The sequence below is a fragment of the Macrotis lagotis genome, chromosome X (assembly GCF_037893015.1).
Source record: "Macrotis lagotis isolate mMagLag1 chromosome X, bilby.v1.9.chrom.fasta, whole genome shotgun sequence".
NCBI lineage: Eukaryota > Metazoa > Chordata > Mammalia > Peramelemorphia > Peramelidae > Macrotis > Macrotis lagotis.
Genome location: NC_133666.1, coordinates 66,230,016 through 66,374,194, shown reverse-complemented (window position 1 = coordinate 66,374,194; position 144,179 = coordinate 66,230,016). Strand labels below are relative to the sequence as shown.

General features: G+C 38.0%; 1 protein-coding gene and 1 long non-coding RNA gene across 2 annotated transcripts; both read left to right on the top strand.

The window, feature by feature from the left end:
- The first annotated feature begins 52,828 nt into the window (after nucleotides 1-52,828).
- LOC141500093 (uncharacterized) lies at nucleotides 52,829-104,251 on the top strand. Its single transcript, XR_012471835.1, has 3 exons — nucleotides 52,829-52,906; nucleotides 57,920-57,981; nucleotides 104,057-104,251. It is a non-coding gene; the product is annotated as an uncharacterized LOC141500093 (long non-coding RNA).
- Nucleotides 104,252-104,489: 238 nt separating this feature from the next.
- On the top strand, nucleotides 104,490-106,412 carry LOC141497645 (casein kinase I-like). The gene has a single exon (XM_074200400.1). The coding sequence runs from the start codon at nucleotides 104,585-104,587 to the stop codon at nucleotides 105,497-105,499; it is 915 nt and encodes a 304-aa protein (XP_074056501.1). The 5' UTR covers nucleotides 104,490-104,584; the 3' UTR covers nucleotides 105,500-106,412.
- Nucleotides 106,413-144,179: the final 37,767 nt, after the last annotated feature.

Here is a 144,179-nt window from a genome sequence, read left to right as displayed (position 1 = left end):
TTTATCACAACAGTATCGAAATTCATTTGAAAATAATACATATGTGTAAGATTTTTTTTTGTTCAGTCTATGGAAGATAGGCATATAGATTCTTGAATGCTTTTCAATAACCCCACGATCCCCCAGGGTATCTCAGCTTAGTCCTGGTATAGTTATTCTTTTTTTAAATATTGTAGACTTGTAATACAGTTACCAAAATCAAATCAAAATGTCGAAAATCCCCCCTGAAAAACTATAACAATGACAGGACCAATCAATAAGAGCATCCTGAGCTTCTGAGATCCCAAACTAGTTAGACTGATGGTTAGCCCTTGTCATAGGATTTTACAGTTCCTCAAGGTGGGCTGAGGACACCTGAGCATGAGACTACAAACGATGGGAAGTGCACCTGATTACCTGAGCAGTGATCATCCACTCCCTTCAGTTCTTCCACTCCCTTCAGTTCTGCAAATAAAGAGAGAGGTTCCTTCTTCTGGGAACAAGATCTCTGTGGGAAGGTTCACAGGGAGAATGATCTTCAGCACAAAAAGAGAAATTCAGTCTGCTGGGGTCCATTCCAGAGAGGGCAAAGAGGGGATTGTGGCCTGCCTCCTTGGCTATTTGCTAAGATTAAGACAAGTTAAAATCTAGAGCATAGCATGCAGTACTCTTCCCCTCTGTGTGTAAACATGCTTAGACTCCTCAGTCCCCCCCCAAACAAAACAAAACACCCAATCCAAAACAGACAAAAAATCCTTCTTTCAACTCTATAAACCTATGAATCTACTACTGTCTTTTCACCTCTTTTATTTCAATCTAGAAAGAGGGATATGTGTGTGTGTGTGTGTGTGTGTGTATCTATATCTGTATCTAGATAGATGTAGATGTAGATAGAGATATGTATTTATATAAATAGATCTATATCTATATATCTATATCATCTATGTCTATCTCTATCTCTCTGTGTATCTGTATCTATATAATCTATATCTATATCTGTATCTATATCTATATCTATATTTACATCTATATCTACATCTATTCAGTGCTTCCATTTCTTCCATTCAAACATGCATTTTAGATTCTACTATCACACATCTCCTGTGCAAAGTCATGGAGCAAGGACTTTGAATGTATAGTTTGGGGAATTGTAAGTAGGCTGGTTTGACTGCAGTCTCAAGTGTATAGGAACGCATAGGAAAGAACACAGGTAGGTTGGAGTCATGGTTTTTGTTTTAAATTTTTTTTTTATTTATTTAAGGCAACGGGATTTGAGTGACTTGCTCAAGGCCATACAGCTAGGCAATTATTAAGTGTCTGAGGCTGGATTTGAACTCCGGTCCTCCTGACTCCAGGCCCAGTGCTGTACCCACTGCGCCACCTAGCTGCCCCTGGAGTCATGTTTTGAAGGGTTTTAAACGCCAATCTTAGGATTTTTATATTTTAGTCCAGAAGCAAAAACCATGAAACTTCTTGAGGGAAGTCATGGGTTCTTTTTTTTTTTTTCGTTTGTTTTTGCAAGGCAATGGGGTTAAGTGACTTGCCCAAGGTAACACAGCTAGGTAATTATTAAAAGTATCTGAGGTCAGATTGGAACTCAGGTCCTCCTGACTCAAGGGCTGGTGCTCTATACACCGTGCCACCTAGCTGCCCCAAAGTCATGGGTTCTTGAGTAGCAGTCATATGATTAGATTTGTGCTTTAAGTGTATTATTTTGGCAAAAATGCAGAATGAAACTTTTCAATAATTTGGGGGAGAAGCAGTAAGGAGAATTTAATTAGGGTGGTGTCTTTTTGAGTAGAGAAAAAGGGACAAATGGAAGCTCTGTCTTAGAAGATTTGACAAAATTGGGAAATTGATTACCTATTGGGAGAGAGGGATTCAGGGAAAGAAAAAATCAGGATGAGATTCTGATGCTGCACCTCTTATTAGAAGGGTATTAGTGTCCTCCAACAAAATTCAAAGAAGGAATAGATTTGAGCAGCAATGGGGGATTCAGGGTCAAGGGATAGATATTGGGTTCTGTTTTAGATAGATTGAGTTGGAGGTGCCTATGGGACATACAGTTCTAAATATTCATTGGGCAGGGTTGATGCTGCATTGGAGTTCTGAAAAGAATAATTCTGGATATCTCCATTTGGGGATCATAGATTTTGAGATGGTAATAAGATCTAATAATCATCCTAAAAGAGATGATATATACATATACATACACACACATGTATATATATATGTATATGGAGAGAGAGAGACAGAGAGAGAAGAGTACCCAGGAAAGAGACTTGGGACAACCAGAGTGTGGGTGAAAGATAGACCCCATGACTGACAAAAGAACAGAGGCTCACTTCTTAACCCTGTCATAAAGCTTCTTTCTACCTTTACCACATCACCAGAACACTTTCCTCCAAGGTCATCAGTGGTCTCATTTTCCAATCCTATGCCCTTTTCTCATTCGTGGCTTATATATTTTTAAAGATTTTTTTTTTTTACTTCTCTTTGGCCTTTGTTAGCATTGAGTATCCCCTTGTCTGATTGGAAATTCTCTCTTCTTTTAGTATCCATGCCACTCTGCTCTCCTGGGCCTACACAGTAGGCAATCAGAAATGAACTGATGGTTGAATAAAAGTCATACTAAATTAATTGTATGAAGAGACTGGTGAATTTGCTCTCCTGCTTTAATCAATGTTTCTGGAGAGACTGAATTGTCCATGTAGCTCCATCTAGCAAAAGAGGAAAGAAGGCTGTTGACTCCATTCCTTCATGTTGAACTCGAGGTGACAACAGCATATTTCAGAGATTCAGGTGGCCAGTCACGCCTGAGTGGGGTGAAGAAGTGGATCTGGGAGTGGTGGCATCTGGACATAGGAGGACATGGCAGCCTGTATCTTGAATTGTGGACTCCTCCAGATGAGGTAAAAGGAGGAACAGGCCTTCCAGTTCAATACCCAGAGGAGGCAGTACTGCAGCTGTTAGCCAAAGTGAATGGCTAGGCTACTGACGAATTTGTTAATTTATTTAAGCATGTTCATCATTTAGAATGATAATGAAGGTCATCTGTCACCTGCATAGAGAAATATGTGTATTTGGGTGTATACACATTTCATCTAAATAGCTGTGGATGTGTTTAGCCTGATAAGTTTAGTTACAAGGGTCCTACAAAGCTTATCTTTGGTTCAAATCACCATTTGGCTAATATTTAAAATGCAATTAAAAATACATAAAATGCAGTCCTTGGGAAAAGGTCTTTTCCTTGAAATGTTGACTTTTTTCATGTGTTAGATCACCTCACAAATGCAAATGTTCCTTATGTTGAATGCAGTGGATGATTTTTCCCTTGAAATCACAGCTTCTTTAGCAAATTACCATGATGTTTATAAAGGGCCCTTCTTTCTTTTCAGTTCTCCTTGTGGATCTTTTGGGGGACAATAACACTAATAACTCATATGGCTGTGCCATCTTAAGTATGCCAAGGACTTTCCTTGGTAGTTTATTTTCTCCTTTTTTATAGAGGAGGAAACTGCAGTTCAGAGAAGTTAAGCAACTTACCCAGAGAGGCACAGTCAGATGTCCTTACTAACTCTGGTGCTTTCCCCATTGCACCAGACTGCTACAGGTAGACCTGTGTTAGCTATTGAAGAGGAAATGCAGGAATTTCTATGGAATAAACACCTTGATTTTCACTCTCATTGCCCCCTTCCAAACAGGACAAGATTCTCCACTCACTCATGCAACTCATTTCTCCACTTCAGCACAATGGCAATTTTGAGGAACCCATCAGCAAGCATTTATTAAATACTTACTGTCTGCCAGGTACTATGCTGAGCATTGAGGATCCCAAGAAGGCCCCAGACAACCCTTGACCTCAGGGAGCTCCTGTTCTTTAATGGGGGCAACAGCATCCAAAGGACTCTCTCCACACACACACAGGCTACATTAGAGGTAATCTCAGGAGGAAAGGCCTTGCTATTAAGGGGAACTGGGAAGGAAGTTTGGGGGACCATGGGAATCTTAGCTGAGACCTATAGGAAGCCAGAGAATCCAGGAAACAGAGGGAGAAGGGAGAGCCACTGAGAATCCATGTGAGTCAGGACTGAAAGGATAAAAGGCAGAGGATTTTGTGTTGGATCCTGGACATCATAGGGAATCTTTGGAGTTTCCTGGGGAGGAGGGTGCAGAATGTGTCCCATGGGCAGTTTAGGGAGGTTATTTTGGAAGCTCATTGGAAGATGAACTGGATTAGGGAAAGACAAGAGGCAGAAGATGATGAGATGGTGGGAAGCCTCAGAAGAGAGAAGGGCTTTTTTTGTAGGAGAAGGAAAAATCAAGCAAACTTGGCCAGAAGTTGAATATGGGGGATGGAAGAGAGAGATGCAATTTAAGCTTGAGTCATTTACTTGGCAGTGACTTGGAAGATGAGGGGAGAGTTTGGGCAAAAGCTAATGTATTCCAATTTGGGAGGGGGAGAACTAATGTATTTCAGTTTGGGAGTTTTTTGGGAGGAAGCTAATGTGTTGCTGTTTTGAACATGTTGAATTTGATGATTACAGGACATCCAGTTCTAGTTGTCCAATAAGCAGTTAGAGACGCAAGGCTGGAGGTCAGTGGAAAGGTTAGGGCCAAATAAATAGATTTGAGAATTATCTGCTTAGAGATGTCCTTTTAATTCTTGGGAACTGAGGACTTCATTTAAAGAAATAGTGTAGGGGCGGCTAGGTGGCGCAATGGATAAAGCACCGGCCTTGGAGTCAGGAGTACCTGGGTTCAAATCCAGTCTCAGACACTTAATAATTACCTAGCTGTGTGGCCTTGGGCAAGCCACTTAACCCCATTGCCTTGAAAAATCAAAAAAAAAAAAAGAAATAGTGTAGTGGAAGACTGGGAGAGGGCCCAAGACCCAGCCTTGGGGTATGCTCACAATTAGCGAGTGAAAACTGGATGAAGATCCTTCCAAAGAGCCTGAAAAAGGAGCAGTCAGCCAGTGTAGGAAAGAAACCAGGAGAGCAGTGTCAGGAAAATCTGGAGAAGAGAGAATTTCCAGGAGAAGAACCTGATCAACATTGTGAAAAGTAAAAAGGTAAGGACTGACAAATGGCCATTAAATTTGGGCATCTGATCTCTTGATCATCAGCCACTTTGGGGAGACCAGTATCTGTTCAGTGGTGAGATCAGAGATGAGATTGCAGACTGTTAAGAGAGAGGAAGCCATGGAAGAGACAGCTTTCTCAGAGTTTTGCCATGAAAGAGAGAAGAAATAAAGGGCTTTAGTTAGTAGAGATGGACAAAACAAGGGAGGTTGTTTTTCTTATTTTGAGTATGGGGGAAACATGGGCATATTTGTGGAGAGCATGGAAGCAGCCAGTAGACAGGATGAGATTGAGGGTGAGTGAAAGGTGTTTGGAACTGGATCACTTGTGCTTGTAAAGAGGTTTATTTTGGAAAGGAGAATAGCCACCTCTTTATGTGAGCCGGGGATAGCAGAGGAGATAGTATAGTGGGGGAACACTTGAGCAATGTGAAATGGAGAGGAGAGAGAAAAGGGAGTTCTTGCTGAATGGCTTATTTTTTTAAAGTGAAAGTTGAGGCAAGGTTCTCAACTGGAAGGAGGAGCCAAGAGAAGTTTGAGGAGAGTTGGAAAGGTTTGGAATAACTACTGTGGAGAGTGAGGAGAGTGAATCACCCAGGTATCTGTAGAAAGATTTACAACTGAGATTGTTACATAAATTTGTAATGGACCCAGGCAGCATAGACTCATGATGTCCTGTAGTTTTTATCAGCAGCAAAGTCAGTAGATGATTGGAGTGATTCTGACCTAGGGATTTGCAGGACAAGATTAACCAATAGGTTAAGGGAGCAAAGGACCAAGAAGAAGATAAGGTAGAATTGTTTCCCAAAGAGTCAGAATGGGAAAGGGAGAATACAGCAATTTCTGGGGGGTGGGGGGATGGGAGATGGTCTGAGAAAGTACTAAGAGAGGAACAGGTAAGGCTAAAGACAAGGTGGAATGACAAAAGATTATGATCAAATGAAAGAATTTTTGAGCTAATGACTATGGAAACAGAACATTTCTAGGTGCCGGTAAGCTCCAGGGTCTGGCTTCCTATGGAACTGAGGTGGGATGGAGGAGGGAGGTCAGGAAAACGAGTAAATTGAGGAACTAGGAAGTGAAGGTGATTGAGAGACGATCCATATGTCTGCTGAAATCCCATAAAATGAGACTGGAATTGGAGAGGAGAGATATATTGTAACCCAGGCACTGAATTCATTGAAGAAGGAAAGTGAGTCCTGAAAATGGGTAGAAAGCAGGCACCAGAATCTTGATTGGGGAAGAAGCTTATGTGGATTGAGTGAAGCTCAAAGACTGAGCAGTTACAGAATGCTGGAGGGAGAGTGAGAGCCTGGCAGTGACAATGGGGAAGCCAATGCCACCAGGATCAGTTTTGGGGGTAGGGAGAGCAGGGATGCCATGCCATCAGTAGGGACTAGGTCTCAGTGAGTGTAAATGGATGGAAAGAGTGAAGATGGAAAAAGAAGTTAAGTGTGTGTTACCTGCAGAGTTGAAATTCCTTGAGTGTTGAGTGAAGGATGGGTGAAGTTCTGGAAGGGGATATTGAAAGGAAGGCTTGAGTTAAGGGGGATGAGTTAAGTTTGTCCAATGAGAGCTGGGGGGTTAGGAACTCCCGGTTGGAGAGGGTATGGCAGGTCCTCATTTTCCTCAGGGACTCCAGCTGCAGGTTGGAGGTGGGACAGTCTGAAGCTGGAGTAGGTAATTGATAGGAAGCAGTGAGATTTTTGCCTTCTCCACACCTGGAGGTTCCAGGCAGGGTCCCACCAGTTACTGAATGGGCCTGAGTCTGAAGTGGAAATTTCAAGGTTCAAGTAGCAGTGTGTAGGTAGAACACTGACAGATCATGGTGAGTGGCATGGCAAGGCAACTGCTGTGGAGTCTTGGCAATGTGTTGAGAGCACCAACAGAATCAATAGCTAATCCATTAAGTGGTTAAGTGATTTGTTTTTCTTTCAAGGTCACACAAGTAGTAGCAACTAACAGTGTCAGAAGTTTTGAACACTTCAAATTCATTACTCTTTCTACTACCAGTCTTGTTCCTCTTCCACTATCCTCGTTCCTTTGGTTTCATTTGTTTGTTTTGCATCTTAACCTGGAAAATCTTTAATCTATTTAATAACTTCAATGTTTTTGGTTTTGTTTTTTAGTTCAGACCTGTGATTTCATAGGTACGGGTAACTCAGTCTCTGAAGATTCCCTCTATCAATGCAGATGTCTGGCTCATCTTTAACCCCTAAGCGCACCAAAAGGCTAAATCACTTCCCACGGACACAGAGCTAGTGTATAGCAAGGCAGGGCTCGACCCTTGGCCTCCTGAATCCAAGGCACTTTATTCGCTCTCTCATATTTCCTCTAACCTCAGCAATGTCTGAATAAAATGGAAACAAAGAATTAATGAATGTCCAAAGTTAGATTATCCAGGTCAGGTGGAATGAAGTGAAGAGAATGCCAGAGAGATTCCAGCCTCCTCTGATGATGTCTAACCAGCCCTTAATTACCTGCCTCAGCCCCAAGGACATCCATGGAGCCAGAAACTACTCATTTTAGGTATTCTTTGACTTTTCCCCAGTTCAAGACTATTCTTCCCTTTTTAATCACCTTCCTTAACTTCAGAATGTCAATTTTGAGAGGATCTAGCAAGGTCATCCGCCTTGCAATATGTAAGCTTAATTTCGATACAGTAAAAATATTGTTATTTCTAACTGTTGTTTTGGTGTAATTTATTCATCAGAGCTGTGGAAGAAAGTCAAAATAATTTGAGGACTTGTAAAGCAAAACCATTTTGATTCCAATTTGTCCTGCATTTCTCATCCATCCATTTTCTTTCTAAAATAATGTACCAAGCTTCTAATACTCAGTTTACGTCATTGGTAGTGGTGATGTATTTCCATGTTCTTTATATTCTAAGTTAAGATCACTCAAAGTCTATTTTTTGCCTAATAACATTTCTGCCCCTGCCCTTTTCTTTGTTCTGGTGCTTCATCCAAGCTTTTATTTCCTGTTCCTCTCACCACATGGTAGATGGGTAATGGTAGTAGCAGGTTATCCATGGTGGGCATGGAATTGGTGGGTCTGGAGTGCAGAGGGAGGTAGAGATCTCGTTATGTCTTACTTCTCTGTAATCAGAGTCCCACTTTGCACTACTTGCATTCTTCCTCATGTTAGAGTGAGCAGATAGAAGTCTTCTTTTAGACTAGTGGGTAAAGCACTCACTTCATAGAATACCTTTTTGTTGTCATTTTCTAGTTTACATATCGACCAAAAAACACTTCAGGGAATTCTAGTATTTCTTTCTCCAAACTTCTAAACAGGTGGTGTTTCCGATATGTGCTTGAGGTCTATAATACACCCTTAAACCTTTTTATCATAAAAATGGAACCATTTTGCTTTTCCTTCCCTCTTTTTCAGTGCCTCAGCACTATTTACTAACCCCAAGAGGAACATAGAACTATAAACTACCTTCTGTTGGGGCATTTTGTGACTAGGAGCGATACTAATTGCCACTAGGTTTTGTAGTGGAGTTCACCTATATTTACTAGGAGCCAAAAAGGGAATAGATAAAAGCAGTGGTTTATCTCACATAAACCTTTAATAAACAGAAGATGAGGCATTTTCCCACACTGTGTGTTCTGATCACCCTTGGAGTGTTTCTGGCACACTTACTCTGTGAACATCCTACGACTTCTCAGACTTGTTGAGGAGAAAGTGTTATGTGCAAAGGTCAGCTGTCACCATTGCTTTTCTTCTTGTCCTCTCCTGAGGTCATCTTTGAGTGCCTCACAGAGGTGTCCTGAGTTCTCAGAAAAGCTCTGGCAGGTCATTCCAAGCTGAAAAGGTTTTGAGTAAAGGCAGGGACTGGCACGCTTACCAAATATGTAGATGATACAAAGCTAGGAGGGATAGACTGCAGATAGATTGTGGAGTCAAGGTTCAAAAAGATCTTGAAGAGTCAGAGCTCTGGGCCAAAACTAGTAAAATTAAAAAAAAATAAACCTCAAAAGTATAAGATATGGGAGGCATAGCTAAGATAGCATTTGTCTGCAAAAAAAGATTTGGGGGGTCTACAAGCTCAGTATAAGTTTAAAAAGTTATTTTGATCCTAGATTCTATTAAAAGAGTTATAACTTCCAGAAACAAAAATAGTCATAGTTCTGCTTTCTTCCCTGCCCTGGTTAGACCACATATGGAGTCGAGTGTTTTATTCTGGGTGCTGCATTTTAGGAAGGACATTGATAAACTGGAGATTATCCAGAGGAGGGTGGTGAAGTAGCTCCAGTTCATATCACATAAGTCCAAATTTAAACAGCAATGACATAACAATAATAAACTGCTAACAGGACCCAGGGGGCTGGGACAACATGCTCTCTCTCCCTTTCCGTTATTTTATTTTTATTTTTGTTTTTTTGCAAGGTGGTGGGGATAAGTGACTTGCCCAAGGTCACACAGCTAGGCAATTATGAAGTGTCTGAGGCTGGATTTGGATTTGGGATCTCTTGACTCCAGGGCCAGTGCTTTATCCACAACGCCACCTAGCTGCTCCTCTCCCTTTCCATTAATAAAGGCTCCTCTCCTCGGGATCCAATACATAATTTAGCTTAAGTTCAGTCCTTTGGGGGAGTTTGAGCTCCAGTGAGCATGTTTAGACTCCATTTCTCACATTCTCTACCATAGCAGCTTAGGAATGATATACTTAAAAGTTAGGCTTTGGTTCATGTCTAGGGTCTCCCCAAAGGAAGAAGTAGAAAGGATAGTAAATGCATATCAGGTAGAGAACACATATAGAGTTCTTATACCTAACAATGCTAATACATAAAACATGAACATGTAATAACAGAAATATTTAAAACAGAATTATGTAATTCATATAACTCTTCTTATACTTTCCTGTGAAGTTGGATCTTAAACCACATCAGATTTTACCTCAGCTCTATACTGTACCCTCAAAATTCATGACTCCTGGCCAGCTAGGCCAGGCCAGGGCTGGTGCTTTTTTGTCAGAGGTTTCTTCCCAGGATACAGCAACTTTCCTTGCTAAAAGTCAGTTCTATCAAGGGCTTCCAGATATTTTTTAATTCATAATGGTACTTCCCAGCTTGAGTTTATACATCCCAAGGTCATTTTTTTGGTCAGCTATTCTTAAAGCAACACAAAATGGAATAGGGAGCCAGAGTCCCAGCCTTGTTTGCCAAAACTGAGTCAGTCCTGCTCTAGTGTCTATGTGAGAGTTATTGTCATATAGCTTCTAGGCTCTGCAACTCAGAAAAGAAAGAGACAGCCAAGTCTGGGTTACTCCCTTTAGTGTTCCCCAAGTCCCTGGGTCTTCCTTTCTAGTGACCCATAGTGTGTTAGTTATGTCATCCCCTAAGCACCCAAGTCCTGGGCCTGCAGATATGGCTGACTGAAAGTAGGCAAAGAAGCTCTTAACATATTCTGTGAAACCACGTTTACAGATCAGAAGATCAGTCCATGTTGCTGAGGATCTGGGGTCTGGAAAAAAGGAGAATGGATGGGGAGGAAGATGATAGTTATTTTCTTTTTTTGTCAAATAAATCCATTTATTAGGTAAAAAAACAAGCAGAATTTGGAAAAATTCTCCAGATTGGAATCTACCAGAAAAATAGAAGAGTTGGAGGAGTTTGTTTTTTAATGCTATTCTTTTTTTAAATTTAATTTAATTTTTTCTTTAAAGATTTTATTTATTTTGAGTTTTACAATTTTTCCCCTAATCTTACTTCCCTCCCCCACCCCACCCCACAGAAGGCAATTTGCCAGTCTTTACATTGTTTCCGTGTTGTACATTGATCCAAATTGAATGTGATGAGAGAGAAATCATATCCTTAAGGAAGAAACATAAAGTATAAGAGATAGCAAGATCAGACAATAAGATTTTTTTTCTAAATTTAAGGTAATAGTCCTTGGTCTTTGTTCAAACTCCACAGTTCTTTCTCTGGATGCAGATGGTATTCTCCATCACAGACAGCCCCAAATTGTCCCTGACTCCATCAAGGTTGATCATCGCCCCCATGTTGCTGTTAGGGTGTACAGTGTTTTTCTGGTTCTGCTCATCTCACTCAGCATCAGTTCATGCAAAGATGATAACTATTTTCAATTTATCTGACTGGCATCATGAAATTGGAGTTATTCTTCTAGCCCCCCCCCCCCAGACAAACTTAGCAGCTGGGTGGAATTGGCACAGAAACAAATGGAGGCTTTTCATAAAGGAAGATTCCTTCAAAATTAGGGATCTCAAAGTGGAAGGGTCTCCCTTGGAGGGCACTGCATTCTCTCTCATGAGATCTCTAAGCAGAGGCTACATGACTGACTACTTGTCAACTATTTTGTAGAAGGGATTGTGGAGTATACCCACAGGTATCTCTGAGGTCTTGTCCTCCTCTAAAAATACCCAGGATCATATACTATGAAGTATCTGAGCCTTGATGCACAGTGGGGTCTTCCACTGTGTTTAGCATATTTTTCACTGTGCCACTGTCTGTACAAAGGCATGGAGGTAGGATATGATGCTTAGCTTATGGAGTATTATGTGGGTGCATTTGACTGGAATGAAGAATGTGAGAGGAATCAATATGAAATACAGCTAGAAAGGTAGGCTGGAACAGAGAAGGGTGCCCATCGACAAAGAGAGCAATTGGCTTATTGACTTACTGGCAGGAGAGAACAATTGAAGATTCTTGAGGAGAAGAGCAGTCTGTTGAGAACAGTTGAGATAGGCAGCCAATAAGGGCAGGACAGAAAAAACCCTCAAGCAGCAGCAAGGATCGAACAAAAGTTATGGACCCCAGGATCTAATAGAAAGGGAAATCATTTAGACTTTTTCCAAATCACATATTTGTCCCTGGAATGAGAGCAGAAAAAAATTGGAGAGGAGAGAGATTAGCCAGGCATGGGGGTACTCAGATCACTGCTCCAGGAGATAGGGAGAGCACAAGATTCTGGGGTAGTAACTAGTCAGATAATAAAGAGGCAACTGTGGGATTCAAAGTTGGTATGTAGGAAAATGAAGCAAGGACCACCTAATGCAGAGAGAGGTTAGGAATGTATCAAGGTGCGAAAAGTCTTGTTAAAGACAAAGGTTAAGGGTAGTGGAAGTGGGAAAAACTAGAACAGTAAGAAACTTGTTTAGGATCATGACATCTAAGCTCTAGAGATATTCTGTCAGAGACAGGAGTTCCTATCCTGGGATCCAGAAACTTTTTTAAACAATGTTTTCTTAACTATATCTCAGTATAATTGGTTTTCTTTGCGATTACCCACTGCATTAAAAATATTACGTTGAGAAAGGATCTGTGGTCTTCATCAAGCTGCCATAGGGTTTTTGAGAGCAAAAAAGGTGAAGAAGATCCTCTGGTTTAAGGTTACCTAGAATCTCTTCCCCGGTGGACCCATGACTTTGCATCCCTGGGCAGTGTTCAGCTACAGATTTTTTTCTGTTTTTTTCTATTGCTGAGTCTCCCTTAAAAAAAAGATGAAATCTAGCTGATTCACATAGTCCCTGTGAATTTATTTGGAGGGACTGACCCTTTGGAGAAGTAGATGGAGAAATTTCATAATCAAATTGGTAAAAGAATAATCCAAGTAAACATTGAAGAATGGCTAATCATAATATATATTTGAGGGAGACAGATCTTGGATTTCACCAGTATCAGGAACTTCTGGTGAGGAATTTTCTCTGCTGATGTCAACCTGTATTCCCTCTGAGTTTAGACTTTAGGAGAGTTTGGGGACTGATTTGTTCAAGGGCTTAGTATGTGGAAGAAACAACTTGAACCTTGGGCTCCCAGACTCTGAGTCCATCTTTCTTTCCACTTTATCATACTGACTATATATCAGTAATAAAGAGTTCTAAGCAAGCTCTCCCAAAGCACAGCATGTGCTTTCTTACGTTTCTTGGTAAGAATAGGGAATGGTAAGTAATGGGTCACGTGGGCCTCTGTCCTCTGGCCACTATGGTGCTTGTGAAGGTCTTGGAGCATCCCTGAAATTGACCAACTGGCTTTGCAGTCACTGATTCTAGTTTTTATGCTCTCACTCTGTTTTTTAGCCCTTTGCAGTTTGACTTCTGACCTCATCATTCAACTGAAATTGTCTTCTCCAAAGTTAATAATGATCTCGGTGTTGCCAGATCTGATTGCCTTCCCCCTCAGCTGTGTTTGGTTCATGGCTCATTCTTCCTCCTAGAACTCTTGTCTACCTTTTCTTCATATTATTCTCTCCTGCTCCTCCTACTTTTCCTCCTTTTTTTCAGTCTTCTTTCTTGTGGCATCAGCTCTATCCCCTACCCTACCCCAGAACCCCAGGGCTCTTTTCTATACAACCAGCTCTTTTGTCTTCTGATGTTCAGTCCTGATTCATCTTCCCTCTGTTGGGCATTTCTAATTGAAGGTCTTACAGATAGCTGTCTCACACTTAACATGATCAATGTGGAGCTCGTTTTCTGTCCTCCCAGACCTACTTCTCTTTCTATCTTCCCTCTTTCTGTTTCAAGCACTGCCATCCCCAAAGTCATAGATGTCATAGAAAAAGTCCAAAGGTGATACCCTCAGTTCTTCACTCTGTCTCACCGTGCCTACAGAAATTAGTTGACAACTCTTATTTTTTTCATGCTTTCTTTATTTTACCTAAGGTCAGCATCTTTTCCCTTAAGCTTTTAAAAATTTATTTTCTTTTTCTTTTTTATTGTTTTTTGAATTGTACAAGTTTGCCCCCAATCTCGCTTCCCTCCACCCACCCCCACAGAAGGCAGTCTGATAGCCTTTACATTATTTCCATGCTAGACATTGATCAAAATTTCATGTGTTGAGAGAAAAATCAGATCCTTCAGAAAAATATGAGATAGAAAAATTACATAATAAGATACCTTTTTAATTTTTTTTCATTTTTAGGTTTTTTGCAAGTGGCTTGCCCAAGGCCACACACCTAGGTAATTATGAAGTGTCTGAGGTTGAATTTGAACTCAGGTACTCCTGACTCCAAGGCCAGTGCTCTATCCACTGCGCCACCTAGCTGCCCCAAGATACCTTTTTTTTAAAAACAAAAACTAGATTAAAGGTAATGTGGTCTTTTTTTTTATTAATTTTTTTTTTTTTGCAAGGCAATGGGGTTAAGTGGCCACACAGCTTGGTGATTATTAAGTGTCTGAGATATGATTTGAAATCAGGTCCTCCTGACTCCAGGGCTGGTGCTCTATCCACTGCACCACCTAGCTGCCCCTGCACCACCTAGCTGCCCCTGCGCCACCTAGCCACCCCTGGTTTTTCTTTAAACTCCCCAATGCCGAGTCTTAATAATGTGAACTCCACACCTCCTGTATCCTTTCTAGTTGTTCACACAACCACAACTCAGTTCAGGCCTTCCTCACCTCTCACCTGATTCATTAGAGTATACCACCTAATCAAACTCACCTCCTAGAGCCTCTCTTCTCTCCTCTGTCTTTTCTGGAGCTGCCAAAATGACATTCCTGAAGTTCAAGCCTGAAGACCATGTCACTCCCTTACTCAATGAACTGCAGTGGCTCTCTCTCTCTTTCCCATAGGAGCAAATGCAAAGATCTGTTTGGTGTTGAAAGTTGCTCACAATCTCATTCTAACTTGCCTTTTTGGATGTGTGGGTATGTGCGTAAACATAGACATATATTTTATATATCATTATATTTAACATTATATTTCATATCAAAAACATCTATGCATATATTCAATTATTATAGTAAACTAGCATAATTTTATTTTATTTTTAATGTACATAAATTTTATATGATAAAACTATATATATAGTCTTAAAAAGTCAAATAACTATATATATGTATATATAGGGACACAATAAACATGTGTATGCTTTATGTTACTTCCCTTCTTATTTTATCTGGACAAGCTAAACTATGTTTTTACTGTTTCTCATGGGAAACTTTTCATTTCTTGTGAGAAGAGAAAAGAGAAGAGGGAGGACAAATCCTGTCCAGGTCATCATCCTCTCAACTCCTTCTCTCTGAACATGCAAGAGGGAGGTGAACCAGGTCAAAAGATCCTGGTCTTCTGGTCTCCAAATTCACCCCCTTCCCTTAGCTCCTTACTTATTTTGCCTTTTTTCTTTCTTTCCTTTTTTAAACAGGATGTTCTATCATTAGGCAATGACCCACGGGAGGGAGGGAAAGGAAAAGAAGGAAGGGGGAGGCATTTTGTCCAGATGCTTCTGGCCCCATCCTCCCTCACTTTGTCCTTAGAACAGGGAGAGGCAGGAGAGCCTGGAGAGGAGGAAATTCATATCCCTGCAGTAATGAAGTAAGAGATGTAAATTTATTATTATTCATTTTAGTACTCAAAATCTTCAGAATCCAAGAAAACACTGTATATAGTTTCTGACCCCAAAGAGGGAGACATGGCATATGTGTAAGAAAATCTAACTCACAGTCCAAGTGGAGGATAAGGTACAGGTTTGCTCTTTCACCAGTATAAGTCTAGAACTCGGGGTTGTCCACCAAATCCCGCTCCTCTCTAGGAGCTGAGTTGACTCAGTTCTCTAGCTGCTGCTGACTGCTGCCCCTTCTGGGATCCAGCTGTCATCTCTTCTCTGTAGAACCAAGTTAAAGTTCTGATCTCTCTCAATGCTCTGTACTCTAGCTCCCTGAGTTCTGCCCCTTTTTCAGTCCCAAATGCAAAGGAACCCCAAATCTATAACTGTTCAGTTGTTTTTCAGTTGTGACTCTCCGTGACCCTGTTTGGAGTTTTCTTGGCAAAGATTCTGGAGTGGTTTGCCATTTTCTTCTCCTACTCCTGTTATACATGAGGAAACTGAGGGCTTGCCCAGGGATATACAGCTAGGAAGTATCTGAGGCCTAATTTGAAGTCTGGATAATGAATCTCCTGACTCCAGGCCTGCTACCCACTGTGTCACGTAGCATCTCCTCAGATATGCAGTATCTGTATCTTAAATCATTTATTCTTAACCGAGATATCAATGAATTGGTCATTCGATACCCTTACCTCTTTAAAGAGATGTGTCATCAATCAGCCCAGTGTTCATATAAATTTCTTCAAAGACAGAGCGAAGAGCTCATCCTTGGATTTTGTTAGCTTGACCAGGAAGAAATAGAGATTTAGGAATCATATATGTAGAGGTGAATGTCGAAGATAAGAGAAGACAGAGCTAGGAGAGAGAGAAGCCCCTGGAATAAGCACCTAACCTTGAAGGACACTCTTAGATTTAGAAACTGGAGTCCGAGGGGCCAGGAAAGGAACTAAGAGGAGGAGTCAAAAAAGCAGGAGAACAACCAGTAGAGGAGAGAGAGAGATAAACAGTGTTATGTAGCAGCTCTGCCACATAAGGAAGAAAGTCTGCAAGGAAGCCTAGGAGTTTGGGGATTAGGAAGTTGTTCTCTTTCTTTGGAATGATTTCAGTGAAATTCTGAGGAAGGAGGCCAGATCACCAAAGACTTACGTGTTAATGAGAGCTGAGGAAATGGAGGCTGTCTGTGGAGAGAACTCAAATCTGTTGGTACTTTGCCTTGGACCTCATCAGTGACAGTACCCAGCTACCTTGGTAGCACTTGGCCAACTCAGGTACCACCTCCTCCATGATGCCTTTCTTGATCTCTACTTTATCTCTACTTTATCTCTACTTGATCGCTACTTTATTTCTCCTCCAATGATGATCTTTTCTCTCAATATATTGTATCCTACCCCTACTTCCCTCCTCCCCCATTATAAACTCCTGTGAGCAAAGTGTTTTTTTTTTTATTTTTTTTGTTTTTACCATTGTATTCTTTGGCACAGGCTTAATGAATGCTGGCATCCGTTGAATAAAGTGAGGACAAAGAAAGTATGATAGACCCAGAGAACAGGACAGATATGGGGGAGGCTGTAAAGAATAGGGTTAGCAGGAGTGAAGCAGAAGGATAGATAGAAAGATGGGAGCTTACAAGCAGAGAAAGGGGGTTCAGAATTCTGGATCATGGGTGACCCACAGTTAAAGGACTTCTCTGGGAGGCTAAGGTGGAATGTAATGGAAACTGATGAGATCAGTGAACTTGGGGACAACACAATGAGTCCTAAGCAGCGAGTTGGAGGCTAGAGGCAGAAGCATTGAGAAACACCATTCCATTTGTTATAGCAAATAAATATGTATGACTTTAAAGAACCATTTTACAATTGCTATTTTTTTCCTTCTCTGTTCTTGAATATCATGATGCTGTTAGGCATTTCACATAAACAGGACCACCTATAGTTGGTGGTACCTCCCTTTAATAACCTGTAAATACAAGTTTCACTGAAGTTGCTTAGAAGCCTCAGTAAGTGAAAAAAGGTGCATGGTATTATCCTGTTTTACATGGTGGCTCTTATCTTGTGAATAATGACTCATCATTGTTTTCTGTACCAGCCAATAGATCCATTTTCCTGGTCCTTCAGGAGCTGCTAGATGAGATTGCAGATGTGTTTTTTGGAAGGTGGGTGTGATAGAAACCACCCCTTGCTCTATGGGCTTTTTGTGGCTCTTAGTGATCAGTGTACTCTACTTGATGCCATCTTGCCTCACCATTCTTAAGGTAGCTTCAGGGACATGGCAGAGGACACTTCAGAGTAGTTTGTATTTCATTCCTTTCTCTGGACTTTCTCAGAGTGTGATCTTGGCTGATGCAAAGGGGCTAGAATGTAGGAATCAAGAAGAAATATATGAGGCAACCACTAGTGCAGAGATCAGTTCTCTAGGTCTATCCTCATGGGAAGTCTAATGAGCAATAATTCCCACCTGTGCCTATCCCATCTCCTTAAAAGATGTGAAAGTCATGTTTCTATGAGAAAAGAACCTATTTAGCATTTTCCTTTTGTTATAAACAAAGTAGAGCCTGAAGTTTTCTCCATTTTAAAGGTTATTAAAAGAATAAGATTTAAAATGTGCAAATGGAAATGTTTGGGTGGGTGGCCAGGATTCTCTGAGTTTTGAGGCTACTGATGGTTGCATGGTAACAGCTAGAAAGAACAAGTATCCAGGTTAAGCCTCTGGACAGCTGGTAAGATTAGGATCCAAAGGAAGAGAAGTATCTGCATTGGGAGGAGCGAAATCTCAATTGAATAGAGATTGGGGGGATGGGGAGGAGATACATGTTGATGTCATGAAATTGGATAATACAAATTCGCTTTTCCTGTGGGGAGTGACACCTATGAACTCATTATGTGACACATTTAACACCAAACTGATAGCCCAATATAGGAAGGACAGAAGAGGCCCAGGGTAATTTCAGTAAAATGGAAATCTGGTCCCCAGTCCTTGAGTTCCTTTTTAATACTTGTAGCCTGTGCTCTGAGTCTATAAGTACTTGGGGACTAGTTGTGGATCTGGCTCCTTGTCTTTATGGTAATGAAAAAGGAAGCATCAGAAGAAATTTTTAAAAAGCCCTGAAGCAAGTGAAAAATCTGTTATTGATGAAATGTATGCCAGACCCTGATAAAGCAGTACTTCCCTTTGAACTCTTCTTGAGAAGGTAATCCATGATATTCTATGTTATTCATATGTTCCCATGGGTAATCAAAATCACCAAGTTTCTTTCAGATAATGGAATGATCAAGTTTGGTGAAAAATCACCTCCATGTCCTCCTTGATCACTTCAAAATGATTCTTGATTGTTCTTACATTGAATATGTATTCTTCAGTGGGTGTTTGCTAGTTGTTATTTATTCATAATATTTGCCTTTTGTATAAAGGTTCTAAATTTTCATATTCACACTGGTAGGCTTCTTCACCAGGGTTGTGTACTGGGGCATCGATCTGTTTATATTTATTCATTAGTGTGTTGCTAATTAAAAATGTGTTTCATTAAACTTGTTAAAAAAAATTTAAGAGGAGAATGAACATGCTGAAGTTAAGGACCCCCAGGCTATGAAATAACTTCAACAGTTGAGTTGTTAAAGCTAATGTGGGCAGCAAGAGTGTCAAAAGCATCTATCGCTTACTACAATGTATGAAATTCAAAATAAAGTGTACATGAGGATGGCAGCTGAAATTAAATGGGATCCACCTAACTGGGTGTGCATCTTGCTCTATTAGATTTGATCACTGAGAGCTTTCTGAACTTTTTCTTTGCTTTTTTTAGTTTTTTGCAAGGCAGTGGAGTTAAGTGGTTTGCCCAAGGCCACACAGCTAGGTAATTATTGTGTCTGAAGCTGGATTTGAACTCAGGGACTCCTGACTCCAGGGCCAGTGCTCTATCCACTGTGGCAATTAGTTGCCCTGCTTTTTCTTTTCAAAAAAAAAACACCTCAAATCTTAGAATTAGTTAGTGCGATAGCTTATTTGTATGGCTTGAGATATTCACATATATGTATAGAAATTTAGCATTAACTAATAATACAATTTTAATAGGAAATTTTAAATAGAAAAATAGAAAAATAGAAAAAAATTTTTTCCTTTTGTGGTCAATGACCAGCTGTTACTGTTTAGGTTACTTTGGGTGCATTTGCTAACTCCATGGGATGAAGGGTCACCAGTCTTAACATAGAATGTAAAAAGTGGAAGGAACCTTATTGGTCAGGTAGCCCATGAAATTATATAGCCAAACTTGTTTTTCAATATTATACCTTAAAAAAATCTGTCAACAGACTGTATTGTAGAAATAGTCATGGTCTTGGAATTGGGAGCCTGATGTCATACCATGGGTTATAGACTCTGGCTATTTGGGTGACAAGGCAAATTCACTTAACCTTTTTGGGCCTCAGTTTTCCTCAGTTGATAAATAGGGCTAATTATCCTTGTGTTGCTAACCTCATTGAGTTCTTCCAAAGAGCATAGATTCTGAGCTTGAAGGGACTTTATAGCTCATTTGATATAATTCCTCCTTTCTGCAGATTCCTAAAACAAAATTCTAGAGGATTGTGAGAGTAAATAGTGGCATATATCTTGGCTCTATAAGCATTTGAATTTCAGTAAAGATTCATCTCCTGGTTGGTGTGAAGTTGCAATAGTCTTTCTAAGAATGAAAATCAACAAAGCGATACCTTGGGAGCTCTATTTAAGGAGGTGAATCCATAAAAGATATGTTAGGCCACATTGCTCCTCTAAGATTTTTTTTTTGTCAACATAGTTCTTATGTAGGCTGAACTGATAATTCTGAGAATTGAGATCCTTAGTTTGCATCCTCTACAGTAAGAAGTTGACTTTTATTCGTTTCCTTCAGATTATCATTGGCCATATTCCTAAGACTGGCTGCCAGGCTTCCTATCAAGACTAATTTATATTGGTGCTTTAGAATATATTTTATGCAGTTCACTAAAAGTGTAAGACAGACTTATTTTCCCATGTCTCCTAGGTAGTTGAGATTTGAGTCAGGGGCTTTGATAAAGCAAATATCTGCATTTTAGTTTATTAATTTCCTTACATCTGTCTCTACAGTTTGTTCAATTTTTTTTTTTACAAGGCATTAGGGTTAAGTGACTTGCCCAAGGTCACAAAGCTAGGCAATTATGAAGTGTCTGAAGCCAGATATGAACTCAGGTACTCCTGACTCCAGGGCCGGTGCTCTATCTGTTACACCACCTAGCTGCCCCTCACTGAGCCACCTAGCCACACTGTCTCTATAGTTTGTGCCATCCCCAAGCCAAGAAGTCCGGGACTGTTCCGGGACTAGCTTAGAAGGGATGTGACAGTGGGTTATGGAAGATCCCCACTCACCCTGCATGTTGATATTATTAGAACAGACTTCTCAACACAACTGATTTCTTCAGATATATGGCAACATTTTGTTGGGTTTTATTTGGGTCTATGGTAATACCATGCCAGTCAAAGACAGTGCTGCCAGTTTCAGGTGATCTTTTAGTTACACACCAGAGTATTTCTCTTTAAGCATGCCATACATATTTAGGAGAAAAATTTTGTATGTATCTGTGTGTGTGTGTGTGTGTGTGTGTGAGAGAGAGAGAGAGAGAGAGAGAGAGAGAGTAGGAGGATCAGGCAAACAAGCATTATTTGTAATTTGGTCCTTGGGAATTCTTGTTACTTAATTTTTTCTTCAAAAATTAAGTGAAATGTTTTCTACTTTCCAATCTGAGTCACTGGGGGCAGCTAGATAACACAGTGGGTAGAGCACTGGCCCTGGAGTCAGGAGGACCTGAGTTCAAATTTGACCTCAAACACTTAATGATTACCTTAGCTGTGTGACCTTGGGCAAGTCTCTTAACCCCATTGCCTTGCACAAATTAAAAAAAAAAACCAAATTGAGTCACCTGACACTTGCTGTTACTTCAAGGAATACTATCTTTAACATGGACCTCTACATGCTGAGGAACTCTTGTCTGAGGTGTTGGTCAATGCAATAACCTCTGAAAAAGGGATTATTTTTTTGATCCCTAACTCAGAACAACTGACATTTACACAACACAAAATAGTAGAGCAACTTTAACATGCATTCAGCAATTTATCAAAGCACTTTCTCCTGAACAGAGTCCAACCAGTCTCTCCACTCCATTAAATTACAGTGTTTCCGCCATTTTCATCAGTGTTTACAACTTCTGGTTGATGTGCACTCCTAATACTCATCCCCCAGCTGCTGCTGCAGATTAGAAAGTTGTTCTTGCCTTCCCCATCCCTCCCCCCCCCCAGTCATTTCTACATTTTCCTCCCTGGACTCTCCAATCTTTGGTTTCTGAACAAAGAGAATGCTGCTTTTAAGTAGTTGGCAACTTTTATACTAGCTGGGTTTTGTTTTGTTTTGTTTTGTTTTGTTTTTAAAGCCCACTCACACAAAAGGTATTATGTATGAGCCTTAGCCTTGAGCCTGGTTGTAGAAAGCACAGGGTGGTTGATTGAAAATGGATGCTGCCCAGAACTACAATCGAGAGCCTGTGTGTTGTCTCAGATGAACAACGCTGCATTCTCTTGGCAGTGGGAGGCGGTGGGGAATCTTAGGTTGGGGGCGTCCTTGACTGTATATAGAATTGGCAGGCAAGGAGAACAGCGTAACCACTCCAGTGGCAGCCAGTTAAAGGACTCTACTTACCTGGCATTACCAGTCTTCCACAGCTCGCATCTTTTCTTTATTCTTTACAGGTTGTTTTGTTTTGGTTTTTGGTTTTTGTTGTTGCTTTTTGTTCAATATTGGCAGAAGCCTTCAGGTGAAAAACTGTAACACTGGGTGGAAAGGGACAGCAATAGAAGAGCCATATTTGGTTCTTTGCTTACAGTTTTTTGCAATGCTTTGCCCCATTTTAACATATTGGGGTTATATTTACATTTGTCTTCCTGTTAGAGCCTTGGACTGCATAGTGGTTGCAGAAAAGAATAGTTGCTATATCTCTGCAGAGAAGACATTTATTTTATCATCAGTTTTCTGCAACTGATACTGATTAGTGCCTTTAATCTGTATTCAACTGCATTTTAATATGTTTTTCATTACACTATGGTAGTTATTGTTTCTATTATTCACCTGGTTCTGCTTCCTTTGATCTACATCAGGTTGTGAGTCTTTCCCATGTGTTTTTTTTAATTTCTGGCAGTCATAATAGCTTATGGTACAATAGTATTCTGTTACACCCCTTTCCCAGACCAATGTCACCTGCTTGGTCTTCAGTCAGTGCTGTCCTTTCATAGATGATGAAATTGAAGGCTAAAGAGGCTACATATCTTCCCCACAGCCACACAGTTATTTATTTGTTTGTTTATTTCTATTTATTTCTATTATTTCTATTTAATATTTCTATTTTGTTTTCTTAGTTATATTTCTATTTTATTTCTATTATTTATTTATTTACTTTTTTATTTGTTTTGGTTTTTAGTTTTTGCAAGGCAATGGGGGTTAAGTGACTTGCCCACGATCATACAGCAAAGTAATTATTAAATGTCTGCAGTCAGATTTGAACTCAGGTCCGCCTGACTCCAGGGCCGGTGCTCTATCCACTGCACCAACCTAGCCGCCCCCACCCAGTTATTTAGAAGCTGGTCTAGGGCTTAAGCCTAGTTCTGGTGACTCCAAATTCAGTGCTATTTCCACTGTTCTGTTGTCTCAATCTTTTGGGAAGGAGGGAAGGAAGGCAACAAGTGTTTATTAAGTAAGTAGCCACTATCATTTATTTAGTGCTTTAAGATTTACAAAGGGGGTGGCTAGGTGGTGCAGTGGATGGAGCACCGGCCCTGGAGTCAGGCGGACCTGAGTTCAAATCCGGCCTCAGACAATAAATGACCTACCTGTGTGGCCTTGGGCAAGTCACTTAACCCCAATGCCTTGCAAAAAAAACCCCTAAAATAAAGATTTACAAAGCATTTTATAGACACTTTGTCATAGATCCTTTCAACATCGCTGGAAGGTGGATCCTATTATTATGCCTGCTTTCCAGTTGAGGAAACTGTGTTTGAATGACTTATCCAGGATAGCTAGTAAGTATCTGAGGTCAAATATGAATTCAAATCTTCATGAATACAGGCCCATTCATTGCTCTGTCCAGTAAAGTGTTACTTGGCTACCCCTACCTGTGTTAGGATGCCCTTTAGGGTACTAATAGCTAGGAAAATCAGGATAGATCTCATGTCTTTTTTTTTTAATCCAGGCTTCTTTCTTTTCCCTGAAGAGATCACCATGAAGGTATTTATCTCCATCTTCTTCCTGATGGAGGATACCATGTTAGATGAATGGTAGGCATTTCACTGCCTGGAATCACATAGGCATTAAAGGCCATATCCTCACCAGCCTTGGTGTTTTGGCTTCAGGCAGGCAGACTGGGCATGGTTACATGATTGTGAAAAAATCAAAACTGAACTATACATTTGGATTGGCATAAATCAATAGAAACAGACTGTAATAGGAATTTGAATCTTTGTATTATATATGTATCTCAGTAAAGTCCTGAATTTCATCTCTAAGATGGGAGAAGAAAGGAGAGATGAAGGCATGTCCTTTACTTTTCTATCCCTTGGTGTTCTTTTTAATTTTTTTTAAGGCAATGGGGTTAAGTGACTTGCCCAAGGTCACACAGCTAGGCAATTATTAAGTGTCTGAGGCCACATTTGAACTCAGGTCCTCCTGACTCCAGGGCTCATGCTCTATCCACTGCGCCACCTAGCTGCCTGCCTTAGTGTTCTTTTTAATCAAAAACTGACTGGAATGGAAATAGGGAGAAGGAAAAGAATAGAATCTAGTCTAAATAGAGAATAATTAGGGAGAATTTTGGTGGTTACTGCAGGCCTATTGTTCATAGATATAGCTCTGAGTCTGTCTGCGGACCAGGAAAGAACTGGAGACTGTGGTGAGTGTTGCTAATGAGATGAATCATAGTGTATATTAGTGACTTGGGATGATGGAGTTCTTGGTATCAGCCTTTTCTTTCTGCCTTTGGCCTCATCTTCACATCACTTATAGAGTTAGTCGACAGGAGTGAGACATGGTTGGCTGCTTATGGCAGATTCTGAGCTGCCTATTTGAGATCCTTCCTGCTCTTCTCCAATTCTAGGGATTGCAGGAGTGATATGTCAAGGAGGCAGCCCTGATGTAAGGGACAGCAGCTGTTCCTGTCTGTCTGACTCTGTTTCTCTTTCTCTCTCTCTCTCTCTCTCCCCCCTTTCCCCCTTCTCTCTTCAGATGGCTATGGGCACCTAGGATGACTTTCTCTTGCAAATTCTTTTTTGTCAATTTTTGCTTTGGCAAGTCTGTTATGGGCAAAACATTCCTCTAGCTCCATGTTCCCAGCATTGTGGATGTCCCCAACCCCTGGGACCTATTTTCCTGGGAGCCAGACCATTAGCTGGACGCACTTAGGGTGCTCTGCATAGATTATTGGCTGACATCTCTTTACCTTCCCTATATGTGCTGTCTCTACCACCTTAGAATATAAATTTCTTGAAGACAGTTGTATTGCTTGTCTGGATTGGTAGCCCTAAGGGCCTGGCCCATTGGAAGCACTTTAGTCCATTTTAGTTCATTCATTGATTCAAAGAGGATAGATCTAATAGAGCTGTGGTCATGCACATTGTCTTATATGATGTATGGTAGCAAAATCCCCTGTGAGAGGGGGGAGTAAGCATGTAGAAATGAATATGTTTTGCCACCAAAGTTGTGCTGTCATTTCTACCTAATCTGCCTCCCCTGGCAGGCTTCCGACTAGGATAAGATAGAGAGAAGTAGATGCTTTTTTGCGCATATATAGGATGGCCATCTTAAACCTTTATGTAAGGCTTCCCTCTTCATTATCTTAGCTTGTATGAAATCTTCAAATATTATTAGCAGTCATAAAATCACCCAGCCCTACTAGGGACTGGCTACAGGATTAGCCTTGGTGACCTTCAGCTGCACAGAATTCCCACAGATAGGCCCTACCGAGGACAAAAAAAAAGTTCTCTCCTTTTTATTGTGGCTCCATTTGCCTGCCGTTAATTTCACATGACATTTTGGTTCTCGTGTTACGGCCCAGAGCCAAAAGGAGGGCCTGCTGAGTTTTTAGCCTCCCCTTTGTAAATTGGAATATATCAATCAAGACCATCTTAACTTTTCTCCTTTCCTATCAAGTATCCATGCTCTTTCTATCATGGTATATTTTCTTTTTTTTTTTTTTAAGTTTTTTTCCAAGCCACACAGCTAGGTAATTATTAAGTGTCTGAGACTGGATTTGTACTCAGGTCCTCCTGACTCCAGGACCGGTGCTCTATCTACTGTGCCACGTAGCCACCCCCATCGTGGTATATTTTTGAGCCAACCATTTATTTATTTACTTACTACAACATAGTTATTTCACATTTTTTAAAAAAATTAATGCCACTTGTCTTTATATCACAATCATTCCCACCCTGAGACAGGATCTTCCTTTCTGTAAAAAGCAATTAAAAGTGAAACAAAAATACCTAATACAAAGCTTATATTCATCTCCCTAACCTACTCCCCCTTGGAGCATGATAGAGAGGCATTTTTCATAATTGCTTTTCTGGAAACTTCATGGGTATTCCTTTGTTTTTAGGATACATTTTGATTCCTATCTTCTGTTTCTGTATCACCTTCATTTTCGAGTGTGTACCCTTTTCCCTTCTTTATAACAAAAGAGCAACATGGACAAAAAACATTGAAAAATATACCACTGCATATAATAAAAGTATATAGTCATAGTTGTAGTCCTAGTCTCTGCTAAGAAACTAAAGAGGTTCCTTTTCATTTGAATTCTTTGGGATCAAACTTAGTTATTATATATAACTTTCCAAAACTTTTTTGATTGTGAACATTAGAAAACATTAATAAACATGAATTACAGAAAGGTGGAATTTGAGAGTGGAAAGAGACCTTTGTTCTTCATATGGTACAATGCAGCATCCCCAGCAAGAAGTCCTATTTCCTTTGCTTAGAGATGTCCAAGGAGAGAGAACTTTTTAACGTCTTCAGGCAGCCCTTCCTCCCTGGTAGGCCATCCAGCCCCATCGGTCTCTTTGCAACTGCCACTCATTGATCCTTGTTCTGCCTTTAGGGGCCAAGGAGAACAAGTCTACCTCTTTTCCACATGACAGTCCTTCATACGTAGTTAGTGCTGCTCTCATCTTTGTTGTAAAAATAAATTTGTTCCATCATGATTGATAATTTACAGAACAGTTTGAGCATAATGCAAATTTTGCTCACCAGTTTATGACCATGGTAGTAGAATAATGCCTGGGTGTGGCAAGAATCAAAGGATGGGCGGGGGAAAGGGTACCCCTAGCATATTGTGGAGTTGAGAACAGGGAATTTCTGGTTCCAACTGGGGGAAAGCTGTATGGGTTATCAATCTTTTTTTTTTTTTAAGTTTTTTTTTTTGCAAGGCAAACGGGGTTAAGTGGCTTGCCCAAGGGCACACAGCTAGGTAATTATTAAGTGTCTGAGACCGGATTTGAACCCTGGTACTCCTGACTCCAGGGCCAGTGCTTTATCCACTACACCACCTAGCCGCCCCTGTGGGTTATCAATCTTGACCCAGGATTCAAAACAACTATTGAGATGAGGAACATGGTAACATTGTAATACTCCAGGAAGGGAGAAGTAGGGTCTGGAAGGGAGAAGATAGGAAGAACCTAATGTACTCCTCCACCCTAAAACCAAAATGATAATGTTCTACACTCTTTGACCCTCGCCTCTTCCAGTCATCTGCCCAGGGAAAAGCTAGAGATGATCACTGGCAAACTGCCTTGGTGGAAATGGGCCTAGAGCTGTCTTAGAGTATTCCCACCTTTGCCTCTCACGGCACAGGATAACTCAGATCCCACCGTGGAAGGTTTGTCTTGTCATGCCTTCAGTGGCTTCACCTGACATCCCAATTTCAGCTTCAGTTCTTTTTCAGGGTAAAGTGATATATTTGTGTTTCTTCTGGTGGAGTAGAAGCTGTGTTTCAAAGAGGACTGAGCCATACCCACACACTACACTCCCCCCCATTCTCCCCTTAAACTTTTCACCTTCCCTGGCTTCAGGAATCAGGAAGAAGGCTGAGTAGCAGCCTGAGACCAGGGATGTCACCACTATTTATTACAATATTTGTGGATTTCTTAACCACTTAACATGTATAAAATCCTGCTACCATTTTTCTTAGGTTCCGATCTTTTTTTTGTCACTGATAAAATTTTTGAATGTTTTGCCCCTACTCCATTTTCCCCTTAAGCCCTGTAGTTTTTATTTCATGATTTTTCATAGCAGTGATTTTTTAGAAATGTACACATTGAATTGTATAGGAACTGTCTGTACTTGAAGACCTTTTCATGTTCCCCCCTCGGTCTTTTCTAGGCTAAATATTCCAGTTTATTCACCCAATTATGTCATGGGTTCAAGGCCTTTCATCAGCCTGGTTGCTTTCCTCTGGACACTCTCCATCTAAGAAGTGTTCCTAAATTGTGGTTCTGTGGGTGTGGAGAGGTGGGCCAAGATGATAGAGCAACTAGAATTACAACTCTACCCTATTTCCTCTGCAAAGGTCTAAAAAACAAATCAGGGGGCAGCTAGGTGGCCTAGTGGATAAAGCACCGGCCTTGGAGTCAGGAGTACCTGGGTTCAAATCCTGTCTCAGACACTTAATAATTACCTAGCTGTGTGCCCTTGTGCAAGCCACTTAACCCCATTGCCTTGCAAAAAAAAACCCTAAAAACAAATCAGACCAAATTCTAAAAGAAAATCAAAGAAAAGAAATCACATATCCTCATTTTCCTTGCTCAGATATGCATAGGAAGACAGAAAAGTCTGCAGGTATAGGGGATAGGGGCTGACCAGGAGTGGGCCTTGTATGGAGCATTTGAGCATCTAGGGACTTAAAAGAGAATTGAAACTGCATGGGTGAAGGAAGTGCAAAGGAAGTGCAAAGGAAAGATATTCTAGGGGGTTCCTGAACTAGTTCAGGGGACATCTGGCAACTCAGCTAGTTCCTACACCCTTCTAGGTTACAGAATCAATATGGGTTGAGGAGGGGACCTGTGGACAGAGGTGGCGGAGAGGAGTAGTTGTGATTGTAAGTTATATGTACAGAGGAACAAGTTCAGAAGCATAAAATAGCAATTTGGAGCAAAGCAGAAGCTCAGGTCTAGCCTCTAGCTCAGGCTGAAGCCTGCCATGGCAAAATGAGAGCAATAATCATAGATAAAAGAGAGACTGCAGCTAAGTCACTTTGAAAGCGTCAAACTTCCCAGCAAGCCGCTAATGACTGAGTCAGCTGGAGCATCCAATCAGGGACAAGTTTGTAGATCCATACCTGGGTTAGGAACTTCCAGAGCATAGACCAGGAGGGCAGTGAACAGACTTAATTTCAAATCACAAGGGAGACTCTGAGCGTACTGAAAGTTTGTAAGGACCCCTGAACTGTCCCTCAGTACCGGCAACATAGAATAGAAGATCCACGAGGAATATCAGTGCAGACATTTCCCATCACCCCTAGAAGTACCCTAAAGCTCAGTCCTAACATAAAGCCAGAAGTCAAGAAATAGAACCAGAAGAATACACAAAGAAAAATAGAATATCTGAAGAGCTAATGTGGTGACAGGAGGTCCAGGAACAATCTCAGAAAGACTAAAAACAAAAAGAGGAGAGTAGAAGGAAGCTATAGAAAAAAGAAGCTTTGGAACAAGAGGTACAAAATCTTATGCAAGGAAAAAATCTCTAAAAATTGGAATTGACAAGCTCTCGAAGCTCACAATTCCATGAAACATCAAGAAATATCAAAATTGTAAAAAAAAGATGATGATGATGATATAAGATATAAGATATCTGACCTGGAAAATTACATTGAAGAGAGATAATTTCAGAATCATTAGATTACCTGTAAGCCATGGTCAGAAAAGTTTTTAAATATCTAGAAATCATGAAAGACAACTGGTCCAAATCTTTTAAAACCAGACAGCAGAGTAGAAAGGGAAAGAATTTGCAAGTCATTTCTTGACAGAAACCCCAAAATGAAAGCTCTCAGAAATATTGTAGCTCAAATCCAGAGCACTTAGGTCAAAGAAAAAATGCTGCAAATATCCAGAAAGACAGAATTTAAATACTGAGAAGCTACAGTTAGGATCACTCAAAATGTTTAGAATGTGAGATTCCAGAAGGCTTAGACTTATAGCCAAGAATAACTTACCTAGCATAACCAAGCATAATTCTACAGGAGAAAAAATGGATCTTTAATAAAGTAGTGGATTTCCATCCAATCCTGATGAAAATACCCTAGCTGAATGGAAAATTTGGCATAGAAATGTGTCAAGAAAAGCATAAGATAATCATGAATGAGAAGTCATTAGGGACCAAACAAGAATAAACTGTTTACATTCTTATATGTATTTTATATATATATATATATATATATATATATATATATATATATATATATATCACATATATATATATATTACATTCTTACATTCATTTATATTTTCAAACCTCATCATTGTTAGGGATCAGAGAGAATATCAAATTATTAAATAGAAGATCTGGGAGTGGTTCAGTGATTTTTTAAAAAAAATTCATTTAAGGCAATGAGGTTAAGTGACTTGCCCAAGGTCACACAGCTAGGTAGTTATTAAGTGTCTGAGGCCGGATTTGAACTGCTGACTCCAGGGCTAGTGCTCTATCTACTATGCCACCTAACTTTTAGCCCCAGGTTCAGTGATGTTTTTATTTTTTAAAGAATGGAAATGGAGAAGAAGAATACATGGGATGGGTGGAGAGAGAGGAAGAATGGGGGGAAATGATCTCACCTAATTGACTTGACAAGTAGAAGACTTCTTCCACTAGGAAGAAGGGTTCAAATAGGGGAGTAGGCAGTACTTGAACCTCACTTTCATCTGAATTTATCAGAAGAAAGAATTTTCTCCTCTCTCTCTGTCTCTCTCTGTCTCTCTCTGTCTCTCTGTCTCTCTCTGTCTCTCTCTCACACACACACACACACACACACACACACACACACACTCACTCAGTCACATACTCACACAGACATACACCACACACACACACACACACACACACACACACTCACTCAGTCACATACTCACACAGACATACACCACACACACACACACACACACACACACACACACACACACTACACACACATAAGATTGAACCATGACCCATAGGAGGAAAGGATAAATTAGAATTATTCAGAAACAATAACAGAAAAAACGGATGGGAGTGGAACAGGAAACAGAGAAGGCAACGTATAAGAGACTGTGTTAGGGGGAAATAGATTTTAACAATTGTAACTGTGGATGAGATAACGATAGCAGGATTGTATCAAAAACCAGAATTCAACAATAAATTGTATGCAAGATACAACACCTGAAATAGGGTGGTGTTCAAAGTTAAAATAAAGGATTGGAGCAGAATCTATTCTGCCTCATCTGAAATTAAAAAGAGCAGGGGTAAGAATCTGATCTCAGCATAATAGGAAAAACATAGCTAATTGAAAGAGGTAAACATGGCCACTACATTTTGCTGAAAGATATTATAAACCACAAATTATTGTCAAAACTAACTATATATTCAGCATATGATGCAACATTTAATTTCTTGAAGGAAAAGTTTAAGTTACAGGAAGAACTAAAATAGGAAACTCCCTGCTAAATTTAACAGAAATAAATGACAAGCCTGAAAGAATTTTAGGAAAGTGAGATAATATGGACCTCCAGAGAAAATGTATGAAAATAGAAGGAGTATACCTAATCTTAGTTGTACTTGGTACCTTCATTCAAATTAACTATGTATTTGGCATATAAGCCTCAAAAATAAATACAAGAAAACCAGAAATATTAAATGAATATTTTAGACCATAGTTCAATAAAATTGCATTCAGTAAAGAACCTTTGAAGCAAAGATTAAAAAATAATTAGGAATTAACTTAATCCTAAAGAATGAGGTCAAAGATCAAGCTATATAGACAACAAATGATTTAGAGATAACGTGCTAACATTTTTGAGATCTAGCCAAAGCAGCACTTAGGTAAAAAACTTATTTCTTGGAACATTTTATGTCATCATTAAAAGAGAGAAAGAATGTATCAGTGAATTGGATGTTCAATTAAAACCCAACAAGTTAACCCTTATCCCAATTAAACATAAAAAATGGATATTCTAAAATCAAAGAAGAAATAAAAACTTTAAATTAAAAACTCCTTTAAATTATAAATAAAACTATCAGTTGTTTTTAAACCAATAAAATTTATTTGCCATTAACTTGATTAAAAAAGAAAATCTAATTATTAGTATTAAAAATGAAAAACTGAATTCAAAACCAATTAAGTAGAAATAAAAGAAATTATTAGGGACTATTTCATCCAATTATATACTAATAAAACTGACAATCTAAATGAAAATGATGAATATTTATGAACATATAAATTAATAGAATAGGAAATAAAGGACTTAAATAAACCATATGATAGAAAAAAGAAATTGAAAAAGCCACAAATGAATGCTCAAATGAAAAGTCACAGAATCTGTTTGGAAAAAATAGAAAATAAGGCATCTCACTAAATTCCTTCTATCACACAAATAAGTTCTTAAAATATAAACCAGGAAGAATCAGAACAGAGAGAAAACTATAAACCAATTTCCTTAATGAGGATTAAAACATTTTAAATAAAATATTAGTAAAAAGATTAAAGTTATATATCAACAAACATTTCACATCTTGACTAGGTTGGAGTCATATCAGGAATGTGGGGCTGGTTCAACATTAGAAAAACTAATAATTTTCCGAAAAACAGAAACAAATCATATGATTACATCAGTAAATATATAAAAAGATTTTAACAAGATACAACATCCATTCCTGTTTTTAAAAAAAACCCAAAACAAGAAAAGAAAAACACCAGAGAGTATAGAAATAAACAAAACTTTCCTTAATGTGAATAATAGCATCTATACTTAATAGCATCTATCTAAAACCAAAAGTCAGCATTATTGTCTTTGATGGAGGTAAACTGGACACCTTTCCAATAGGATGAAGCAAGAATGTAGGATGCTCCTTATCCCCCCTTACAATTAAGTATAACATTAGAAGTGCTAGTTCTTTCAAAAAGAAAGGAAAAAAGAAATTGAGGGAATAAACATTGACAAAGAGGTTAAAACTATCACTTTTTGCAGATGATATGCTTTACTTAGAGAAGCTAGAAAATAATCTAGAAACTAAAACAATGAAGAGCTTCAGCAAAATTGCAGGTAATACAATCTTCACAAAGCAATAGTTTTGGGGGGATAAATTGCCAACAAAATCCCTAAGGAAGAGATAGGAAGAGAAATAACCCAGCTAGGTGGCACAGTGGATGAGCACTGGCTCTGGAATCACACTAATAATTACCTAGTTGTGTGACCTTGGATAGGACACTTAACCCAATTGCCTTATAAACACCCCCCCCAATGAAATAAGATAAAATAAAATAACTACAGACAGTATAAAATACTTGAGAGTCTCCCTACCATGATACATACAGGAAATATTTTAACACAGTTACAGAATATTTCACACAAATAGAAATATTAATTGCCCATGAGTAAGTTAAATCAACATAATAAAAACTGACAGTGCTACCTAAATCAATATACTTATTCAGTGCCACGACAAACTAATAAATGATTATTTTATATACTAAAAATAAGAGCAGAAATTATTCATCCAGAGGAGGTCAAGAATATCAAGAGATTTAATGAAAAAAGTGGAAAGAAGTATCAGATCTCAAACATTACCAGAAAGCTGTAATCATTAGAAGTGAAATGTCAGCTAAGATCTGTGAAATAGATTTGTACATGCTGTTCAGGAACAAATGAGCAAAGTAGCCTACTTGTTATAAATTCAGAGATCCCAGTGATTGGACAAGAACTGACTATTTGACATAATCTGTTCAGAAAACTAGAAAGAAAACTGTCAGAAGAGAACATGTTGGTCAGATTCTCACACCATATACTAAGACAAGCTCTACATGATATAGCCACAAAAGATGACATCATAAGATATAGCATGGGGGAAAAATACATAGCTGAGATGTGCAAACTGGAAGACTATATGACCACACAAGAGACAGAGCAGCTTATGGAAGGTAAAATGAGCAATTCTGATTAAACAGAATTAAAAAGCATACATGTAAAATCAACTCAACTAAAATTAGAAGTTGGAAATGGGGGGGGGTCTTTGGTTTGTGTTTCTTTGAGAAAAGTCTTATTTCTAAGATTTATAGGGAACTGATACATATTTGTAAGATAAATCATCCATACACATGAGTAGGCAGTTTTTAGGGAAAGAAATGCAAATTAAAATTCAAATACCACCTCATACCCATCAAACTGGCAAAGTTGATCCTACAAAAAAAGTGAAATGAAAAATTCCTGAGAGACTGTGGAAAAACAGGTCTATTAATACAGCTTTAAAGTGGTCTAGCCATTCTGGAAAGCAATTTGGAATTGTGCTTCCAAAACTGTTTGGCTCAGTGATACCACTACTAGGCCTGTACCTGAAAGAAATCAGTGAAAGACATAAAGGACTCACATGTACAAAATTATTTATAGGCATTCCTTTACATGGTGGCAATGAATTGAAAAGTGAAGGGATGTCCATCAATTGGGAATTGACTGAAAAAGCTATGGCATATGATTATGCTGTTTTTTTTTTTAAGGCAATGGGATAAAGTAATTTGCCCAAGGTCACACAGCTAGGCAATTATTAAGTGTCTGAGGCTGGATTTGAACTCAGGTATTCCTGACTCCAGGGCCAGTGCTTTATCTGCTGCACCACCTACATGCCATATATGGTTATGTTGTAAAAGTGACAAAATGGATTGTTTGCAGAGAAACTTGGGAAGAAGTGAGTAGAACCAGGAGAGCAATTTAAACAATAACAACATTGTAAAGACACATAATTTTGAAAATCTTAGGAATTCTGATCAATACAATGACCTGTCACAATTCTAGAGAAATACTGGTGAATTATATTATTTACTTCCAGATAGATGATGGACTTAGTCTAGATTAATCTAGGCACACATATCTGTGGAAAATGTGCGAATTTGTTTTGCATGACTTTACAGGTTTGTAATGGTTTTTGTTTTTCTTATTTTCTCCATGGAAGGATAGGAAGGTGGGAGAAAATATTGATCTGAAAATTTAGAGAAAATTAAACTAAAAAAAACCCCTTTTCCACAGGGGATCTATCCAACATTCTAGACACTTTACTATAGATTTTGTAATATTACTTGGACAACTTTGCAAATATTCAGATTGTCCATCTGTATCTTTATATCTAGGTAAACAGTCTGCTTCCTTATCTGAAAAAAATGTCATAGATATATATGTTTGACATTTTTTTCAGATAAGGAAGGGTATATACATATATATATATATATAAAATATATATATATGTATATATATATGCCCACTTAAAATTAAACCATAGTTCTTTACTAACCACAATATTAGAGAAGGTCTATAGGCAGTAGCCTCCTTTTTCCTAGAAGCTTCACCCCACTTAGTGCATCCCAAAGAACATTTAAGTATAGATAGAAGAGAAAATGTATGGCAAATAAGATGACTTTTGTCTTAAAGTATCTCTTAAACTTAACATGATAGAAACAAAACTAACCTGCTTCTCTATGTCCCCTTCTTAACTTCCTTTTGAGGTCTTCCGTGATTTAAATGTTTTATTAGCCATCTTCCACTTTTCTTTGCATATTTATTACTACCCACCAACTTCCTGCCAATCCCTCTTCCAAAAGATAAGTATAGTAATGCAAAAAATTTATATGCTGGCTATTTGAAAAAGTATGTTTCATGCTCTACTTCTGTAGTCTATCACTTCTATTCAAGTGATCTGAAAGTATCTTTCATCTTCAAACCTTTGAAGTCATGTTTTATCATTTTGTTGATCAGAAGTCTTATGTCTTTCTAAGTTATTTTCCTTTACATTATTGTAGTCTTTAGTCTGTATCAATTGACATTAGCTTTGTAAAGTTTCTCTGAATCCATTCCACTTTTCTCATCTTATAAAAACAATTCTAGTCCATTGCACTTCTGTACTAATGATTTGTTTGGTTCTTGGCCACCTATAGCACTTTTTGCTGTTGTAATTTTTTTAACAGAAGAATTCTTTCCTTCTCTTTTTGACTTTTTTGGGGATATATGTGTAGCAGAAGTATTATGGGGTAAAAGGGTGTGTGTACTTTAGTGATTTAGGGATTTATTTTCAAGGAGTTTTATGGAATGACTGGATCAATTCAAAGCTCTATCAACCATGCATTCATATGCCCTTTTGAATAATTGCCATTTTCCTTTTTTTGTCATCTTTGACAGTCTGATATTTTGAGTTGGACTACAGAATAAATTTTTATTTCTTTTTATATTAGTAATTTGAAATATTTATCATATGGTTCCTGGGAGCATGCATTTCTTTATCTGAAAACTATGTATTCATATTGTTTGCCTACTTACCTATTACAAAATGACTCTTATCCGTTTTTTTTTGTTTTAATCAGTTCTCTGTCTCTTTGATATCAGATAATTATCAGTAAAATTGGCTGCAAATATTATTCCAAGTAAATGTTTTCTTTCTAATTCCCATTGCAGTGACTTTGTCTCTGCAAAACTGTTTCATTTTTGCTTATCAAAATTGTTCATTTTATTTTTTTGACTAAGAGCCTTCCTTCCCTTTTGCCCATTCATTTTTTTCTCTTCTCTGATTTATTATATGATAGGATGAGATGATGGAGACCCAAAAGATACCAGAGGAAAGAGAGGAGGGAATAGTACAAGAGATAATGTAGAGGTTGAATCAATAAGGATTTCAAACTTGATTATATGGCATGAAGGAGAAAAATTAGAGAGAGGAAAGAACCAAGAATTATTATGAGGTTTCAAAGGAGAATGGTGGTACCATCAACAGAAATTGAGAAGTTAAACAGAGGGGAAGGAACGTGGGAGGAATATATGTGTTTAGTTAGCAATTAAAAATACAGGGCTGAATCCCTGGGAAGAAAAAAGGAGTACAGATTAAAATTTGTAAGTAATTTGTTTAGAGGTGGTGATTGAAGCCATGAGAGTGGGTGTGATTTCAGTGAAATGAAAATAGAGAAGAAAAGAAGATCAAGGACAGAGCTTTAGGTGAACAATCTACATTTCAAGGTGACAGTAGGATGAAGTGTTAGTGAAGGAGACTTGGTAGGAGGCAAGATGATACTGAGGTCAGTTTAATAATATGAAAGTTGTGGGTGGAATAAATATGATGAAGGTGGTGGTCACTTTGGTTCATCAAGTTAAACAGTTTAAAGTCCCTACTGTGTGTAGTGCTCGGTAGGAGGCACAGGAAGAGACATTTATATAAGGCTCCATTCATACCCTAATGGAACTTAGTGAGTAGTACAGGGATAAAACACACACAGAGATAACTATAATGCAAAATAATATGTAATAAATTCATTAGAGAGGTCGAAAATATAGTCTTAGGGAAGTATTCAGGGGAAACAGTTGTTACTGACAGAACTTATAAGGGATGGCTTCATATAGGGAGTGGCATTTGATCTGAGCTTTAAAGGACAGTGAAGTAAGGATACAAATTCAATAGCCAAAGAAGATTTCTTAGAAAGGCTTAAGTAAAGGAGATGAGAGCATACAGGGAAGGGCTGTATTTGAGAAACACAGAGTAGTTAATTTTGACTGAAGCATTATGTGGAGTGAAGTAATGAGGTAAGGCTCCAAATAGAGGGAGGTGAAATGATTTTTGAGCATCTTCAATTCCAGACAATTGCATATTTACTTGATGTAGGAGGCATCAGGGAGCAGTACAGGTTTTTGAGCTGAGGAGAGACGTGCTTAGATCCACCCAAAAGGAATATGGTTCTGGCAGTGATGAAGAGTACATGATAATCAGAGGGTCACATAGACTTTGTTAAGTGACTTATCAGAGGCCATGGCAGGAGTCTAGACAGGTGAAAATTTTGCACTGGAAATAAGACTGGAATGGATGTGAGCAATATTACTGCTGTAAAATTGACAGGACTTTCATATCTGTGAAGAGACATGAAAGCTGAAGAAGAAGGAAGAGTAAAAAGCTTCATGGTGTAGTGAAAAAGAACATTGAATCTAGAATCAGAAGACCTTGGTTCTCTTATTACCTTGTAGCACTGGGTAAGTCATTTAGCCCTTTTGGGCCTCAGTTTCCTCATCTGCAAAATAAGGAGGTTGGACAAGGTGACTTCTAAAGTCCCTTGTAGGGGCAGCTAGGTGGTGTAGTGGATAGAGCACCAGCACTGGAGTCAGGAGGACCTGAGTTCAAATGTGACCTCAGACACTTCATAATTGCTTAGCTGTGTGACATAGGGCAAGTCACCTAACTCCATTGCTTCAAATAAATAATTTTTTTTTAAAAAGATAAAAGAAAGAAAAATGAGTTGTGAGAGCAAGGAGTAAAAACAAAAAAAGTCCTTTGTAGTTATTAATCCTGTAACACTAAGGCCTTGAACTTGAGGTGTTAGAAGATACATATATGAGAGAGGATGGAGGAGTCAGAAGGATATTGTTGGACAATTAAGGATAGAAAAGAAGACCGATAACAAGCACAGTGGGAAGTGGTAGGAAGTCAGGAGGGAATGAATGACATGATTGCCATGTAGTACTGAGGGTCCATATGGGAGTGGGTGGGGAATGCCTTTCTTTAATGAAGAGTATAAACCTTGTCCTGAAGTTATAGAAATCACTATGTACATTCCTTTTTTAGATTGTTTTGGTAATGCCTTCTTTTTTATTGTGATTGCTCTAAGTTTGGGATTTGGCTGAGGTATTAATCCTCTTTAGCACCACAATTCCTTGTGCCAAAAAAATAAAAAAAGGGAAAAATCCTACCACCAGACATGAAATTACCTCATCATTCTAACAAATAGATTTTTCTCCAGGTCATGCCCAGATGTTAGAGTATCTTTCGATTTATTTTTCAGTAACTGTTTCTTGGCACATCTCTCTGTAAAGTCAGCCCACACCAGATGGGATCACAGTCACCAGATGCAGGTCCTAGTGAAGTTTTCTAGGACTTGTTCACCTCTTTTTGATTTTGGATTGAAGTCTTGGTGTGTGAATTTGGGTGTCTTGCTTTCCCTTTCCCTTTTCCTTCTTTTGACTGGTCAGTCTATCATGTTGTCAAAATAGCTCTATATTAGATACCTTATATGACCTCTTCTGGACCTACTTTGGGATCCCTTGGAAGCATCCCTGGTTTTAAGACACTGACTTAAATTACTCGATTTGACTTCTGCATTTTGTTGAAGGCCAGATCCCCTCATCCTTAAAGGGAAAATTAGAGCTGGGCCAGAAAACTGTTGCTGACCAGGTTCTAGATTCAAAGACACTGCTAATCCCACTGGTAACTACACTGATCTCAATTTGGTCATCTACCTATAAAGACAAAATGTTTGAGATTACCTTGTCTTCTCCATGAACCAAAACATATTGCAAACTTTCGGTTCAGAAGACCTTTCCAATACTGAGATGGATCTGGGATCTCATTAACATGAGCCTTCTCCTTCATTATTTGCAGCAGAACCCATGTTTGTCTATCCTCCACATTACTGGCCTATAGAACCTTATACCCTATAAATCAATTGTAATTCCAGTCATATGCTGAGGGTCCCCTTCACTTTGTGCTGATATTATAAGCCTGACTTTGGAACACCCAGACTGTGGAGTTCTGGGTCTGGATTCAGGGAGACCAAACTGAAATGCAGCTTCAGACACTGATTAACTATATGACCCCAGGCAAGTAAATTAACCTCTGTCTACCTCCTTAACTATAAAATGGGGATAATCAAAACACTAACCTTTCAGGGCATTGTGAGGATGAAATTATGTAATGTTTCTAAAGTGCCTTGAATAGTGCTTGGAAATTAGTAGGCACTTAACAAATGATTATTTCCTTCCTTCAATAATTATCCCTTGTTCTCAACACCTGTTTTTATCTCTCATAAATTTGTTTGATGATGCCTTGTCCACCAGCCCTCCCCATTATAATTTTGTAATGTGTTACAATCTCTTAGAGGTTCAACATCTCTTTGAACTCCCTGCCTCCACTTTTCCCTTCCTTACACATGGTTTAGGCTAGATTTTCCCTAGTTGTGCCTCCTTTGACATGGCTTTCTGGTGACCTCTGACCATATTCATGTAGGGGAGGGACAGAGTTCTTATGAGATGCATTTCCATTCATACACGAGGAGGGCCCAGCTAAGTGCTAGTGTATACCCTTGCTAGGTTAGGATTAAGTAAACCTTCTGTGAACTCTTCACTGAACTATGAGGACTTCATTTGAACCTAACATCGAGCCTTAAATAACAGGGTTCTGATGTCAGGCCTGCCCCTGCCATTTGGCCTAATGGAATTGGGCCAAAATCATTTCAGTTGTCATATCATGGTTGAATTGGGGGAAGAGTGCTGCATATATGGAGAATGGAGTAGTTGCATGGACAGATCCAGCAACTTGGCACCCTACGGTCATGACCTGTTTCATGGGATATGGTGTCGTTGCGCACTCATCTAGAATGATTGGTGCAGTGGGTGCTGGATGAAGCTACTGGAAGGATAAAGAAAGCATTCCCTGCCAGCCAGCATAATAAGACCAACAGAAGCTGGCCCAATGTATTCAACAGCTAAAGGCAGAGCCTTGTGGTAAAGATGAGGGGCAGCTGCTGGAGCTGATGGGTGCTCAATGAAGAGATCCCTTTTGATCAAGATGAGGACCAACAGGCACAGCTAGAACTCCATGATTATGAAAATAAAAATAGCATCTCTGACCTCAAGGTTTAGCTTCATCTTGCCAAGATCAGAGCCATGAGCCAGAGGAAGGGGAGAAGAAATGGGGAAGAGATTGGGAGCTGACCCCAGTCAGTTAAAAAAAAGAATCCCCATCATTATCTTTGCTCCTTAGAGAGGGGAAATGTCCTTTAATGGGTGGGGCATTATGTGGACAGGTTTTTACCACCAAGGAAGTAGGGACTTTACAAGAGAAGCTCACACAGAAACATGATAAATCACTGGAGCAATGGTTTCTGAGGGGTGTGGTCTGTAATTCATTCAATATTGAGACTCAAGCCAAGATAAATAGGCTTAGGGAACTCTCTGAGGATTTACTATTAGAGAGTTGTTTAAATCAATTAGAGACTCCAGGTGGGGATCATTCTTTCTCTCTTTTTAGGTATCTGAAGGAGGAAATTATTTGCACCTGGTCCCAAAAAGATGAATTTCTGTTTTAGCTAGCTCTATGTTAGGCATTTGCAAGGGAAGAAAATGAGTTTGATAGTTTGGACCTCTGGGTACACCCTACACTTCCCTGTGACCATTTGTCTGGAACTAGGAGGGAATTAGATCTCAACTTTTGGGTGGAGCCCTACCAGAATGACTGGCTTTAGACTTTACTTATGGGTTTCTGTTGCTATATAGATGTGGGTTGATCAATTGGTGATATCTGAGATGGAGCTTGGGACAGTGACAATGAACAAATACTGTACCCAGGATATATAGGCACTTAGGAGATGGGGCCTGATGCCCTACTAGGTGGCAGGGGGCAATGATGATGATGGTTTGTCCTTCATTCTCATAGAATACCATGACATCAGGGTGTGATACCATGACAAGCATGTGAATTAAATTTGAATAAGAGTGGGCTGTGCTAAGTCACCAACCTCACTTTCTCCTCTAGTCATTTAGATCCAGTAGCCAGATATGAATCAGGACATCTGGAGATGGGCCTGGATGCAAGGCACTCAGGGTGAAGTGACTTGCCCAAGGTCACACAGCAAGTGTCTGAGGCTGGATTCAAACTCCTGTCCTTCTGACTTTAAGACCAGTGCTCTATCCACTGTACCAACTAGCTGCCCAAGGCCAGTGATACCTTGTCCAGGGCAGAACTTTGGGTGTGGCACCTGAAATGTAAAGTTTATGGGGGCAGCTAGGTGCTGTGGATACAGCACCAGCCTGGAGTCAGGAGTACCTGAGTTCCAGTCCAGTCTCAGACACTTAATAATTACCTAGCTGTGTGGTCTTGGGCAAGCCACTTAACCCCATTGCCTTGCAAAAAAAAACCCTAAAAAAAAGAAAAAAATGAATGTGGAGTTTATCATAAAGTAATTGATGAGTAGCCAAATAGGGAGTGTTATTAAAACTATATTATTATATCACATGTAATCAAACGTATTATTAAAACTATAAGAGAAATTTGGTCCCAGAGAGTAGAGGCCTTTCAGCCCCACTCAAGCCTAAATTAGCTGCTAAAATATTGGTGTCAGAATGATTCCTGTGGAAAATGATTTTTTTTTAATTTTTTGTTAAATATTTCCCAATTATATTTTAATCTGGTTGACATCTCTGTCCTAAAACACATATTCCATTTTGGATCATTCAGGGAAAGTTACAGAGAACCAGACCATGAAGAGAAGAAGTATCATGGACTGTTGGGAGTTAGCATTTGTTTTGACCTTTTTAAAATCTCTATATGGGTTTCTGTGAGTAAGGCCAAAAGGGGAACCCTTGTTGCCTGAATCATCCCATATAGTTCACATTAAGCATTTTCAGGTCCCGAAGGGAGTGAAAGATATTTCTTCTATAGTGATGGTAAAAGAAAGAAATTGAAATGCTTTGTGTCCCATTTCCCCTTATAACAATTCTATATTGCCTGTAAGGAAGACAGCTAGCTGGCATTATATGGAGCTGAACCAAGTCATTGTGTTCACCACTCCATTTGTTTCTGATCTCTTCAGTGTTGGAGATCAGAGTGTTCAGGCCAGAAGCAGGAACATGATGTTATTGTCCTCACCAATGCCTTTAGCTCTATTTCTATTGCTGAGGTTACTCCCCAGAAGTTGGTTTTCACTGTCCTTCCCCAGAATGATCTGACCCATCTCTTGTCCTTTTCCATTATGGTGGGAAAGTCCTGAAAGAATTCTCTCTTCCTGGGCATAAGTGTACATCATCTGACTCAGATACAGTCATGGTAACAGATAGTGGCTCTTATGAAGGCCTTTTACATACTGTGCAGCCAAAAAGGATTTTTTTAATGACTACAAAACTTCCTTGAAGGAACTTGCTGTACTTTCTTTCCCTCTGGGGTGCTCAGCACCTTGGCTCTAGGAGACCTCCCACTAGGACTCAATCTTGCTTCTCATGGGTACATGGTGGACTTGCTCCTTCATTAGTCTACGGGGTTTTCTTTGTTGTTTCAAGTGGTGTTCACCACCTGGTTTTTGGGGGGCCAGTGTAGTAGATAGTTAAGAGGCCTAGCTGGGACTTCAGAAAGATTTTCATTCCATCTCTCTCCCCGATGCTTCCCATGAGTGTATGGTTTGACCACGAGTGTGATAAGTAAGTGTTCTAAGGCTATAGTCTCCTTTTCTGATAAAGGAGATTAGTGTCTTATTGGGTGGTTGTGATGTTCCAGTGAAGTAACATGTAATGTGTTTGCAAACCTTAAATGGCTATACAAATGTTTGTTATTCTAAATGTGGTACAGTTGATTTGGGGGTCACAGAACTTAGCTACAAATCTTTCTCTTACTACTACCTCTGAGACCTTGGGCAAGTTTGCAGCTCCCTGGGCCTCACTTTCCTCATCTGTAAAATAAAGGAGATGGTTTGAATAGGTTTCCTCTTCCAGACCCTACTTTAGCTGGCTTCTTTAGGATCTTGTTAGCTGTTGTGTTCCAAATATTTAGTCCAGTAGGATTGGTCCTGCTGAAGGGTCTGATAACATTCTTAAATGAGGGTTATTCCCTCCCTTATCCCTCCCCCCCTTAAGCCAATGTCAAATAGTCTTGCATGCTGGCTTTAACTGAAAATTGTATGTTGATCTAGCATGTATCCTGCTTAATCCCTTTGACCTGATGTCACCTAATTATTGCTTTTATATCCCATTTATTATTCATTATTGCTATTAATTATTTCTGTTATGCCCTACTCAGTAAACATGCAGTGTTCCCACCACTTGCCTACACACTTTGAGTTCTGGATATTGGCTTAGGTTTTTTTTTTCAGGTGCCCCTAAGACTTGCTTTCTCAGGGAGGGAGGAAAAAGGGAAGTCTTTTGTCTCCATTCCTTTTGTCATTTTTGTGCCAAATACCACAGCCAACAGTTGGCACCAAACTTTTTGCCTGCTTGGAGTGTGGCTTTTGGAAAAGCTTGGGTTGGAATCCTAGCTCTGCCTCTGGCTTCTGGGTAACAGGTGTTGTGGGAAGGGCTGTGACCCATGCAGCCTTTGCAGATGTAGACAAAGAAACACATGTATAACTACTTCTATTATAAGCATCATCTGTGACTGGAACCCTAATCACACCCTGGATGCTGGTATGTCATGATCCATGGTGACTATGAGATAAATAATCCTCATGTCAGGAATTCCTGGGGATCTGCACCTGTTGGGGTCTGGTCCCTGCAACTCCTGATGGAGCCTAGACTGTTTGGAACTAAAATGATGATCTACCATTGACCAAAAGGTTGAATGAAGGTTTTCTGATGCTGTCTTCAGTGGGGCAGTTGGGTATAGCATCAACCCTGAGGTTGGGGGGACCTGAGTTCAAATGTGACCTCAGACACTTACTAGCATTGAGACCTTGACCAAGTCACTTCACCCTGATTGCCTCACATCCAGGGACATCTCCAGTTGTCCTGATTCCTATCTAGCCACTGGACCTGGATGTCTCTGGAGGAGAAAGTAGGGCTGTGGACTTAGCACCCCCCCACTCAAATCCAATTGATGTGCTTGTCATGGTGTCACCTCCCTGATGTCATTGTCTCCTTTGAGAACAAAGGACAAACATCACCTCTCCTGAACCAGAGAAGCTGTAGGATGAATTCCCTGCCCCCATGATGACAGCTTATGTAGCATTGAAATAGAATTTTGAAGTGAGTGGACATGTGTGTGCACTCCAGTTAGCCAATTCCAATCCAGATACCCTTGTAGATTGACTTAGCAAGCTGTGTGGATAGAGTTGATCCCTGGAATGAATGACTTTTTATCAGATCCTTCAGATCTTGGCAGTAGCTAGCTCAGCAAAGTACGGTACTGTCTCTCTAGCTTCTAAAGTACATATTTGGCTTTCTTGGTTTACTGTTTCTTACAAAGTGTTTAATGAATTATTTTACAATTTGAATGTTGTAAATGAATCCTATCATCTCATAGCTGGAAGGGGCTTCATAACTCTCAAGTATAACCTATCCCTGCACGAGAGGCCCCTCTACAACTCTCCCCCCAAGTGGTCACAGCCTTTGTTTGGAGAAGTTCACCATTTCCTGAAGCAGTCCATTCCATTGGCAGATGTGAACACAGTTATGCAGTGTTTTTATAGAAAACCAGGCTAAAACTACCACTTTCCAGGCTCTACCAGTTACTCCTAGTTTGGCATCTAATAAATTTGTCCCTAAATTTTCCTTTCTTGGAGCTGAATATAACCTCAGCCATCTTCAGCCCTTTCAATCCATCAGCCATGACGATAAAGGAAGTGGGGAGGGACTAAGATCACATATTATATCATGGGTCAGAGCAAAGAAAATAGGAGGATTATTTGGGTTCCGGCAAGGGAGGGATATATGCTATCATAGGATGACATGTACCTTTTAAATTTTATGCCGCAGAGTTCCTATATCTAAATAGCCTTCTTTTTCTTTCTTAGATAGGAATTAGATATAGTTGTTAAAGTGCTGAGGCCATTGAGTTTGAAAAACAGAGACCAAAAAAGCATTCTTTGCTCTCATATAAATTAGTAATGACCAATGGAAAAGTTCGTTTCTTGATTCTTGCTTTCTCCCCCCTCCCCCGCCACCCCAGTCTGAATACATCTTCATGCAATATGGAAATTCAGTAACAATTTGCAGAGGTCTCCTGGGAGGGATTGGTATAGCTTATTTCTGAAAGAGTTGTATTTTGTTGTAAATGTTGCTTCTTTATACACAGCCCACCATATGCTGCCAAAATGTGTTAGCTCCCAAGATACTTGCATGGACCTCTAGGGTAGGAGCTGCCGTATTTTTAAGGTAGTTTTGCCTATTTTTAGTGTTTGCTTCTTTTTCGATTCTGGTTTTTGAGGATTTTATATGCACATGTGTGATCCCAGACAATATTTAGGTAGCACCTGTATATTTTAGATGAATATTCACAAGGCTGAAATCTAAGCTCAGTCTTTGTTTTGTGTTCCCAGTACAGTCTATACAAAGTATAATTGCAAACTTTGATAATGTGAATATCCTCTGCAGCTTTGTTGGACTCCACACCATGTTCTCATGCACACCCTCCTTTTTTTCTGGCAAGCTGCCAGCTATATTTTTAGGCCAGTAGACCCTGAATAATATTAACTCCAATACTAATGAACTTCACTAATTTGAAGTTTCTTAACTTCCTACATAGTCCTCTTGCCATGGAATTAGGCTCAAGTCCCAAAATCTCAACCAGTAAGTCCTGCCCCTCAAACTCTTTGAGAGGTTCAGTTGGAGGGGAAAGCAGCACTGGCCTTGGAATCTGAGGATGTAACTGGGACCCCTGGTGCTTCATCTTATTGCCTCTGCCACCTGAAGTTGCTAACTTCACCTGTCTGATCCTCAGTTTCTTTATTTATTGTGTGAGAATGTTGGATTAGATGAGCTCTCAGGTCCTAGCCAACTCAAAATCTGCAACATTAAAATAATTTTCTTTAGCAAACTGTGGAGGGTTAGAACCTGGTCCACTAGTTGATAGTTTCTGTTCCTCATCTCTCACCATAATTCTTCAGTTCAGCAAACTATTTATTCATTCCACTTAGTACTGAGAATCCTCTTCCTTCTTGACCTCTTGGTTGTCTTTGGCACTGCCAATTGCCCTCATTTCATTGATGCTGTTTATCTCTAAGTTTTTATGAAACTACTTTCTTCTTTTAAATTTTTTTTTTAATTTAGGGCAATGGGGCTAAGTGACTTGCCCAAGGTCACACAGCTAGGTAATTATTAAGTGTCTGGGGCTGGATTTGAACTCAGGTCCTCCTGACTCCAGGGCTGGTGCTCTATCCACTGCACCACCTAACTGCCCCACTGCTTTATTCTAGTGCTAGCCCTACCTGTTAGACATCTCCTTTTCACTTTCCTTTACTGACTCTTTATCCAGCTCATGTATGCCAATTTTGGTGACCCTCAAAGCTCTGTCTTAGCCTTCTTCTTTTATTCCACCATACTATTTCACTTGATTATACCATGCATTCCTATGAATTCAATTAGCATCTCCATATAGATGATTCACAGATGTTTTTATCCAACTCTGACCTCCTTTCTTACCTCCAGTCTCACATCTCTAATGGCCCATTAGAAATCTTGAGTTGGATAGCCCAGAGAAACCATACATTGAGTATGGTCAAAACTGAATTCATTATCTTTCCCTCCAAATCTTCTCTTTTCCCTAGTTTCCTTGTTACTGTCACGAACACTGCCATCCTCCAGTCACCCATATTCATCACCTAGTTGACCTCAACTTCTCACTCTTTCTCCTTCTCTCCTCCCCATTTACAATCTGTTGTCAAGTCTTGTCTTTTTTTCTTTCACAATATCTCCCATACATACCCTATTTTCTGATACTGTCACTATTCTCATTGACTTTCCTGTCTGAAGTCTTTCCCCAGTCCAGTCCATCACTAACTCAGCTAGCAAATTGCTCGGGTGTGGTTATGCCAATCCAACTTGTTATCTCAATGATTAAAGGTAAAAGTTTCTAGCTTTCAAGGCCTTTCATAATCTGGCCCCTTTCTACTTTTCAATTCTTCTAATACCTTATTCTCCTCCATGTGCTTTGATTCAGTAACCCTGGATTCCTTGCTTTTTCCTTGTACCAGACATCCTCATTCTCTCTGTTTGGGTCTCTTGATGTCTCTGTTTGTCTTTGTCTCTTTCTCTGGTTCTCTCTCTGTATATCACTTTCTCTCTTCTCTCTGCCTCCTAGCTTCCCTGGTTTCCTTCCAGTCTCAGTTCCGGTCCTAGCTCATTCAGACTGTCTTTGCTCATCCTCTTTAATCTCACTGCCTTCCCTCTGTGCTTATTCCCAGGTTATGTTATGTGTAGTTTATGGGAACATTATCTGTTTGCATTTTGTTCTCTCCCATTTCCCTATGAGTTCCTGGAGGACCCAGGCTTGTTTTGTTTGACCTTTCTGTCCTCAATGTTTAAACAGTGCCTAAAAATGGTGGGGCTTTAATAAATACTTGTTTATTGCCTAAGGATTCAAAGGCAACAAAAGCCTCTGCTCTCAAGAAGAGAAATGAGATCCTTAGATTAGTAAACTCTATAAAGGTTATCTAGTCCAACCTCTTCAATTTTTTAAACAAAGAAATGGGGCCCAGGATTGTTAAGGGACTTAATGAAGATCACACCACCACTGAGTTACAGAGGCAGGAGTCGAACTCAGATCTTTGGATTTCAAAATCAGTGTTTTACCCATTTTGAGTGATGGTGTCAGGGACGAGGAGGGGATTACAGTTTTAAGATGTTGTTAGTGAAGACTTTAGGACCTTCTCCTAATTTCATGGCCTTGGGACTATGATGTTAATAAACATAGAAATTGTTCTGATGTCCTAAAAGCTTATCTCCGGAACCTTTTAAGGAGAGGAGAATGTGAAAGAGAGAATGAGAGTGAGTCCCAGTAGCAGCAGCAGGCAGCAGAATGATTGGCAGAAGGGCACATCAACAACTGGAGGAATCAGAAAAGGGAAAAATGTGGATGAAATGACAGGTGAACTGAGCCTTGACTGGAGTTAGTGATTCCCACAGACTTGAGGAAGGGGACTGTTCCAGGCCTGGAGGGCAGAGATAAGATGGCGGTGTGGGGTGGATGTGGAACAGCAATAAGTCTGATTTGACTGGAATTGAGTACCTAAAGTGATAGACCCAGGGCCTTGATCTGAAATTCCCTTTTTTAGAAAGGGCTCCTGGTTGAGGAAAGTATCATTACAGGTCTGTGCTTTCTCGGTCCTGAAGCCCTGAGAGAGGAAGTGACATGTCCAGGATCACTCAGTCAGAATGAATCAGGGCAGCTCTCCATCTGCTGCTGCATGGTGCCCATGTGTTCTTACTTCTGCTATTGATGTTGTTATTGTTCTCATCTATCTTTCCTGAACGGTGACTCCCTTCCCTCCTCCTTAGGGCAGGCTCCATATCTTCTGGGCTCCTTATCTCACTCTCCCTGAAAAACCAAGATATGCTGTCACACTTTGTTTCACTCTTTAAAAATGGCAATCATTTGCCAGAAACCATTTTGAGTTCCGAGGTAAGCAGAAAAAACAATTATAAAGAATGAACTTCCTCATCAGGGTCAAGTAACTTAGGAAAATTGAATCCAATGGCCAATTGGTAAAACTTCTTTTTAAAGGACCATATGTTAAAGAACAACTTTAGGAAAAAAGCCAACTGTTTATAAAAGGTAAGGACACTGATTTTTATTCCATCTGCACCATAAATACTGTTTCTTTAGGACTCAACTCTACACAGCATCAGTGCTACTTGTGCATAGGGGTATAGGGACCTGCATTTTGGTCTTGCATACATAGGGCTCCCTAGGAAAGGGGCACTGTGGGAAGTATCTCCCATCTCTCTCTCTCAACATCCCTTCACTGCTCCTCACCCCATGGATACAGTGCAAAATCCATAATAACAGAGCTCTGCACTAAGTGGCCATGTAGGCTTGTGTTGACCAGTTGGCAGATAGAACCCTAGGATCAGAGGTTGAAGGGACCTTAGGGATCATTTAGTTCAACTCTTTCATTTTTCAGATAAGGAAATCAAAGTCAGGAGAGGTGAAGTGATCATATGAGTAGGAAGTGGCAGAGCTGAGACCTGATCCCAGTCCCAATGACTCCAAACAGAGAAAGTATTCTTTTGCCATACCTCTGAGGTATTGTCTCGTGTCCTTGCCATTTTCCTCTCTACTGTTTCTCACTTTTGAGATACTTGCATCATAGGGCAAATTCATAAACCTCAAAGGTCATCTAGCCTACCTTCTCCTACAGTATGAATCTTCTCTATATCAACTCCTCCCTACCAGACTCTTCTTGAAAAATCTCCATTTATGGGAATATCATGACTTCTTCCTGAGGCAGCCCTTTCCACTTGGGGACAACTCTAATCATTAAGAAGGTTTTCCTTTATATCCATCTGAAATTTTATTTTCACCAACTTCCACCTATTGATCTTAATTCTGGGACCAGCCAAGACAAATCATTCTTCCACATGTCAGCTTTTAAGAGGTCTCTTGACAATCTCCTTCCTCTCTGACTCTTCTCTTCTTTACACTAAGTCTCTCCAGGTCTTTCATCCAGTTCTCAAAGAACATGGTTTCTTTAAGCCCATGACTCCTAAACCTTCAACAGCCCCAACCACTCTCCTAAGCTCCGGTTCCAATTGTCCACTGAACTCTTTTGTCTGGATGTGCCACAGGCCCCTCCAACTCATCATTTCTAGACCCAGACTCATCCATTTTTATGTTAATCCAGCTCTGAAGAATTGAACCCTTTTTCATTTTCCCATTCATCCAAGTGTGAAAGCTTAGTTTTCCTTGAGACCTTTCCCTCCCTTAGCTGTCACATTCATGTAGCCACAAAACCCTTTTCTGTTCTTCATATTTAATACCTCTCACATCCTTAGCCCTACATTTTCCATATACTGGCAGCCAGTAGTCCTTGGAAATGTCACTTAACCTTACAGTATTCGAAGCAATTCTTTACAGCCTTAAGTTTCCGAGAATCTGTTGGGACGAGGAGGTTCCTGACTTAGAAGAGGAAGTTGCTTGTGACAAGAAAATCACATGTCCAAATCCTATTTTTCTTTCTTCTCTAGAAATCCTCTTTTCTATCCAAATGAGAACATTCGTCATTCCTGGATACTGTGCTTTCCCTCCTCTGTATTTTTATTCATGCTCTTCCTTCTACCTAGAATTGCTAGCATTTGTTTCCACAATTGCCAAGTGCTTCACAAATATTATTTTATTTGAGCTTTCTAGTAACCCTGTGAGGCAATTAGTCTTATTATCCCCATTTTACAAGTGAGGAAACTGAGTCTGAGGGATTTTAAGTGCCTTTCCCAGAGTTATATTTCTGGTATTTATTTAAAGCAAACTTTGAATTTAGGTCTTCTTCACTCTAAGTCTTGTGGATAGATTACATCATACTATCTAGCTGCCCACAAAGTCCTCATTAACCTACTGATTTGAAAATATGAAAGCAAGCTCACAAACTTGGTAAATCATACATAGCTAGCAGCAGTATCTAATCTGATAGATGAAAATATTCAAAATTGCCCTCTACAGCTTGGAACCAATGGGGTGGAATAAGCATGAAATAATAGAAAGGACACTGGATTTTGAGTCATTCAGATCCCAGCTTTTTACTTATTAACTTGCATAACCTCGGGCAAATAATTTTTTTTACTGGACCTCATCTTCATTTTGGAAAATATTTTTTGTATTTTATTTCTTTCCTATTACATATGAAACTGTTTTAAATATTTTTGTTTGTTTTTTGCAAGGCATTGGGGTTAAATGACTTTCCCAAATTCACACAGCCAGATAATTATTGAGTGACTGAGATCAAATTTAAACTTATGACCTCCTGACTTTGGGGCTGATACTCTATCCTCTGTGTGACCTAGTTGCCCATTAGTTTTTTGGGTTTTTTTTTTTTTAGTTTTTGCAAGGCAGTGGGGTTAAGTGACTTGCCCAAGACCACACAGCCAGGTAATCATTAAGTGTCTGAGGCCAGATTTAAACTCAGGTACTCCTGACTCCAGGGCCGGTGCTCTATCCACTGCTCCACCTAGCCACCCCTGCCCCTTAGTTTTTAATATATTTTTAAAAGATTTTATTTATTTTGAGTTTTACAATTTTCCCCCTAATCTTACTTCCCTTCCCCCACCCCCCCACAAAAGGCAGTTTGCCAGTCTTTGCATTGTTTCCATGGTATACAGTTTTTATTATTTTAAAAGAATAATTTGGGTTCTAATTCTTTCCTTCTTTCTCCCCTATTTCCTCCTTGAAAAGGCATATAATTTAATATAGATTATATATGTGCTGTCATGCAAAACATGTTTCCATAATAGCCTTGTTGTGAAAGAAAACACAAACAAAAAAACCTACATTAAAATAAAGTAAAAAAACACACAAGCTAACTGTACATCTATCTGCATTCAGATTCCCTCAATTCTTTCTCTGGGATTCTATCCACATCTGTCTTTTGGAATTTTCTTAGATCATGGTATTACTGAGAATAGCTAAGTAATTCACAGTTGATCATTATATAATTTTGCTATTGCTGTGTACACTGTTCTGATTCTACTTGCTGCATTTTGCATCAGTTCATGGAAGTCTTTCTAGATTTTTCTGAAAGCATCCTGCATGTTATTTCTAATAGCAAAATACCATTCTGTCACAATCATGTACCACAATTTGTTCAGCCACTCCCCAGTTGATGGTCATTCTATCAGTTTTCCAGCTCTTTACCACTATAAAAAGTGCTGCTATAAATATTTTTGTACGTGTAGGGCCTTTTCCATTTTCTTTGATCTTTTTGTGGTATAGATTGTAAATGGTATTGTCATTTTTCTTTTGCCATATTAGCCAACTTGATAAGTTTGAGGTGGTACCACCGAGTTGTTTGAATTTGCTTTTTGTTAATCAGTGATTTAGAGCATTTTCTGGTATAACTATAGATAGCTTTAATTTATTCTTCTGAAAAATGCCTTGATCACTTGTCAATTAGGAAATGACTTACATCCTTATAAATTTGGCTCAACTTTCTAAATTTTTGAGAAATGAAGCCTTTATCAGAGAAACATGCTATAAGAACCCCCCCCTCAAGTTTCTTGCTTTTCTTCTAATCTTGATTGAATTGATTTTGTTTGTGAAAAACCTTTTTTTAAAAAATTTTAATTCATATTCCATAATGCTTTCTATCTCATTTGGTCATAAATTCTTTCCTTTTCTATTAACATGACAAATAAAATATTCCATGCTCCACTTATTAGCTTATGATATTACCCTTTATATCTAAATCATATACACATTTTGGCCATATCTTGGAATATATACTAAGTGAGATGTTGGCCTATGACTTGTTTCTGCCATACTGCGTTCCAGTTTTCCCAGTTATTATTATTATTTTTTTTATCAATAGTGATTTCTTGTCCCATGAGCTTGAATCTTTGTGTTTATTCTGCTAGATTGCAGTGTTCATCCTGTATGGTATACTGTGTACCCAATCTTTTTCTACTAATCTATTCCTGTGTTTTCTAGAAGCTAGCTAGTTTTGATTATTGCAACTTTGTAATCAAGTTTGTAATTAATGTCCGCCCCCCTTTTCCCCTTTTAATTGTTCTCAACTGCTTCCTGTGAAGGTCTTTTCTTCTTACGGAGGAACGTGGTGGCTTTTTGTTCCTAGCTCCACAAAATCATTTCAGGTATGGCACTAAATAAGTAAATTAATTTAGATATAATTGTAATTTTTATTATATTCGCTTGACTTGCCTACACGGAAGGAATATTTGGTTTAGATATGACTTTATTTGTGTAAAAATGTTTTGTTTTTGTGTTCATTTTATTCCTGAGTTTGTCTTAGCAGGTAGACTCCCAAGAATTTTATATTGTGTACAATTATTTTAAATAGAATGTCTCTTTCTAACTTTTCTTGCTAGAATTAATTGATAGTATATAAAATACTGTGATTTATATGGGTTTATTTTATATGTTGCAAGGTTATTTATTTTAACTAGTTTTTTAGATTATTCTCTTGGATTCTCTAAATACTCTTATCCTTTTCATAGAGTCAAAGTTTTATTTCTTCATGGCCTATTCGAATTTCTCAATTTCTTTTTCTTCTCTTATTTTTTATAACTAGCTTTTCTAGTACTGTGTAAAAATTATGGTGGTGGTGGGTGTCCTCATTTCACCACTGATCTTATTGGAAAGGCTTTTAGCTTATCTGCCATTATGGGGGATGCTTGCTTATGGTTTTAGATATGATTCAGCATTTTAAGCAAAGATTCACTTATTCCTATGCTTTCTTCTGTTTTTAATGAGAATGAGGATTGCAGTTTTTTCAAAAGCTTCTTCTACATCTATTGAAATAAATGTATGTTTTTGTTATTTTTATTATTGATACCTTTACTGATATATTTTAGTTGGCCATGGTATATAGTCTTTGTGATATTATCATTGTGCTCTACCTTGCATTTGATTTAAAATTTTTGCATCAATTTTGATTAGTAAGATTGGGCTATAGTTTTCTTTAATCTATGTTTCCATGGCCCTTTATTTAATATAACTTTTATTATATTATTGAATATAATTTATGGGATGTAATTTTTATTATATTATAATTTGAAAAGTATACACTCAATATTTCTGATTTTATGCATTTGCTAGTGCTATTGCATGTGATTTTTATTATATTAAAATTTGAAAAGTATCTATTTAATATTTCTGATTTTATGCATTTGCTTGTGAGATTTTTATGCACTAATTTATATCCAATTATCTAAATTCTCTAAAATTTGATTAATCTCCTTAGCTTCTTTCTTGTTTAGAAACTTCATTCTTGGTTAGATCTATCAGTTTCTGAGAGGGGAAAAGATGATTTTCTCTCATTAGTATAGTTTTACTGTCTATTTTCTCATGTAGCTCATTTCAGTCTTTTAAGAATTTGGATACTACAACATTTGGTTCATATGTGTTTAGTATTGATATTATTTTATTATCAATGGCACCTTTTAGAAAAAATGTAGTTTCCTTGCTATTTTTTAAAATTAGATCTATTTTTGCTTTTTGCTTTGTCTGAGATTCCTTTCCCAGTTTGTTTTACTTCAGCTAAAGCATAATAGATTCTGCTCCAGTCCCTTATCTTTACTTGTGTGTCTCTCTGCTTCAATTGTGTTTCTTTGTCCCCAACATATTGTTAGATTCTAGTTTTTAATCCATTTCAATATCTAATTCTCTTTTATGGATGAGTTCATCTCATTCTTGTTCACAGTTATGCTTTTTAACTCTGTTTTTTCCTTCATCCTATTTTTCTCCATTTTCTCTCTCTCTCTCTCTCTCTCTCTCTCTCTCTCTCTCTCTCTCTCTCTCTCTCTCTCTCTCTCTCTCTCTCTCTCGTCTCTCTTGTCTCTCTTCAAAAGTCTGTTTTGCTTCTGACCATTACTTCCCACAATTTGCTCTCCTTTCTATGAACTCCCTCCCCTTTCTTTTATTCTCCTTTCCTATTTCCATGTAAGGTAAAATAGATTTCTATACCCAACTGAGTATGTCCTTTTCCCTTGTTGAGCTAATTTCAATGAGAGTAAAATATAAGCATTGCCTGCCACCCCCATCTTCCCCTTCACTGTAAAACCTCTTTCTTTTGTGCCTCTTTATGTGAAATAATTAACTCTCTTCTAGCTCTTCCTTATCCCCTTTTACATTTCATCCCTCCTTTTTACCCCTTCATTTTATTTTTTTTGAAATTGTCCCATCATAGTTAACTCACACCTATATCCTCTATTTAAGTATACTCCATCTAACTGCCATAATAATGAGAAACTTCATAGGAATTACAAGTATCATCTTCTTATGTAGGAAAGTTAAAAGTTTAATCTTATTGAATCCATTATGATTGTTTTTTCCTGTTTATCTTTTTATGTTTCTCTAATCTTGTAATTGGAAGTCAGAATTTCTTTTCAGTTCTGGTGTCCCTTTATTTTTTCTGGGTAGGTGATGATGTTTGTTCTTCGTTTTCTAAGAAGACCCTGATATCAGGGAAGTGATGCCATGACAAACAAGGGAATTGGATTTGAGGTGGGGGGGTGTTGCTGACTGAAGTCATCAGCCTCACTTTCTCCTCCAGAGCCATCTGGGCCCATTGGTCAGATATGTTTCAGGACAGCTGAGGTTGACCCCAGATGCAAGGCAATCAGGGTTAAGTGACATGACCAAGGTAACACAGCTAGTGAGACACAGCCAAGTGTCTGAGGCCAGATTTGAACTCAGGTGCTCCTGACTCTAGGACTGGTATACCACCTAGTTGTATTCTTGGTTGTAATCCTAGGTCCTTTGTCCTCTGGAATATAATTTTCATAGCCCTCTGATCCTTCAATGTGGAAGCTTTTAAATCTTGTGTTATCCTAATTTTGGCTCCACGGTATTTAAATTGTGCATTATTTTCTCCTTGGCCTGAGAGCTCTGGAATTTGGCTATATTATTCTTTGGACTTTTCTTTCGGGTTCTATTCTAGGTGATGATGAGTAGATTTTTTGAACTTCTGTTTTACTCTCTGATTCTAGGATTTCTGGCAATTTTCCTTGTTAATCTTTTGAAATATGATGTTTAGGGTTTTTTTTTGATAATGGCTTTGAAGTAGTCCAAAAATTCAATTATGTCTCCTGAATCTGTTTTCCAGATCAATTGTTTCTCCAATGAGATATTTCACATTTTCTTCTTCTTTTTCATTCTTTTATATTCATTTAGTTTTTTCAGTGTCTCGTGGAGTTTTTAGCTTTCACTTGACCAATTTTAATTTTCAAAGGATTATTTTCTGCAGTGAGATTTTGTGTATCCTTTTCATTTTAACCCATTCTACTTATTAAGAAGTTTCTTTGCTTCACTAGATTTTTGTGTCTCTTTTACCATTTGAACAATTTCTGTTTTTTTAAGGTATTAGTTTCTTCAGTAATTTACCAAGCTATTGACTCATTTCACAATTTTTCTTGCATCAATCTCATTTATTTTTTTCCATTTTTATCCTCTAGCTCCAGGTCATCCCCCCAGTGAGACAGATGATTCCTGACGACCTCTTAAGTCATCTTGGGCAGGAAAATTGTAACACCCTGATCTTTTCTCAGTTCAACTGTTTTGAAGTTCGTTTTGAGGCGTTATTGTAAAGTTGTTTGGAGGGGAATTTGGGAGGGCTCAGTTCCTGCCTCTATTCTTCCATCTTGGCTGTGCCTTCCCCCTAATTTTCTTCTTGTGTAGAGTGAGGGCTTGAACTATACATCTTTAAGGTCCCTTCTAGCTCTAAATCTTACCATCATAGTATTGAAAATGATCTTAAGGTATAGTTTTGTTCATCTTCCTTATTTAATCCTTCTTTTATTTAATAATCCTTATTTAATAACTTCCTTTGGGATAAATGTCAAGTTCTTTATTCAAGTATTATGCATATAAGTGCTATATGTCTGAATATAATAATCATGAATCTCACTTTCACAGATTTTTTGGATTTCTGAGTAAGGATGGCTGTTCTCTCAGTGCTTTCTCTTCAATATTGTCATTTGAGAATAATTTTAATCATCCAATCTTAAATAGCTTTTAGAAGAGGGAATTTAGTATTTTACAGACAACCCCCCCAAAAAAAATCCCAAAACTTTTTGACGTGCTCTTCTTTATGTACATAGAGCCTAGAGCAAAGTGAACTCATGCCATGACAGAACATGTGGTGAAGGTTTCAAAGGTTTTAGGTTTCAAAAATTCTTTTTTTCCAATTTATGAAATACTTAAGAAATTCCTTTTAGACATGATATCGCTTCTTTGCTGAGATCCTTGTGGAATTATGAGTCTGCCTCCAGTCTATATTTGGCTTTCAGTGCATTAATTGCTATCACCCAATTCAGGGGTGCTGCTATTAGGACACTGATGAGAATTCCAATATCCTCTCAACCATTTGAAGTTCAAAACAACCTTCTCTGGCCAAAGCAGAGTAGGGGGAGGAGACCTCAACTAAGTCTGAGCTAGATTTTTCCTCAAGGGGTTCAAGTAAAACACCATGCTTGCTCCAGACTCTAGAATGATTCCATTCTCATTTTGTTTGATAATTTATAGATGACCTCCTAGGGTTTGGTCAAACTTTCTCAGCCTATCTGAACCTTGTCCCCACAGTTTTTTGTACTTCGTCTAAAACCTGTGATCAAGATTGATTTGCTTCTTTTTCACCCAGTTAATGTAGCAAAATATTATTTACTTTAAATGGGATGCAGTCACTTGTTTGAGTAAATCAGTAGAGTCACCTTTATATTCCCTCTCTCCCTAGCCTGGATATTTACTGCCCCCCCAAAAAAATCTAAGAAGGTTTGTTTAGCAGAGTCCATAATACCAAATCTGGCCTTTAGGTTTCCACTGCATCAGTGGAAGTGTGTCTCCAAATTGATTAGAACATAGTTATATAGTTGTGCAGCTTTATGCCCTAGGAACTGGGCATTGGTAATAATAACACATTTATAAGACCCTGTTAGTTTAGATAGAATAATTAATGCATTGGTTTCAGGATGATGAAATTTCTTATTCTAATAGCTCCTAGGGATTATCACACTTCCCAGGGTAATGTGGTTATTTGTATCTATGAAGCAAGTCCTCATGATGATGAAATTTTAGGACCTAGAAGTATTGTAGAAAGATTTTGAATGATCATCTCACAGAAATAACCTGTAACATCTATTATTTTACAGCTTACAGAAGAGGAAAGTGAGGCTCAGTAAGATAAAGTGACTTACCTGTGTGGAAACAGCTGGTAAGTATCACTTAATTTGCCTCCAAATACAGTGCTCTTACAACATTCCCTAGCTGCATCTCTGTTGTTTCCTAAGTTCCAGAAAGGTTCTTTCTAATGGATCAGTGGAAATTTCCTATAAATTTTCTTATAAAATCAGGGTTCTTTGGAACAGTTGAGTTCAAAACTGTGTTAAATTAGCATTTTGGTAATGAAATTGTGGACCGTGGGATTGTTTTTTAATTTTCTAAACTTGACTTAACATTTGAAAATTTAAATGATCAAATTCTAGAGTTTGAAATAGACTAATAAAGGAGGTAGGGGGGAACCTCTTAAAATGCTTTCTACTAAAAATGTAGTTGTAAGATGAATGGGGACACCAGAAAACCCTTGAGGAAGGAAAGAAAAGGGTGAAAGAAGAAGAAGAGGTATGATTCAAATTTCATCCTCTCTTTTCAAAAGCTTTAATTCTAGGACTAGTCCCCAAATAGGGCCAATTTATCCTTTGCTATTTTCTGTGAAGCTATTGGACAAGGGGGGGGGTGTGAATCATTCATCTTGAAAGAACCTTTCAGAATTGAAACCAGGCCTTTCAAAAGATATATTTCATCCTCTAGATATGCTTATCTTTATTGGTGGTTAATAAATGGGTATGTTCTAATAAAACTCAACCATGTCCTGTGGGTTCATGACTGCAAAAAGAGGATCTGGTATTAAGTAGGAAACTTAAGATGATCTAGTCAAAGCCATGTGGCTAAACCATAAAAAGCAATAATGTTGATTAATAAAGTGTCCAATTAGCATAAAAACCTGACAGTCAGTTAATGGAATGAGAAAAAATACCAAAGACACAATATCTTTTTGGTTAATATAGTTTTATCTTCATTTTTGTACTGAGCTTAGATTTTCTTGCTCAGGTTATTGTAGAAACAACATGAAATATGGATCTTTTGAAAGTCATCATTTCTCCCAAAGATTTTAAGTGTTTCAATTGCCCCTGAGGCCCCTGGTACACTCATTGATACCAGTACCTCCTATTTGTCTTTGAGAGTCTTTTTTTTTCTTTTTGGTTTTTGCAAGGCAGTGGGGTTAAGTGACTTGCCCAAGGTCATTCAGCTAGGTAATTACTAAGTGTCTGAGACCGGATTTGAACTCAGGTCCTCCTGACTCCAGGGCTGGTGCTCTTTCTATTGCACCACCTAGCCACCCCAGGGATTGGAAAAACTCCTTTTTTTAGGCAGTGGGGTTAAATGAGTTGCCCAAGGTCACACAGCTAGGCAATTATTGTCTGTCGCAGGATTTGAACTCAGGTTCTCCTGACTCCAGGGCCGGTGTTCTATCCACTGCTCCACCTAGCTGCTCCATGAGAGTGTACAAAAGTTGTCCCATCCTATAACAGATCCAAGGTTTAAATAATTCTTAGATACATATATGCATCATATAGTATGTGTAAGGTTACAATAAGCAATCCATGTATACGCATCTACATGAATATGCACATATATCTCTATGTATGTTTACTTGCATTGTAATAGATGTATATCTTTAAACATATAGATTATGCATGTGCATATACATGTGTCTTGTGTGTATGTATGCCTAAACATATCACATGTACTCATAACATAAATTATAATTATACACAAAAATGTATGTGACAAATATGTATCCATGCATGTTTATGAGCATGCAAGACTTGTGCATATATGTGTAATATACCCATATTTCAGCTCATGCATACATATATTATAGAGGAGGAAACCAATTTAAGCCATATTTGTATGTGTGTATACATATGGATTGTAGAGATAAACATTCATGTATGTGTATTTATTTCTGCATTATGTGTGTGCACATGCATGTGCTTATGTTCATGGGACATTATATACACATGATTGACATATGCCTTTATACACATACATGCATGTATTTTTCTATAGACATAGAGGCATGCAAACACATAATTGAAGGCAGGAAGTTACATAGGAGGCCAGATGGTCTTGGAGAGGGGAAGTTGAAGAAAACATGAGACTTCAGATATATCCCTTTTGTTACTAAATTGAAGATCAGGCCTTAAAAACTGTCTAACATTTGGGCAGCTAGTGGCGAAGTGGATAGAGCACCGGCCCTGGAGTCAGGAGGATCTGAGTTCAAATGCGGCCTCAGACACTTGATAATGGCCTAGCTGTGTGACCTTGGGCAAGTCGCTTAACCCCACTGTCTAAAAAAAGGCTTTTCAATCCCTGGGGTGGCTAGGTGGTGCAGTAGATAGAGCTCTGACCCTGGAGTCAGGAGGCCCTGACTTCAAATGTGCCCTCAGACACTTAATAATTGCCTAGCTGTGTGGCCTTGGGCAAGTCACTTGACCCCATTTCTTTGTAAAAAGAACAAAAACAATTATTTTACATTCAAGAATTCGGCATTAATGAGGACTTTGTAACCCTGGGTCTTGGTCCCCAAAGGCTTTACTCCTAATTAGCCAGAAGAAAGTTTAAAGTTTCAAAAATAGACTCAAATTCTATTTAGCTGACTAACTGGAGCTTTACATGTGAAGATTATTTTAGATTATGAATTCTTAGTCTTTGCTGCATTCTGTATGGGCCCTTTTGGCCATCAGCTGGTGAAACCTGTGGACCTCTGCTCATACAAATTTTGTTAAAGATGTAAAATAAAGTACATTGGATTATAAAAGAAACTACTTGAATATAGCTTTCAAAATATTTTTAAGTTCAAGGGTCACAGGTTTGGAACCCTAATTCTAGAAAGAAATGTATCATAAATAAGGCATAGAATTGACAGATTCCTTTCATTATATCCTGGTGATTTTCATTTCTGATATTTGGGTTTGTGAGCACCTAGCTGAAGCTTAACCCTCTTGTCTACAAGCTGAATGATATTAGAGTCCACTCTTTCTCTTGGAAGGTTGGGGAGATTTTGCACATAAATTGTGGATTCTAAGTCAAATCTGGATGCTGAGAATAGAGACAAGTTCTGCATTCATATATCTAGCAGAGCAATGCCTAATAGAATCTAGTTCAATAGAGAAATGCATAGAAAAAAGTGTGCCCATTAGAACAACACTTAGAGCAACCAGTTGATGCCCAGCATAAAAACCACGTCTCAGTAAGCAGAGCATCGCTTACCATGTAAGACTAGTGGGAAGGAGGCTCATCACCAGAATATGCTCAGAACATATGGGCCACCAAGCACAAATTACCCATTGATTTGAGTGCACTGGCCTCATGAGTCCTCTATATATGTGCCCCTCCAGATGTGTGGCCTGGCTTCACTTCTGAGGAGGGAAGACAATAAATATTATGTAGCACCTACTTTGTTCCAAGTACCGTGCTAAGCCCTTTACTTATATTTTCTCATTTGATCCTTACAGCCACCTATCAGGTAGGCACTGTTGTTATTCCCATTTTCCAGTTGAAAAAACTGAGGCAGACTGAGACTAAATGATTTATCTGGGGTTACACAGCTAGAAAATGTCTGAGACTGGATTTGACCTCAGGTCTTCCTGACTCCATGCCCAGTGCTTTTGTTTGGTAATGAATTGTAGGAAATCTACTGACTTTATGAAAAATTATTTTTGTTATAAACTTGAAAAAATCAACATACTTTAATATTTCCATATACAAAAAGAGGATTGTATGTAAAATTGTAAAGTCTGTATTATGTATAGAATTAAGTATTTTAGTGACAGTATCTGACTAGAAGGACTTGAAATTAATATACATTATGATGGAATTCAGGGCTGGAAAGGGTCTTAGAGGTCATCTAGTCCAATCCCTTAACTTTAAAATATATTTTTGATTCTAAATTTTGTGTGTTGTATTCAACTTTATCTGGTTTAGATAAGAGTGAGATTCAAATATGTCTGTACTCCCACACTTGCACTTGCATACTCTTTTTTTTCTGGTGCAGTCTATTTTTGATAAACAGTAAGTTTTTCCCTCTACTTCTTCTTTGTTGCCATTGTATGTTTTATTTCTCCACTGTTTTCTTTATTTTTCTTAAAACAAGATAGCACAAAACTATATCTCAGTTCTGAGTTAGTCTCTTTGACTTTTGAAAATATTGGAATTTTAAAGAAACAATGGTCTTTTCTCCCCCTGATAGGCTATAAACATTTGATCATCTTTTAGTCTGTTCAAATTATTTAATTTAAAAAAAAATTTTTCTTACATTTTGAATTTATATTTCAAAAATTCTACCCAGCTCTTTTTCTCCCCCCACAGAAATGCTTTGAAAGACTTTGGCTAAAAGTATCTTTTTTATCTTGTGGTATTAATATTAAGTTTTTCAGAATGTTTTCCTTGGTTTTAACCTTTTTCTTTTTGTTATGTTGTATTTCAAGATTTCTTATTTGTTATGGTAATTGTTACAAAATCTTACGTGTTCTTGACTGTGCTTCCTTGGTACTTATCTCTTCCTTCCTGTTAGCTTTCAGTATTATTTTTTATTTGATTTAGAAATATCATGTCATTGCTGGCTTTATTTAACAAAAAAAGTGATCACTAGATTTTTTTTTCCTATTTTCACCTTAAATTCTAGATCTAATAGTTCTGGAGGCTTTTAAAAATAATTTCTTGAAATATTATATCCACTGCTTTTGTTTGGTTATGGATTTCAGGAAATTCAATTTTTTTAAAAAAGATTTTACTATGAACTTAAAAAGCCTCAATAAATGAATATTTCCATTTACAAAGAATAGAATTAAAGAGGATTGTATTTGAAACTGTAAATCTATTATGTATAGATTGTTCTTTTAACTATATATCAAGTTTATCATAGTAATACCAATATTGTGCTACTTGTCTGTGTTCCCTTCTGAAATTCTGGACCAAATTTCTGTATTAGCCATGTTCCTCAAAAAAGCAAGAAAAGGAAAAGAAAAATTATATCTGTATTCTTAGTTCATGAGTTATCTATCTAGATATGAACAGTATTTTTTATCATGAGTTCTTAAAAGCTATGATGGGTCATTGTATTGATCAGAATTCATTAAATCTTTCAAAGATGATTATCTTTAGAATATTGCTATTACTATGTAAATTATACTTTTGGTTTTCAACTTTTCCTTTTGTTTGGTGTAGAATCACCACATGCCATATGCATACTTGCATAGAAATATATATATATATATATATATTTTATATATATATATATAATATGTATTTATGTGTGCATACATCACTCATTAGTAATGTATTCACTCCATTGGGATGCAAAGCCAGTTGTGGCTATTAGAATTTCATATATGAAATTTTTCTTTGATGGATGCCTACCAGAGCCAGTACAAATCCTTTACAAGCCCTAGGTAAGCTGTTGAAAACTATGACCCCTATATGGTACTTAACTCAACTATAAGATAAATCTTGACATGCCCTGGTAAACTGACTTTTTTCTTTTCTGAAATAAACTATGTCCATCCCTACAAAAGTAGATAAAATAATGTCCTTTATCATATATTCATCCCCCTATCTAGATAGCTAGATTTCTTGTCTACCTGTAGCATTGACTCTGATTCATTTTTTTAGAATTGTCAAAATTAGTTTTATTTTTTTAAGAAGTTTTAAAAAATCAGGGCATGTGCCTCCATAATGGGGACCATTGTGGCCTCGCATAACTGGGACAAGGATTTTCAATTTCTGCTGCTCAAACTTTCTGATCGCTATAACAAAATAATTCTGACGGCCACTCAAATATGCTTTGAGCTGGAGTTCTAACATTCCCAATGATCCTACAAATCCCATTCTTGTATGCTTTTGAAGTTGTTTAGTTCTGAATCAGCAGTCTAAAAGTGTGTTTAAACACTGCAGGTAACCATTTCCCATGGAACAAATAGGAAGGAAATCAGGTTACGGTGAGGGCACCCAGCAGGACTTTTCTACTGTCTACTCAGTGTCAATGTAAACTGATTTCTTTAAAAAAGACACTCTGGGAAAAGAGAACAGATTGCAGGAAACATGTTCTGCATGCAAGAAAGAGCAAAGAGATAGAATACATGATACTCCAAGATAATTATGCAAAGACAGAAGAAAAAAAAAACTAGAGAAAGAGGATAGCAGCGGAATAACAATATTACAGCAGGTGGGACTTGCCCAACTAGGTTTGCTTGCAGCAGCACAAAACAGATAATACATGAGCATTTTGGCTCACTTGCTTTCTTTCCTGCAAAATAATTGCTAGCTCATAAGTTCCCTATGGTTTCTTTATCATGGTTCACGTTACTCAAATTGCTATTTGCTAAGCACCAGGTTTGAGCTAAATCCAAAATGCAACATATACAAACTCCTGAGCAAAAGATGCATCAAGAATCAGCCTAACAAAACATAAAATTCAATGCATGTCACTGGGAGAAATAAAAAGAGCTCGGGAAATTGAGATATATTTGTGCTTCCACCCTTAATTAGCTCCATGCTAGTTTGAATAGAGCAGTATATAGGAAGAAACTATCTCATAAGGTAAAAATTTCCTAGTGTCATGTAGAGCAGTGAATGGCAACTTGGCTACTTCATTGAATAGAATTGGTACCTTCTTAGGATGGTACAATTAAAGGACTTGGGGGACCATTTATACCTTTGACATTTGATGGAAGACAATGATCTGGCTCTGGCAAAGGTGACAGCTCAAGAAGTTTGCATGGTCTATCCTCAATCCATCCTTCTTGCTCGGTTTCATCCAACCCACTTTATGGAGTTGATCTCTATAGGCATTTTCCTTGCGAGGAGACAAGCAAGATAGTGAATGTCAGCAACATCCCAGATATAGCAGAGGAGGCTGGTCATGCTGAGGGCAATCTCTCTTCCCTTTATAACCACAACAGGATACCAATTTGATTCTTTTGCAGAAATTTCATTTGCTTCTTGTGGCTCCCAAGGCCTACTTCGTTTGATCTTCTCCTCTGTTTTACATCCATTACAATTAAAACAGCCACGTAATAAGCGGAGGGATGATTTGTGTAAACTTGTCTCTTGCCTTGTTTTGCAAGCGGGCAACAAGGAAAAAAGAAAACTACTCTTTTTAGAAAATAAAGGCAAATGTCTTTGTCCAAGAGGCAGTGTGACATTATAGGTAGGGTATGGATTTGGATTCATGAAGATTTAAATTTAACTACTACTTATAGTGCTTAGTACTTGGGTGATAATGGGAAAGTCAATTCTGTGAGTTTCAGTTTCCTTTTTTTCTGAAAAATGGGGATAACTATTTGGTACTAGCTAAAAAATGGAAAAGTTGATTAGTTTAACAGATTAGAGCTAAATTTGGTAAATAAGACCCAGAAGCAATCAAATATAGTAGTAATGGTGTTTGATTAAAAACAATTATGGGTACGAGTTTCCTATTCAGTAAAAAATTCTGGGAAAACTGGAAAGCAGTGAAAGTAACTTTCAAGGGTTCCTCACCTTTTTGCTATCCTGGACCTCATCTAAGAATCATGTTTGTAAGAGCATAGAATGAAATGGATAGGATTATAAACTATTGAAATGAATTTATATAAAATATTTAGTTTTAAAGTTCATGTTTTTCAGGTTAAGAACCCCTAGTTGGATGAGCATTCCCCTCCATTTACTACAATTACTTGCAAATATACAAATAACCTACATCCAAATGGACATGCATGTTCATACGTGAATTAGAAGAGAAGGGAAGGCAGGCAGGAAGCATTCATTAAACATTTGCTTTGTGTGCCAGATACTGTTTTAAGTGCTGGGGATACAAATACAGTCAGAGAGAAAGTTATTCCTTGCCCTCAACGAGCTGACATTCAAATGGAAGATGAAAGTACAGGAGGAAAATGAAACATGATTGGCCTGGGATCATTCTTAAAATAGGGTCCTGGAAGGAAGTCACCAATGGGGGAAGGGGGCTAGCATGGCAACATAAAGTTCCAGGATGAGAAGATCTTAGGCTGTAGCTGAGACATGATGGGAAAGTCTAGAGACAGGGAAAGTAGACAGGGAAAGAAGATCCTCTTCATAATAATGGGTCAGGTAAGACTCCTTAACTGAAAAAGGGATGGAGGAGATCGCATTAGGTAAAATAGATGATTTCAGTTACATAATACTGAAAAGTTTCTTTTTTTTAGGTTTTTTTTTTTTTTTTTTTTTTACTGAGGCAGTGGGATTAAGTGACATGCTTAACACAGCTAAGGTAATCACTAAGTGTCTGAGGTGGGATTTGAACTCAGGTCCCCCTGACTCCAGGGCCAGTGCTCTATCCATTGAGCCACCTAAATGCCCCCCAAATTTTTATTTTTAAAGCAAAATAAGTGGTTGGAATTATAAGGAAAATTTTAAGTAGGAATAATTTTACAATAAATATCTCTGATAAAAGTTTGATATTTCAAGGTTTGTAGAATTAATACAAATATATAAAACCAAATAATATTTTCAAATAGAGAATAGATCAAAGGAAGGTAGTTTTCAAATGATCAAATGTAAATGCCAACAATCAAATGAAAACTTGTTCCAAAAGATTAAATGACTTCGGAGGCATGTATTAAACACCTACCATAGTTCATAACAGTCTTAAGCACTGGGGATGATAATACAAAAGCAAAGAAAGTTTTTGTCCTCAAAGAACTTAGAGTCATTAATAGGGGAAGACATGACATAAAGGAGAGCAGTGGTCAAGGAAGAGTGTATTTGGAAAGTTACTGGCATTGTTCTTGCATATAGGAATAAATTGACCTACCCAGTAGATTGACAGAATTAATTCAGTTATGGATTCAGAACTGAATAGGGTGTCAGAGGGCAATGGATATATTCACAGTAACAAGGCTGCTGGCAAGATGACCATGGATTGAAGTGAAGCATGATGGGAGATATGCCTAGTTGTAGTGGGTGGACATTCTACTGACCCCAAACCATGACAGGGCAGGAATTTCAAGGATGAAAAGGTAAATTTCTCCAAGGGCACATTCTCTATTTGGTTATCAAGGCTGCGGGTGAGATAATATCCAGATGGTAAATCAGTAATAATGAGAGAAATGCAGTTTAGAACAACCTTGAGCTTCTACTGCATACTCAACAGATCAGGAATGATGACAAAAGTTGAAAATGGAAATTGTGAGAGGAGTTACGGAATGACAGGCACACTGCTGTACTTTTTAAAAAATAAGATCTTATTGTTACCTTCTTTTTTTTACATCATCATTGTTATCCTAATATCCTTTCTCCTCCTCTCAGAGGGCATCCCATATGCCAAATAGTATTTTTTAAAACTGATTAAAAGAGCACAACTGATCATTACACTGAAAAAGTCCAAAAACTTGTACAAATATGTAGTGCCTGTGGACCTCCCTCCTCTACCAAGGGAAAGGATTGGGGGTATCTTCTCATCTATCTTTATTCAAGTCGTGCTTGGTCCTTATAATTTTGTTATGTTTACTTTTGATTTTTCTATTGTGTAGTCTTTCCATTTATATTGTTGTAGATTTTGTGTATGATGTTTTCGTGGTTCTGCATATTTAACTATACATTAGCTCCTGTAGATTTCATTGTTTATATTTATCACATACATCATGTCTTGTAGCAGTGTATTCCATTACATTCATGTACCATGTTTAGCCATTCTCCACACTACTTTTTTTCCTAATTCTTTACCCAAACAAGTGCTACTATAAATATTCAGTGAATATAGAGACTTTCTATCTTCTTTGGCATATAAGCCCAGTAACTGAGTCTCTGGTTCAAAGAATGTGGGCATTTTAGTCACATTATTTGTCTAATTCTAAATTGATTTCCAAAATGGTCGTACCATTCCACGATTCCACCAAAACTATATTTGTGTGCCTATCGTTCTACAACCAATATTGACATTTTTTGTCATTTTTGCCAATTTGCTGAGTATGAGATGAAACCTTGGTTTTTATAAATTTGCATTTCTTTTATAATTAATGAATTGTAGCCCACTTTCAAGGTAGTTGTGAATAATTTGTTGTTCTTCTTTTCAGAACTGTTCATATCTTTAATCACTTGTCTGTTGGGGATAACTTTTAGTTTTATTTTTATATAAGTAGGGGATTGCTATTAGTTTTATATGTGTGTATGTTTGTGTGTTTGTGTGTGTTTGTGTTTGTGTATCATATGTACCAAATCCTTATGAAAAAAAATTGAGAGTAAGCTTCCCTCTGCCCCCCCATTCTATCACTTCCTTTCTTCTCCCAGGATCTTTAATTTTGTCTGTGCAGAAGCTTTTCAGTTTCAAGTAATCAGTTATCTAATTTTTTGTAGTTGTTTCTATCTCTTGTTTCGTTTAGAATATATCTGCTACCCATAGCTATGAGAGATATTTCATCTGGTTCTCTTCTATATTTTTAATCATTCAGATAATTAATATAAATATTGGGCATTCCCTTAGATTATATGGTAGAATGTGCTGTAAAAGTGTTTTAAGCCCAATTTCTGCCAGACTGTTTTCCAGTTTTTCCAGCCAATTTTCTCAATAAGAATCATTTTTTCCCCTAGGTGATTTATATTTTTCACTTTATCAAACACTGGCTTATTAAGTTCCATTTTTTCTGATTCTAGTTTGTGAGGTTGGTTCCATTGAATTGTCACTCTATTTTTTTAACCTATACCAGATAGTTTTGATGATTGCTACTTTATGATATAATTTTAGTTCTGAAAGTGCTATTCCCTCTTCATCCCTATATCTTTTTATGCTTTCCCTTGATGTTCTAGTTATGTTTATTTTCCCAAATGAATTATTATTTTATCACTTATTTATCAATTATTTTATCAATTATTATTTTATGAAATTCTGTCATAGTTCCTTTAGAACAAGATCTTTTTCCTTTTCTGAGATTCAGTTATTTAAACTGTCTGGCCTTCCTATATTCTTGATATTTTATATAGTTGGTGTTATTCTTCTGTTTTCATTTGTTCTCTATTTTGTCAACATCTAAGTCCACATTTTATGATTATTATTGTTTCTTCTGGTTTTGTTGTGATTTCACTTTGTTCATTTTGCTATTTAATTGATTTTCTACTTACTTTTTAATCAGATTAGTTAAAGGTCTATCTGTTTTATTAGTCTTTTCAAATAATTAGCTTTTAGTTTTACTTGTAATTTATGTAGCTATTTCCACTATATTTATTTCTACTCAAATTTTTATTATCTTCTCATTTGTGCTGATTTTAGGTTTGTTAACTTTTTTACGTAGGTACAGTTATAATGCAATGATTTTTCTAAGGCAGAGGAAAGGCAGAAAAAAGAGGCCATTTTCTCTCAGGACTTGCTAATACTAGTGAAAGTTCGAGATTCCTGCATGTTTCAAATGGAAAACTTACAGATTCACTGTACCAGGCAAAACCAGTTTTATACCATGTAAAACAGATGGAAAAATGCTTGTGCTTTGAATGAGAGGGTACAAAAGGAACTTAAAATTTTAATATACAGTGATTTCTCACTGAGTTTTAAAAAAGATAAATATTCATTCTTACTTGAGTCAACACTGCCCAGTCTTCCCATTATGTGTATGACTTCTTGAGTGCATGGAGACTACATCAAGCCCTATGCTAACTTTCATATAGCCCTAATTCATCCTCCACTCAGTTGCTAGAGTTAATTTTTTAAAGTACAAGCCCCATTATGTTACTCCCCTACTCAATAAATTCTAGCAACTTCCTAATACTTCTAAGAAATGTGTGTGTGTGTGTGTGTGTGTGTGTGTGTGTGTATATATATATATATTCATGTTCATATATTCCATTATTTGGTATTTAAAATTCTTATTAACCTGCCCCATCCTACTTTTTAGTTTTATTGAATATTATTCCCATTCATACACTCTACATTATGGTCTAGCTCCTCCTCAGTGCTCCATTGCCTACCTACTTGTTTTTTCACTGAATGTCCCCTATGCTTGCACTGCATTCCATCCTCACCTGTATCTCTTAGAATCAGTGATTTCCTTCAAGATTTCATTTCATGTATTTCCTTCTATATGAGACTTTGTTTTTTGTTGTTTGTTTTTTTTTTGCAAGGCAATGGGGTGAAGTGACTTGCCCAAGGTCACACAGCTAGGCAATTATTAAGTGTCTGAGGTCACATTTGAACTCAGGTCCTCCTGACTCTAGGGCCGGTGCTCTATCTACTGTGATACCTAGCCACCACAGGGATTGGAAAGACTTTTTTTGGGTGATGGGGTTAAGTGGCTTGCCCAAGGCCACACAACTAGGTCATTATAAAATGTCTGAGGTCAGATTTGAACTCAGGTTCCCCCTGACTCCAGGGCAGGTGCTCTATCCACTGTGCCAGCTAGCCGCCCTCTATGAGACTTTCTTGGTTTCTCCAGCTGCTAGTGATTTCCTGCTGCCCTTCATTACCTTATATTTGAATCTCTTTTATATACCTTTGTATGTACCTGAGTTTCTCCTACAGTAACATGCAAGTTCTTTGAAGGAAGGGATTATTTAACTTTTCTAATGTATTTTTATTACCACTGTTACCATAGGGTCTGACCCAAAATAGGTGGTTAAAGGGGCAGCTAACCCCATTGCCTTGCCAACCCCCCCAAAAAATAGATGGTTGAAATCCTTGCTGTTAAATTGATTGGTTTTAGCTCACTGAAGCATTATTAAAGGTAGTGAAGTCATAATTTACTAGATTTCCCAGGTGGCCTGGCATACTGTCAAAGGGAAACAATTTTTGTAGAGTCAATGCTCCATTATCTGAAATGATGAAGGATGGAGCCAGGTGAGGAAAAATTGACATCCTGATATAATCCTTGTCCTCCTTTTAGTTGCTAGTCCAGTATCCTGATTTTATTTTTTTATTATGAACTTTAAAACTGTTAACAAACACAAGTACTTCAATAAAAAGAGAACACAAAAACTGTACATGAAACTGCCATTTTCCCTTTTTGTCATCTTTGGTAATTTAATAGTTATAAAGTAGAACCTCTAAATTGTTTAAATTTACATTTAATATCCTATTAGGCAATCAGTAGCATTTATTAAGTTGTTGCAATGTGCCAGATGTTTGGGAGCATGCATTCATTTATTTGTTAATAGCTTACATTTCTGCATTGGGAAACTACTCATTCATACTTATTGAAACATACTATATTCATACATACTTATATACATATAAACTAGTCATACTTCTTCATACATATTTATATCAATTCCCTATATATCAGAGATATATGTTGTAAAGATTTCCTCCAGTTAAATGGTTCTAATTCCAACTGCATTGATTTTGTCTGTACTAAAGCATTTGAACTGTATGTAATCAAATTACATGTAGTTTTACTTTATATAATTCAAATTGCATTACATACTAGGGGAATCACCTGCTTCACGTCTTTCCCCCCCTCCAATCAAAGTCAGCAAAATGATTTTCCTAAAGTGTATGTCAGCCTCCTCCCCATTTCCCACATACTCTCAATAAACTCCAGGATTTTCCTTTTGCCTCCAGGATCAAATATAATATCCTCTGTGTGAAATTCAAAGTCCCTTCCTACCTTTACAATCTTTTTACACTTTACTTCCCACCACATACTATTTGATCTAATGACTTTGGTCTCCTGGCTGGGCTGTTTCATGAAAAAGATGCTCCATGTCTTGATTCCAGGCATTTTTGTGACTGTTCCCCCATGCCTTAAATGCTCTCTCCTCATCTCTACCTAATGATTTCCCTAGCTTCCTTTAAGTCCCAACTAAGACCCTGCCTTCTGTAAGAAGCCTTTTCTAACCCTTTTAATTCGAGGGCCTTACCTCTCTTCATTATTTCCTTTATATCTTATATAGAGCTTCTTTTTTTTAGGGTTTTTTTTTTTTTGCAAGGCAATGGGGTTAAGTGGCTTGCCCAAGGTCACACAGCTAGGTAATCATTAAGTGTCTGAGACCGGATTTGAACTCAGGTCCTTCTGACTCCAGGGCCAGTGCTCTATCCACTGCACCACCTAGATGCCCCCTATCGAGCTTCTTTATATATATTTGTTTGCTTGTAGTCTACTTATCAGATTGTGAAGTCCTTTAGAATAGGTGCTTTCTTTCACTTAATATATTGCCTGGAACAGATAGTAGGTATTTAATAAATATTTATTGGTTTATTGAATTATGGAGCAGAAAAATACTAAGACAATAGTAAGGGGGTCTGTTATTTATTGATTCATTTATTTTTCTAACTGCATATAAAGGTAGTTTATATCAATTGTTTTTGGTAAGATTTTGTGTTCCGCATTTTTCTCCCTCCATTCTTTCTCTCCCCCTCCCCTACAGAGTTAATCTAACATAGGTTATACATGTATAATTATGTTAAACATTTCCATATTGGTCATGTTGTAAAAAAAGGATCAGAACAAAAAGAAAAAAAACATGAGAGGGGTAAAAACCATAAAACATAAAGCAAATTTAAAAAATTGAAAATAGTGAGCTTTGATCTGCATTCAGACTCCATAGTTTCTTCTATGGATGTGGATAGTATTTTCTATCACAAGTCTTTTAGAATTGTCTTTGATTGGGGCAGCTAGGTGGTGCAGTGGATAGAGCACAGGCCCTGGAGTCAGGATGACCTGAGTTCAAATCCAGACTCAGACACTTAGTGATTACCTAGCTGTGTGGCCTTGGGCAAGCCACTTAACCCCATTGCCTTGCAAAAAACTAAAAAAAATTGTCTTTGATAAAATCATCACACAATGTTGCTGTTAATGTGTACAGTATTTTCGGAGTTTCTGCTCACTTCACTCAATATCAGTCCTTGTAAGTCTTTCCAGGCTTTTCTGAAATCTGACCACTCATGATTGTTCACAGAATAATAATACTCCATCCTATTCTTATAGCACATTTTGTTCAGTCATTCCCCAATTGTTGGACATCCCCTCAATTTCCAGTTCTTTGACACTACAAAAAAATGTTATAAACATTTTTGTACATATGAAGTTTTTACCATTTTTTTTTATGATTTCTTTGGGATATAGACCTAGGAGTGGTATTGCTAGATCAAAATGTTTGCCTGGTTTTATTGTCCCTTGAGTGTAGTTCCAAATTGCTCTCCACAAAGGCTGAATCAGTTCACAACTCCTCCATCACTGCATTAGTGTCCCAGTTTTCCCACATCCCCTCCAATATTGATCATTTTTCTTTTTTTGTCATATTGGTCAATGTGAAAGGTGTGAGGTGTACCACAAGGGTTGTTTTAATTTGCATTTCTTTAATCAATAAGGAGTTATAGCATTTTTATATGACTATAGCTAGCTTTAATTTTTTCAACTGCCTGTTCATATCCTTATATTCTTAAAAATTTGACTCAATTGCCTATATATTTTAGAAATGAATCTTTTATCAGAAACAGTAGCTGTGAAAATTGTTTCCCATTGTATACTGCATTCCTTTAAATTTTACTTGAACTGGTCTTATTTGGGCAAAATCTTTTTAATTTACTGTAGTCAAAATTATCCATTTTGTATTTTATAATGTTCTTTTTTCCTTGTTTAGTCATAAATTCCACCCCCCCCTTTTTCATAGATCTGACAGATAAGATATTCCTTTTTCTCCTAACTGGCTTATAATCCCACTTTTTATGTCTAGATCCTTTATTCATTTTGATCTTACCTTGATATAGGTGTGAGATTTTGGTTTCTGACATACGGTTTTCCACTTTTCCCAGCAGTTTTTTTAAACAAAAAAATAAAGAATTATTTTTAATCCCAGAAGCTAGTGTCTCTGGGTTTATGGAACAGTATATTACTGTAGTTATTTACTACTGTTTCTTTTGTTCCTAATATATTTCAGTGATCTACCACTCTATTTCTTAGTCAGCATATTGAATAATTGTGATAATAGGCACCTTTGTGTCACCCCTGATTTTTATTGGGAATGCTGTTAGTTTATCCCTATTACATGTAATGCTTGTAAATGGTTTTATAAATATTTTAAGGGAAATATTTTTAAAATTTTTTTCATTTTAAGTAAAAACTCTATTCCTAGGCTCTCTAGTATTTTAATCAGAATGGGTGCTGTATCTTGTCAAAAGCTTTTTCAGCATCTATTGAAATAATCATATAATTTTAGTTAGTTTTCTTATTGATATATGCTGATAGTTTTTCTAATATTGAACCAACTCTGCATTCCTGGTATAAATCTTTCTTGATCATAGTTATTTTCCTGGTGATAACTTGCGGTAATTGCTTTGCTAATGTTGTATTTAAAGTTTTTATATCAATATTCATTAGGGAAACCAATCTATAATTTTCTTTCTGTGTTTTGACTTTTCCTGGTTAGATATCAGCATCATAGTGGTGTCACAGAAGAAATTTTGCAGAACTTCTTTTCTCCTGTCTTTTCAAATATATATATATATATATATATATATATATATGTATATATATATACACATATATATGTATATATATATACATATATATGTATGTATCTAATTGGAATTAAATGTTCTTTAAATATTTTATAGAATTCTCTTGTGAATTCGTCTGGCCCTGGAGATTTTTTCTTAGGGAGTTTATTGATGGCTTGTTCAATTTCTTTTTTCTGACATGGATTTAGTTAAGTATTTAATTTCCTCTTCTGTTAATCTAGACAATTTATATTTTTTTGTAAATATTCATCCATTTTACTTAGATTGTCATATTTATTGGCATGCAGTTGGCCTAAATAACTCCAAATTATTACTTTAATTTCCTCTTCATGGGTGGTGAATTTCCCCTCTTCATTTTTGAAACTGGCAATTTGGTTCTTTTTTTTTAATCAAATTAACCAAAGGCTTATGTACTTTTTTGGGTTTTTTTTTTTCACAAAACTATCTCTTAGTTTTTTATTATTACTTCCAGTTTTCTTAATCTTTTCTTTGATTTTCAGATTGTCTAATTTGGTATTTAATTAGGAATTTTTAATTTGTTCTTTTTCTAGCTTTTTTGGTTGCTTCCCTGTTTCATTGATTTGATCTCTCTATTTTATTCATGTAAATTTAGAGATATAAAATTTTCCCTAAGAAAAAATTTTGGTGTGATGTCTCATTATTGTCATTGGCTTGGACAAATTCATTTTTTATATTATTTGTTGTTTAAGCCACTTATTCTTTAAAATTAGGTTATTAGGTTCCAGTTAATTTTTAATCTGTCTTTCCATGGCCCTTTATTACACATGCTTTTTATTATATCATGATCTAAAAATAATGCATTTAATATTTCTCCCTTTTAATATTGATTGTGAGGTTTTATGCCCTAATACATGGTCAGTTTTTGTTTAGGTGCCATGTACCACAGAGAAACTTTGTTCCTATTTGTCTCCATTCAGTTTTCTCTAGAAGTCTATCATATCTAACTTTACTAAAATTCTATTCACTTCCTTAAATTCCATCTTTGTGATTTCTGAGAGGAGGTTGAGGTCCCCCTCTATTATGATTTTATTATCTGTTTTCCTGTAATTTCTTTAGTTTTTCCTCTAAAAAGTTGGATGCTTTATTGCTTGGTGCATACATATTTAGTATTGAAATTACTTCATTGTGTCTTAGGTACCTTTTTGGCAGATGTAGTTCCCTTTCTGATCCCTTTAATGAGATTTATTTTTGCTTTTGTTTTGGCTGAGATCAAGATTGCTACCCCTCCTTTTTTCACTTCAACTGAAGCATAATATATTCTGCTCCAATCTTTCACCTTTATCCTATGTGTATTTCTCTGCTTCCAATGTGTTTCTTGTAAGCAGTATATTATAGAATTATGGTTTTTTGATTCACTCTGCTATGTGCTATCTGTTTTATTTTATTTTATTTTATTTATGCAATGCAATTGGGGTTAAGTGACTTGCCCAAGGCCACACAACTAGGTAATTATTAAGTGTCTTAGGCTGGATTTGAATTCAGGTCCTCCTGACATCAGGACTAGTGCTGTATCCACTGTACCACCTAGCCACCCCCTGCTATCCATTTTATGAGAGAGTTCATCCAATTCACATTCACAGTTATAATTACTAATGATTTATTATCCTCCATCTTATCTTCACTCCATTTGTACTTTTCTTTCTCCTTTTATCTTGTCTCATCTCATCACTGTTTTGCTTCTGAATACTGCCTCCTTTAATCTCCCCCCCTTCTATCAGCCTCTCTCAATTTTCTTTCCCCTTTCCACTTTTACTTTTCCCCTCTTTTCTTACTTCCCTTCTTTCAGTCCTTCCTTCTCTCACCCCCTCCCCTTCCCTTCCTAATGCATTTAGGGTAAGATAAATTTCTAAACTCAAGTGATTGTGTATGTTATTCTTCCTTGAGCCAAATCTGATGAAAATAAGATTCGAATAATTTTCAGCCCGCCCTTCTTTCCCTCTACTATAATAGGTACTTTGCACCTCTTCATGTGATGTAATTTACCACATTCTGCCTCCCCCTTCCTCTTGTCCCAGTACAATCCTTTTTGTAATGTCTTAAATTTTTTAAAATTACTCCATCAAAATCAACTTATGCCCATACCTTCTGTCTAAGCATACTCCCTCTAATAGAGATATAGTTCTCAAGAGTTCTGAGTATCATTTTCCCATTTAGGGATGTTGCCAGTTTAATCTTATTGAATAATAATTCTTTCTTTTCCCCTGTTTACCTTGTCATGTACCTCTTGAGGCTGATGTTTGCATACTGAATTTTCTGTTCAACTCTAGTGTTTTGATCAGGAAAATTTGAAATTTACCTGTTTCATTAAATGTTCATCATTTTCTCTGAAACTACATGCCCAGTTTTGCTGGGTAGTTAATTCTTGGTTGTAATGCAAGCTCCTTTGCCCTCCAAAATTTCATATTTCAGGCCCTTTGATCCTTTAATATTGGTGTTGCCAGGCCTTGCACAGTAGTAACTGACTCCTTGGTATTGGAATTGCTTTTTTTCTGATTGCCTGCAGTATTTTCTCCTTGATCTGATAATTCTAGAATTTGGTAACACTATTCCTTGGCATTTTAATTTTGGGATCCCTTTCAGGAAATGATTGATGGATTTTTGTCAATGATTATTTTACTCTCTGGTTCTGGGATATCTAGACAGTTTTTGTTGATATTCTGGATCTTTTTTTGATCATGACTTTCAGGTTAAATTATCTCTTCTGGATCTATTTTCCAGGTTAGTTGCTTTTCCAATGAGCAGTTGGTCTTGGGTACCTATGTTGGAAACACCCCCCCCCACTCAGCTGGTCTGCTGTGCCTGCTGTGGTCTGGCTTACTGAGCTGGGACCCAGGTACTTCCACAGCAGATCTTTGCTGTGACTAAAAGCTTTTGGCTGTCTTTCTCTATACTTCAGTGCCACTAGTTTCAGCTTCCTGTCCTGGGCTCTGCTCCCTGCTCTTAGTTATGCTCCCCTTCCACCCTCAACAGCTCTTCCTGGAAAATGCTTCACTCTGTTCTTTTGTGGGTTCTGTTGCTGGAGAACCAATTTAGAGTCTTGATTAACTTTTTTTTTTTCCTGAGGGAAATCCTGGAGAGCTGTAGTCCTTCTCTCTTCCATCTTGGCTTCACCCTTCTATATGGGGTTTTCTTAAACCTCTAAAGATTAGTGAACCTTCCTTTACCTATAGGAGAATTAAGGACTCTTGATTTCTAAATGTGGCAAGTAATTTGAATATTAGAGATTCTAATAAAAGAGAAGCTTGGGAAAATGAAGTCTTTAGTGATAAATGTAAGAGATTATCAGTAATTGATATTGGTATCCAAAATATCTGCAATTGTGAAGACACTTGATTGAAAAACTCAAATATTTCATCTTCAATTGAAGTCTTTGGCAGAGGAATCAAGGAATTAGTGTGAATTTCTCTAATCTGAAGATCAAACTAGGATACCTACTGGTTGGATTCCACTGGAGTTGATCTTAAGAGAAATTCTTAATTGAGATGGAATTTTGTTCATACCAAGGGGCTTTTGTATTAAGGGTTTGTTAGCTGCCAAAATTTAATGGAAACCTAATCATGAAGGTGAGAATCTGTGATAAAATTCTTTGCCATTTGAGTAACAATGTTGTATTTATAAATGATTTGCAGTTATTTCAGGAATTTCCAACTTTGCACATTTTTTTCCATTAAAGATTTTATTTATTTTGAGTTTTACAATTTTTCCCCTAATCTTACTTCCCTTTTGCACATTTTTAATGTTAAAATTTTTAATGGAAATTCATGGAACTGCTTTAATGGGAGCAGGCTGCCCAGCTCCCCCACAACTGCTCCCACAAAATTGGGAAGTTAACACAAAATTGAAAAATGATCAAGTAACCTAAAGAAAGACTATAGTAAGTGAGATCTTCCATGCCAGAATTACTCAAAAGGTCAGCCACCAACTTACAGGCAATAAAATTTTGAATGCTGTGTAATTATAACCAAACTTATCTGAAAAGAAGTGATTAAAATGCACTTCCATCCCATCATTGGAGACGTAGGGGCCTATGAGCATAAAACATTGAGTGTACTATCAAGTCTTAGTTGCTGTATTGAGTAGTTGTACTGAACTGCTACCTTTTTCCTTCTCTTTCTTACTTATATAATTATTAATTAGGATACAAGGGATGGCCCAGGGGAAGGGAAGATGAAGAAATATTTAGAAAATGAAAATGATGTAAAATCAAATTATATCAATAAAATTTTGAATGCTCATGTTTCAGAGCTAATTGGAAATATTTTATTTGGCACTTGAGCAACCTGGAACATCTCCATTGCATATAAGTTAAGTTTCAGTGAATTGTGGTATACATCGGGTCACTGCAGATACTTGTTGCTAGAACCCTAATTGGAACAGTCTCTGACTTGGTAGAACCTGCTAGAGTATGTGCACTACTGGGATGGTGCACTTCAAGATAGCATTCCCATAAGGCTTCAGAGTACTTTTCTTAAATACTGGAGAGGACAACTGAGGAAGGCCTCTTATTTCTTCCTTGGAAATTCTGTCTACTGAACCATTTTCCCCCCATTATTAATAATTTGATTGAAGAATTAAGAGACCCATATTTGAGGATATTGAAAATGTTTAGGATGAAATTTTTTTGAATGAACATAGTTGCATTTTATATGAATCAGGTGCTTCCAAATCGCTGGCACAAGGCATTGTTTCCTTTTCATTTTGTCTGAAGAGATAGAGAGGAGAGCTGACGTGTACCTACCTATTGCTTTCACATTGTCCAAGCTCTTCCTATACAGTTCCTCATTTGATGCTCATTGATCAGGCCTGGGAGGGAAATCTTAGACCCATTGTACAGATGAGGCAATAAAGGCTGCATGGTATAGTTCTTTGATTGCAGTGGCATAGTTAGGAGGGAACCTTATTGGGAAAGAGGCAGTGACCAGGGCAGTGGACACAAGGGAAGTCCTGGCTCTGGCACTTAACCTGCAGGGCCTTTGCAAATCACAGAACCTTTCAGAGCTTCTGTTTTCTACAAGTTTCTTCCTAGACCATGTGGTGGCAGCATAGAGCAGCCTTCACTGGAGGGGAAAAGATTAATGAAAAACAATTATTGAGGAAGCTCCTGTGTTGTAGATTATGGTACCAGATACAGGGATGGAGTAGATAAGGCAAGTGAAGTGAGCAAAGGAGACTGTTGGATAGACTAGTCTAGGAAATAGCATAGAGTATGGAGGTGGGAAAAAGTAGGTTTTCTTCCTCCCTCTCTTTTCCTCAGTTACTCTCTCCCTCTTTCTCTCTCCCTCCCTCCCTCTTTTTCTTCCTCCCTCCCTTCTTTCATTCCCTCCCTCCTCTCCCTCCCTTCCTCTCTCCCTTCCTCCCTTCCTCCCTCCCTCCCTCCCTCCCTCCCTCCCTCCCTTCCTCCCTCCCTCCCTTCCTCCCTTCCTCCCTCCCTCCCTTCCTCCCTCCCTCCCTTCCTCCCTCCCTCCCTCCCTCCCTCCCTCCCTCCCTCCCTTCCTTCCTTCCTTCCTTCCTTCCTTCCTTCCTTCCTTCCTTCCTTCCTTCCTTCCTTCCTTCCTTTCTTCTTTTCTAGCAAGGTCCTCATACTCAGGTGACTTGATTGAGTCTTGCCAGGTCAGCACCAAGCCTGTGAGGTTTTGGTATTCCTGTTTTTAAAAAAATGTTTTATGGTTTTTGTAAAGCAGTGGGGTTAAGTGGCTTGCCAAAGGCCACACAGCTAAGTAATTATTAAGTGTCTGAGGCCAGATTGGAACTCAGGTCCTCCTGATTCCAAGGCTGGTGCTCTATCCACTGCACCACCTAGTCACCCTTTGTCCTTCCTTTTGTCACTAACTTACTGGGACCCTAAACAAATCATGCACATTGCCCTCTGTGCATTCTCTTTCTGAGATCCAGAAGGAAGGCTAATACAGTTTTCTACCTGTGGCTTCATAAATGTTTAAGAAGGGTCAACAGGATGGCAATTCAGATAAAGTCATTAGGGCATCATTTAGCACATCAGCTACCTCCTAGTTTCTTCTGTCCTGCTACCTCAGTTGGCTCAAAGTGTCCCCGATTTCACCCTGGTAGTAGTTTTCTAATCCAACAAGGTTTGATCCCATTTATGGGAAATACTAAGGTAACACATAGTAGCCCAGCAGGCATCAGGGGGAAGTTCCTTCTAGTTTGTGGGGAGCTGGAAGGGGAAAGAGAGGAGGAGGGAGGATGAGAGGAGAATCCCTAGAGGCTTGAAGCCTGGATTCTTTTCTGCAGTCTGTTGGTACAAACTGCAAGGGGTATTGGATCCATCCCTACCTTCAGGGAATCCCCACTGGGGCTGGAATGATACACCTTGAGTCACTTGTCTTTGAGAGCACAAATATTGGAGTTGGCAGTGAATGTTGGCTGCTATCTACATCGAGGTCAATGACTGCTCACATGGAGCAAAAATTCAGATTTAATTGTTATTTTGGGGGAGTGGCCAAGCACAAAGATCACAGAAGGGCCAAGGGGATAGCAGTGGGGGGAAGAGGTGTAAGAATACTAAATAATTTCATACTGAGCTAGGAGTGGAGAGCTGGGGTTCATCCTCTCTGCTCTGACCTCTATCCATACAACTGATTTAAATTCTACCCCAGTACAAAAGATGAGCCAGATCTCATTCTCAAATACTCACTTGAGTGACAATGGAGAGGAGAATTTGGCCCTATAAAATATCCCACACTCCTTTAATTTAAATGGGTATGATGATTAGATTTATGATTAGATTTACAATGGGAATATGTAAGAGTCTATTATTCAAATTAGTCCCCAAGCTCTACAATTGACAAAAGGCGTTTGTATGTTTGACCACCCTGGAGAAAAGGCCTGTTATTTGGTTCCATAAAGCAACTGGGCCTCTGTAGCCTAAACATGGGTTTCCCTCCAGGGTAGCTGGGCCCCTAGGGACTTCAAAGTCCTGACTATTGGAAGAGGCAGCTACACCCTGGTACAACAGAATTCCTAGATCTGCCTTCCTTCTGGTATGTGCTAAAAAAACTTTAGATATTTGAGACCTTTACATTGTATTTTTTCCCTTAATATAACCCCTTGCACCATTCCAGCTCTAAAGATTTCTTAGTTTTCTGGCTGAAAGAACTTTTAATTTAAAGAATGCCAATAAGGCCAACTCAAACCATGCCATCCATTGGACAATAAGCCCTAGCATGCAGAGATACGTTTTTCCAACCAAAATTTCAGAGTTCCATAAGCTCCCTGCTGTGTTTCATGTCACAGAGATGAGTTTTTCTGTGGGTTGGGATGAAATAGCTAGAAAAAAGTAACTATTATTTGTATTTAAGACCACAAAATATCCAGGTGGTGAAGTGTTTCTTTCCACCCCAGTATGCAGGTGCTGAGATATTATAAAGAATTAATGCAATGTTGCCATTCATAGGAAAATTTTAAATTGTGCTAGTGGATGTTTGTGGCACATTCTTTCTATGGAAATTTTCAGATGTGTGAAATCAGGACCCTGTTTAAAAAGGGGGGGGTAAAGCAGTTGAAAATGTTTAATTTAAAAATACTACCCAGTCTACCTAAGTTCTTTATTTCTCTTTGTTTTCTTAAAAATGCGGAAATTATTATTTCTGCAAATACTTTTAAGTGTCTCTTATGTATGAGGCACTCTACTAGATGATGGGCATGCAGTGGCACAATAGATTATATTGTAGCTGAGGAGGTGACATGCAGATATCCTGGGGCATACAGAATAGATGTGTTATGAGCTTGAGGAGGAGAAACATGGTGGTGAAATGAAAGACTGCTTGCAAAAAGTGGTGCTTGCCTGAACTCCTGAAGGAAGCCAAGGAAGGAAAACTTAGAACAAAGGCATGGCATCTGTATTCAGAAAAAGAACTATGGAGTTTGAACAAAGACCAAGGACTATTCCCTTTAATTTAGAAAAAAAAAAAAACTGCGATCTTTTTTTTCTGATCTTGTTACCTCTTATACTTTATGTTTGTTCCTTAAGGATATGATTTCTCTCTTATCACACTCCATTTGGATCAAGGTACAACATGGAAACAATGTAAAGACTGGCAAATTGCCTTCTGTGGGGGGTGGGCGGAGGGAGTAAGATGAGGAAAAATTGTAAAACTCAAAGTAAATGAAATCTTTAAAAATTAAATTAAAATAAAATAAAATCTGCTCCCAACTTTTGTATAGCAAAAAAAAAAAAATAACAAAGATATGGACTAAGAATTTGAAGTGGCCATTTGTGAGTTACTATAAGAGGGCCTTTTTGGTTAGACTGCAACAACAATGAACAATAATGAGAATACTAAAGAGGAGTGGTATGCAAGAAACCTGGAAGATTAAATTGGGAGCATGTGATGAAGAACTTTTTTTGAGAGTATCAAGGGAACCTCAGTCTACCAATCTGTTTTCACTCTCTTGTGCTGCATCATCACCAGCCCACTTCCTTTTCAGTGATACTCCTTAAACCACTTACTTGATGTCTAGACAAAGGGAAAAAAAGAAATAGTTTGTGCCCTCAAGGAAATTTCATACCTTACTGAAGGTTAGGAAATGCCCTTTAGAGATAGATAAAAGATAATGGTGAAGAGGGAAAGAGTATTGGAAAATGGGGAGGATCAAGACACAGATACTTCATAATTGATAGCACTGGAGCTAAACCTTTAAGGAAGCTAGGTATTTTAAGAGGCATAGAGAATGTCTTGTACAAATCCAGGGAGGTGACAAATCAAATGGAAAGTTTGAATAAGAGTTAGTTCAGTTTGGCTACTGTATATTTAGTACATGAAAGTCATTTGTATGCCTACAGTAAATAAGCCAAAACTTACCTAAAGGAAGCACCTTCATATTTTTGCAATTTGTGATGTAAAAAAATACAGAAAGTATTAAGACCCATTTCATTTGATTTGGAATGGAGGCCATATGAGGGTAATCCTTAGGATCCTAGCACTGTGGGAAGGAAAAACCTAGGATAACCCAAAGTTAATTGGAGGACACCTCCTCACTAGAGGGATAGGTAGGAGAGCATGAGGAAGACAGGTTCAGGAAGTAGCTCACCTGGACTATAATCTAGGAGCTTCATGTTTTAACATTCTTTCTAACTAGATAATAAATTTGGTTGTTTCTATGCTGTTGAAAATTTGCTAGTCCTATCAAAATATATATGAAACACTTAACAATTTGATAATTCTTTAAAATTATTCTGCATTTTTGTGATTTCAAAATTTCAGTGCTCTGCAAAAGTCCTGATGGCTTTGCCCTGTTTAATGCTGTGGGGAATAGAGTGGCAAAAAAACTGTGGAGTGCCTTAAATACCCTGCTGAGTCCTTTTGCATTTTATTTCAGAGGAGCTATATGAAGCTTTTTGAGCAGAGAAATGACTTGGAAAGGTTAATTTGTTACCTATGCAGAAGACAATTTTGAGAAAGGGGATATTAGAAGCAGGGGGCCTATTCTGAGGCTCCAAGGATAGTCTGGGGAAAGGGCTTAAATTAGGGTGGGGATCAGCTGAATGGAGAGAAGTCATATGAGTTAAAGTTGCTATCCTTAACTTGTTGAATAAGCAACAAGATTTTGCAATTGATGTTGAATAATAATTATTACTAAACATTTATTATTAAAATTTATTAAAATTAAATTATTATAAAACCTTTAAAAATAGTGCTTTAAAGTTTGCAAGTGATTTACAAATGTTATCTCATTTGATCCTCATACATACTCTGTGAAGTAGGTGTATTTAGCCTCTTTTTACAGAAGAAATGCAGCTTAGGTTAATTGACCAAGGTCACACAGCTAGTAAGAGACTGAGTCAGGAATTAAATTCAGGTCTGTAGAGAAGGAAATGGCAAACTACTCTAGTGTCTTTATCAAGAGCACCCCATGAACACTATTTCCATAGGAAGATCAGACATGACTAGACAACAACACAGTGTCAAAGGATACAGAGACTTTATGGAGGAATGGGAAAAGGTGTTTAGTAGGTAAGAGACTGCAGTAATGGTGGAGAGAATCAGTTCTTTCAGTAGAGTGAGATTTGAGACATGAGTGGGAGGTAAGAAAATGAACGATCACACAGAAATGACCAGATAAGCTAAGATTTCTTTTTAAAGGATGGCGAGATCTGAGCATTTTTGTAGGCATCAGGGAGGAGCCATTTAAAGAGGAGAGGTTGAAGATGATACAGAGGATCTGATCCCTGGGTAGGCTTCAAAAGTAAGTGAATTCAAGGATGCAAGTAAGAAAGCTTAGCCTTGACATAGAAAGGGCCATCTCCTCATTAGAGACTGGAGCAAAGGAGGAGAGGACGGGCCTGAAGAGATATATAAGGGTCTTTGTTGTGTAGATTAAATGATATAGGGAAGTTGTGATGGATGGTTTTAATTTTCTCAGTCAAGTAGAAAGTGAAGTCAGATCAGGGAGAGGAGTAGGAGGAAGTTAGTCTGCCAGTATTTATTAAGTGCTTACAATGTGCCAAGCACTGTGAATTTAGACAGCCCGAAGATGTCTGTCCTCAAGGAGCAAACCTTGTAATGAGGGAAGGAGATGAAGAGGGGAGGATCCAGTCCCATGGTGCCCAGAGCATGACTGGAGAGATATGTGATAGACTGGATGAACACTGTATGGGCATATTATAGGGAGAAACTCTTTCAGGCAAGAAGTCCCACTGAGATGCCATGATTCCAATCCTCTGTGATAAAAGTCAGTGAGGGAGAATAAAAGAATTCTCATGAAGTGAAATGGGTCTAATCTATCAACTTTAGAGAAGATGCATTTGTTGCTGTTGAATTACCAGTTGGTCTGGTCCTAGGAATGACTTCCTTCAGTAGTGTTTCACAGCACAGGAGTTAGAATGAAGACATGATATGGATGACTCATGTATGAACAGTGGAAGGACAAAGCAACAGGAGGTGCAAGAGTATAGAGGACAGTGTAGAGTGGAACGTGTTGATCACACTGCTATGACACTGAAGGAAGACAATAAGGCTAGAGAGCATGGTTATATATTAGGACAGAGGGTCAGGGGTTCTGGACAGTGAAGCATTGGGAAAGCTGTAGAGATAGGACATCGTGGTCTGGAAGGCAAACATTATAATCGAGACTGCAAATAACAAAGTCTGGTCGACAAAGAAGCTAAAAACAAAATCACTTCTTTGGGCAGTCCAGGTGGAGTCAGAGTGAATGTCTTGGCAATTAAAGAGGGTGATAAACCAGAAGGCCAGGGTTTTTGTAAGAGACATCAACATGTCTATTGAAGGTTTCAAATACATAGGCAGGGGTAGGGTTGTAAGAGAAGACTTAGAGCAAGAGATTGTATTTCTTGAGATTGGAGGGATAGGGATCCAGAAGTGGCCCCATGTTCCTTTCAGGCATAGAGATAGCTTAGTGTGTCATAGTGGCAGACGGAGAAGTCTTTAAGTGGACACTTTGATCCAACTAGTCAATGATCTGCCTGCAGAGAGAGAGAGAGAGAGAGAGAGAGAGAGAGAGAGAGAGAGAGAGAGAGAGAGAGAGATTATTCAGGAATGACTCCCACATCAATCACTAGGTCTTCCTCATGTTAATTTATTTATTTTATTTTTTTTAGGTTTTTGCAAGGCAAATGGGATTAAGTGGCTTGCCCAAGGCCCCACAGCTAGGTAATTATTAAGTGTCTGAGTCTGGATTTGAACTCAGGTCCTCCTGACTCCAGGACCGGTGCTCGATCCACTGTGCCACCTAGCCGCCCCTTCCTCATCAGTTAAAACCGAATCAAATTCATTTTCAGTGATTTCTGTGTACATATGTATCCTTAGGTGTGTTGCTTACTGTATCTAGCACTTACAACTCCTAGGAGAGACTGTAAGGCTTTGGCCTTTTTTACTTAATCCAAAATTCTATTTTCTAATATTTTTCATCATTTGTTTCTACCTTCACTGTTTGTTATAGTACTGAAAAAACCCTGTAATATCATAGAGCTCATCATGTAAGATAAAGGTCTGCGGTCTTCTGAGGGCATTGTATTGGTTTTTGTTAATCCATAGAATGCAAAAGCTGGAAGGGATCTTAGCAGTCATCTCATCTAACATCTTCATTTACTTGGTGGTGGTGGTGGTATGCTTGGTTTAACTGGTAACTAAGATCTGTGAGCTACTCCATAATTTCATGTGATTACAAAGTTTGAACCCTCTTTATTCTGGATTCTGGGGAATAGACCAGGGTATCGAGAATGTCTTGTATTAATTTTTTTTTACTGTACCACTTTAGTAACCAAAATTAATTAGTTAAGCCTGTTTGACTAATTAATTTTCAGTGATAGGCAACTAAAAGTTCAAAAGGGTGGCTTCCTGCAAAATAGCAGCAGAATGACACTCCCAACACCACAGGGCTACCCCCAAATCCCTGAGAGGAAGGTAGCCAGCCTAGCTCTGAATACCTGATATGAAAACGAGGTTAGGAGAGTAGTCCCAGAGCCTAGGCAAGATGGCATTTATGGCCTCATCTTTAAATCTTGATCAGTGTAGTGTTTGCTTCTGAGTCTTTGTTTTAAATTTCAAACATCAATTTTATAGAAAGGAAATAAATAACAATTTTCATGATAGAATGAATACTTTGGTACTGTCCTTGTGGGGGAAGAACATCAACACAGGCTAAACCTAAGCATTCTTGAGTGATGTGTCCACAACGTATTCACTGGGTAACCTTGAGAAAGACCCACCTCAGTGTGTCCCACTTTCTTCATTTATAATAAGAAAACATTGGAAGAGATGTTTGCTAAGATTTCTCAGACTTAAAAATTCTGATTGTCTCCCCATGTCCTTCTTGCTACAATCCATTCTGTTTCTAACTTCCAGAATTAACTCTGTTCAACTCATTTTACTTTTGTTAACTCTTTTATGGCTCTCTGTGGTATCAGGCTAAAGTCAAATATAAATCAGATCCCTGAACCTTCCATCACCCATCATTCCCTTAACTTAATATCTCTCTTCCTCCCATTTTCTCACATACTATCGACTTATTTACCTTATTTACCTGCCTTTTCCCATACAGTTTATTGGGCTGCCACACCTTTGCTCTCAGCCATGGCATCTCTTTGTATTGCCCTCCCCTTTCTTCTTACCAAGTGTCTGTACTTCCCAGTCTTCTAGGATGAATCCCCACAAGCCTATTGATTCCTTCCTCTTCTCAGTACCCTTTGGCTCTTAGGCCCAGTTTATACTGACATATATTCATTGGAAATTATTGATTGGTTTCTCTGTAAATGCCCTTCTCAGTTGTTTCCTGTTTGTGTTTCCTTTGTCTCGATTTTTTGACCCTTCAAGGACAGGTGACAGACTTCTTAATTCTCTGGTCTTCCTCCACAGTGTCTTATACTAAGGCCGTCACATGGTAGGTAATTAATAACTTCTACTGACTGTCGATGGTCATCTCTTTCTGTTGTTGGGAGCAGTATCCAAGAGTAGACACAAATGTGTGGACCTGGATACAATTGTTCATAGTTGATTTTTTTTCTGCACCCCTTCTCTTGTCTTCTGAATGCTGTCTCTGTGTCTTTAAAATTCCTGTTAAAATGCAACATTTCCCCTTCTCACCCAATAATCTGTTTCCATTAGGAGAGGAACATTAAGGTTTAGAAATGAAAAGTCCAGAAACTAGAACCATTTAGAAATGCACACAGTGAGAAAGCAACGTGTTTTTTTTTCATCCTTAATGAGTTTTTAACCCTCTGCCCCTTCCTGCTGCATTGCAGAGACAAAGGTGGGGAAGGGAAGAAATTTGATACATGCACCAATTCAGAAGAAGATCTGGAATCCATCATTTTATTTCTAATTGACAGTGAGTTAAAGCCAAATACTCTCTGATCCAGTTACATTTGTCGTTTTTGGATGCCTTTTTTGGCATCAGACCTATAAACACCAGCCGGTCATGATTAGAAGCTTGTGAACTGGATGGAATTCAGTTTGCCATTAACTTCCCAACATCGGCATCTAACCAGTAACACTACAGGAGCTTGTAGGGGAGCTTTCTCACAGATTCTCCCAGCTCACCTTAGTGTCAGTATTTCTTTGCCTCCTCACCAACTTCCTTCTGATCCTGGCAAAACTGCCACTCTCCTCTTGGTGATTCTGTAGCCTGACCCGCTGTTATATGGAGCATACTAGCCTTGTTCACATTTACTTCTTGTTCACCTTGTTCCTCACCAGCTGCTTTCCCCCTTTTAGCACAGTGTCGGCCACATAGTACCTAATCCACTCTCCCTATCTCATAATGTTGTTGTTCAGTTGTTTCAGCTGTGCCTGACTCTTTGTGAACCCATGAGCTTCCCAGTAATTGGCCATTTCCTTCTTCAACTTGACAGTTGAGAAAAACTGAGTCAGACAGGATCATAAAGCTGGAACGTGTCTTAGACCTGATTTGAACTTAGGAAGCTGAGCCTTCCTAACTCTAGCTCCTGGACTCTATCCACAACAGTGTCACCTCGTTGCTCTGCCACAAGAGCCACTATTTTGTATGGCAGTTTAAGATTTGCAAAGTACCTTGCAAATATTGCCTCATTTAATCATCTCAATGACCCTAGGAGGTAAGTGCAGTTATGATCCTCATTTTACATTTGAGGGAACTGAGGCTGTGAAATGACTTGTTCAAAGTCTTTTAACTAGTATCTATGGTCAAATTTGAAATCCATCTTCCTGAGTCCACATCCCATACTTACTTTCCTGAGTCCAGATCCTACCTGACACATATCTATATCTATATCTATATCTATATCTATATCTATATCTATATCTATATCTATATCTATATCTATATCTATATCTATATACATATCCATATCTATATACATATCCATATCTATATACATATATCTATATATCCACATATCTCTATCTCTGTCTCTATATATCTCTATATTTGTATCCATATATCTATATCTATATAACTATATCCATATATCTCTATCTGTGTATATATATGTATATCTATATCTATATTGCATACTCTCTGTTAATGTGCCGCCTAACTGCCGTATATATATTATATATATATATGTAAATAGGTATGTATGTATATGTAAATATATATCAGTGTATATGTGTCTGTCTGTCTTTTGCTGTCTCTTTCTCTCTTTCCCTTTCTCCTTCTTTCTCCCTCCATACCTTCATATGAAGTTAAAGCGTAAGTTTTCTTTACCAAAGTGAGGGTGGTGTATAGCAGATACTACTGCATAGAAGTTGCAGAAGCCTAGGAAAAATGCCATTATTCCTGAAGGAAGTCACTGGCTAAGGCAGAAGAAGCAGTATTTCTGTGGAGTGGAAAATGCTAGAAGAGCAAAATCCAAATTGGGATTTAATTAGAATATGTCCTAACTAGTATTTCAGACTAAAATGTTCTTCCTAGTCCATCCATCCATTGCAACTGAGTTCCAGAGGATATCAGACTTTTGAACTGGGCAGAAAAGGCCCCATTTGGACCCCAGTCTCCTCTCTTCCCAGGAGGAACCTCACCTCCAGTCAGGGTATTTGAGAGAATTTCCCCAGAGAATATACAAATTTGTCAAATAACAAATAGCCAGTAAGTCCTTTTGGTGTGCTTACATGGTTTGTGTGTGTGTGTTTGGGGTGGGGTGGGCGGGGAGTAAGAGGTGAGGAGGAGAGAAATAGAATATGCTTTACACCCTCAAGAAGTTTAGAAGCTAATTGGAGAAAGAAATGTAGCATATGTGACACAAATAGAGAACATATTGTAATTAGAGGAGAAACCAGTGTCACTGGGGTTGTTAGGAAAGACTGTGGAGAAAACAAGGCTGGAACTGGGCCTTGATGAATTCTAAAAAAATGATGAAAAAGGACTCTAGTACCTTTCAGACTCACTTTACTCTTTTAACTCCCCAGAAGGGAAAAGAAAAGGAATCAAGGATTTAATAAGTTCCTATTGGCTGCTAGGCCTATGCTCAACACTTTATAAATATGATCACATTTGATCACTGGGATGCTTCCTTTTGGAGCATGGCCTGATGAGATAGAAGAAGGAAAGCCATCAGTAGCCCTCTTCCAGTTTTCCTCTTGCTATGCCCTTGTCGCCCCATCAGGTGCCACCGTGCCCCCCCCCCCAGAATACGCCACCATTACAGAGCTACTCAGAGACTGAATAGAGCAGTAACAAGAGAAGAAGTCTCCCCTCCTTGCTCGGTGGTCTCCCATCATGCTGAGGTCAAGACGCTCACACTGTGTAGGGGGGTGAAGGAGACTTAGCGTGAAGCTTTCCAAATGAAAGGATAACACCATTATTGGATTTCTTTCAATTAACCTTAATGTAACTGAACAGCATGGACTATAACAGTTGGTTCTGGAGTTATTCTTCCAGATGTAGGATTGTTTGATAAGTTCATGAATCAAAATAATATATTCAGCAAGTGCAGAGAGTCCTGAGTGATGAGGCTTAGCCTGGCTAAGGAATGTGCCTGGCTGTACTATTGCTATTGAGAGTCATCCAGAAATGAGCAGTGTTCTTTTCTTGGTCACACACACACACACACACACACACACACACACACACACACACACAAACTCACATAGAGCTACACAGACACACAGAGACACAGTCTCACGTACAGACACACAGAGACATGCACACATACAAACTCACACAGACACATAGACACACACACACAGACACACATACAGAGACACGTACACACACAAACTCAGAGACACAGACACACATATACTCACACAGATACACATACAGAGACATGCACACACACAAACTCAGAGCCACACAAACACACATACATACATACAGAAACACATACAGAGACATACACACAAACTCACACACAGACACAGACATAGAGATAGACACACAAACATACAGGCATACATACATACATACACATGCATGCATAAACACCCCCCTCCAAAAAATGATATGCCTCTCCACTACCTTCATATTCTTAATGAAAGTTTGTGTCCAGGGAATAGTCTCCTCTAAATGATAAAGCTAAAGGAAATCTCTCTTCTTTTTTAGTGTGATGTGCTATCATCACGGGCCCCTGAGACTTAATCCCTTGAGACCATTTTAGTGATATATAATTTCCAAAGGCCACAGACTTAGACTAAAAATTTCAAAATCTATCTGAAGAGGATGATGGAGTGCTCAAGGTCCTGAAGTGACTTTCCGCTCACTACACAGAGTGACCTGTACCCAGGTCAGTCACATGAAATAGAAGCCCCAGCCAGAAACACAGTTCTCCAAGGGGCCAAGACCATAATCAAGTCCCATGAATCATGGGAAAACTTGGGAATCTCTAAGGAAATCCTGATGCTTAACAAGAGAGAAGCAGTCAAGGGATCATAGATCCTCAGAGGTTGTCACATTAAGGGAAAATAGGACTATATTTATGATAATCTGCAATGATGAGCCTGATGGGAGCCTCACAGAATCACAGAATTTGAACCTTGGGAGGAACCTCATTATCTAATCGAACCCACACATGAAATGATTTGGTGACAAAAAGATTTCTTGGAGGGACTTCAAAAGCTATGGCTATAGCACACGTAGGAGTGGTCACTGAGCTATGTAGGTTGCAGACACTTAATTCCAGGGATAATGGCAACAGACATTAGGTTGGAAGTATTTCTATTCCAAAGTTGTCTCCAGAGTGTGAAAGGAAATAGTGGTCTTGATAGTGGTGGGGGAACTTTCCCTAGACTGCCACATGCTTCCCCCCCTCCCCCTGTCTTTCCTTCACTTTTTCCTGTTCTGTCAGCCAGGTTGATTTGCCTGCCTTATATGTGGTAATGGCTTTTGGGTTGGGTGGCTGGCCCCTTCTCTCAGAGGATGACTGAAATGATGTAGCTTGGACGCAACTCTGAGGGGGTTAGAGAACATTATGTTCCCAAGGCTCTTGGATTCATCAAGCATGGTGTCCCTCCTTGGAATGGGAGCTTCTTCAGAGCATGGAATCCTTTCACATTTCTTTGTATCATTAGCACTGGCCCCACTCCCCCAGTACATCACTTTATAAACATTGGTTGAGGGACTGACGTGGCAGGTCAAGGTAGATTTCATCTAGACCAGATGACCTGAATTCATCAAGGCCAGCTTGGAGCTCTCTTCCTTTCTGTTTACTTCTTATGGGGATCAATTTCTCTGATGGTTATTTCGGTTCTATCATTTCCAGTCAGTCAGTCCATGAGCATCTATTAATTGCCTACTATGATCCAGACACTGTGATGAGCCATGAAGATTCCAATATAAGGTAAAAAACAAAATCAAAACTGCAAACAGTACTTTTTAAGTCTCCTTCTTATTGGCAGAGAAAACAGAAGCAAAAAAATGAAGCAGATCTGACTTCTCTCTTATCTGTCTGCCCAAGCAAAGATCTTTTCTTTGCTCCTTCTTAGATCCTGTTTTTTTCTGCCAGTATAGCTTAAAAAATTCTTTTTCTTTGTCCTTAGCTTCCCTCACCAAGTCATTCTGAGCTTCAGCCTTTGTGAAAGTATTTTCTTTATCTTCATAGTATTTTTATTTTTTCCCAATTATATGTAGAGATAATTTTCAGCATTCATTTTTATAAACTTTTCTCCCTTCCTTTTCCCCTCCCCAAGACAGCTATGCAATCTGCTATAGGTTACATATGCACAATCATGTTAAATTGATTTCTATTTTAGTCATATTGTGAAAAAGAATCAGAACAAAAGGAAAAATCCACAAGAAAGAAAAAACAACCAATAAGAAAAAATGAACATAGTAAACTTTGTTCTGCATTCAGACTTTTAAAGTTCTCTCTCTGGATGTGGTTGGCATTTTCCATTACAAGTCTTTTAGAACTGTCTTTGATCATTGTATTGCTGAGAAGAAATAAGTCTATCATAGTTGATTAACACACAATATTACTGGTAGTTTGTGCAATGTTATCCTGCTTCTACTCACTTCACTAGACATCAGGTCATGGGTTTTCTGAAATCTGCCTACTCATCATTTCTTATAGGACAATAGTGTGCCATTATATTCATATACCATAACTTATTCAGTTATTCCCCAGTGGATGGGTATACCCTCAATTTGCAATTTGTTTCCTGGCACAATTTTTTTTGTTTTTTTTTAGTTTTTTGGCAAGGCAATGGGGTTAAATGACTTGTCCAAGGTCATACAGCTAGGTAATTATTATGTGTTTGAGGCTGGCTTTGAATTCAGGTCCTCCTGACTCCAGGATTGGTACTCTATCCACTGCACCACCTAGCTGCCCCAGGGATTGGAAAGACTATTTCTTTTTTTTTTTTAGGCAATGGGGTTAAGTGACTTGCCCAAGTTCACACAGCTAGGCAATTACTAAGTGTCTGAGGCCGGATTTGAACTCAGTTCCTCCTGACTCCAGGGTTGGTGCTCTATCCACTGTGCCACTTAGCTGCCCCTCCAGCACTATTTTTAAAAGACCATGTTACACTCCTATATTTATCTTCTGTTACATGCTCTCGACTCCATTTTCATTGGTTTAACATATGTATAATTTTTAAAATTCTGAACTTAACCAGCACAAAAATATGCTTTTTCTGTGTCCAAATTAGAACATGTGACCATCCACTCTGTTCACCTTTTAAAAGCATGTGTGAATTGTCACTTTCAGGACTCTCCGGATTGTTTATGCTTCCTCTTTGCACTTATTTAATTGTTTCAGTGTCTTTGTTATTGTTTTTGTTATCATTATTGACATCACCATCTCAACCTCCTATGCTTCTCCTTGCACCCTTCCCTTTAAAACAGAGAAGCAAAATCCTTGGAACAAACAAGCACAATCTACCAAACTAGATTCACACAGTGGCTGTGTCCAATCAGGGAAAATTGAAATGTATGTGCTGCATCCTATGCTAAAAGGTGGGGTTACAAAGAAAGGCAAAAAGCCAAGCAAGCTAACAAGTCCTGTTACTGAGAAGCTCCCAGTCTAATGAAGGAGATAGGTACAAAGCAATGTCTTATAAACAGGCTCAAGTGGAACTCATCTTAAAGGGAAGGCAGGAAGATTAAGGGGGCTTGGGATAGCTTATTGTAGAAGTTGGCACTTAAACTGGAGGGAAGTCACAGAAGTGAGAAGGAGGAGATGGGGAAGAAGAGACTCTAGGGCAGAGACTTAAGGGATATTCATAAGGAGGAGGGAGGACATGCATGAAGATCCAGCAAATGAGACTGAAGAGGAGCAGCCAGGCAGACAAAAATTATTGGGGAACCAGGACAGAGAAGTGCCTCCAAAATCTAGAGAGAAGAGATTATCGAGGAGAAAAGGTAATCAATATTTTCAACAGGTTGAATATTATTTGAAGCCAATGTGCAGAGTGAAGAAGAGAGTGAGGGGGAAAGAAATGGAGGCAGGCACCCAATTGTACCCAGTCTTCTTGGGAGTTTATCTCTGAAGGAGGGAGAGAGAATGATGGCTGGGCAAGAGGTGAGATGGAGAGGAGAGGACAAAAGAGAGCTCTTGGCAAATGCCCAGGCTCAAAAACTTTGGTCCCTGTCTCTGTTAGGAAGTGGGTAACATGCTTTGCCACAGGTCCTTTGAAGATAGTTTGTCATAGGATTGCTGAGTCTTTCAAAGTTTCTTTTTTTTAAAAAAAATGTTGTCGTGTAAATCATTGTCTTAGTTCTGTTTAGATCATTTTACATATGTTCCCACTTCTCAGGATCATATGAATCTTTTAGTTTGTTTTTTTAATTGTGCAGTAATATCCCATTACATTTATAAAGCACAATCTGCTCAGCCTTTCCCAACTGATGGGCCTCCCATTAGTTTGTGATTTTTTCTTTTCTTTTCATCTTCCTGTTAATCCCCAATTTCAGGATCAGCAAGTTTGTTTTCCTTGAGACTCTTCACTCCATGATAATATTATCATTCCTCAAACAGCTCCTCTTCCTATCCCTGTCTGTTTTCTGTGGAGTTGCTATATTTCTATATCAAATGGCTGTCTCTTTGTCTGTGTGTGTGTGTGTGTGTGTGTGTGTATTTTCAGCCCTCCTTTGTTTCCTCTAAGCTCTCTCCCATCCCTTCCTCCATATTTTATATTCTTCTCTGTATCCTAATTACAAAAAATCATAGGTTCCTTCCCTCCCAGACTAGTGTATTTCTTTTACCTTTCCTTTTTTCTTTCTCCCCTTAAAAATCTTCAGAACAGAATTAATTCCCCAGCATCCTCTGTTTTTTTTCTTAATTAGCTCCCTCAATCCCCTTTGCAAGTTCTGAAAGGAGACTTGCTTCTTCTCCCTATCTTGGAATGTAAGCAATGTAGCCTCATACTACCCTTTTTTTTCTTGCTCAAATAAATTTACCTTTCTACAGTTCTATGGAGGCTTTTATTTACATTTCCAAGTTCCTCCTCAGATGTGGTCCTGGCGAATTCTCCTCTGTCTTCCACAGGAAGTTATTCTTGTTTGGAAGCCTTTACATTGGACATTTGGAATGTTAGCTCCCAAGAAATTCTCCCCTTTATTATAGTTGAAGTGCATTCTTTGCCTACTGGTCCTGCCCCTATGTTCTCTGGCACTTGCAGCTGGTTCCGGCTATCTGCTTACACCATTTTGAACTTGACTTGGAAACTCTGGATTTCAGGATGTATTCCAGAAGATGTAGATTCTATATTTACTTTCTTTTCTGGTTTCTATAGATCTTGGGAAGTTTGCAGTGACAATTTCTTATAATACATTGTCCAGGAGCTTTGAAAATGATATGTTGAATTTAACATGGACTTAAAAAGAAAAGCAAGCTGTACATAATAGAGATTTGCAGATTCATATTTAAACTTCTTTTTTGTTCTATTGTGTATAATGTAAACACCTATTTTATTTGGTGTTTATTAAACTGAGACTAAAAATCCATCTTAAAACAAAGGAAACATAACATGCACAGTTTTTCTTTAGCATGGGTTTTAGCATGTCTGGTAATTCTTAAATTCTATCTCCTTGACCCATTTTCTAGGTCTCTTCGTTTTGAAAGCAGACTTTTTTTCATTTTCTCCTATACTTTTGAGTATTTGATTTTGCTTTAATATTTTTGCTGTCTCATGAAGCCCTTGATTTCTGTTTAATAGATTTCAGGGACTTCACTGCTTGGGTAAGGTTCACCATTACTGTTCTAAGCTTTTCCTTCCATTGTTTTGATCTGGAGCTTTTATTTCAGTTTTTATCTTTTGCATTTCTTCTTCTATTTATTCATATGGTCCTTATGGAAAATGCATTATCTTTTTAATTTTATTATATAATTTACCTTTCTTTTCAAGGTATCTTAGATCCACAATAATTTAAAAAATAGATTTGCATTGCTGTTTTGTTTTATATCCTTTGTATTTTCCTATCTCTCCCCTCCTCCTCCCAGAGAGCTATCTCATACAACAAAAATTATTTTTTAAAGAAAAAATAGAAGAGAAAATCATTCAGCAAAACAGATTTATACATTGAAGAAATATGAAGATATATTCAGTTTTCCACCTCAGAAAAAGAGTGGTAGAAGGTATCTTCTTATATCTCTTTGAGACCATGCTTATATTTTATAATATTTAAACATTCATTTTCTTTTTTTAACTTGATTTACACTGTTCATTTTTATTTGCTGTGGAAATTCTATACATGCAGTTCCCTATAATGATAGCACTTTCATGGCCCTATTCAGTAGACTCAAGAACTTAAAACAAGAAAATCCCTTATTTTGGTCAGTGAAAATACCTATTTAACTTCTCTTTTGTTTTCCAAAGTACCCAATGCAACAACTCACATTATGATGGAGCATATAAAATGTGCATGGGTCTTTTTAAGCTATTACATTATGGAAATATATTTTACATGCCTTTACATTGATGTCATATTACTTGCCTTCTCATTGGGTGGGGCTAAAGGTTGGAGGGAAGGTGAGAATTTGGAACTCAAAATTGTTTTTAAAAATGAATGCTAAAATATATATAAGTAAATAAAATTAGAGAAAGGCTTAAGGTTCTAAGCATGCTGGGAGTCATAATCCTAACTTTGACTTTTGGCTTCTCACATTTATTGAAGATAACTATATATATTCTTCTAGACTTGATTTATTTCAAAAAGTTTTTTTAAAATTTTTAATATTTCATCTTTGTTTTAGGTTGTAATAAATATCTCAGTATTGGAACTAAATGTACCCCTGCTGAATCCACTAGGTGGCGCCACAATGCACAGAGTTAGGAAGACATCATCCAGAGTTCTAATTTGGCTTCAGACACTTACTGTGTGACCCTGGGCAATTCATTTAACCCTGTTTGCCTCAGTGTGACCCTGGGCAATTAATTTAACCCTGTTTGCCTCAGTTTCCTCATCTGTAAAAGGAGCTGGAGAAGGAAATAGCAAACCACTAGTCTCTTTGTCAAGAAAAGCTCAAATGGGGTCAGGGAGAGTCAGACATGATTGAAATCACTGAACAACAACAATGATAAAACAACAATTTCTAAGAGGTTGACAGAGTCTTAGGAGGAAAGCTCTTATAATTGCAAATTCTAAGATATTGTATAACTTCCAGCTGTGCAAGATTAAACAAAGGGATAGCTCTAGTCTTTCTTCTACCCCATTCCATACATAGGATGAGTGATTTTGCGTATTTTTATTTTTTATGTATTTTAAACAAATACAAAAGAGAAAAGGAAAAAAAGAACACTGACACATACCCAGCAGAACAAAGGAGAAGACTCAATATAAAACAATAAATTTCCATTTCAAGAAAACCTAGATAACAAATAATGTATATTGTTTTCAGAACTGCCCAACTTTCCTCCCTTGTTTTTCTTTTGTTCTCTGCTGTGCCATTTTTACTTTATTATCCTTTTCCCCCTCAAGGAGGCTATCATTAAGCATGGACACATGCACTCATATGTAAACATGCACATATGTACACAAATATTTTCATACCTACAAACATATATAAGCCTTTCCCTAATTTTATTTACTTATTTATTTTTAGTATTCATTTTTTAAAAATTTTGAGTTTCAAATTCTCACCTTCCCTCCAGCCCTACCCCTACCTAATGAGAAGGCAAGTAATATGACATCAAATATACATGTAAAGGCATGTAAAATATATTTCCATAATGTACTATACATTTTGTCCACTTGTCATCTCTTGCATTGAAGATGGCTCTTCCTGGGTCCATGTCTTTCCTTATTTTTTTCTAAATCAACCTGCAGGTAAGTGATTTCATCTGTAGCTGTAACTTTAAGCAAAGTTTTCCCTCTACTGGTGAGTTCATCCTATTCATGATTGCTAAGTGTGTATTTACCTCTAGCTTATCATCTTACATCTCCAATATTGTCTATTACTATCTTTTGTCTCTAGAAATTTTCTGAGTGTGAGCTGAAACCTAAAATATTCTTAGTGTTTGTTTTATTGTACTTTTAAATGTGTGTACTTAGTTTTGACCTGGATCACATGGATTTCTGGACTGACTTCTACCTCCCAGCTTTAGTCCTTTGTGGATATTTGGGGTTCAAATCACTGGATCTTGAGGGCCCTGGGAGGTACCTTAGTATAGCACACTTAGGAACCTTGAAATCTTTGGGTCTAAGTTTCCCTGTTTATTCCAAATGTTTATTGCCAGACCTGTCCTTAAATGTTTCCTGGAGCCCTGCAAGTATTCCACCCCTTCCAAAGGTTTCCTTGAAATTGGTTCCCAATCCCAACTTGTACTTTGGTTGGAAGAACGCCCCGCTCTCTCTGCCTCGAGGTGTAGAAATGTACAGGTGACAAATGACTCTGGCCCACTTCTGATTTTCGTAGGCAGGAGGCTCCAGTCTTTGGGGTTTAGGCTAGTTTTGACTGATGGCATTTCCCCTGGGTTTCTTCTAGATGGCCTTTTGTGCAGGTCTGGGGTGAAAGAAGTTACTGTAATTTCTCATTAGATTGCTTGAACATTATGCATTCAGTCTAGTACAATTTTTTGTTTTTCTTTCTTGAGTATATCTGTAGGAGTTGAGCTGCCAGAATAATTTTGATAGTATTCCTAATCAGTTCTTATGCTTCCAGACTTTACTTTCTCTAACCTGTATACTACCTATCCTCAAAATCTTCTGAAGGCACCAGTATAAAGGAAGGTATTGACTGAAGTTAGTCATGTCACTGCTAGGTTAAGTAACTTGCCTCACTGAGCATCAGATTTTTTCTCTCTGTATATTTGAGGTATTTAAAAACTGGAATAAGTGATTCGATCATTTAAAGAACTTTATGAAAAGTGCTAGTGATTTTAAAGTGTTTTTTAAAAGTAAGCTTTATCACCAGCATCATCATCATTGCTGCCTCGTCCTTGTGAATTCAAATCTGGTCTCAGATTCTTACTAGCTGTTGACCCTGGACAAGTCACTTAAATCATATTTGCCTCAGTTTCCTTATCTGTAAAATGAGCAGGAAAAGGACAATGGCAAACCACTTCAGTATCTTTTGCCAAGAAAACCCCAAATAGAATCACAGAGAGTTGGATATGACTTAAAAATATCACTGAACAAAACCAATAATAATTATTATTATCATGTCTCTTCCTAGCTCAAAATCTTCCTTGGCCCCACATTACAATCCAGAGAGACTGTAACCTTCCCCATGACATGTTTAAGGTGCTCACAATCTGACTGCCACCTACCTTTCTAGGTGGCACAGTGCTCAGAGTCCTAGAATTAGGAAGACCTAGGTTACAGTCCAGTCTTAGATATATCTTAGCTATGTGACCTCAGGCATGACACTTGATCTTCACCCCAAAAATGGAGATAATGATAGTACTTAGATCATAGGGTTGTTGGGAAGATCCAAAGAGAATGTATTTGTAAAGCCCTTAGGAGAATACTTGGGACATACTTGATGGAATAATAAATGATAGCTGTGGTTATGGGTGTTAATTCCTCTCTTATTTTGCTGTCCTTCTCAAACTCTTCATTCTCTGAAAATTGGACTGGCTCTATTCCAGACTTGGCCTTCTATGGGCCTTCTCCCTTAAATTTTCCCAGACTGTTCCTTATAAGTTGGTTGGGATACCCCTTTCTCTTTCCTTAAAATCCTTGTCTTCCTTCAAGGTTCAGCCTGGGCCACAGGCTGTACCTGATTTCTTTTCTCCTTCTCTCCCCTAGCCCCTCTTTAAATGATCTGCCATTTCTTCCTCTAAGGGGTAAACAGCTTGTTTCCCCATTAGAGTGTAAACTCCATGAGGGCAAAGATGGACAGACTTGAAGTCCTTGTTAGCTACAAAGCTATAATTTCCCTTTCTATTACTCTTTCATTTGGATCCCAAAACAGAGACTTCATTCAAATGGTGAATTTCAAAAACTGGGTTTCTTTTGTTTGAGGGAGACAGGGGCAGGTGACAGGCACATTCCTCTTTTACAAGAATATCCCATCTGAGATTTGTTCTATTACCCCCATCCTCATTCTCACTTTGACTTTCCAGTTGGAGCCAGCAAATCTGACAAGATGAAACATGGTGCCTATTACTAAAGTATCTTAATTGTGAGATTGATTTCATTATTTTCTATTAACAGTCAAATGTAGAGTGGGTTTTTTTCTTAAGCCAGTGGAAAATCTTCTAAAACTGAGTGCTTCTAAAATACCATCAGTGAAATTGCCAGATGACTAGAAAATTTGCATGTGAAGCAAGCCTCAAAAATATTCCAAAATGAGATTCCTACCATGATCTGATGACTTCCTATACTTCTTATGTGTGCATATCTTTATGTGTGTGTGTGCGTGTATGTGCGTGTGTGTGTGTGTGAGAGAGGGGGAGAGAGAGAGAGCATAATCTGACTTGCCTGTGTTTGTATATGTTCATCTTACTGAACCTAGGACTGCATAGATGGGCACATATTTAATGTGCATGCTCATGCGCACACGTGTGTGTGTGTGTGTGTGTGTGTGTATGTGTGTGTGCTAACTTCAGTGAATTTGGACCCTAAAGAGGATAGTTTGAGGATCAAACTAGACTTATGGATCAGGTTGTAAAAGCTTCTGATCTCGGTGCAGATTCCAATCATTGTCATAAAAAGATTGCGAGGATGAGTTATAGTGCCTCAAAGAAATTTTTTTGCTACCATGGGAGAGATGGATCTCCTTTCTAATGTAATTTATAAAATGATGAGTTTGGTATCAGGAAAAGTGGCTTCAAATCCCACTTTTAACACTTACTGTCTGTGTGACTCTGGACAGTTAATTTTTCCACTCCAGGCTGTAGCTCTCTCACTTATAAAAAGGGAATAATGATACCTATCATTAATCATCCCCCAGGCTGTGATGAGCTAATGAAATAATGGCTATATGATGTTTTGCAAAAATCAGTTATTATTATTATTATTATTATTATTATTATTATTATTATTATTATACTTTGCCAACTTTGATTTGTTGGCTGCAGACCATCAAAATGCTAACTCCTTTGAATTACTGTGGCCCTACTCTTCAGGAAGCTTGCAGAGCCTTCGAACCTTTCTCATCTATCTTACTCAGACAACCTCATCATAGCCAACCTTCTCTGCCACAGAGAATAAGGAAGTTGATCAGTCATTTTAATTTATTCATCAGTTGGAGGAAACTTTTGACCATGTGGAGTTCAAAGTATTCTAAGTTTCAGGTACTCAGTTAAAATGTTGTATCCATCATATTCACGATGCTGCAGAAAATCCAATCCTATTCTCGTTACCCTTTCTCTGTGACTAAATATGTAAAAAAGCTTTAGTTAACTTGAACTCAGATTTAGTTTATGTGTGTGTGTTGTGTAGTGCAAGGATTCCAAAAGTTTCTTTATTCACCACAATTTAACAAAACCCTGCAGTTAGGTGGCTCAGTGGATATATGCTGGTCCTGAAGTCTTCTTGAACTTATATCTGGCCTCTGACTTTTAATAGCTGTGTGATCCTGGGCAAGTCCCTTAACTCTGTTTGACTCAGTTCGCTATCTGTAAAATGAACTGGAAAGGGGAATGGCAAACCACTGTAGTATCTCTGCCAAAAAAAACCCAAATAGGGTTACTAAGAGTTGAACGTGACTGAGAAGTGACACAACAACATCTGTTTAAACCAAACTATCCAGAAGACTAAATTTTTTAGGTTATTACTGAGTGTTCTGTTATTTCATAGGTGTTGACTATCTTATTACCATCATCAGGCACCATTCTCAAGGGGAGAATAAAAATGATTTTTATTCTCTGCTAGGATCTGACTCAGTTTTTATACCCTCAGGGAGGTGGTCTTGTGGCTTTTCCCTTAATACAAACAGAAAGATTTGCTACCTGTCCCAGGACCTGACAGTTGGCTAGAGGAAATGGCAGCTACATATTAGCAATGATTTCATTTCAAAGGGTAAATCATCATCCACAAAGAATTAGTGGGCACATGGTTGTGTGGGGCATTGTTCCAGGAGTTGGAGAAAGTGTTTTTATAATAAATTTCCTTCCTTTGAGAATTTAACTGGCTATTGATAATCACCTGAAAAAATTCTCTCCGTCTTTCATGATTAGAGAAATTCACATTAAAACAATTATGAAGTACCATCTCCTACCTGCCAGCCTGGCTAACATTACAGACAAGGAAAATGGCAAATACTGGAGGGGATGTGTAAAAATGGAGCTATTTTAATATATTGTTGATGGAACTCTTTTATCAACTTTTCTAGAGAATTATTTGGAACTCTGCCCAAAGGGCTATAAAACTGAATTCTCTTTGACACAGGAATACCACTACTAGATCTGTACTCCTAAGGAATCAAAGAAAAAGGATAAATACTACTAGGTATAAAAATACTTATACTAACTCTTTGTGTGATGGCAAAGAATTGAAAACTTGAGGGAATGGTTGACCAAGTTATGGTATATGATTGTGATGGGATACTGTTATGCTATAAAAATTATGAAGAGGATGTTTTAGAAAAGCCTCTGAACTGATACAGAGTGAAGGGAGCAGAATTGGGAGAACAATTTATACAGAAACAGCAGTGTTGCAAAAGAAACTCAATTGTGAAAGACTTAATTCTGATTAGTATAGTGGTCCATCACAGTTCCAAAGAACTCATGATGATACATGTTGTCCACCTCCAGAGAAAATTGATGGACTTGGAATGCAGAGTGAAATACAGTCTTTCTTTCTTTCTTTCTTTCTTTTTCTTTCTTTCTTTCTTTCTTTCTTTCTTTCTTTCTTTCTTTCTTTCTTTCTTTCCTTCTTTCCTTCTTTCCTTCTTTCCTTCTTTCCTTCTTTCCTTCCTTCCTTCCTTCCTTCCTTCCTTCCTTCCTTCCTTCCTTCCTTCCTTCCTTCCTTCCTTCTTTCTTTCTTTCTTTCTTTCTTTCTTTCTTTCTTTCTTTCTTTCTTTCTTTCTTTCTTTCTCTTTTTTCTTCTTTTTCCTACAAGGCTAATGAGGGAATTTATTTTGAATGTATATATATTCATAATGGCTTTCATATTTTTTGCCTTCTCAGTGGTGGGAAAGTTGGTGGAAAGGGAGGAGAGAAATTTAGACTCAAAAATGAAGAGTCAGGAAGGGAAAGGAGAGGAAATGTAGGCATTTATTGTAAGTAGATTTTCTAGGAGTATATCTGTGAAAAGGAGGAAAAATAAAGGATGACAGATAGTGAGGATTATGGAGTCTAGTGCAAGGGTTTTGTTTTGATTTGTTTTTAATTTAGGTATGAAGATAGTATTATAGAAATGTAGTCAGGAACCCAGGGTGGGCAGAGTGATTTTTATCATTCCAGTGGGAGTCACTGACAGCAGGAAGTGGTACTATAGCACCATCTACTATTCTTTATCCATCTTGCAGCTGGGGCACTCGCTTTGAATTTCCAACACAGTGGAAGTCCTGGAAGTTGCTGGACCTTGAACCACCCCGGCTCTGCAGCAGAAATTCTGGCCTAGTGGGTGATTCCTGCCTCGTATCATCTACTTCTCAGCAGTCCAGGGGTCTCCCTCTCCTTACACTTGCAGAATGGAAAGCTGTGGTGCCGGTGGCGGTGGCGGTGGCGGTGGCGGTGGAGGTGGTGGTGGCGGCGGTGGTGGCGGCGGTGGCTGCGGTGGTGGCGGTGGCGGTGGCTGCGGTGCTGCTGCTGGTGGCGGTGGTGGCGGTGGCGGCAGCGGCAGCAGCAGCAGCATTAACATCCTCAGTTCAGAATTCATTGTTGGAGGGAAATATAAATTGATCAGGAAGATCGGAGCAGGTTCCTTTGGGGACATCTATCTGGCAGTGAACATCACCACTAATGAAGAATTGGCTGTGAAGCTAGAATCTCAAAAGGCCAGGCACCCCCAGTTGCTGTATGAAAGCAGGCTCTATAAGCTTCTGCAAGGCGGAATGGGCATTCCTCGTACCCGTTGGTTTGGTCAGGAGAAAGAATATAATATCCTTGTCATGGATCTGCTGGGACCTAGTCTTGAAGATCTGTTCAATTTTTGTTCCCGCAAGTTCTCGTTGAAGACCGTCCTGATGTTGGCCGACCAGATGCTTAGCAGAATTGAGTATGTGCATACCAAGAATTTTATTCATAGGGACATCAAACCAGATAATTTCTTGATGGGCACTGGACGCCCTCGTACCAGGTCTGGAGCTGCAGGAAAGAGAAAGAGAGCCGGGGCAGCTGCCATTCGGTCTCAGGATCAGTCTTATTCAGGATTAAACCAGTTATTCCTTATTGACTTTGGCTTGGCGAAGCGGTACCGAGATAACCGCACCAAACAGCATATACCCTACAGAGAAGATAAGAATTTCACTGGCACTGCCAGGTATGCCAGCATCAACGCCCACCTGGGCATCGAGCAAAGTCGCAGAGATGACGTGGAGTCCCTTGGTTACGTCTTAATGTATTTCAACAGAAGCAGCCTGCCCTGGCAGGGAATTAAGGCTGCAACCAAGAAGCAGAAGTATGAAAAAATTATTGAAAAGAAGATGGCCATCCCTGTTGAAGTCCTGTGCCAGGGTTTTCCAGCCGAGTTCTCTATGTATCTCAACTACTGCCGTGGCCTTCGCTTTGAAGAAGCTCCTGATTACATGTACCTCAGGCAGCTATTCCGTATTCTGTTCAGGAGCCTGAGTTACAAGTGCGACTACATGTTTGATTGGACCCTGTTAAAGCAGAAGGCAGAGCAGGAACAAGCAGCCTCTTCTTCTGACCAGGGTCAGCAGACCCAACCAGCTCCAGCACCCAAAGTGACCAGACCAAGACGAGTGACCAGAAGAGTTTCCAAGCAGGAAGAGGAACAGAGGAAGTAAAGCCCATTCATGATCCAGTGTTCAATTTGCTATTCTCCACATCCAGAACTTTAAGTTTCTATGTATACTTGCCAAAAGGTTGTGTGCAACCATTTACTTGTTGAAAATGTTCTTCATTTCAGCATAAATTGACTGGTTGGCATTAGTGATGACTTAATAGCTACTGTAATTGTTAACATTGCATTAACTGTAATTGTTAATAGCAAGATAGTGAAACCTGGTTCTAGTTTTCTATTGCATTTTTTTTTCTAGTGAAAAGCTAACTCAATGTTTGATGTACGGATGGTGGAAAATTGTGCATATGACAATTTTTGATATTTTTTATTTTGACTTGTACTGTTTTGAGATCTTATTTCAAAAGTATAGCATAAAGTTTTCAACTACAGTTGTTATAATTGTAGATGCTCATAATTGTGCACTCTTAGGGTATTTACCCTTCTTGATGTTTCAAAGTTATAAATGTAAACATTCTTAAAATTGTTGACTTCAATGTGCAAGCCAGCTGACAGGGTAGCAACCAAAGATTTCAGTTTTTAAGCATATGAAGGACTGTGCCTGCTTACTGTGCTAGAAATAACAGCATTTAAAGTGAAGATTTAAGAAAAAAACTTAGTGACTACTAGTTTATCTTTAGGATTCTACGTTAATTCTAATGTTCTTGGTTTAAAAAAGAAAAGCAATATGTTTGTCCCAGAATTTTAGTTAACATCTTAGAACTGAACATATGTGCAAGTTGCTTAGATAAATGTAAGTACTGTGAACAACAACATGACCTGGGATTTTGTTTTGATTTTGAAACTGAAAATTGTTTGCTGTGAGGAAAATACTTCAAAAAAAAAAAGAAAGAAATGCTTTGCTAATTTGCTTTAGAATCAATATCTCTTCAATGTTTAAATAAAGTGTTTCTTGACAATTGTTGAATAAATCATTCCTTTGCAAATCATTTCAGATTGAGTGTTGCATCTTTTTGTTTGTTTTTTACTTTAAAAATATTAAGGGAATAGGAGATGGGGAAATTAGCCAGTGGATAAAATGAGATGGAAGATAAAGGGTGGCAGGGGGGAGAGAGGGATGGTGGAAACTTCTTGAGAAGAGAATGGGTGTGATCAAGGTTACATGTAGAAGGGCAGATCTTGTTGGAGAAAAGGGGGCCTCCTTACTTGTGTGGGAAAGAGATGAAGAAGAAAATACTTTGTAGTGATGTCAAGGGGTATGAGATGAAGGAAATTGGACAAATGGAGTTCAGGATAAATGTGCTCTATCTCCCTGGGACAGTAGGTCCTTTACTAACAGAGGATGGTACAAGAAAGCTTGAGGAAAGAGGGAAAAGGGATTCAGTTGGGGATTATAAGTAACAGGATTTACATGGTCAAAGGAAAGTCCAAACTTCATTTGATGAGGATGCAGACATCAGACCCACCAGGACAAGATCTAATCCACAGGTAACAGGAAGGCATCTGAACAGTATGTGGAATTTGAGGAACTTTCCAACAGGTAACTCAGGCCAAATCTAATGAGGCAAATTCTTGACATTACTCACTAGAAGGTGGCTAAACCAGAAAGAGGAGGCCAAACCTACAGATGTCTAAATGACCTCTAACAGAACAAACACTATTCCACAAACATAACCCCTCACCTCTCCAAAGAAGGCAAGAAGATGCATTTTCTCAACTCTCCTTGCAGGTAAGGTTTGGCCAATTCTTTTTGTCTTTTATATTTTTACAGTCATTACATGAATTCTTTTCTAGTTTTCTTGACTTAGAAATGCTAAAAAACCTCCCATGTTTCTCTTAATGCCTAATATCTCTTATATCAATGAAGTAATAATATGCCATTATTCTCTTGGACCATAATTTGTTTAGCTATTCTTCGACTGAGTGCCTTTATCATGTTTCCAGTTATTTTCTACTGCAAAAATTGCTGCTATGAATATTTTGGTGCATATGACACATTTATTTCTGTGTTGGACCTCGGTGGAATTTATGCCTAGCAGGAGGATCTCTGAGTAAAAAGGTATGGATATTTCAATCACTTTTTTATTAGCCTAATTTCAAATTGCTCTCCAGGATGGTTGGACCAATTTTTAGTCTCCACATCCCAAACTTTAAGTTCCTATGAATCCTTGCCAAAGGTGTGAAGCCACATCCCAAACTTTAAGTCCCTATGAATACTTGCCAAAGGTGTGAAGCCAAAGGACCTCTCCAATTTCCCTTTGCTAGTTTGTTGAGTGTCAACTCAAATCTCAGAGTTGTTTCCATTTATATTTTTCAAAAACAGATTTTTAGATGATCTTTTCTTTTTATGTCACTTAGAACCATGAACTTTGAGAAGAGATCTTTAAAGAGGAAGAAGAGTGGGGGAAAATCAACAAAACTGATCCACAAAAATGTGCAGTGTTCTCCAATTGTGACTCCTATCTTTACAAAGCAGCAGAGAGAGGTATCTTCTCATCTCCTTTTGGAACTTAAGCTTGTTCTTTATTTCATTTTGCATCATTAACTTCGGATAATTTTGAAATTGTTGTTCTAGCCATTCACATCCTTATAGTTATTGTGCATATTTTGTCCTAGTTCTATTTCCTTCACTTCTTAGCAGTTCATGTAAGTTAGACCAGTTCTCTAAAGTCATTACATTTATTTGCTTTTTTATAGCTCCATAACATAGCATTGCCTTTTGAAACACATTTTCTTTTTAACCATTCCTTAATCAGTGGACATGTTTGCTCCCTCAACAAACGCTGCTATAAATATCTTGGTATCTTTGGGGCCTTTTTTGGAGTATATGCTGCAGAGTAGAATCTCAATGTTCTGGACATTTTGTTTTCTAGAAATGTCCTAATTCAGAACTCTAAAAACATTTCTTTTAGTGTGCCTGTCTTCCTACAGCTTCTCCACCATAGACTATTCCCTTCTTTTTTTCATCTTTGCTACTTTACTGAGTGGGAGGTGAAACAGGAGAGTTGCCTCTTATGTTTAGCAATTTGGATCATTCATCCATGTAATGGTTAATAATCTACAATTTTACCTTGGAGAACTGTTTCTTCATATCCTTTAACCAGCTCTTCACTGGAGAATGACTTTTGGTTTGAAATATTTGCTAGTTATCTACGTATCTATCCCTTGTTTGGTTAAGAATTCATCTCCTACCTGGAGCTGTGAAAGGTGTATGATCTGCTGTACTTCTAATTTTGTAATGATCTGTTCTTTATATTCAGGTCATGTATCCCTAAGAGGTTGGTCTAAGCATAAGTTATACCAGACTGCTTTCCAATTTTCCCAAAAGGTATGATCTAATAAAAGATTTCATTCCAAAGTAAATTATGTTTGGTGGTTTATCAAACACTGGGTTATCCAATTCAATTGTTTCTAATTTTTCTTTGTTCCATAGATCTGTTTTTTTCTGGGTTTTCTTTTTACCAGTATCAAATGGTTTTGATGATGACTGCTTTATAATATAATTTGAAGCTTGAAATGTTGTTTCTCCTTCATTCCTAATTTTTTTTTCATTATTCCCTTGATAAAGCTATAACTTTTTCCCTCCAAATGAAGTTTATTGTTATTTTATTTAATTCCATAGAATATCTTTAATGGTAGTTTGGTTGGTATAGCATTAAAATGTAATTTGCCTTTGATAGTTGATTCCCAAATATTTTCTGCATTTTGTAGCTATTTTAAAAGGCACTGCCTGTTATCATTATGTAGAAAGTCTGTTGATTTTTTTCTGGGTTTATTTTGCAACTTGAAACTCTGCTGAAGCTGTTTATTTTCTCAGTTTAGTTGTTGATTCCCTAGCATTTTGTAAGGAAAAACAATTTTATCAGCAAATAAGAATTGTTTTGCCTCGTCTTTATAATTCTTTATTCTTTTCATTGACTTTTCTTGTCTTATTGGGATTATTAGTATTTCTCTTATATCAGTTAATATCAAGGAGAGAGGGCATCTTTGCTTTATTATTGTACTGACTGGGGATGTTCTTGCTATATTTACATTTTATATAATCCTTGTCTTTGGTCAATTATTTAACAAGCATTTATTATGGTTTATCTTTCAGGCACTGCACTAAGAGATGGACAAAAAGAGACGCAAAAAAAGGCCCAGCTTTCAAGGAACTCACATTCTAATTGAGGGTGCATAGATAAACACCTAGATACATGGAGGTGGGAGCATTTTGTAGCAGGAAGATTCTCAGGTGAAACTGGAGGGAAGCCAGGAGTAGAAGTTAAGGAAGAAGAACATTTCAGACGGGAAGGATAACCAGTGAAAATTCATGAAGTTGGATGGATAACTGTGTGAAGAATTGTAAGAAGGTCCGTGTCACCAGATTCAGATTGCATAAAGACTGGAAGAATAGTAAAGGGAAAAGATTATGAAATCAACAGGAGATTTGCTAATTGATCCTGGAAGTAATAAGAAACCTCCTTATTTTATTGAATTTGGGGTTTGAACAACCTCTAAGTGGTTGACAGACTGGACCGGGAAGAAGATTGAGGCGGACAGAGAGAACAACCAAAAATGACAGGAAAATGCATCATGGGGTTGGGTTTGCATCAGTGAATTCATGATATTAAACATTTTTAACATGCCTCACTTCTATAGACTTCTTAAAAACACATGAGTGTTATATTTTTTTCAAAGATTTTTTCCTGACATCTTCAGATAGACATGTGGTTTGGGATGTATTTATTTTTAACATTCCATTTTGTTGAGTTTTCCTAATATTGAACCAGTCTTCTAAATATCCTGATATGAATATGAATATGAATCTTGTTCATAATTAATTGTTTCCTTGAATGAATGTTGTAATATTTTTTATAGAATTTTATTTAAAATTCTAAAATTATATTTATTAATGATACGGGTTTGTGATCTTTTTTTTTTACTTTATTCTCTGATTTAAGTATTAGGAATATACTTGCCTTATAAAAGTTTAATGGAATGATTTTTTTCTTAGTTTTTGAAATTAATTTGTGTAGTGTAACCTCTAAACGTTTGATGAAATTCTTCTGTTAAGTCCAGCTAGAAAGGTACCTTTACAGCTAGTTCTGATGCTTTTTCTGAGATTATAATATTTAGGTTTTCTGTTTGGTATTAGGTGAATTTGAGCATTTTATATTTTCAGAAATGACTTCAGTCTTTTATAAGTCTTAGTTTTGTTGATATAAGCAAACGGTAATTTCTGATAACTTTTGTTGTTTCTTCTGATTTTGGTACAATTTCAACTTATCGACAATCATTATTTTGTTGATTGGATTGTCTGCCTGTTCCTTTTTAGTCAGACTAATGGCTTAGCCATTATTTTAGTGTTTTCAAAGAATGAATTTTTAGCTTGGTTTATTTGCTCCATAGCCTTTTTGATTTGCCAATTACTCTAATTTTAAAATTTCACTTTTTTTGTGATTTTGAATTTGTTCATTTGTTGACATTCTCATTTTGTAAAATACACATTCAATTTAGTATTGCTGTCTTTTCCTATTTTGCTAATAACTCTTTTTAGGGATATTATTTTTCCTCTTTGGACAACTCAAACATTTTGGTATCTTGTCTAATCCTTATTATTGTCTCTCACATTATTATTAATTGTGGAATTTCTTTTATTTCTCTTTGATCCACTCATTATTTCGCTCTGATTCATTATTTAAGATTTCCCTATTGAGACTAGGCAGCACGGTGGATAAAGCACTTGACCTGGAGTTGAAATCTAGCCCAAGATATTTTTTTACTTACATGAACCTGGATAAGTCACTTCATCTCTGTTTGCCCTAGTTTCCTCATATGTAAAATGAGGATAATAATGACATTGCAGGGTTGTTGTAAGGATCAAATGAGATAATAATAGTCGACACTATAAATATTAGAGGTGATGATGATGAAGCTGATGCTGATCTCCATTTAGATGTATCTTTTTTGGACTCCCAGAAACAATTACTATTTTGATTATATTTTGATCTCAAAAGGATATATTTAATATTTCTCATATTTATTAGCAATTTCTCTGTCCTAATTCAGGGTTGCTTTTTATAAAAATGTCATTTGATCTTGAGAAATATGTATATTATTATGGAGTGAATCTATCAGAATACACCAAAAGTCTTTTAGCTCTAATTTCTCCAACAATTTCCTTGATTCTATATTTCTCTTTTGTTTATCTTTCTGATACATTTATTCAGTTGTAAGAGAGGAATATTCAGTTTCCTACTATCATTGAGTCACTTTTTTTTTGCTTTTTTTAGTTTTTGCAAGGCAAATGGGGTTAAGTGGCTTGCCCAGGGCCACACAACTAGGGAATTATTAAGTGTTTGAGGTAAGATTTGAACTCAGGTCCTCCTGACTCAGGGCTGGTGCTCTATCCACTGTGCCATCTAGCTGCCCCCATTGAGTCACTCTTGATGTCTTTTTGCAATTTATTTAATTCTTCCTTTATAAATTGAGATACTATGCCATTTATAGCGTAAAAGTTGGATATTGCTATTGATTTGTTGTCCCTAGTTCCTTTCAGCTTATTGAATTTCTTGTTTATCTCCTTATATTCTGAATTTTTCTTTTTGCTTTGTCTGATACTGTGATTTCTACTTTTGCCTTTTGGATTCACCTAAAGCATAGTATATTTTATTCCAGCCTCTCATTTTTATTCTCAGTATATTTTTTTTTCCTTTTTTTGTGTTTCTTGCAAATAATCCTTTGGAGATTTTCTTATTCAACCTTTTTCTTCTCTTTCATTTTATTGGCTGGATTAGTTAGGTTTATGTATTTCTTCATTAATATCCTGAGTATTGTTTTGTTGTTATTGTTTTTAGTAAGGATTTTTTTGTTTCCCTTTCTCTTTTATGTGGTCCTTGATAAATAAAGATTTATTGTTCCTGGCATTGTACTAAGGACTGAGGATACAAAGAAGGAAAGCCAAAAGCAGTGGGGGAGATAACATGAAAAGAACTGTAAGCAAACAAGCTCTAGACACATTAGATTAGAGCTAATCTCCAGAGAATGGAAGAGGATCTGGAAAAGACTTCCTGGAGAAGGTGGTGCTTTAGCTGAGACTTGAAGGAAGCCATAGATAGAGGTGAAGAGGGGAGGGCATTTTAGGCAGGGGAGTTAGCCAGTGGAAGGGCCTGGGAGATGAAATCCTATGTTTCTATGATTAATTTTAGTTTTAGTTAATCTATTTTAATGCTTATTCCCACAGTCTCCTCACTTGTTAACTCCTTTTCTGGTTTGGATGTGTTAATTAATTGATCTGATTCTTTTTTTTTTTTTTTTTTTTTTAGGTTTTTGCGAGGCAGTGGGGTGTCTTGCCCAAGGCAACACAGCTAGGTAATTATGAAGTGTCTGAGGTCGGATTTGAACTCAGGTACTCCTTACTCCAGGGCCGGTGTTTGATCTTATTCTTAATAGTCTTCTCCTCCCCCTCACCCCTACCCAACCCTTGCGATTTTTGTGCCTTTTTTCCTAGCAATAATTTCTTTGTAATTTTTAATTAATTCTCTTCCCTTTTTGTTTATTCTGAACTTTTATTCTTTGATTTGTGATGTCTGTACTTATTCCTTCTTTAGCCTCTTGGTTCTCCTCATGGAATGAAAACTTCTAAAATATCAAGTTAGTTCCCTCTTATGACCACTTTTTCTAGGGTCTATTATATTACATCCTCTCCAAATTTCTAATCTTGTTGAGTTCCCAAAACATAGTGAAGAGAAAGAGTCTAGTCTTCAATGACTTGGATTTTCATCTGGTCTTAACACTTCCAGCTGTGTAACCCTCAATAACTCTTTTTGAGCCTCAATTTTCTTATCTGCAAGGTGAGGGTTATCTGCAGCACCACCTGTCTTCCCAGGTGACTGTTCCAAGACCCCAAAAAAGATCATGTATGTAAAGCCCTTTGCAAAACTCCAAGCATTGGCTAAATCCCAATTGTTATTTCAGAGACACATCTTTAAGAACAAATCAACATCTGAATTTTGGAACTGAGCACTCGATTCTGAAATGTGTAGATTGCATTATGACACTTCATTCTCCTGCTCCGGGAATGTGAATTTGAAAAATATTTTGTTTAAACATTACCTTCTTGCTTATTTTGTTATTTTTATTATATTGGCATAGCCTAAGTTATGAGCACTGGATTTTCCTTCAGCTATTTAAGCTGGTTAATTTCTTTTTTTTTTTTGCAAAGCAATGGAGGGGTAAGTGACTTGCCCAAGGTCACACAGGCTAGGCAATTATTAAATATCTGAGACTGGATCTGAATTCAGGTCTTCCTGACTCCAGGGCCAGTACTCTATCCACTGTGTTACCCAACTGCCTCTTAATGACTTCATTTAAAGAGAAATAAAAATGTACCTTTTGTGTTGATTTTATATGAAGAATCATGCTTCAGGTTAAGTATGTACCATGGTTCATCAGTACAAAGGAGTTTATTAAATATGGGTGGTCAGTCAGACAAGCTAAAGGGATTGAAAGTTTTAATGGCAAGGATCAATGGGCAGGTTTCTCTTGGAGGAAATTTGAGTAGTCAGTATTCAAGGACCTAAAAGTTATTCAATCTGAGCTTGGGACCTCAGAATATTGGGTGCCACGTGAGATCACCATTAAAAGAAAACAGTGTAGACTTTGTCCTCCTTTTAAGAAATAGGTTATGCCTTGAAGCTGGAGGATGAATGAGTCTCCCAGAAGTAGCATAATTTCCATATCCAAGGTGCTTCCTTCCCTATCATTACAGTGGACTCCCCTAGTGGTATAGAGGGCAGATTATATTTAATAATAATTATATTTAACAATAATTCAGCCAAACATTTGACAATAATATAAGGATATTTTAATATTAGTATTTTGCCTTAATGAATTAGCAATAGGAAGATAATTTTAATTATGATTATCCACAGAGTAATGCAATTAGGAAGGGATTCTTATTCCTCTAAGAATGGGACAAAAGCCAAAATTGGTTTCAAGAGAAAATGCAAAGACTTTTCACACAGTTTCCTTCACAAAGTTTTCTTCAGATTGTTAATGGAGGACCAACTTCTTTCCCAATTGTGTGTGAAAGGCAGAGTAGCTAACCCACTGGAAAACTCATTTGCAGTGAAGAGGTGAGAAAAATACTTGGAGACATTAAGATATTTTGTAATTGCTCTAAATTTTCATAAGTTCATAGATTTATGACTGGAAAGGGACCTTTAAGACTGTTGATTCTCAAAACCTCACATTACAGATGAGGAAAATAAGGGTAAGAGAGGTTAAGAGATTTGCCCAGGGTCATATAGCTCATAGTTGTCTCACAATTTGGACTTTACTTTTTCTGACTCCAAACCCACCTTCTATTCACTGAGTTACCTGCTTTTTGAGTTATTGGGGCTGGAGCAATCTCATAGAAGGTTGCTATGTGACAAGTGGAAAACCCTCAAAATAAAAATGACATGAGTGCCATAAAGACTACTCATTTCAAAGAAAATTTAGTAAATCTGTTCCTTTTTTTTGTTAATTTTTCCCCCTTTTTTGGTTTTTGCAAGGCAAGTGACTTGCCTAAGGTCTCACAGTCACATAATTATTAAGTGTCTGAGGTCACATTTGAACTCAGGATCTCCTGATTTCAGGATGAGTGTTCTATCTACTGTACTCCCTATCTGTCCCAGTTTTTTTTCTTTTTTTATTAAATATTTGATTTTCCCAGGTACTTGCAAAAACAATTTTTGATATTTTTCTTTTAAATTTTCGAATTTCAAATTCTTTACCTCTTTCTCCCATCATTGTGTTGGCAAGCAATTTGATGTAGATTATACAAATGTAGGCACATAAAACATATTTCCTTTTTAGCCATGTTGTGAAAAAAAAAACAGATCAAAAAAAAGAACCAAGAAGGATAATCAATGTTAAAAAAAAGTATTCTTTGATTTGGATTAAAACTCCCATCAGTTTTTTCTCTGGAGATCAATATCATTTTTCATCTTATGTCTTAGAGTTGTCTTAGATCAGAACCCCTAAGTTGTTCACAGCAATAGAGCTCTTACTTTGTACAATTTTCTCCTTTTTCTTCTTTTTTTATTTTGCATCAGGCTGTGGTAATTTTTTCCAGGTTTTCTCTGAAAGCATCTTGCTCATCATTTCTTACAGCACAGTAGTATTCCATCACAATTATATACCACAGCTTGTTCAACCATTCCCCAGTTGATGACATCCCTTCAGTTTCCAATTTTTTGCTACCCCCAAAAGAAGCTACTATAAATCTTTTTGTCCATAAAGATCCTTTTCATTTTTCTTTGATCTCTTTGAGATACAGAACTTGTGGTGGCATTTCCGGGTCAAAGGATATGCATAGTTTTAAACAGCCCTTTGGACATAGTTCTAAATTGCTCTCCAGAATGGTTGGATCAGTTCACAACTTCATCAGTAGTGTGATAGTGTCCCAGTTTTTCCCCATCTTTAATATTTGTCATTTTCCTTTTCTGTCATAGTAGCTAATCTGATAGGTGTGAGGTGGTATCTCAGAGTTGTTTTGATTGGCATTTTTCTAATAGTAATTCAGAACATTTTTTCATATGATTATGACTAACTTTGATTTCTTCCTCTGAAAACTGCTTGTTCATATCCTTTGATTATTTATCAATTGTGGAATGACTTCTATTATTACAAATTTGATTCAGTTCTCTAACATTTCAAAGATTAGGCCTTTATCAGAGAAACTTGCCATGAACATTTTGCACAGTTTTCTGCTTTCTTTCTAATCTTGGTGGCATTGGTTTTATTTATGCAAATACTTTTAATTTTAGTTTAATCAGAATTATTCATTTATGTCTGGTAATGCCCTCTGTCTCTTGTTTGGCAAAAAATTCTGTGCTTTCCATAGATTTGAAAGGTAAACTATTCCACCCTCCTCTAATTTGATTATGTATAAATCATATGTCCATTTTCATCTTATCTTGGTATGTGGTGTGAGATATTGGTCTATGCACCTAGTTTCTCACAAACTGTTTTCCTGTTTTCCTGTTTTTGTCAAATAGAATCAACAAGTCTAGATCTTTGCATTTATCAAACCACAAGATCATTTCCTATCATATATAATATACTAATGTATCCCCGTGATCCATTACTCTCACTTCTTAGCCAGTACCAGATTGTTTTTATGATTACCTTTTTGTAATACACTGTCATCTGGTAGTTAGATTACCTTCTTTCACATTTTTTCCATTATTTTTCTTGATATTCTTTATCTTTTGTTCTCTAGATAAATTTTATTATTACTTTTTCTAACTCTATAAAATACAATTTGATTGGTATGACACTGAATATAAATGTATTAATTTATGTAAAAATGTCATTTTTATTATATTGTCTCAGTTTACCCATAACCAAAATAATATTTTTCCAATTATTTCTGACTTTATGTGATAGGTATTTTGTAATCATATTCATGCAGTTACTGGATTTGTCTTGGCAGGTAGACATCCAAATATTTTATACTGTCTATAATTATTTTAAATGCAATTTCACTCTCTGGCTCTTGTTACTAGACTTTATTGGCAATATATAGAAATGCTGATGATTTTTGTGGATTCATTGTATAGCCTGTGACTTTGCTATCAAAAAATTAAAATTAATGGTATAGAGTTATGGTTTTTGAATCTGCTCTGCTATCTACTTCCATTTTATGAATGAGTTAAACTATTTGATTTTACAGGTATGATAATTAATTATATATTTTTTTCCTCCATCCTATTTTCCCTCCTGTTTTAACTTCTCTCTTTACTTTTTCCTTCTTCAAAATTATATTGCTTCCAACAACCACCTCCCCTAATCTACCCTCCCTTCTATCAGCCTCTCTTCTCATTCTTTTATACCTCTTCTCTCCTACTAGTTGTAGAGTAGGATAGATTTCTATACCCAATCAAGTGTGCATGTTATTCTCTCTTTGAACTAATCCCATTGAGAGTAACTCCAGTAATTCTTAAATTATCTCTCCTAGATCTGTTTTCCAGGTTAATTGTTTTTCTATGTGATATTTCATATTTTCTTCTATGTTTTTATACTTTTGAGTTTTTTTTAATGTTTCTTGATGTCTCATGGAGTCATTAGCTTCCACTTGGAGAATCCTGAACTTCAGTGAGTTTTTTTAGATTTTTCAAGACAATGGAGTTAAGTGGCTTGCCCAATGCCACACGACTAAGTAATGATTAAGTGTCTGAGGTTGGATTTGAACCCATGTACTCCTGACTCCAAGGCCCGGTGCTCTATCCACTGTGCCACCTAGCCATCCCTTTCAGTGAGTTTTTGCATCACCTTTGGTCAATTCTGCTTTTTAAGATGTTCTTTTCTTTAGTGAGTTTTTGTGCCTTCTTTACCAAGCTGCTGGCTCTTTTTCTCCATTATTTCCTTGTTTCACTCATTTTTTTTCCTCAGTTTTTCTCTCTCTACATTATTTTATTTTGAAAATCCTATTTGTCCTCTTTTAGATTTTTTTTTTGGTCTGAGACCAATTCATATTTTTCTTTGAGGCTTTGCATTTAGCTGTTTTTACTTGTCTCTAAATTTGTGCCTTGTTTTTCCTCGTTCTTGTAGTAACTTTCTGTGGTCAGATTCTATTTTCTTATTTGCTAATTTTCCAACCTTTTTCTTGATTTTGAAATTTGTTTTAAAGTTGATCTCTGCTTCCAAGTAGAGGGGGGACCCTGTTCAAAAGTTCATGTTTTTTGTGCTATAATTCTGGAGGTCTTTGAATTTTTGTTTTTTTCCAAGCTGCCTTAATTTAAAAAAAGAGATGTTGCTCTGTTCTGTGAGCAGCTTCCTTAAATTCTTTTCCACCTTGGAACTGTAACCAGGCTCTCTGCTCTCCTGCCCTAACACGCTCTAGGTGTGTTGGTGTTCGTTCTTATCTTGGGATTGTATCATGGGATTAAGTATGGGCAATGCAACCGAGTCCTGCTTCCAGTGTGAGCAAAGGGTCCTCTGTAATCTCTTTGTGACCAGTAGTCCAACCCCTTTACCATCTGTTAACTGAGAACCCCTGAAGTCACCACAGCAGATTAATCTCCCCCCAAATGCATATGACTGACTTTCTAGGGGTATGGCCTGTGCTACTGTGCTCTGCTCTTGCCCCAGTAAGATAGACTATTCTTGCTAACTTTTGAAGTTGTCTTGGATTGGAAAATTGTTTCACCCCTCATCTTTTGGTGGTTCTGAATTAGTTTGGGGGCATTATTGTTTGGAGGGGAATAGGGGAATGCTCAGAGGAGTCCCTATATTTACTTATGCATCTTGGCTCCACTTCAGCCCAAAATCTGTTTTCTTTAAAACACTAATAAGGTTATGTCTTTCTGTCTTTTGTTCACATGGTGCACATAAATGGTAATTCTATCCAAGAAGATCAAGGGCCTCAGGAGGTAACTTTTATAATGATTGGTTCTAAGAAGAATGTCCTTTTATTTCATTAGCTAGATCATTTTGCAAGGTACTATGCATCACATCTGAGACAGAGACAGAAGATTCGGTGGGGGAAAGAAACAACTTGGTTTCAGTTATTCAAGTGTAGGTTTAGTTATCAGTGGGTTTGCTGACGACAGTTTCTGTTCACAGCAAAAAAGAAAATCAATCTGTGACAATGATTAGATCTATTTTTACTTTTCCTTGAATTCTTTAGCTATAGGTATATCCCTTAACAAATACTATGAAATTGACCCTAAAAATCACCTGTACATTTGAAATTCAAGTTTACTATTCTTTTTTTAACATTGTTCTTATTATATGCAGTGGTGGTAGCCCATGCCATTTTTTTAATGTCTGGAAGGACACATAAGAACTATGCTTGATTGTGGGTCTGAAACAGGAATCAAAGAAACACATCACGATCCAGATGAAATATAGCAATATTTGAAAATAACCACTTCCAGTCTTAGCAAGTAGTGCAGTAACACAGGTTACCATTGCTAACGTGGTGGGCGGTGGACAGGGGAATGGCAAATTTAAGAAGCAAATTTTCTGGGAATTTGGTTGCTCCTCTTGGTTATTCCAATTCAGTATAATGGTGCATACTAGCTTCATCCTAATTTTTAAATTAGTTGTAATGCCTTGAATTCACACAATTCCTTTCTTTCAAGGAGTTAAAAGTCTCTTAAGGCTTCAACATTAGCTCATTTGTGAGGTGTGAAACCAAATTGCTAAGTTGAACACCATGTGAATTGATTCAGTTTTTGTCTTAAGAAATGCAAAGCTTTCCTGTCTGTATGTGCACAAGGCTTTTCTGCCCCTTGAAATAGTTGTCCTCCCCTTCGACCATCTAAGCTTCTAAATTGACAATGACCATTTTCTAGTTCAATTAAAACTGCCTGTTTTTCTGTTTTGTTTTAAATTAGAGATTATTTGTATGATGACATGATAATTTTGATTGAAATTGACCATTACACGAGACATGACTGATTTTTTTCACTGAATTCAATAGTTTAAATATATCAGATTGATACATCACCCAGTTGTTTGGTGTTAGGCAGCAGCCATTACAGGTGAGATGAACCATGTCTGGAATACAGTCATCTTTGGCTGTCATCAACAATTCACAACCCATTGCAGTTATTCATGAGCATGAATATCAATTGTAAAGATTATCAGAAGGATTTCATTAGTGTTCCCATGGTCCACTTGGGCAACTTTTGTGCCAGTCGGGATACTAGAATACTCTTTCAGTTTCCAATTTGCTAATTTTGGGTTGCAAGAGGCTCTCATAATCATATCTAAACAATTTTCATTTCAATTTCCCTATAATGTTCCCTTTGTCTCATCTCATGTCTTGTTCTACTATCATTGAAAATGTTTATCTTTGCTGTTAGCCATTAGCCATTATTAATAGCGCCAGTTAACATCAGTCTAAGCACAATGATCCCCATACTAGACTTTGAAACCTTGGAATTTGAATGTTCTACACTCTAGTTTTCCTTCTGAGTCACTTAGACTCTCATAACTTCAGTTTGCTTATCTGAAAAATGAGGATGGGATAATAATACCCATATTGCCTCTCTCACAAAGTATGGCTTAAAGGAGATGTTGCATATGTAAATTGGTTGGAAAATCTCAAAATACTCTAGAAATATCAGTTAGGCATAGTTCATTGCAAAGAACATACTCATAAACATCATTCCATTGAATTATTAGTATTATTGTAGTTTGGGAAAAATTAACAAAGCTACAAAGCTATGTGATCTGTTCCAGGCACTGGGGTAGCTATCAGGGACGTTGAGAAAAACGAAAATAGTCCCTTTACTCAAGTAGCTACCCATTCTGATAGAGAAAACCAAACAACTGGAAACTCTTAGAAGATGCTAGTTGGAGGCCCTGGTAAATGGGAGTGAACAGGGAATAGAAATAAGGGTTCTTAGAGCCTGTTGAACCTTTTTGAAAAGACTTCACAGGTACTTCTATAGTTATGACCTAGGTTGAGAAAGGGGAAATTATGGGGAGCTTTGGCATTTCCTTATCTACCCTATTTGGAGTAACTGATAGGGCCTCACTTGGGAGGTAGGCTATGGATTTTCTTAATGTCAATAGCATTTTTTCCCTTCATCTGTTCTCTTTGTGATTCTGTGATTAGTTCATTAATATCTTTTCATAGATGTTGTCACACTTAGATGCATATATACATCTTGAAGAAATGTAAATCTTCTCTGAGAATATATCTACCAGGCCAAAGTGATCTGAAGATTTGAATTTAGCAATTTTTTCAACATAGTGGACAATCCATTTAGATAATCCAGGCTCCTAATCCTAAACTCCGCTGAGCTACTTTACCTTGGTCAAATCTCAGCAACACTTTACACTCAATAACCATAGGTCATGTCTGAATGACCTAAATAATTCTACTGTGGCATACGATACCCATTATTTTAGCAACACTAGATAATTTTTATCACCCCACGATCAATTTGGATTGTTGCATGGTCGATCCAATCAATTTCAAAGAAATCAGCCATTAATCTTGTCCAAGGTACACAAACTATGTTGCAGGGGATTCAGTAGCCATGCAGAATAGCATGGGAAAGAAATGGAAAAAGGAAGCAAACCAACAGAAGCAGCATCTTCTGACTTTTTAGACTCTGAAAGATTCTGGGATGATGTGTTAAGGCCAAAAATAGTTGATAGATTTCTAAGTATCTGAGGTACCAAAGATAGGGACCAGACCATAGCAGGGGTTTGGAGGTGCCAACAAATTCCTGACTAGTTGAGTGGCAATATCTATGTGTGCACTTAGATTACCATAACAATTAAGGAGGTAAGCTCTTGAAGGCAGGAACTGTTTTTTTTTTTCCCAGTGCCTAGGATGGTGGTTAGACTATGGTAGACACAGTGAACATGTGGATTTGATTATCATCTTAGATGCATGCATATTTGGATTATAGGGAATGATCTCCCTCTTCTCCTCTACTTCCTGACTGCCCTGGTTTCCTTCAAGTCTCAATCCACTTCTCCCTTTCTCAAAGGGGCCTTTCTTGACTTCCTTGCTGGTGGTCCCTTCCTTCTGTAATAACCTCCCATTTACACTCCATATCTCTTGTAGGTGCCTAGTTATTTATGTACTATCTCTCTCATTAGAATCTGAACTCTGAGAGACCAAGGATAATATTTTGTTTTTCTTTGTTTCCCTTGCATATAATACAGTGATGTATGCCTGGTGTTTAATACCTGGTATATGGCAAGCACTTAATATATGCTTGCTGACTAACTTGTTTGAAAGAAATGGCGATATAAAAACTACAGATGTCAGGGTTTTTTAAAATAGGAACGACTCTTGAAATCTAAGAGTTAACCCTCCCCCTTATTTCCATATATTTTTAAAATGTTTTATTGATGTCTTTTTATTTTTTTAATTTTTTTTTGCAAGGCAGTGGGGTTAAGTGACTTGCCCAAGGCCACACAACTAGATAATTATTAAGTGTCTGAGGCCGGATTTGAACTCAGGTACTTCTGACTCCAGGGCCAGTTCTCTATCCACTGTACCACCTAGCCGCCCCTTTTTGATATCTTTTTAAAATATATATCACCATAATTTCCCTCAGTATCCCTCCCCTCATCTTCTTCTCTAGATCTTATGTAACAATACATTAAAAACTTTACTTAAAGCTCACTACAATCTTTTTAAAAAAAAACATTTCTAATTTATTATTTATTTCTAACATTCTTTTCTTTTTCATTTTTGAGTTCCAAATTTTCTCCCCCCTTCCCATACCCACTGAGAAGGCAACCAATATGATATTAATTATACATGTAAAATTATGCAAAATATTTCCATATTAGCCATGTTTCAAAAGCAAGAAAAATAAAGTAAGAAAATTATACTTCAGTTTGTACTCAGAGTTCATCAGTTCTCCCTCTGGAGGTAGATAGCATTTCTGTTATGAGTCCTTTGGAATTATCTTGGATCATCATATTGATCAGAGTAGACAAGTTTTTCACAGTAGATTATTAAAACTTTGTTTTTATTATGCACAAATGTTCTCTCAGTTTTTCTCACTTCTTTATGCATCAGTTCATAGAGTTCTTGCCACATTTTTCTGAAACCACCCTTCTCATTTCTTTTAACACAAGGGATACTCTTATCAATTCCACGCCATATTTATTCAGTTATTTTCCAATTGATACACATTCCCTCAATTTCCAATTTTTTGCCACCACAAAATGTTGTTATAAATATTCTTGTACATATAGATCATTTTCCTTTTTTAAATCTCTTTGGGCAATATTGCTGATTCAAAGGTTATGGACAATTTTATAGCTCCTTGGGCCTAGTTCCAAATTGTTCTCCTGAATAGTTGAACTGGTTCACTATTCTACCAACATATTTCATAAGTGTAGCTATTTTCCCCTCACACCCCCCCCCAGCATTTGTCATTTCTAATAGGTATGAACTACTATTAATGTTACTTCACAGTTATTTTAATTAATATTTCTCTAAATAATAGTGACTTAGAGCATTTTTCATATGATTATAGTTTTGATTTATTCTTTTGAAAACTATTTTATTCTTTAATCATTTATCAAATGAGGAATAGTTCTTATTTTTATAAATTTGACTCAGTTTTTATTCTTACAAAAACTACCTGTTTATGTTAATTAATTGAGGATTGGTATTTATTTTTATAAATTTGACTCATTTCTAAATGTAGTTTATTGTTGACAAATGAGGCCTTGATCAGACAAACTTGCCATAAAAATTCTGATGTCACTAAACTGTCTTGGGTAGTGCAAAGTATGGTTTCCCTGATGATCTCTTTTAATTAGATCTATTTGCTTTTCCTGAGTTATTAATTACTTTTTCTGCCTTTTTTTTTGCTTCAACTGAAGCATATAAGATTCTGCTCCAGCCTTTTATTTTAACTCTGTCGGTGTTTCTGTTTCAAGTGTGTCTCTGATAAACTACAATTTGTTAAATTCTGGTTTCTTATGCATTCTGCTTCCCTTTTTTGTTTTATGGCTAAGTTCATTCCATTTTCATTCAGTTATACACAAACTGTGTATTTCCCTCCATCCTATTTCTCTCACTCACTCACTCTCATTCTAGTCCCTATTCAGTTGTCTATTGTGATTCTAATCTGTCCTCTTATCACCTCCCCCTCCCCCCATCTTTTTTTATATGCTTCACCTTTTGGAAAGTTACGTCCTATGTCCTATATACTACACATTGTGCATATATGTGTATTTGTATTTATTATTTCCCCTTTGAGTCAATTTTAATGAGAGTTAAAATACTATAATTTCTTGCTACCCCTTCTCCATTCTCCCCTCCACTGTAAAACCTCTTCCTTGCACACCCCTTTTACATGAGAAAATTTTCCACATTCTACTTGTCTTTTTCCCTTCTCCCAGTGCATCCTTCTTTCTTACCCTTCTTTCTTACCCTTTCATTTTTTTGGAGATGATTACAACATAATTGACAGATAGCTGTGACTTCTTTTAAATGCCCTAAACATGATAAAGTTCTTAGGGGTTAGATTATCATCTTCCCAGGTAAGAATGTAAATACTTTTACTTTATTGAGACCTTAGGAGTACTCTTTCATGTTTATTGTTTTTTGGTTGTAAATCTTTAGTTTTTCTGTTTGAATGTCAAAATTTCCATTTGACTCTGGTCTTTTTCAGGGATGCTTTTCATCATATTTCATCATATAAAGGAAAACTGCCCTGATATCTTTTTTTCCAGAGGATAAAATAGAAGCTTGAAATGTGATGTCTAGGGTCTTTTTTTTATCATGACTTCCAGACAGTCTCTCCTGTATCTGTTTTCCATGTCATTGGTTTTTTCCTGTGAAATATTTCACATTTTCCTCTATATTTTACTTCCTTTGATTTTTTTTTCTTTCTTAATGTCTCATGGAGTCTTTAGCTTACACTTGAGCAAGTCTAATTTTTAAGGAATTATTTTCTTCAGTGAACTTTTCTACCTCCTTTTTCATTTGACCAATTCTACTTTTTTAAGGAATTCCCTTTGGTTGGATTTTTGTGCCTCATTTACCATTTTGTGAATTCTGTTTTTTAAGGTGTTTTTTCTTAAATACTTTTTGTGTGCTTTTACCAAACTGTTGATTTTCTTTTCATATTTTGTTTGCATCACTGTAATTTCTTTTCTCAGTTTTTCCTCTAACATTTTTATTTCTTAGCTCTTCTAAGACATCTATTTAGGTTTGCATTCAATTAGCATTTTTCTTTGAGGCTTTTTTGTAGCTGTTTTCACAGTTTCCTTTTTCTAAGTTTGTATCTTGCTCTTCTCTGCTCCTGTAATAGTTTTTGAAGGCCGATTTCTTTTTTTGTTGCACTTTGCTTATTTTCCAGCCTATTTCTTGACTTTGAACTTTGTTAAAGTTGAACTTTGCTTACCTGGGATGGGGAGGCACTATTCCTAACTTCAGGCTTTTTTGTGTTTTCAGAACTAATTCCGTGGGGTGTGCAAGTTTTTTGTGCTTCTAAAGTGGTACAATCCTAAGAGAGGTGTGGTCACAGCTCTCCTGGTTTGTGCTGTGGTCTTTACCCAGGAAGGGTCTCTTTTCCCTTATAGCTTCAAGAACTAGTTCTCTTGTTATCTAGGAACTATGACCAAGGCCTTGGATCCCTTATGGCCAACCACTAGTACTCCCCTCAGTCCTGAACTGTGACCCAGAACTGTGTATGGGCAATGCAGTTGCCAGTTAGTGCCATCTGTACCCTGTACCAGTAAATTTCCTCTGTAATCTCTAATTTTCTCAATTCCTTTACCATCTTGAAGCTGCTGTTGTTTCTACTTCTGTGTGGGCTTTGGGCAGACCTCCACTCCAGTGTTACTTCTTCTCTGAACTCTTCAGTTTTCTTATGTCAGAAAAAAATGTTTGCCTCATCTTCACCTTTTATTGGCTCTGCTGCTCCAAAATTTGATTTGAGGTGTTATTTTAAGGGTTATTTTGAGGGGAATGTTTAGAAAGTTCAGTTGGATTTCTGCCCCTTATCCACCATCTTGGCTCTGTCCCTTCTAATACATGTTTTTAAAGACAGAAAAGGGGAGAAATCCGCTTAATTTATAATAGCAAAACACATATATGTTAGAAAAAGTAATCAACCTACCACATTCATGGTCCTTCCATCTTTGCAGAGAAATAGGGCATGTGTTTGTGGATGTCTTCTGTCTCTTCTTTTTAACCATGTTTGTTCATTGTAATTTTGCAACATTTACTTTTGAAATTTTGTGGGGTTTTTCATTTATATTTGTTACAGTCATGCATATTTTTTCTGTATCAGTATTAATTTATCTTTCCATGCTTCTCTATTTATCATATTCATCTTTCCTTATAGCACAATGATATTCTATTAGATTCATGTACTATAATTTATTTAGTGATCCCCAATTGATGGGGATTCTGAGTATTTGATATCACAAAAATGTATTGCTATTAATATTTTAGCATATATGGGATCTGTCTTTTTATCATTGGCCTCCTGAGATTGTAAACCTAGTAATAGGATCTCTGAGTCAAAGGTTCAAGATGTATTAGTCACTTCATTTGCCTAATCCAAATTATTTTCCAAAATTATTGTACTAATTCACAACTCTACCAACAGTGGACTAATGTGCATTCCCTCAGTGTGCTTATCTTTCCACAACCTCTTCAACATTGACTATTTCCAACCCTTGTCTTCTTTGTCAGTTTACAGGATAAAGGGGTTAGGACCTCAGAGTTGTTTTGATTTGCATTTCTCTTATTACTAATGATCTGGAGCTTTCTTTCATATGGTTAAGTGTTTATAAATTCAAAACTGCTCATATCCTTTGACCTGTTAGGGAATGGCTTTTGTGAACAAGTACATTTACACATCAACACATGACACGTGTGCACATGTATGTACATACATGTATGTCCTGTGTGTTTATGAATATACTTATAAATCTACACATACACATCATACCCATACACATAAAAAAGTTATTCCTGAATCCTTATCAGAGAGATTTTCTAGAAAGGATTTTTTTTTCCTTTTCTATTACTTTCAGTCCTTATTGAGTCCTTAGATTATCAGTTTCATGTAATCTGAATGATTTCTTTCACTTTGCCTCTATCCCTTGTTTGGTTAAGAATATGTCCAATACACATCCATAACTAGAAGAGGTATATAATCTATCTCTCTAATTACTTTTTTGATATAATCATTTTTTTAGGTTTTTACATGGCAAATGGGCTTAAGTGGCTTGCCCTAGGACACACAGCTAGATAATTATTACGTGTCTGAGGCAGGATTTGAACTCAGGTACTCCTGATTCCAGGGCCGGTACTCTATCCACTGTGCCATCTAACCACCCTTTAATATAATCTTTAATAATAATCTCACATATCCATTTTTGTAATATAGTAAAAATTATCATCCCCCAATCCTTTATTTAACCTTTTTTGGGGGGAGGGGAGCCAATTGGGATTAAGTGACTTGCTAGTATGTGTCGAGTGTCTGAGGTCTAATTTGAATTCAGGTTATCCTGATTGTGGGGCTGGTGCTATAACCACTGCACCACTTAGCTGACCCTAATTAACTTCTTTATTTTCTTTTTATGTTTTTTCAAGGCAAATGGGGTTAAGTGGCTGAGGTTGGATTTGAACTTGGGTCCCCCTGACTCCAGGGCCAGTGCTCTATCCACTGTGCTACCTAACTGCACCCACCCCCAATTAACTTCTTAATAGACCTAAAAGGAATATAGAGTGGTGGGTATGAATTTGTAGGAAATATGTAAGCTAAGAAAATTGCTGATAATTACCGACTGATTAAGTAATTCCAGTGTCTTCCTCTAGGTTTTGAACTCTCTAGACCGACAGGAATCAGAGGGTCCTCAGTGACCTCAGCTGTGACCTCAGACGTCTTAAAAGAAGATGTTGGCCTTTCCTCAGCTGTGCTTGAAAATTCACTTGAGGAAATGTATAACAAATAGGACAGAGGAGTCACAATTAACTGTTTAGTAGTAGCTTCATTTTGTAGATAACCTTGAAAGTCTGAGGATCCAGACTGACTCATTGTGGCATGGCCCAGCCTTGGACAACAGCAATTTATTAAGTCACAGTGCTTGAAAGAACCACTTCAGGAAATACTGTCAGCTGCTATGAATAAAAAAGAAAATGAAATAAAACAAGAGTGTAGTAGCTTCAGGCAGCTCAGAAGTTTAGATCTTGCCTTTTGGCTACAACGCCTCTATTTAATGACAATCCTCTCACAAGCTTAGCCTTCCTGGACTCTCAAACATTCATCATCCTCTGTGGCTAATGGCATAGTTCCTGCAAAATTAGTGGGGGGGCATGGGGAGGGTTCAAAAAGGTCTTGATGCTTAAGGGAGTAAAAAGCAGGTTGTCTTGAGCTCTTTATTCTAGTCCTCTACATTTATTAAGGGCAAAGCCATTTCTCTTTCTTTGCATAAATGGAAGATACAGGCTATGTCCCCAGGGCCATCTGAGCCACTAGGGAAGGCTCAGCTGAGGAGGGCCATGGACCTGATGCAACCTGGTTGGCACATTACTTCATGGAGTAATAAGTTAGCAACATGCTTTGTCTCCAAATATTGTTTTCTGTTTCTTGTCACCCAGAAAGGAGAAAACAAATGTCAGAGATTACTCTTGTAATTCTGGTGGTGTCTGAGCTGTGATTGTCATACCAGAGCTTTTCCAAATGGAAACTCTGCTCCTGAGCCACCCAAGCGAGAGGTTTTGTTGGGCTGGATCTCAGTAGAGAGAGCACTGAAGCCACAACAGTTCTCAGTATGCAAAAACCCATCCTTTCCAGTAGCATGCTCTCATTAAGGCCTTGCATGAACCCCATCCCACATCCACTCTCATTTCTTATAGGAGGCAAGTTCAGTGGCACTTTCTAAGCAGAACATACATTGTTCAGTATATCCTGGAACTGTTGAAACATTTTAATTTGCGATCCTCTGATTTTAATTGTGTGATTGATAGGTTGGCTTTGCAGCATATTGTCAGAATAATTAATTTACAGTCTTAAAAGTAAGTATATGGTGGGGTTACTAATGTACTCTTAAAGAATAATGAAACCTTCAGTTGGGCTTCAGTGAATTCTGATGAGGTGAAATGCATAGTTTTCAGACATACCAAAAAATAGTCCAAAGAGCCCCAGATCACTGACGGTAAGCCGGCAAGCCTCTCTGAATTAATCTGCTTTGCTTTAGCTATCCATTTCCAGACCCAGGAATGGTTTGGGAGCTCAGGATAATTAGGATTCTCTCTCTTTCACTTCAGTACTCCATTTCCTCCATTCCTGCTACTCTTTGTGTTGACAACGTGCATATATTTAGAACATCTTTCTGAATGCGACTTGTTAATGTTAAGAACAACATAGTTCCTCTGTTTGTGGGGTGCTATGATACTGAAGAGGAGACGCACAGCCTGTTCTTAAAAACCACATAAAAATGATATCTCAATTTATAGCATGAATGATGAACTAAAGAAAGATGGAAAAATTTCTTTGTAAAACATTAGAATACAGGTCATTTTCCCCAACCATACCTCTAAAAGTGCCCAATGCAGGCACCATATGCAAATTCCAAGTGGGTCAATTCTTGATATGGCTTATCTGACCACCCCCAAAGGCCTTCCACAGAGAATCATCTTTTTGTCCTATTTTCATTGCCACATTTTAGACCCATTTTGGATGTATTTGGAAGCACAGTATTCATCCAACTCAAAGGAAGACTTCCTACTAGAAAACACGTCATACAATTGGACGTTTAATGAAATTTACATTGCCTTCAGAAACATTTATCGTTTGTATTAAAGCATTATGTTTACATAGTGATTTACATTTTTCAAAGTATTTTTGCCAACTTTCCTTTGTTTGGTCTTTGTGTAAAGTGACTAGGGCTGAGATTTTTCTGGTAATCCACCAAGGATCTGTGATTTTTCTCTCTGTAGGGAACTTCCAAGGTGGTTACCTGCCTTCACGGGCAGATGGTACCATCTATGACTTAGTAGACAAATCCTACAGAATTACTTGAGGCATATGGAAAAATGACTTGCCCAAGGGTCCCAAAGGAAATGTCAACTTTGAACCTAGGTCTTCTTCATTCAAAACCCAGCACTTTATGAATCAACTGCAAATGTATACTATCTTATACTATCTAATGTCAGTCTGGCCCTCACTGTAGCAAGGCAATCCTAGACCCCTTCCTTAATCCATTTGCTGTTCAACTCTCCATAACAACTGCTTCAAAATAATTACTTTCTCAAACCCTCTTCAGTATTCTTTAGTATCTTAGCTGAGGACTCCTCATATTGCCCTGAAAAAATTGAAGTCATTTGACAAGAGCTCCATCTTCTCCCTACCACATCTCACATTTCTCTGTTGACACAATTCTCTACCTTCTCCTTCACTACAGACCCTATTGATGAAGTAATCTATTTGTCAAGGTCAACCCTTGCAGCACCCCATGTGGCACGGCCAACATGTAACTTTGATCTCCTTCCCTTCCTTCTTCCTTTAGCATGTTGTATTCATTAGCATTGCTCCCCCTTAGTAACTCCCTCCCCTTCACTGCCCTTGTATTCCCCTCCCTTGATACCCACAAACCAGTCAAAAACTCTGCTAACTGTAGATAGTTTATGCAGTGGATACAATGCTAGGCTTGTAGTCAAGGGGACTTGAGTTCAAATTAAACTTCAAATGTTTATTCAAACCCTAGGCAAATCACTTAATTTCTACCTGCCTTGCTTTCTCCAACTATAAAATGGGGATAAAGGGGATGGAAATAAAATGAGGATGCAGTGAACTCTCAGCATTGTTGTGAGGATTAAATGAAATTGTATCTGTAAAGCACTTAGCAAGACACCTGCCATGCAGTAGGTGTTTCATAACTGTGTATTTCCTATATTCCTTCTTCACTAGATCTAACCATACCTGCCATATATCACTTTCTGTCTCTCCTCTTCCCAAGTAAACTACTTGAAGAAGCTGGCAAAGTTCATGTCTCTGCTTCATTTCTTTTAACCCCTCTGCTGTCGGGCTTCTAGTCCCATAATTCAGTGGAAATTCATCTATCCAGAGTTACCAATATTCTCATCACATGTACTGTAGTAGTGCCAGGGGACAAGTTTTGGATTTGGAGTCAAGAGACCGGATTCTGGAACCTAGCTCTTGCCTTGATTTGCTGTGTATGTTACTTCACCTCTTTGACCTTAGTTTCCTCATCTGTAAAATGAGAGGTTTGACCAGATGACCTTGATGGCCTCTGACATCTCTCATTCTATGATCTTATGACATGGATAGCAAAAGTACTCCCTATTCTCATACATTATCTAGCCTTATCCTCCATAGTGGAGCAGGAACATAGCTCAGAGAATTGAAATGTAACCTGGTTCTCCTAAACCCTCAGCATCCACATCACCTCTCAAGGCTTCCAAGATGGGAGAAGTAGCTGTCAATGAAGCGGTACCACTTTCCTTTGGCTTTTCTCTGTGACTATGATCAGCTACTGATTCTTGGAGCCGCCACCAAGGGCTTGGTGTCCTCTGCCATTTTTGACCTGTTAAAGTTCTTGCCCATAGACTTTGAGGCTTCTGACCCAACTGCACCTATGATTAGGCTCTCTTCTGTCCTCAGCTGCTGCCTTTCTGTCAACCAAATTTCCACCAAGTTTTCAAGAATTCCTAGTTATGGCTCTGGACGGTGCTACCTTTTTTCTTATCCCTGTAATTTTGTTTATTTTTAGATGTGAAGATATCTGGAAAAAGGTGACTAAAAAGAGTGATAAAATAAGTGATAAACAAGTGGCAAAAAAGCAAGTCTAACAGTTACTTTTAATGTAAAATGAGAAGTGTGAAGGAAGTTCATAGTAGAATGAACAATGGAGCCAGAAGGCCAAGGCCAGGATAAGGGTTACTCCCACCTCATAAACGAATTGCCATTGTTTGATTTTGAGTGATATTAAGAATTGTGGCAATTTTTTTTCTATAAATGATCATTTATTTGGGTGTGTGAATGTTACAAATATTCATTATGTTTTTGTATCCTAGGATCAGCCCTTTCTGGAAGAATGCATGCTTAAATTTATTCAGAGATAAGAGTCAAGGAAAAAATAAGGTCCAATATGTAGAATTTTATTCTGTAGCCAACTTGAAGGAATCCTCTTTTGTAGTCCTCAGAAAATCTCAAAATAGTTTTTAAGTGGTAATTGATGGAATTCTAAAATTATACCTGCATTAGCTATCATAGAGCAGTTGAAATCCATTAGTAGAAAACACCCTCATCTACTTGACGTCATATGACTAATGAACATTCACTCTTCCAAATGCAGTTTTGATGTGTAGGTCACAGCTTCTTCCCTTGCCAGGCAAGCTGCATCATATCTTCTAAGACTTGGATTCAGGAAAACACTTGGATTCAGATCCCACCTCTGAAACGTACTATTTTTGAGAATCTTGTCAATTCTTTTTCTATCTCTCTGAAACTCAGGTTCCTCCTCTCTTCAGTAGGGATAATAAAGTCCATGGTACCAACTTCATATATGCTTCTCAAGGTCACATAAGCTCATTTATGGGAAGTTCTTTACAAACATCTTTTTCAAAGAACTCCACAAATACCATTTTTTTGTTGTTGTTATCTCAGAGGCTTTTGTCATTAAGATGTTTGGACAAGGGGGTGCCTAGGTGATGCAGTGGATAGAGTACTGGCCTGTGAGTCAGGAGTACCTGAGTTCAAATCCAGCCTTAGACACTTAATAATTACCTAGCTGTGTGGCCTTGGGCAAGCCACTTAACTCCATTTGCCTTGCAAAAACCTAAAAAAAATGTTTGGATATTAGGCTTGTCAGTATTGATAAAATCTAGGAAGCTTTTCTCAAAGAAAAAGTCATTAGAAGACCATCCCCAGGATGATCTGACCAGTAGTCCTAGGCCTATATGATGTGTATATACCACTATCGCCCCCTTGTGGACACATTAATCAGCTTTATTGGTGATTGCAAGGAACATTAGTACCCCAGCACTTGGGAATTCAGCTGTTTCTCAAGGGGTTTTACATTCCTATCCCAAAATGTCAGCAACCTTGTGGCTTCTCTGTAAGAGATTCTGGTTAAACCTCTCTTACCACCTGTGTGACTTTGAACAAATCATTTATCCGCTCTAAGCCTAAGGCTGTCACCTCTAAAATGAAGAAATGGGACTAAAAGTACCGCGGAGGTTCCTGTCTAGCTCTAAAATCAAGGATATTTCCTTCTGATGATGTTTTTGGTCCATTCTTAAAGAAGATCATGACATTAAGGAGGTGATATCATGACAAGCATATGTATTGGATTGGAATGGGGGGGGGGGGGGCTTTGCTCAGTTCCCAGCCTCACTTTCTCCTCCAGAGCCATCTGGATCCAGTGGCCAGATATGAATCAGAATGACTAGAGATGGCCCTGGATGCCAGGAAATCTGAGTGAAGTGACTTGCCCAAGGTCACACAGCTAGTGAGTGTGTGAACTCAGGTCCTCCTTATTCTAGGGCTGGTGCATTATCTACTGCACCACCTAGCTGCCCTTCTAAAACTCAAGAGAAGAGCCTGGCCCATCCATATCTTCATCCAGCAAAAGATGTCATAAGTAAGTCAGAGAACCTTCCTTGATTGATGGTGTGGCTTTATGGAGACATTAAAGACGGGCATTTCACATTTCCTGCTCTTCTCTGTGCCTGCTTGATTTTATTTATCTTGTTAGGCTCTAGGGGCAAGACAATGAACATGGTTGTGTCCAATGTATTGATTGCCCCCTAGTGGATGGAGTATACAGTTTTCTTACTTTTTAACTTGTGACAAAGATAAATACTGATCCCAGAATATTCACAGAATCTTAAATTTTGAACTGAAAAAGACCTTGGAGATCATCTTGTCCAATATCCTTATGTTATGTACAAAGTCCAAATCAAAGTCCAGAGTCGGGGAGGCGTTTACAGAGTGGAAGGAAGTAGTCAAGTTGGGAGTTCAAATCTAAGATCTCTGACTTTAGGCCAGTCTTTCCATCGGACTGTCCTATATTATGAGGCAATAGAATGGTTAAGTGCATTGGGTGTGTGAAATCATATCCTATGTCTATATTGATCAGTTCTCACGTGATTTATGGTTTCCCATTTTTGTAACTCCCATCATTGTCTTCATCAAGCAATATTTACTGAATACTTCATTTAGCAGGTGCTATAAGGTTTACAAACATGTTGTAGTCTTTAATGCCACCTCCTTCTCCTTGTTGGTGGCTCAGTGTCCTGGCCCTTTCCCCAAAGAGCAATCTAGATTTAGAGGTAGGATTCATGTATGTGATAAAATGATACTCTTCTAATTCAGGATCCAGCAAGTGCAAGATGAACAGTTTAGACAATAAAATGGATATGAAATCATAAAGGAGAGAGTTCTTATTTTCCTAGATTGGGAATTGGAGAACCTGGGTGTGAAACCTGATGCTGCCCTTCTCTGGTTCTTAGTATGTACAATGATGGGGTTACACTAGAAAAATTCAAGAATCCCTTCAGAGTCTAAGTCTCAGATCCCTGCCCTTTCCTTCCCTCATTTTGTATTCCCACTTTTTAGAAGAGTATCTTCCATTGCTGGCAGTACTGAATAGATGGGGGTATGTATCAGAGGTCTGGGTACATACCATGTGGCACAAGAAAGGTCCCATATACACCAAATATTGAGAATTCACCTGTTTGTTAAAGAGTTACTAATTCATTCATTTTTAAAATATGATTTTGTTAAATATTCCCCAATGACATTTTTCCAATGTCATCTACAGCACTTTTTTGTAGCAAAGAAATGGAATCAAAGTAGATATTCATTGATGAATGGATTATTAAGTTGTGCTATGTGAATGTTGGGATATTACCTAGCTGCAAGAATAATGAATATTATAAATACCAAGATTACAAGAAGATTTAGATAAATTGAAATAAACTATTCAGAACCAGGAAAATATGATACATGACAGACTATGGCAGTCATTGAAGCAGAAAGCTGATAATTATGCCAATTGACCTTCGTTCTGAAGAAACCCTGTGCAGGGACTAGAGGCTCTCCTCTTTTCTTGCATCGTGGATGTGGGGGTTCTGGGAAGGAGGGGGAACAAGGAGTTGGAATGACTGCAAAACTCTACATATAATGTCAACTTTCCATGATGGACTAGTTTTGCATAAATGATTTTTTCACTTTATTTTTAATTCTTTATTATAAGAGATAACTTTCCAGAGAAGGCAAGCTAGGAATATATTGGGAAATGAAGAGGGTTTAATTGTTGATTGTAATATTTTTTAATAAAAATGCCAAGAGGAACAGTGTTTAAATTGACTTAAGGGTTTTCTCCCCCAATGCTTTCTATCCCTAAAGTATATGCAGGAAACCAGTGAATATTAAACCATTAAAAGACAGTGTTATTTGAGCTTAGGACCACTTTCTGTCACATGGAAATGGACCACTGTGAAGTGAGTCATTTCTACTCAACTACCACTTATGAAGTATTCCCAGTATGCAAGAGAATGTTCAAGATTCTGGGGAGAGTCAGACAAAACAAAGCAACACAAAAAACCAATTTGGATTCTCTTGGCCAATAGGGTAGAACCTCCGACCTCTAATGAATATTCACTGATTAGGAATTGAATAATTTTTGTCTTTATTTGAGAGAAGGCGCACTCTGGGGGATTAGTAATTGAATCATTTTTGTCTTTATATTAGTCTCCCAAAGTGCACCTTCTCTCATGGAAGGCAACATGAACAGTTAGGTAAAAATGTGATAACTACAAGGTATATAAGAATGAGGAAACCCCAGGAGTTGAGGGAGGGATCTGGAAAGGCTTTAAGTAGAAGGTGGTCCTAAGAGCTGTGTCTTATAGGAAATGATATAGTCTATGAGGTGGCGCCAGGTGATGAGAGAATGCTATGCATGAGTTGCACTAAGGAAGCCAGTATGGCTAGACAAGAGAGTTTGAGTAGAGAATCGGGTAGAATAAGACTGGAGTAATAGGTTGGGGTCATATTGGGAAGGACTTTAAGAGACAAATGGAGCAATTTGTATTTGAGCCTAGAGGTACATGGTCAAGTCTGTACATAAGGAAAATCACTTCAGCAACTGTGTGGAATAATTGGTTCATCAATATTAAGAGCTTTTTGCATATTAAATATTGTGTTAAATACAAGGAATATAAATAGTAGAAAGAAAATTCTTGCTTTCAAAGACAGTTCCTCCCTACATTCTGATGAAAGAATATCACACAAAAAAGTAGAAAACCTTAGAAGAAACCATGAATTGAATGATGTGAACAAGTCAGAAAGAATGGGGGCTGGAGCCGCTCTATATTCCAAAAGAGAAAAAACAGGAAGAAAAAGGATCTATGTGGTAAACGATATTTATAGCAGCTCATTTTTGGTGGCAGGGGACCTAGAGTTTGGGGGTGTTGCCCATAGATGGGGGACTGGCTGAACAACGTGTGGTCTGTGATTAAGATGAAATGCTATTCTGTTATAAGAAATGATGAACAGGATGCTCTCAGTAAAAAACTTGCATGAATAGGTAAGGTACCATATACAAACTAACAGCACAATTGAAGGATAATCTGGTATGGTTGACTTACCTTTTCTCAGCAATGCTATGACCCAAGACAACTCTGAAGGCTTTATGATAAAGAATGCTCTTCATCCCAAAGACAGAACTGATGGTGTCAGAATACAGATAGAGCATACATTTTTAAATTTTATTTTTCTTGAGGTTTCTCTGTTTACTTTTATAATACGATTGTTGTAATTGCTTTTCATTACTATTTTTAGCTGTATCAAATAACTTGTTTTCTCAACGAGGGGGGAGTGGAGTGGGAGGGAGAGAATTTGGAACACATGGTTTTAAAGATGAATGTTGAAACTTGTTTTTGCATGAAGCTGAGGGAGAAAAATAAAAGAAAAAAAAAGAATGAAAACTAGAAGTCCATGTGATTTGGGGATTAGAAGATCACAAGTAATTGAAGAGAGAGCTGTCATTTTTATATCCCAAGCTAAATAAATGCAAAATAACTTGAGGAGGAAGACAGTCCTAACAGAGGGAATTGAAATACAAAGGTTGCTTGTGAGACAGCTTTCTTGGGTGTGGTGCTTTCAGTGCCAAACTAGAGATATGCTAGGTTGTCTTAGAGACAAAAAGAAACTATTGAAGGATTTTGAAGTAAGGTGGTAACATTGTCAGGATGCAAGTGTTCTTTGGCAGCTATGTGAAGGAGTTGTACTTAATGGCCTCTAAAGGCTTTTCCAGCCCCAAGTCTATGATGTCATCACTCCAAAGCCAATGAGATATCCATTGTTGTTGTTTTCATTGTCATCCTCCTTGTTATCTGCCTTTCATTCCCATAGAAGACCGCCACATCAGGGAGGTGATGCCGTGACATGCATGTGAATTGGATTTGAGTGGGGGGGGCTATGCTAAGTCATCAGCCTCAACTTCTCAAGAGTCAACTGGGTTGGGGGTAACTAGGTGGTGTAAAACCGAGAGCACTGACCCTGGAGTCAGGAGGACCTGAGTTCAAATCTGAAATCAGATGCTTAATAATTGCCAAACTGTGTGACCTTGGGCAAATCACTTAACCACATTGCCTTAAATCAATAAAATTTTAAAGAAAGAGTCAACTGGGTCCAGGAACCAGATATAAGGATCAGGACCACTAAAGATGGTCCTCACTATCCATTATATCTTGAGGTGTCAAAAATATAGCTTGCCTGAGTGCTGCCTAAACCAGAATAAAATGTCATTGGGAGGGGCAGCTAGGTGGTGCAGTGGAGAGAGCACTGACTTCAGGAGGATCTGAGTTCAAATTTTACCTTAAACACTTGATACAGGCTGTGTGACCTTGGGCAAATCACTTAACCTATTGCCTTACAAACCCCCCCAAAAATGTCACTGGAAAATATTTTACAAGATCAACTTCTAAAAACGAATGAATAAATTACTAAGTAAGCAAGTGAAATACAATAAAACATACAAGCAGCTCCGTTTCTAGTTGAACTTGATATCATTGTAGTACTTTTTGCCTTTTGAAATTCAATGGATTTCTCGGTCTTTGTCTCTGTCCCTCTCCTTTCTGTTCTCTGCCCTTATAATTTAGTAGACATGGCTAGCTGCACTTGTTTCCATGCCCAAAATTCCTGGTTTGCCCTTTTGGATCAATGTCCAATTGGGATGGGACCCTGTGGAGACTCCTTCAGATTGTACCATGTATTTTTGCTATAGGCAGGAGATGCCAGTAAAGGATGGGGCCTGCTGAGTTCAATCCGAGCATCTAAGTAGTTGGCTCACCACAGTCATTGTCCCATTGGGGTTTAAATTGACTGACACTCTTCTCCTCACCCCCTCAAATCATCCTACCAGGAGAAGGGGGTCTAGAGTGATCCATCAAAGCTTTTCTGGAAAAGTCAGAACCAAACCAATCCAAACCAAAAGGTTCTGGGTGAATACTGCTTTGCACTGCATCAGGAGCTAATCTCTATTTGCTTTGAATATTCAATTTCAAGTGGACTCTATGTGAGGGAATTTCCCCAATTTCCATTGATGTAGGCCAAGTTTTTTAAAAAGTTTTTTAAAGAAACTCCTTTCTACATATAAGACATTTTTTTTGTTTATCATCTAGACCTGCCATCACACCTCTTACATGGTGAAGTGTATGGTGGGAGAAAAGGGTGGCAAGACAGCAGAGGTGTCATGGGAGAAGGGAGAAATAGACTGTGAAGAAAGGTTTCCAGGAATTTCACTCATGATGATCTAAGAGTGGAGAGTCAAAAAGCAGGGGCTGGGATTTGGGTGGAATAGGTGGGGAGACAACTGCTTTCCATATCATGTCAAAATAGAGGAGATCATCCCCAAGGGGTTCAGAGCCAATCCAAGTTGTCTTAGTGCTGCTTAGAACCAAATACTCCTAGAGCTCCTCAGCTCCACATGGGGTGATGGGTATCCTCCCTCTCCCCAACTACAGTGGGAACCTTGATAAGAATCAGGATTCTGGAATGACATTTCCTCTGAACTGCAGGACAGCAGAATAAAAGTTGTTCTTGTAAGATCTTGTGAATTCTTGGGGAACCCTCCCTTTGGGAGTTGGAAGACCATTAAGATAAACAACCCCTTATGCATAGCGCCTATCTCAGTGACTCTTCCTTTTTCATCAGTAGTCTGAGGTATTGGTATCAGTTTGAATTCTCATCTTCTGGGCTAAGATTCAGTGCCTCAACCTCTCTCTGTGTTAAGTGTGTTAAACAGATCTCTAGGGGAGCAGAGGGTCTTTTCCTCAGATGGGGATACTGGCAGGGCTCCTTGGATGGTATTTGAATCTATGGTAGACAATCCATCCCTTTGACCATTAATCCATGATCTCACAGACTCTCAGAGCTGGAAGGAGCCTGAGAAAACTTGCAATCCAGCCTGTACTTTAATGATATCTCCTCTATAGCATAGCAGCCTGTGGAGGTGAAGTCCCCTGCTCCTTTTAGCCATTGTTTCTAGTTCTTTCAAGGACCAAGCAAAACGCATCGAATCCTTCATCTATGTTTAGAAGCAAACACATTCTGGGCTGTGATTATGAGGTAAAGATAAGAAAGTAACCACTCTCCACTGGGGTCATGGTTTTTTATAAGTTTAGCATGATGATGATGATGATGCTTGTCTTTCAGTTTTGAAGAAGACCACATCAGGAAGGTGATGTCATGAATTGGATTGGAGTGGGGGGGGGGGGCTGTGCTAAGTGACCAGCCTCACTTTCTCTTGCATAGCCATCTTGGACCAGTGACCAGAATCAGAATTTTAGTTGCCCTGCATCTCTGAAAACACAAGACTATAACAAGCAGCAAAGCAAACCCAACCCTAAATACCCTACAGAGATGATCCTGATGCCAAATTGACCCATCAGGGTTTCCATAGGGTATATCTGGCTCTTCTCTTTTTTTTTTTTTTTTTGCAAGGCAGTGGGGTTAAGCGGCTTGCCCAAGGCCACACAGCTAGGTACTTATTAAGTGTCTGAGGCCGGATTTGAACTCAGGTACTCCTGACTCCAGGGCCAATGCTCTGTCCACTGTGCCACCTAGCTGCCCCTGTCTCTTCTCTTTCTTTGGGGCATTTTTCTCCCTTCTGATTCTGCTATATGCTTGAATAAATACCTCCATGGTTTTGGAACCTAACTGGAGAAATCTGTCCCTCTGCAAATTAGCTGGTATAAGGACAAAATGAAAGGAACATCTTCATACTAATATTTGGTTGATTAGAAATTCCAACATTTGGTGAGCTACGCCTCCCTTTGCAAACTGATCCCCTGAGTAGTGGATCTGAAAAATTTCCCCAGGACATCAGAGGGGCCTAGAAAGCCTAGATGTAATGACTGGCATATCCCCCTCTCTTTTTTTGTAGCAGAAGGCCTCACTTACACTAGAGAGGGTTAACAATACTAGCCACTAGTAAATATTGTCAGTCTTCAGAATCACCTTAAGCTTTGTTCAGGTGGCATGGTTACCTCCTCATCATTAAAATGCTTTTTTTTTTTCAAAAAATAAAAAGTGGAGGATGTATGTTGCGGGAGAAAGTCTCAGCTTGGACATTTCCAAGGCTCCTGGCAGGAAATCTCATCACTGTGGCAAAGAAAAGAGGGCTCAAGCTGGCCTGTTCTGATGTTCAGACACCTCAGCTACTCCTGGAACCTTTGCTTCGGGTTTGGAAAACTTAGTGAACATGCAGAGCCAGGTTGAATTCAAAGGTTCTTATTCACACAGCTGCTTTACAGTGACTGGCTATAATGGAGGAAGGAGCATCTTGTAAGCCTTAGGCTACATCCGAGTGTGTGGGGAAAACCACGAGGAAAACTCGTATTTCCATGTTATCCTTCCAGGGGAAGGGAAGATTGAATTACAGGAGGGACCACAAGCATCTCGTACAGTGGAAAATATGAAACTTGGCTCCCTCATTTGTCTACATTCTTACTGTTGACTTTTCCTTTCATTGTTTCATAAACAACACATTTGCTTCTCTTATATCTTGTGAATATTTATGGTTTTTCACCTCTGCTTAGGGAAACCAGCATTAGTAGGGAAAATGGGAAGTGGCCTGGGGAAATGCCAAAATAAATCAAATGTATTCTAATTCTTACTCCTCAATTCACCTCCATGTACCCCAACCTAGCTCACCTCATCCCAACAGCATGCTTTCACTGGAGCAAAAAGACCAAGATAGTTTGAAAATATAATTGCATGTCCTTAGTGCCACCCATCACCTGGACCAAACTCTCTCAGCAGTCAATGCCAAGTGCCAGTCCCAAGAGATCTGCTGTTCAGAGAATTAAAGTGTTTGATGGGAGAATAAGTCCTGAGTACTGCAAAACCCTGAGTGAGATGGAAAGGGCCCTGCAGCCTCTTCAAAATGTTAAGTCATGGAAACTGAATGAGGAGCCCTAATCGAAAGGTCTCACAACCCATTCATTTTCCTCCCAAGTGCTATAAATCTCCCATTTTCCTTGGGATGACATTTAGGTTTGCCCCCTTTGGCTTCCTATACCTTCTTCCTTCGGCGTGCTTTGCTGAAGATGTCTCCTTGCTTTGGGATGAGGGGGAGGCCAAACTGAGATGTGTACCTGTAGGCCCAAGCTCCATTCCTACTGGCCTGCCTGGCCTCCTTTCCCAACTTTCAGTTAAAGGAAAACTGAATGAGAGAGCCCACAGTGGCACGGTCTGCACAGGGCAATTAAGATGAGAATTTGAATAATGAATGAAAAAATGCAGTTATAAAGCACTATGCTGAGCACTGGAGATAGAAATCTGAAAATGAGACAGTCCTTGCCTTCAGGAACTTCCATTCTAGTGACTGATCACCAGGGAAGAGAGCTCCTAGGGATGGCCCCTGGAGCTGAGGTATGGCCTTTCCAGAGTCAGTGATGGTACTGATTGGATACCTGTTCCCAGAGAGAGGGGCAGAAGTGGAAATAGAGAGACCCAAAGACAGAGAGCCAGACACACACACACACACACACACACACACACACACACAGAGTAATTAAGACAAGATGTTGACAGTGGATAGGAGAGGAAAGGTGAAGTAGAATCCAGGGTAAATAATAATTTAGGTGATGTTCTCAAGTCAAGTGGACAAACACTGCTTGGGCAACTGCAACTGTGCCAGCTCTGTACTAAATCCTTGGAATACAAGGAGAATGGCAGAACAAAAGACATTCCCTGCCCTTGAGAGGCTTGTGTTCTAAAAGGAAGATACAAAGCAGGAGTGGGTAGGAGAAGGTATTTGCATGGGGGGGGGCGATGGGGAGATGGGGCTTAAGAAAGAAATCTCAAGAATTACAGGGAAACTCTGAGAGAATGAAAGGAGTGAATATGACTAACCTGGGCCCTTCTTGAAAAGGCTATGAAAAGGCTATGGGGAGGAAGTGACCAATCAAAGGAAGGGGCTGGAAGGGGTGGAGGGATCGTCTAAGGTGAGAAGATTGCTGGGAAAGGGAAGATAGAAGTGTGGAGAGACAAAAAGAGGAATAATGATGTTTGTCCTTTCTTTGTTGTTGGTTTGTTTTTTAGGTTTTTGCAAGGCCGGAGACCATACAGCTAGGTAATTATTAAGTGTTTGAGGCTGGATTTGAACCCAGGTACTCCTGACTCCAGGGCCAGTGCTCTATCCACTCAGTTACCTAGCCGCCTCTGTCCTTCATTCTTGAAGAAGACCATGACATCAGGGAGGTGATGCCATGACAAGCAAGTGATTTGGATTGGAGTGAGGTGGGACTGTGCTCAGTTCCCAGCCTCAGTTTCTTCTCTGGAGCCATCTGGGTCCAGGGACCAGATACAGATCAGGATAACTGGAGATAGCCCTGGATGCCAGGCAATCAGGCTGAAGTGACTTGTCCAAGGTCACACAGCTAATAAGAGTCAAGTGTCTGAGGCTGCATTTGAATTCCTGTCCTCCTGACTCCAAGGCCAGTGTTTTATCCACTGTACCACCTTGCTGCCCCATTCAGAGGGATGAAGGCCTTATTCACCAATTAGAGAGTTTTACCCCAAGTGAGAGTTTCAAAACTGAAGGAATTAACTGCCCCAGGGGGCAGAGAGGGGAGAAGGGGTGGAGGTCCAAAAAATGCTATTCCTGGGTAGTAGAAATGGGGTTGTCTGAAAGGGATAAGAGGAGAAGCCTGGCCTTTGGTTGGCTAGGTAGAGTGGCAAAGGTGAAACTAGGGTATCAGAGACTTAGAACTGGCCTGGTCCTGGGAAACCATTTAGTCCAGTTCCATTTATTTAACTGAGGTGGACATGGACATAGAAAGGAACTGAGGCCCCACCTACAATCTGTGGTGGTGTCAGGATTCACATGCAGAGTCTGACTCCAGAGATCAGTAGACTGACCCAGAGTGACCAGTTAGGAAGGACCTGAGCTGGAATGGGGCCAGCTCTCTTTTCCAGACTGCTGCTTATAGAACTGAAGTCTCTAAGAAGGAAGGCCATGTCTAAGCAAGGATTGGGGGGGGGGGGGTTCCTGCCCCCCCCCAGGCCCAATATTCCATCTACCAGGCCAGTCTGAATCTCTTGTTGGGTGCTATCATCTCCAGGTAGCTGGGTGTCAATTAGCAAGTCAAGGAGCTCCCTTCTCTCAGCCTCAGCTTACCTCTTCTCTAAGTTGCATATAGGCCTCACCCAGTAGGATGGTTGTGAGGGTCGAAGAAAATAATATACGTAAAGTTCACAAACCTTACAGCCCAGCAGAAAAGCCGACCGTAAGAAGAAGAAATGACAATCACTATCATCCCTTCAGCCAAAAGAGCACATAAAGGAAGGGAGGCTGGAGTTGCCCCTCTCTTAGGACAGGCCGGGCTTGGGGAGGCTTAGGCACACCAGTACTTAGTGTGATTTAACAGTATAGAAGTTGGTCATCCCAGCTGTTATCTAACGGCAATTTAATTCATCACACATGGATGGGTTTACTCCCACAGGAGAAATAGGCGCCCATAGGAGGAGGAGATTGGGATTATTTACAGGTGAATTCCCTTTTTCTAGGCTCAGGCTTCTGCACAGCTGTAATTAGTTTTTGCTGCCATCCCAGTCTTCATTTTGTCTTTTGTCTTTCCAACTACTGTTGAACCCCAGTCTGGATTTACCTTGGAAGGTAATGAGGCTCTTCATGTAGTTTTTCTCTTCCCTGCCTTTTGTCCTTCTCTGGTGGGTTATTCTTGAAGTGATTTCATGGAG

Bases quoted from the DNA above. Each gene is read 5' to 3' on its own strand.
- LOC141497645 (XM_074200400.1), top strand. From the start codon at position 104,585: ATGGGCATTCCTCGTACCCGTTGGTTTGGTCAGGAGAAAGAATATAAT.